Source organism: Salmo salar, chromosome ssa26 (assembly GCF_905237065.1).
Source record: "Salmo salar chromosome ssa26, Ssal_v3.1, whole genome shotgun sequence".
Lineage (NCBI taxonomy): Eukaryota > Metazoa > Chordata > Actinopteri > Salmoniformes > Salmonidae > Salmo > Salmo salar.
The window spans coordinates 13,370,829-13,492,724 of record NC_059467.1 but is presented as its reverse complement, the minus strand read 5'-3'; the positions used below and the strand labels follow the sequence as shown (position 1 = coordinate 13,492,724).

The following is a 121,896-nucleotide window of genomic DNA, read 5'->3' as shown; positions in this document are numbered from 1 at the left end:
ACTGGTCTACCATATCAAAAGTCAAAAATAGCAGCACAACATTGCTTAGAATTAAGGGCAATGGTGACATCATTGAGGACCTTTAAGGTTGCAATGACATAACCTGAGCAGAAACCAAGTTGCATACCAGAGAGAATACTGTAGACAAAAGCCAGTCAGTTGATTGTTAAGTTTCTCCAACACTTGATAAACAGGGCACACTTTTGCTAAACAGTGACAGTTGTCAATACGAAAATATTCAATAGGATGCTCGCAACCACCGACTTTGTGGGGCTATATATTGCTCACAAGCCAGTAAACATGAATACACAAATACAGAACCGTTTATTGAATCAATGTTTAATTTGAAAGTAAAACATGCATAGGTGGCATTAGTGGATCAATGTTAGATGTCTTGGTATCATTGCACAGTCTCATTCATAGGCTGATTCGCTTTGACTTTGTTGAAAAGAGAGTCCATCAGTTTCTAAATTAGAAAAAATATCTGAATTAATTGTAGGGGATAAATTGTTATTTTCTCATATTGAAATGAGCAGAATATATTTTACCATCAACTTCTGCATCTGGAGAACAGCCATATCATCCAGTAACCCGATGTCAACATCTTCAACAGTATCATCTGAGAGGCACAAAGTCTAGGGAGAAAATGTGACTAGTTCAGACTGCTTGAAGGAACTTAAAGCCCAACAACCTCAATATGAAAAGTTACCTCTCCCTGGGATGTAGAGATCATTACATGTGGAGACAATCCAGACAGGGAGCAATACAGGTGGTCATCACTGGCTGACCGCAAAACAGATCTAGATACCAAGGAGAATTTAGGACAGAATTAATTTGATAAACCTCAGACATACCTTAAAAGATAGCCGTTTTGAAACTAGTGAAAGTGCGGTAAATGCAGTTGACTCAAATGGTATTTTGGACCCAGTAATTGCAGAATAACTGCAATCTTTTTTTCCATAAGGGATTCTGGTAAGTGAAGACAAACCTGTGTTTCGTCCCAGTCAGTGGAGACTGATCACTGATTTTGGCAATGCGAGTTTTGGTTCTTTTTGTACTTGTGGATGTGGCACACCTGCAAGAGCAAATGAGCAGAATCAACCAGAAGAGGGTGTTTCAGCTAACACTAGTGAATTATTTCAATAGGGTGTTTGAGTGGTGGACTGGAACAAAACCAGCAACCACCCGGTTGCTCGCCAGGACTGATAATAGATATAGGGAGATTTACCGTAGGCTTCCAATGCTTGAGCTATTGGCAAGTGATCTGGCTTTCTTGGAACCCTTTAGAAGAAAGAAAATGTATTAAATTGTATATATTTTCAAGGGGAAATGCCTGCTCTGTTCCCGATCACACATTGGCCTAATGCCATGCAAATAAAGTGGGAGCTAAACTGCACCTACCTCAGCCTAAACATCAACACCACAGCTACCTTCCACAATGCTGTGAATGATCTGAGACAAGGCAGCAAGGGCCTTCTACACCATCAAAAGGAACATACAATTCAACATCCCAATTACGATCCGGCAAAAAAAAATAAAATTGAATCAGTTATAGAACCTACTGCCCTTTGTGGTTGTAAGGTCTGGGATCCACTCACCAACCAACAATTCACAAATGGGACAAACACCAAATTGAGACTGCAAAAATATGGGTGTACAACGTAAAAAGAAGAATGCATGCAGAGCAGAATTAGGCTAATACCCATTACATTTTATAACTACCTTAAAATAAGGGATTCAAACCTTACATAAGCCATCACCTACAGAGAGATTAACCTAGAGAAGAGTCCCTTAAGCAAGCTGGTCCAGGGGCTCTGGTCATAAACAGACCCCAAAGAGCCCCAGGACAGCTACACAATTAGACCCAACCAAATCATTAGAAAACCAAAAAAAGATTACTTGACACATTGGAAAGACCAAAAAAAAAAAAAAAGAGCAAACTGGAATGCTATTTGAACCTAACCAGATAGTACACAGGTAGACTATTGCGTCGTTATAACACTGTACATAGCCATATTACATTTATTCATTTGAGGTGTGTCATGTTCTGTTCATTTTTGCTTGTTTGTTTAATAGTTTACTATTCCTGTCACGTGCTATGACAATGTAAAAATACTGTAACGACCCTGGGTTTATAAGCGCGGATATGACTTCGAGGTAGAAGGTCGAGGGTTCGAGACCTGCTCCCTGCTATTTCATTACGTTTCCCATGATAATAAAGCCCTTTAAATTGAATTGCTAGCTACCTTTGATGGTTCTGTTGTAGTCTTCCTTTTATGAGCCGATGCAGCTTCACTTACTTTGACTACAGAAATACGAAAAATGTATCGTTAATGGCAAATTCATGCATTTAAGTTAATTAATGGAAGAAATAAACCCTTACCTTTACTGACCTTCCTTGTGAGAGGCTGGTGAATCTCGGGTGATTCGGTCTGTAAAAAAAACGTTAGATTCTGACATTTCTACAGTAAGCCACAAGGAGGCAGCCATTTACAGCCTGTCTGATAATCAGTTTAGTCCTACCTTTATGGCGATGGTGACTTCACCTGCCGAAATGTCATCCGCTAGGAAAGAAAGGTGATAAACAACCTAAATAAAGTCAACATGTATGCCTTCCAAAAAAAACATTAAAATACATTTGAAAACCGCACCATTTATTAAATCTATCATCAATGTTTTTTGAAGCGCAGGTGGCATTTTCATCAATTCCACTTTGAAAACACGATCTACTGTTGCAAGAGTCTGCTCCAATTTTTCCTCCATCTCGTTTATACGTTCTTGTGCTGTAAAGGGAGAACATAGTGAATTCAGTTAATTTGAGGAACATGGAAAACTGACGGTAGAGATGGGCCTACTTAAAATTAACAACCTTCTTTCTCGAACTGTTGAATAAAAAGCGCCCCTTGCTTTTGGCGCATCTCCTTGCTAACTTGACCATCTGTGTATCCTTCTGCCTGGTTGCTGATTTTCCTTATCCTTCTTGGTGCCATGGTTTCAACAGTGTGCCTTCTTCCCCTGCCTCCACGTCACCTGAACGCTGATTTATAACCTTCAGGGCACCAGGTGTTCCTGACCAGTCAATTGACCCTAGACTCCACCACTAATAACTCAACTCACTAACAATTAGTGCTGGGCTAGGAGAAAACTGCACCCTTGTCGTGTGAGTCAGTCTAATATTAATTTAAAAGATGGCCAAGTTTAAGATTTATGAACAGTTCAGCACTCAGGTAGAAATTATATATGCAGTTATTCAATGACTGGTGGAGAGCAAATTGTCCTCCTGTATTAGAGGGTAGACCGTTTATTGTTGAACTGTGTCATTGTAGTTTCTGATGTTTGGGTAAATGGCTAAACATTAGATTCAGTAGTTTCCCCAAGTACAATCATTCAATTCAGTTCATATTGCATGAAACTGAATCTGTGGATATATCTTCTTCAGAGACCATTTATGCATTTACACAAGCAGCCCAATTCTGCTATTTTTTTCCCCCCACTAATTGGTATTTTGACCAATCACATCAGATCTTTTTCAGAGCTGATCTGATCAGTGTCTTAACAGCACGATTTGCCAAAGGCAGGATACTCTTGAGCGCAGCCCAATCCAGAAATCTGGCAGTGGCTTCTGATTAAATTCAATTTTCACAGAACCACTTGTTGCAATTTCGATTAGGCTCTCTTGTTCAGATATCAGTAAGTGGACTGGAGGCAGGGCATGAAAGGGATAACAAATCTAGTTGTTTGTGTCAATGAAACAAATATCAGTATTGGGCTGCCTGTGTAAATGCAGCCTTAGTTTGAGACAAAAAAAAGATTTTAATCATCTCTCAAAATGGATCTCAAAAGTATTTATTGTACAAAACAACAGAAGTAACAAAAGAAGAAATCCAAATCTGGAATTTAAATTTTTTTATATCCAAAACATAAACAAGACAAGCAGAAACTAGGGTTAAGTCTTATTTCAGTTAGAAACTTGATATTTATAAGCACATCGATGTTGAACCCAAAACCTTTTCCAGTTAACTTTCAGCTCATGAAGAAATACTGTTGAATAGAAAGCAGGCACACAAATTAAAACATTTAGCAGAAAATGTACATTTTTAAAAATGCCATAGCATTAATAAAAAATATTAATTTATTGACATTCTCAAAAGTCATTCAATGTAAGTTACAGCTCATTGCCATTGAAGGCACCTCATTGCAGTCAAATGGTTAAAAACAATTCATGTTGAGGTCAGTCAAGAGTTTCATACATCGAATGGCTGCCGAGGTTCCGTTAATGCGTCAACACTTCATTCAGCATTAAACTGCATACAAAAATAGAGATGAGATGATACGGTATCAGAGAATAAAAGTTAAATCTGCCTTGTGTGGGTCACTATGCTCATCTCCAACCTAAAAAAGGAAATTGTAGCGTTTCACTTTCCAATGACATTTCTTCCCGCTCGCAGTGTGCAGAAAGAGACATTTTACAAACAAAAACACTAAAGTGCATTCAACCCACCATCTCTATTGTCTGAGATGTAACCGTACTCCCTTTCTCATTCTCAGTTGTGATACAAATGTGAATGAAAGACAAAGCCACTGTCAGTAAAAAGCATAAACAATCTGTGCAATAATTAGCCTATACAGAATTATCATCAGAACCTACGGTTCCCTTGGTTTGACCTTTAAGCTCATTTAAGAGTAGCACACAAACAATTTTTTTTCCATAACAAGCACATAATACTGCAACTAGGCAGAGTACAGACACACACACACACACTCGAAAAAACCCTCTCCAAGTGCATCTGACACCTCATATCAGTGTCATGCTAGACAGGTACTATATGGGTAAACATGTGCCCAACAGTGAGCTATGCAGGCTTAAAGCTTTATGACTTGGAGAGATAGGATGTTATGTTAGAAATGGTTAAGAGAATCCCTCCCCGCTGTTTTTCGGACCAGAAAGAGCTGATGTAGCAGTACTCATTGTCCGGAGTCCATGACCTACATAAACAACCTCTGTTCCCCAGTTCCATTTGGCTCATGGAAAAGGTACAGCTGGTTCTAAGATAATATTTGCACTTACAGTGCCCCGTGGTGTAGATCTCCAACACAAAATGCCTCTAAGGAGACAGAAAAGCCTCAAGACAGGTAGAAAATACAAAACGGTGTAAATAACTTCCCGGGCACAAAAACAACAAAATGGAGTGCTAGAAAAAAAATCCCCAGTGCATCCTCTATAATGGAGCACCTTTGCGTACATCACAATGTACATTGCTTTAGTGTTAAAGGGGCAATCAGCAGTAGTTACAATAAAACATCCTCACTGCCAGTTTCAATAAAAATCTGAGGGATGGGACTGGAGAATTGTAACCAAATTCATAGCCAGAGCTATGGATGCAAGGACTGATCATCCATGATATCAACATTACCGTTTTAACCATATAGTGTTTGTTTACATTTACAAAGATTATTTTGTGTTCTGATGTGGTACGACAGCTTATGAGACATTTATAAGTTGTATTCTTCAAGAATCAATGGGTACATTGAACTACAATTTAATTTACAAGTCCTAAAATGTATGTAGCAACTGCAGATTGCCCCTTTAACATCTGTACAGACGGCATCGTTTCTCCCCACTTTTACCTCGTCTGACAAAGGCACAAATGTCTCTCAAACAAGTACTGTTCCTAAAATCAGATAAAACTTCAAGCAATCATAGGTTACACTAGTAGAGTAAAAAAGGGGTTACTTTTTTACTTTACATTATGTTAGTCGATACCTCCGTAAATGCTGTTTTTGTTTGTGTGTTAAACTGGGACTATCTGAACTGTTTCAGTGCTTCCTGTGTGTCATCCTCTGATCTCTTTGGTTCCTCCAATGACGCGTACTCCTTCAGAAACTTGATGTGGAAATCCTGGAACTTCTCCAGGAGCACCTTCAGCTTCTCTGTCGTGGGCAGAATGGTCATTCTAGGGGGAAATCATTTGTAAAACAATTTAGCGGGTAATCTCAGATACCCAGAAGTTAAATTCTCGCGAATGTTGTTACACGTAAATCTCTCCATGAGAGATTACTTAGCGGGCAAAAGACAGAGAGGGAGGAAGAGATCAATGCAAAGTAAACACAGCATCTGTAAGATATAAAAATAGAGCTGGAATGAAAGGAAGCCAGCTATTTAGTTAGCTCCTCTACGGCTAGTGTAATATTTGCAATTTCCATCTCAGTTAAATCTTTTTAGTTTACTTATGCAAGCAAGATGTCAGTGCCTGACCAATTTGAGCCTGGTAGATGTAGCACTGTAATGGTTAGGTTACAATGCATCAATGTACAGTTGAAGTCAGAAGTTTACAAACACCTTAGCCAAATACATTTAAACTCCGTTTTTCACAATTCCTGACATTTAATCCTAGTAAAAATTCCCTGTCTTAGGTCAGTTAGGATCACCACTTTATTTTAAGAATGTGAAATGTCAGAATAATAGTAGAGTGATTTATTTCAGCTTTTATTTCTTTCATCACATTTCCAGTGGTTCAGAAGTTTACATAGACTCAATTAGTATTTGGTAGCATTGCCTTTAAATTGTTTAACTTGGGTCAAACGTTTCAGGTAGCCTTCCACAAGATTCCCACAATAAATTGGATGAATTTTGGCCCATTCCTCCTGACAGAGCTGGTGTAACGGAGTCAGGTTTGTAGGCCTCCTTGCTCGTACACGCTTTTTCAGTTCTGCCCACAAATTTATTATAGGGTTGAGGTCAGGGCTTTGTGATGGGCACTCCAATACCTTGACTTTATTGTCCTTAAGCCATTTTGCCACAACTTTGGAAGTATGCTTGGGGTCATTGTCCATTTTCGACCAAGCTTTCACTTCCTGACTGATGTCTTGAGATGTTGCTTCAATATATCCACATAATTTCCCTTCCTCATGATGCCATCTATTTTGTGAAGTGCACCAGTCCCTCCTGCAGCAAAGCACCCCCACAACATGATGCTGCCACCCCCGTGCTTCACGGTTGGGATGGTGTTCTTTGGCTTGCAAGCCTCCCCCCTTTTCCTCCAAACATAACATAACGATGGTCATTATGGCCAAACAGTTCGATCTTTCTTTCATCAGACCAGAGGACATTTGTCCAAAAAGTATGATATTTTTCCCCATGTGCAGTTGCAAATCGTAGTCTGTCTTTTTTATGGCGGTTTTGGAGCAGTGGCTTCTTTCTTGCTGAGCGGCCTTTCAGGTGATGTCGATATAGGACTCATTTTACTGTGGATATAAATACTTTTGTACCCGTTTCCTCCAGCATCTTCACAAGGTCCTTTGCTGTTGTTCTGGGATTGATTTGCACTTTTCGCACCAAAGTACGTTCATCTCTAGGAAACAGAACGCGTCTCCTTCCTGAGCGGTATGACGGCTGCGTGGTCCCATGGTGTTTATACTTGCGTGCTATTGTTTGTACAGATGAACGTGGTACCTTCAGGCATTTGGAAATTGCTCTCAAGGATTAACCAGACTTGTGGAGGTCTACAATTTTTTTTGAGGTCTTGGCTGATTTCTTTTGATTTTCCCATGATGTCAAGCAAAGAGGCACTGAATGTGAAGGTAGGCCTTGAAATACATCCACAGGTACACCTCCAATTGACTCAAATGATGTCAATTAGCCTATCAGAAGCTTCTAAAGCCATGACATTTTCTGGAGTTTTCCAAGCTGATTAAAGGCACAGTCAACTTAGTTTATGTAATTTTCTGACCCACTGGAATTGTGATACAGTGAATTCTAAGTGAAATAATCTGTCTGTAAACAATAGTTGGAAAAATGACTTGTGTCATGCACAAATAGATGTCCTAACCAACTTGCCAAAACTATAGTTTAACAAGAAATGTATGGAGTGGTTGAAAAACGAGTTTTAATGACTCCAACCTAAGTGCATGTAAACTTCCGACTTCAACTGTAGGTCACTAGCTACTGTCACAATCTGATTTGAATCCAACTGGTGAATCAGGACAAACAAAACACTGTCGTCACAGACAATGTTTCTGAAAGGCTTCTCTAAATTATTATGTCTTTGTAAATGTATGGACGCAATGTTTCCACTAGTTGAACAGTTACCTGAAGTGATATGTCCCTTCCCTCTGGCCGAAGCCACTGCCTGGAACGAGGCAGATGCCAGTCTCCTCAAGCAGTCTCAGACAGTACATCATGTCAGGAGACATTCCCAGGGACTGCAGAAGAGAGACAAAACCTGTTTTTCTAGTTTCGGGTGTGGGGGCATATAATTATATATAATAAGGAGGCATGTGGAGCCATATAATTATATGCCAATGCCAATTTGTTGTCAGCTGCACAGTACCTACACCATGCAAGTTTTATGCGCGAGTTGAGAAGTGACAAATTCACTAATGGGTGTAGAAAGGAATCACATTTCGGCAGTAGGTTTCTAGATGGGTGTTAGGTGAACACACCATGGCCGCCTCCACAGCTCGTGGGGGGATGAAGATGCGTGGGAAGGCGTACATGGCTCCCTGCACAGGATTACATTTGATCCCAGGCACCGTGTTGAGGATCTGCTCAGTCATCTGGGCCTTCTCAGCCAGAGCTCCAAGCACAGCACTCTTCTCCTGGAAGACAACACGCGTACACAACACAGAGGTCAGACATCGGTCTTGGATGGCAATCAAAACTGAATACTAACAAAATGAACCCCCCACCACCACATTGAATGACAGACCTTGTGGAACTGGAGGTAGGAGGGTTCGTGTGGCAGAGGAGGGTTGACGATAACATCCATGGCAGCCTGTCCAGAGACAGGGGGACACAGTCTAACAGAAAGCAGCTTCACCAGCTGGGCCTTGACCTCCAGGTCGAGGTTGAGAACCTCCATATAGCCCCCTCTAAACCCACACCTGTAGGGGAGGAGGACAGAGGAGCGTTAGTGTTGGGTTCACAGTCACACACAAAAGAACCAAACTGGACTTTATCCCAGATCAAATCAACCATGGCAAGGATAATCCCATGAGCCAGTCAGTCTGCATTCCAAGGGCATCTGTTTTTTTTTTGGGGGGGGGGGCCTGGTAGCCTTGTGATTTTAGCCAACCCGTCTGACATTTATACAAGCATGACAACACAAATCCGAGGAGTTGGCTAAAGCACAGCATGGACCTGTTTCCCAGGGCAACATGGCGTACTAACACAAAGGCTAACATTTTATAACGTTCTTGTAGATCAAATACATGAGACTAAGGCGCTATACGAGTTGGACAGCCTGTTATGGATACACAGGAAAGGGTACTGTACGTCAGTGACTACTTATGGGGGTCAGACAGAGAATTCAGATTGAGCACAGACAGCGTGTGGTGTTTTAAGGTTACTTTGGGGGAAATAGTGACCCTGTGCGAGGGGCACGTGGATGTGAATACTCACTCTCCTGAGTAGCCTTTGGAGGTGGAGTGAAATGAGGCCAGCTCGACAGTGTTGAAGTACTCTGGGCCCATCTCATAGAGCACCTTCTTAAAGGAGTGGAACTGACAGTCTGGGGAGTACACATTGTCCTGATACACCTGGACACACACAGAGGAGGATTACATCAATGGAGAATTGATACTTCTCATAGGACTGGAAAAGTCGAGGAATAGTCAGTGTCCATTCAGTTCAATACACCATGGTAGTTGGAAACAGCAAACAATTACCTCATCGGACATAACAAACAGATTCTCCTCGTAGGCAAAGTGGAGCACTTCCTCGATGCACTTCTTACTCTGCACTTGACCTGGATATTGCCAGAGAGAAAGAAAGGAAAGAAGAGGGGAGGGAGAGTGGTCACCACAGGTGCTGAAATTGAGAACACGGTGAACTCTACATGGGCCTTCCATCTGTACAGGGGACGCCATGACTACAAAGACAGTATGTACTGCATTATGGAGGCAACTGGAAACCAGAGGAACAGAGTATTGCCTCACGGACGGTTACTAGCCTGGCGGATGCGATTCACGTGGTACACAGCGAGGGAGAACTGTGACACACTGGTCTGGACAGGAGCCCGTTCTTAGTGCAGTATTCACACACAAGTTGGCTTAGCCTTTGATTGTGTGGCAGTTAATGTTGGTGTTTCTGAATGAGAGAGAGGCTGAACCAATCAGTAAAAAATAAATAAAAAAAGAAGCACAGCCCCCTTCATTATCAACACATCTTGCCTACAACATCATGGAGCCTTTCCAGACTCTGAAGTCAGGAAGACTTCAAGTTAGGTGTCAGGCAGACTATTAAGTTACAGCTATTGTAAGAGGGAGTCCAAATCCTTTACCCAAACGTCAACTTGTTAAGACCGATCCCGTTTCCTATGAAGGCTATAAACACCCATCAGCTACCCTACATGACACAGAAGAGTAGAGGGGGTTCCACATATAATATCTAACACAACCTGACATCATGACCCTTGGCCTGCTTGTTTCAATGGTGGTACAGTATCAACATAGCTACCTTATGGGACATGGTAAACATTTGCAACATATAGATTTGAGATGATCATGCTTGGATATGTTGGACACTGGTCTTTGGTGTGGTGGACACTGAACCGTCACATTACATAAGGAGCCTAATCTCATTGTTCTGGCTGGTGAGACCCACCGGTAGGGTTGCCTGGATTGATGATGCAGATGACTCTGGGGTGACAGTGCTCCTTGGCAGCCTGGTAGGCTCTGTGGAGCTCGTTGATATCCAGGGCCCAGCAGTTGTCCTCGTCCAGGTAGTAGTTGATCTGAACGGCCTCCATCTCAGAGATGGCTGCAGAGTACAGGGGGTACTGAGGAATGGGGATCATCACACCGCTCCTGGACCGGCCCTGGCCCGACACCAGCATCTTCAAGATGCTCTACGGTCAGATGAGAATAGCGTTGCACAACATCAACAACTAGTAGGAAAGCATCCCGAATGAAAACGATAATGATAAGAAAAAATAAATGAAAATACCTAATAAATCCAATGAACTTTCAGTGACAGCTCAGATTAAACAAATACCAACCAACTCCCTATTGTTTGGAAGAGGATTATTCGAAAGGGTCGAGAACTAAAGACTTACCACGATGCCATCACTAGCTCCGGTGGTGAGGTAAATATTGTCCCAGTCGGCAGGCACACCCTTATCCCGTTGCTCGATGTAGACAGCAATGTCCTGCCGAATACAGTCCACTCCCTGGCTGGCACTGTACGACCCTGGAGTTAAAAAACACACAATATGGTATAAACTCTGGATTTGGTTTTCATGTTCTGTTTCAGGAAATAAATGAGAGCTTAGATAACCTCAACTTGCATACACTTTCTAGCTCCACCGTACAATGCAGTTTTAAACGAACTATGAGGCATATCTTGCAGCAACGGTAGGTTACAGAAAGAATGTTTCAAATGCATATTGTTGTAACCAAAACACTGCTAGGTTCTGCATTTTTCAGGCCACAACGTCATGAGAACTTAACTTAGCATCCTGTTCTTTGTCTGTGAGACAATTCTGAACTCAACAGTGCACAGGAGGCCAAAGCTACTACTTGGTCAGCATTTAAAGCTATATTATTAGCCTATTTCAACACAGGAATGTGAGTACAGTGCACTCCGACAGACAGGCACACAGTACACACCCAGGCTCTGTCCCCCACAGCCCTGTAGAATGCGACGGGCACGTTGTTTGGCATCTTCTGGGAAACTAGAGCTGTCCAACAGCTCTGGGAATGAGCAGAGAGCCACCACCTGAACATTAAGATAGGAGGTGTTAATGTTAACTTCAACCCCATCAAGACACAGACACCTTCACAATTTAATATGCCAATTTGACATATTGTGTAAATAGCTTTACATAAGCATCCCAGGTGAACCAGCAGGAGGAAAAAAATATTTTTACTGAAGTTATCCTTCCACACAATCATGTTCTCTCTTGTATAGTTCTAAAGGAATTTCTGATTCCTGTATGTAGCCTTTGTTGCATGTAAGGACTAGTTTTTGAGGAGGAGGGAAATACATTGTGTTCTTTCACTCTGAGAATGGCTTCTGGCTTTCCTAAGTGATTAATAAAGCAAATCAACAACACTCATCTGAACATGACCCATTCTACCGGGAGGACTCATGGGTTTACACAATGACAGACATAAAATAAGCCACTTAAAAATGGTCTTCCATTTGACCAATATGTAGTACATAGACGGGTTGTTTTTTTAGTAACGAAACCGATGCATACGCAACTATGGTGCAAAACAGACGGGGTTGACTTAGATCGTTGACAACATGTAAACTATATTTAGTCTCCAATGTTTATTGAAAACAAATGAATTTGTACAATGAGCACTTGTCCCAAATACTATCGTTACAGTTGTTGGTTAGCTAGCGAATTTGACATATTAGCGTCGACATGAAATAAGTCAAAACGAGACATCAAGTGCAAGATGAAACTAGCTGAAACGTGCCTCCTACAATTCCCCACACGGCAGCGTCTTGCCATCCGACTGTTCAATAACGCACGGCTTCCGGACCCATTAATGCTCGCGCATCATTTTCGTGACGTTGTCAGCCAACCCGTCAATAGAAGGCTAGTGTAGCCTAGCCACAAGTAATTTACACAATCTGTTCTGTGTTTATTTGTTTGCAGTGTAGTTGCTAGATGGTGTAGAGTACGTTTGCTGATGAGATTTAGAGCAGAACATTTGACCACAGTAAAATAGGCAGCATGACATTAGCACACAGGTTCTATGTTTCCAGAGCAGTAAATGCTGGGGAGTGGGGCATAGCAGTGGCATTGACTGGCATAAACAAAGCTTGCTGCCTTCCAAGCTACTGAATCACATGGAAAGTTTTACGACAGAGTTCCATGGACACACTGGTCTGCACACAATGTCATTGGCAACTGACAGATTTACTTTCAATCCACCTGACCAGGCAAGTTTATTAGAGACAAAGTAAGGTGGGCGGTGCAGAGTTAGGCTTTATAGAACTACTCAAACTAGGCTATATAGACTTCACATACCGGTACATACCGGTACTTTAAAAAACAGGCCTCCTGGTACAGCTAACTGAATAGTTCAAGCACTGGGGCTATTATTTGAATGATAATGGAAGATCTAAAGTGAGCTGTCCTGAGGGAGAACGTAGCCCTGGGCGATATGGCCTAAACTTATGGACGATTCACGAGATATATACACAATGCAGTCGGGAAAGTATTCAGACCCCGTGGCTTTTACCACATTTTGTTACGTTACAGTCTTATTCTAAAATTGATATACCCCCCCAATCGATCTACCCACAATACCCCATGATGGAAAAGCAAAAACAGAAAATGTATTACAAATAAAAAACTGAAATATCACATTTACATAAGTATTCAGACCCTTTACTCAGTACTTTGTTTTAGCACCTTTGGCAGCGATTACACCCTCAAGTCTTAATATGTATGACGCTACAAGTTTGGCACACCTGTATTCCGGGAGTTTCTCCCATTATTCTCTGCAGCTCCTCTCAAGCGTTGTCAGGTTGGATGGGGAGCGTCACTGCACAGCTATTTTCAGGTCTCTCCAGAGATGTTGGATCAGGTTAAAGTTCTGGCTCTGGCTGGGCCACTCAAGGACATTCAGAGACTTGTCCCGAAGCCACTCCTGCTTTGTCTTGGCTGTGTGCTTAGGGTCGTTGTCCTGTTGGAAGGTAAACCTTCGCCCCAGTCTAAGGCCCTGAGTGCACTGGAGCAGGTTTTCATCAAGGATCTCTCTGTACTTTGCTCCATCTTTCCCTTGATTCTGACTAGTTTCCCAGTCCCTGCCGCTGAAAAACATCCCCACAGCATGACGCTGCCACCAGTATGCTTCACCGTAGGGATGGTGCCAGGTTTCCTCTAGACGTGACACTTGGCATTCAGGCCAAAGAGTTCAATCTTGGTTTCATCAGACCAGAGAATCGTGTTTCTCATGGTTGAGAGTGCCTTTTGGCAAACTCCAAGTGGACTGTCATGTGCCATTTAATAAGGAGTGTCTTCCGTCTGGATACTCTACCAAAAGGCCTTATTGGTGGAGTGCTGCAGAGATGGTTGTCCTTCTAGAAGGTTCTCCCATTTCCACAAAGGAACTCTGGAGTTCTGTCAGAGTGACCATCGGGTTATTGGTCACCTGACCATGGCCCTTCTCCCCTACTTGATCACTTTGGCTGGGCGGCCAGCTCTAGGAAGAGTCTTGGTGGTTCCAAACTTCTTCCATTTAAGAATGATGGAGGTCACTGCTCTTGGGACCTTCAATGCTGCAGAAATTGTTTGGTACCCTTCCCCAGATCTGTGCCTCAACTCAATCCTGTCTCGGAGCTCTACGGACAATTCCTTCGACCTCATGGCTTGGTTTTTGCTCTGACATGCACTGTCAACTGTGGGACCTTATATAGACAGGTGTGTGCCTTTCCAAATCATGTCCAATCAATTGAATTTACCACAGGTGGACTCCAATCAAGTTATAGAAACATCTCAAGGATGATCAATGGAAATAGGATGCTCCCGAGCTCAATTTTGAGTCTAAGTGTCTGAATACTTATGTAAATAAGGTATTTATTTTTATGTTTAATACATTTGCAAACATTTCTAAAAACCTGATTTTGCTTGGTGATTATGGAGTATTGTGTGTAGATTGATGAGGAAAATGTTTTAGTTCATCCATTTTAGAATAAGGCTGTAACAACAAAATGTGGAAAAGGTCAAGGGTTCTGCATACTTACCGAATACACTGTATGGGGCATACAACAATCTCAGCTCTGTAGATTTTGCTGTGAAGAGACAGAATCACTAGATCATTAATTCTATTATTGCCCCTATGTAGCTTGTTTCTGGTCACAGGTTCAGGAATGGTTAAACAATTACAACAATCACTTAAAATTAACCTTACAAATAACATTGTTGGTTGATTTGGAAAACCATTGTCAATCAATCATGTAATAATACTTGTAGGAAAGGTTTTTCATCTTTAGCTCACAATCTGTGGATACTATGTGCTTAGAAAGGTTCAAAATTCACAATTGAAAAATATATGGTACATGGACACCAAATGAGGGTGGTCTACAGTGATAGATGGGAGGGGCTGAGAGTAGCTGAGGGGTGGGATTAAAGAGCTCATGTTCGGTAATGTGTTATTGTTATGTGATTGCTGTATATAAAAGTACCATGTATGTAAAATGTATATGTCAAGTGTATGTATAAAAAAATACTTATCGTAGCAGGAATTATAGAAAATTAACACAGGTCTCAAACAATATCTCAAGCACAAGCCCGAATGTTAGTGAGTAGCCAGCTAATCTTTATATTTCAAGTTTAGCCAACTTAGATCTATTTGCTTGCTAACAAGGTAGAACAGTTGAATTGTTATGAACACACCCTTCTGTCTGTCTCCAACTGTTTTGAACAGAATTCTCAGAATGAGTTGCCAATTCCTTATATAATTAGTGTTTTATGCTGATTGCACAGTTATACTAGCTGTCTAGTATGTGTTTTATAACAGTCTTTGGCTAAAATACTTATAGCAAGCAGTACATGGTACTGCAATGTCGCGCGCGACAAATTGAGCATACATTTTCCAGAATCAATGTTCAGTGATACTCTTCTTTTAGTAGTGTCTGCTCTGCGCACAATTTGAAGAGTTGAGACAGGGTATCGTTAGAAAGGTTAACTTCTCTATTACAGTTAAATATCTCAATGCGTTTCGGTGTCCATTTTTCCTTCAGTTTCCTTACTTAAATTTATTTAAAAACTCTGCATTGTTGGGAAACGGCTCCTAAGTAAGAATTTCACGGTAAGGTCTAAACTTGTTGTATTCGGCGGATGTGACAAATAAAAATTGATTTGACCAATTCTGTTGAACCAAACCTCAAATGCAAATAGCGAGTTGAATCCGCTTGTCAGAGAGGAAGAAGTGACCTCTCATCTTTGTTGATGTGAGTGGCAGGGGGAGGGCTTGTTGTGTTTGTATATATTGGAAGATGCACAGCTTACAAGTCATTGCACACAGCAAAGAAGGAGAAAATGAGAAGAGACCAAAAAGACAACGTGAGAATAAGCGGGCATAAACTCTCATTAAAAAAAAATTATAAACTTGATTCTTGAGATACAGGCATTTGGAAGATCATGCAAAAACAAAAATTCTAATTAATTCAACATCGCCCAGCCCCATTTCCAACCTCTCCATGAGCTGAGGACGTTCCTCTAAATGTTTCAGAGTGCAAATAGTAGCCTAAACAAAACAGTAGATGTGCAGCCTCATAAGCCAAACTGATGCCCAGCCAAGGATGACTGATTTAGTAACTCTGAATAAACAGATAGCCGTCCTGACAGAATATTTCCTTAGCAAGATCACAGAATCAACAGTCCAGTTAGAGAGGGTGATAATGGAATTATACGTCTATTTGACCTTGTGGTGGTTATGGTGGTAGGACAAGTGATGTAAATATGACTTTGCAAGACAACACTTTTCCTGACCCATCCCTGCCCCTCACCTGACGGAGAAAGGTGATTGGCTTCTGCCCCATGGCATGTGAATCTCCAATGTTGGCTTTGATGACCTCAGTGAAAGGGTGTTTCTGACCCTGGAGAGAAAAAAAGTACAATTTAGATTCACGTTGAGAGAAAATTAGAATTTTGTAAATACCTCTGCACATATGAATAAATAAATAAATAGTTCAATAAAAATACATATGAAGAACTATACTGAACAAAAATATAAAATGCAACAATTTCAAAGACTTTGCTGAGTTACAGTTCATATAAGAAAATCAAACAATTGAAATAAATTCATTAGGCCTTAATCTATGGGTTTCACATGACTGGGCATGGGCACAGCCATGGGTGGGCATAGGCCCACCCATTTGGGAGCAAGGCTGACCCACTGGGGAGCCAGGCCCAGCCAATCAGACTGGTGTCTGGTCTCAGACAATCCCACAGGTGAAGAAGCCGGATGTGGAGGTCCTGGGCTGGCATGGTTACATGTGGTATGCGGTTGTGAGGCCGGTTTGACGTACTGACAAATTCTCTAAAATGACGTTGGAGGCGGCTTATGGTAGAGAAATTAACATTAAATTCTCTGGCAACAGCTCTGATGGCCATTCCCGCAGTCTGCATGCTCTCTCAACTTGAGACAACTGTGGCATTGTGTTGTGTGACAAAACTGCATTTTAGAATGGCCTTTTATTGTCCCCATCACAAGGTGCAGCTGTGTAATGATCATGCTGTTTAATCAGCTTCTTGTCAGGTGGATGGATTATCTTGACGACGGATGAAATCCTCACTAACAGGGATTTAAACAAATTTGTGCACACAGTTTGAGCGAAATAAGCTTTTTGTGCAAATGGAACATTTCTGGTTTCATTATTTCAGCTCATGAAACATGGGACCAGCACTTTACACATTGCGTTTATATTTTTGTTCAGTGTAGTGCTGATCTAAGTAGGCTACTCTTTCTATCAGCGTAACTGTTGAGGCAGATTTAGGCCTACAAGACATAAAAGTATATTAGATGAGTTGTTACAGCAAGTGATGGATCAAATAATTACGCCTGTCAAAGTTGTGGTCTAAGAGCAAATACATTGCATGATTATGCATACTGGGGGTATATCATTGATTGACACCATCCTTTACATGATGTATTAGCATAACCTAAGTGCTGAATTCCTACAATTTCATTTTAATGCCCCTGTGGTGGCCCAGTATTTAAATCATATTTTGACAAGAGTACGCAGGGGACATAACAAAGCGACCCACCCTAGTGTGGTCTTGTATATGTCAGAATGGTACACGGATCATGTGCTCCTACCAGCCCCTAGGAAGGCACCTGTTTCAGGGTTATTATTTGTTGAACCGCCTTTGCCCAAGGCACACATCAATCAATCAACTTATCCAACATGACAGAGAAACAAGCGAGTTTAAGACTCAAGTGAAAGAGTAGTGGGAGTAGATTTTGAAGACTGGCTTTCGTTCAAGTGGAATGTGGGCTATAGGTCTGTCACAGCATTAGTCTGAATGAATGAATTCCAGTTCACTGATCTTGTAGGTCATATAATTACATGTAAATAAAAGGATCTTTGTGTTGTAGCTCATCTTCATCATTAAAGTAAACTAGCCTAAACTTCCCCACACAACAGTCTGGATCACAAGGGGTCCTTGCCTGATATTAATGTAATGTAAAGGGATCACTAAACAGCACAACGTGTACATGAATAGCAGTTGAGCAAAGGGTTAGTTACCAGTAACTTTGGTTGAGCGTTCACTAGCAAAGCTCATCATTGCCTGGGAATCAGATGGCGCCTTCCGGGATTTTTCTGTGTTTGATTCTGAATCCAAAAAGGCACTTGCACAGTTGAGCTATCTATGTTGCAGGTGCATGGTAACAATTGAATAACATGAAAGAAAATAGAAGCCACGACCACTGCTCTTGCTAGTATCACTGTTCTTTATTAAGCTTTACGTATCGGCCTCAAGGCATTTTTCATAGCATTTTTTCCAGTGTTTGATTCTGGAAATGGGCCTCTCGTCCTTTTTAAGCCGAAATGTTGAATATAATAAAATGTGTTTACTCTACTGGTTGTCTGCGTCGTTGGTCCTTTTGCAGGTTGGAATTTGAGCCAATACATCCATAGGAAAGTATTATTAGACCAACTTTTCAAAGCACTGAGTTGTGTTCAGAATTATATCACTTGAAGCAGGCGTAAAACCATGTAAACATGAGCACTGTACATGTTTGGCAAGTATGCATGCAAGTATTTACATAACGTGTGCATGCTTCAGGTGATAGTTATCTGAACGGACTACCAGTGCTTTGAAAAGTTGTGTTAAGACTCTCCTGTCGATAGTCAAAAGTCCTACCCGCAAAAGGACCAACTACGCAGATAACCGATAGAGTAACTTCACATGTAATTGTATTCAACATTCCGGTTTGCAGAGGACCGTTTCCAAAAATCAAACAAAGACAAATCCCGGACGGTAGATTGAGAAATTCACTGTCTGGTGGTCCCCTGTCAAAGCTCATCACTGCCACGTCCACGAGGGGGTACCACGAAGGTCGAGCAAATCACGAGGCGGGATTGGCTCCTCATCACACACATACAAGCGGATGGATGCAACATTGTTTCGGCACTGAGGGAAGACGCTACACACGTTATTTTATATAAACTAGCTAGTAAGCTAACGTTACTCCTCCATTTCCCCAACTGTCGTTCACTATTTTAGTTGACCATATAAAGCATGAGAGCACATATCCATGACTAATCTTAGCTAGTTTGTTTGCTGGGGGTGTGCCAACGTTACGGCTGTGTAAATAGCTAGTTGCCGGTAAACGCTGGTTAGCATGAGCTAGAAGCAAGCTCACCTATTGTTTTTTTAATCCTCGCTAGTTAGAATGATAGGCAATGTGTTGTCACCTGTTGCAAGCCTCTCTCGATGTCACCAGCCTTCGTGACAATTGGTCCTCTTACAGCGTACTCCACCGCTTTCACCTGCGGATTGAGGGTGCCCATGGTCAGAGTCTTTTCTCGCGTCTTGCCATTCTCTCTCAAGACCACGGTTGCCTCAGCTGTACTGAATCTCTTCTGTCCATACTGTTCAACGGGTCCTTGTGTTTTGAGTCGTATGGACTGGACTAAACATGAGGTTTCCCGAGCCTTTGTCCGCACAAGGGCTGGAGACTGATCAAAAGCACGTGCAATCAATGATCTATTTGCCAAGTGCTGAAGTCGATGCATGATCTCAGCAGGGTAGCTAGAAGAAACACAGAAATGAATGACCGCTGCAAATGAAGAACGATAGTATGTGAGAGGAAGAGGCGATGCTAGAGGGATAACTGGGCGCGAAATCTGTCTTCTCCAGCAGGTGGCGATGTTTTGTTTTTTTCCCGCTTACCAACTGAGGAGTTTTAGTTTGGAAATCAAAGTGAGTGTCGAATTTAGTCTACAAAAAATGGAATGGCTTGATTGCGACGTGAGGCTTATTTAATCGAAAATGTGTTTCGTAATTGTTAGGTTGTTACGAGTGTACAGATATAAGTAGAACACGTGACACCCCGGCAAAAACAAACACATATCAGAGTTGTTCGTGTTCTTCGGATACGTATCTTCCCTCTCATTGGTTAGAAGGGTCTCACCTGATCTTGCCTCATCCTGACTGCCTTCCATTTTTTTAAACATTTATTTTAATTGTTATAGTTGCCACTTGAGTATATGGTCAACATAATGGATAGTCTGTGGTAATATCACCCAATCAGGTTACATTTCAGGATGCAACGTTCTGACGATTTGAATTTGCCCGAGTTAGGTTGAATTACCATTGCCCACACCTTCAATACTGGACTGCTAGGACTGTACTGGACAGCCACTGCAACACTGACTTTAAATGAATTGTTATAATCAAAAGTGATGACTGCCTGCCAATATGATACCAAACCTGGGTCTGGGTCATGTCAAAATGTGAATATATGTCAAAAAGTATTTGAGGTGGATTTGTTTTTTATTTGGAGTTTGCACTTTTGGGACCATTCCATTGGTGCAAATTGTACCAGGCACACTAAATCAAATGAAGTTAAAGTGTTTCTAAGTGTTTTGTTCTGACTGTTATAGGATGATAAATGATGCTGGCTCATCTAACCAACAGGCGGCGCTATCACCGGTCCTAGGTTGGTAACCGTTCTGTGATCAATAGAGATAGTTGAGTATTGGTCTTCATGATAGATAGTGGTGTAAATCAAGAAAAGATTACATTCTGTGTCCTCCAATTATATGTTGGTCTATTCAAGATACTACACTTACCATACACACTTTTTCTCAAATAAAACGCACCACACTCATTCACTTGGCTAGTTACTTAATCAATCAATCCAACCAACCTACACTCAGCGCATGGGATGGGAGGTTAGCTGATTGATCAAAAAGCAGATAGCGCCATCTACTGGATACATGGTTGCACTGTGTATTTACTGTCCTAATAACCTCGGGCCACTTTCAATCAAATGTAATTGTATTTGTCACATGCGCCGAATACAGCAGCTGTAGAACTTACGGTGAAATGCTTACCTACAAGCCCTTAACCAACAATGCAGTTCAAGAAATAGAGTTAATAAAATATTTACTAAATAAACTAAAGTTACAAAAATCAAATCAATCAAAAGATAACACCCTACATTTACATAACAATAACGAGGCTATATACAGAGGGAACCGGTACCGAATCAATGTGCGGGTGGTACAGGTTAGTCGAGGTAATTTGTAAAGGGGGGTCAATGTAAATAGTCCAGTTACCGGTATGGGGAAATCCAGTTACCGGTATGGGGATTCAGGGCTAAGTCAAAAACAGAATGGCTTTGGCTGGAAAATGCAAATAATGTGAAGTAAGAGTGCCTCAAATAAAGGTAATTTTGCATCTCAATTAATTTCTTAAATTCTTCAAATAAAGGAAATACAATTCTCAAAATGAAGATACATGTTTTAGACAGTCATTATAATATAGTCTAATAATACTGTCAACTTTTCAGATACATTGCAGAAAAGGTTAAAGAGTTCACATTTCTCATGAAATCAAATAAAATGTTATTGGTCACATACATGTGTTTAGCAGATGTTATTGCGGGTGTAGCGAAATGCTTGTGAATCATGAATCCCTAGTTTGCATATGAACCATGTACTGCAGTTTTCCTTGCCTAATACATCCGACTTTGATACCAGTTGTTGGTATACAGTCTGAAACAAAGCACTGCAAAATCGTGGACATTTTCCTTAAAAAACAGAATATTAAATAACATTTCATTTGAACTTAATCTACCGGTTGTCTGTGCCGTTGGTTCTTCAGCTGTTTGAAATTGGAGGCAAAATATCCATAGGAAATAATTGCTTACCCAGCGCCGGTACTAAAATCGAAATTTATATTACCTAGCACATGAGCAAAACCATGTAAACACCTGTTAGTATACTTCTGTCTTGTGGACGTGCCTTCGGTCATGAGCAAACGCATCTTGATTGCCACACTCTTCAAAACCTGTTTTGAAGTCGGTTTAATAATACTTTCCTACGGACAATTGGCAGGGTATGTTGAAATATGATTTTATTCAACATTCGTGACAGACAAGGGACGTTAGGCTTTTTTTCTATGTAAATGTGTGTGGCGTTGCCTACGCAATTGAAGGCGTCGACCACGTTTAGTGACTACAGTTTCCTTTGCTATGCATGGAGGCCCATTGATTAGACTTCTTGGTTCTCAGTGCCAGATTGCTGTCCTCAGTGTTTCTCAGGGCTGGATCAAATTGGAAGATTTTACTCTGAACCTTTACTCATGGGTGGTTCACCCTGGTGAGACATTTATAACGTGTTAAGTATATTGATATCAAATCCAGGAAACATCAACTAGGCATTTTGTCAGAGAACATTATAAAACTTTAAGAATTTGAAGTATCTTAAAGACTGTATGTTGCTCTGTTATATAAACCTTTAGGCAGGGGTGGACTTAGTGATTTGGAGGCCCCAGGCAGAGGCCAATCTGAGGCCCCCACCCCCGCTCCTATGTGTGCATGCACAATTATGGGCTTTATAGTAAAGACATGTAATTGAACTGTAAACATGTATTACCTTTTAATGTGCCATGAACACATTCAAATCACTTCAAAAAGTAGGTCAATTTCGCACGTTCACTCAAAATCATTCCAGCATCCGAACAGTGCACTGTGCACTCGCCAATTTTCCTTCAATTTGCAATTGGTTGAAACAGAGTGCCGACACTTGTGGGGTTCGTAGAGCAAAGCAGAGAACATCATCATGTTCGTGAGAGTCTCATCTGTCCATAGAGGTGTGTAACCCAAACTGTTCAGACGCTATAGATGTTTTCATGAGAAGGCCGATTTTCAGGATGTCTTCTGAGCTGACAAACAGCGCTGTAGGCCGAAATTATAAAAAAAATTGTTTTACTATTATTATGCCCAGCTCATGAGGCCCCTTGATGATGTGAGGCCTGAGGCAATTGCCTCTTCTTGCTAATGGTAAATCCACCAGTGCTTTTATGGTAGCACTTTATAATAACTCATAATAAAGCATGTATAATGGATTAGCCATTTTGCGTGGCCTCATCTAAAGTGTGAGCTATTTATAGTTTACAAATACTTTATCAATGTTTTGAGTGACCTGTGTAATTTCTCACAAAAAAAGATGGACAGGCCATTGGTAGACATTCCAGCAGTACCTGATGCTCCTTAAGGTCTCAAAATAGCCTAGAACATATCAATGGTAAAATAATAAGCACACAACACAGGATGTTAGAGGACCTATATTAAACAGCTTATGAATGGTCTTATGAATCATTATAAGTTGTTTTATAAATGTGTGAATAACTAGGTTACTAACATTTACAAATGTGGAAGTAATGATTAATAAATGATGAATAAACGATTTACTAATCCATTATAAATGCTTTATTATGTGGAGTTATTATACATTTCCTCCGTTTGGTACAAAAATCACTATTTAACTCTGGTTTGGTTCCAAGTGTTTCAGGTTTGGTTTCAGCATCGGCGTACTGGAAATTCAACCACTAAGTGACATATTCGTCTTGCTCTAATGATAGGGCTGTTCTTGTTGTAAAGCCCCTCTGAGCTGGCATTGGGTTGAACTGTGCAAGAATGATCAATGTCAACAAAGGCATTACTGACTTCTCTATTTTAACACCACTTACAAAGCTTTTTTAATCAACTTAATTTGACCAACTGTCCAATAATAGGTAGTTAACAATGAATTACTTTGTTATCAAACATCTAGGGTGACGAAGTAACTTGTAAAATGACAACTGTTTCTTCACCTTTCTTGTCATGAATATTATTAGACGGGCTGATAAGGCATAAATAGCTGTGGGGGGTGGACAGATCCTGCCCATTGCAGCACAAAGGAAGTGAGAGTGAGGAAATTAGTGGAATGTGTGTCAGAGATGTGAGTACATGATACACAAATTCTAATCTGACACAAAACTCAAAAACTGTCAAACAAGAGAGGAGAAATTCTCTCTCTCAGGCAGCAGTGGATCCAATGACTCTTTCAATGACTATTTCAAAGTCTATGTGAAGTTCAGTTTGTATTTATTTCCTATGACATAAGAGCTTCCTGCAATATCTGAATATGATGAAATGGAAATGGAGAGTGAAGAAAATTATTTAGGAGACAGATTTTGGCATGCCTACTTAGCTTGGTCACACAAAAAACTGTTGAGCTCCAGGAAGCTTACATTTGTTTCCAAGCAATATTAATGCTGGAATTGTACACCTTGTACAACATAACTCATCATCGTCACTGTACGCTGTGATACTTCAGTAGAAATAACTTCAAATCGAAAACATGTTTTGTCTTAGTCGCCATTATTACCACTGTATCTCGCTGATCATAATACAGAGCAAACTTGCTGGCAGCCTGTGGTACCTTGCATGGGGGATGGTAGCCATGTACACTAAGCCTCTTTGCTTTTCAGACAATGTTATCTTTAATCTACATCATACAGGCACATAGATCATAATAACATGGACTGAGACATAATATATGCAATATAGGCCTACCACAATAGGTACAACATTTTCTAAAACATTGGAAATGTAAAGTAAAATCAGAAGCCACTGAAAACAAATGGGGTTGATAGAATACAATAGGTGTGCATATGTGCCCTAATCAAATACAAGTAGGCCTAGCATTCACAGTCATTTAATTTCAGTTGGCTATAGTCATTTGATTTATGTAATTAAATATGGTTTAACAAATAGTCCACGAACGTTCCAACCAACGATGTATACTGCTCAAAAAAATAAAGGGAACACTAAAATAACACATCCTAGATCTGAATGAATGAAATAATCTTATTAAATACTTTTTTCTTTACATAGTTGAATGTGCTGACAACAAAATCACACAAAAATAATCAACGGAAATCCACTTTATCAACCCATGGAGGTCTGGATTTGGAGTCACACTCAAAATTAAAGTGGAAAACCACACTACAGGCTGATCCAACTTTGATGTAATGTCCTTAAAACAAGTCAAAATGAGGCTCAGTAGTGTGTGTGGCCTCCACGTGCCTGTATGACCTCCCTACAACGCCTGGGCATGCTCCTGATGAGGTGGCGGATGGTCTCCTGAGGGATCTCCTCCCAGACCTGGACTAAAGCATCCGCCAACTCCTGGACAGTCTGTGGTGCAACGTGGCGTTGGTGGATGGAGCGAGACATGATGTCCCAGATGTGCTCAATTGGATTCAGGTCTGGGGAATGGGCGGGCCAGTCCATAGCATCAATGCCTTCCTCTTGCAGGAACTGCTGACACACTCCAGCCACATGAGGTCTAGCATTGTCTTGCATTAGGAGGAACCCAGGGCCAACCGCACCAGCAAATGGTCTCACAAGGGGTCTGAGGATCTCATCTCGGTACCTAATGGCAGTCAGGCTACCTCTGGCGAGCACATTGAGGGCTGTGCGGCCCCCCAAAGAAATGCCACCCCACACCATGACTGACCCACCGCCAAACCGGTCATGCTGGAGGATGTTGCAGGCAGCAGAACGTTCTCCACGGCGTCTCCAGACTCTGTCACGTCTGTCACATGTGCTCAGTGTGAACCTGCTTCATGTGCTCAGTGTGAACCTGCTTCACACTCACCCCCCCTTTGACCTCCTCCTTTTCCGCAGCAACCAATGATCCGGGTCAACAGCATCAATGTAACAGTGTACGTTCCGTCCCTCTCTTCGCCCCAACCCGGGCTCGAACCAGGGACCCTTGCACACATCAACAACTGACACGCCACGAAGCATCGTTACCCATCGCACCACAAAAGCCGCGGCCCTTGCAACGCAAGGGGAAACCCTACTTCAAGTCTCAGAGCGAGTGACGTCACTGATTGAAACGCTATTAGCGCGCACCATCGCTAACTAACTAGCCATTTCACATCGGTTACACTAGCATGTGAAATGTATTGTCAATCAGTGTTTGTGGACAGTTTGATTTCACAGAAGTGTGATTGACTTGGAGTTACATTGTGTTGTTTAAGTGTTCCCTTTATTTTTTTGAGCAGTGTATATAAACCCTGGATTTCTCATGCTATGTATTGGCCGTTGAGAGGCATTGAAGCCACAGGTCGGCCATATTGGTACTCCCCAGTAGGAGCAGCCCTCCATTGGAGTGAATGGAAATGTTTCAAGGACAAAATTACATGTATTTAAGTATTTGTGTTGTTGTAGTGGGGAAAGTAACATTAGTCATATAAATGATCTAATTATACTTAAAGGAACATGCTTTTATATATTTGTTCATTTTTTATGCTTAGCTCACATAATATGATTTAAAAGTAAGGTGTCTGTAATAGAGTAAATGTGTCAAAAACGAATGTAGGCATTAATAAATGCATTTCTATAGCTCCCAATATATTTGTACAACGGTGGGGGAGTGCCAAAATGGAGGCACAGTGGCTTCAACACAGTGCCCCCTATCTGGTCATCTAGTCACTTGTGTATATGTAAATAATTTGTTCCAGCTGAGCACTGTTTCCTACTCTGTGAGAGGTTAACGTATGCTCAGTGGATAGGATAAAAATGCAAGTATTATGCAGAACATTTTCTAGTGTACTGTATGTAGCCTACTGTTTTTTAGGCTGAGTGGTGCGCATGCCCCATGTCATAGTAAAGGAAAAGCATAATGAATCCTCTCTCTCATTGACCACAGTGCGCATGGTCATTGCTTTTGTGTCATTTATGTCCGTCTGAGCAAGATCAGCTGCACTTCATGTATTGCAGAAATAAGTTTTACGGCGTTGAAGTAGGCTTTTTTCAAAGGAATCATCGGATAAGGAAACAGAATATGTCGGTAAACAAAGCTAAGAAAGTAAAAATGGCTACCAAATCATGCCCTGAGTGCGACCAACAGGTGAGAAAATGTATAGATATTGTTCATTTTGATATATTTTGACCTAGTACTAATGTTGTTTTGCTTCACATGCATGGGATTTAAAGCCATTGTAGGCTGCTGAAGTCCCATATGGTAGCCTATGAATTCAAGATCTGGAGCAACATATTCTAATCTAATGCAAATAATCAGGCTAATCATATAAATTAGTATGTGCATTAGACACTCAAACACTATGTTACAATGTACCTCAACTATAGCTAGTAATTGCTTTAAATGACACGTTGATACGATTAAAGAGTCGGAATGTTATTGCTCGCCAAATGTAGCTTGACGTTTCCTTATTTTTGATACACTAATACTGTAACCTAACTGAAACTGGTTAATCATCGTGATCTGACTTTGCAAATCATAGGCTATAGCCTTAGAACAATATCGTGCGTTGAAATGTCGTTAAATGTAGCTGCATTGCTGACATTTGATATATTGTAAAATTAACATATTACACAAATAAATCGTAGTTTATACGGCGACATTTGGATCTAGCTTTTAGATCGTTTCTTGATATAATTTCTCTAAACTGCATCGATGAATTGATTTGTTTTCACAAATAATTTGTCGACGAAATAAATGTAGGCTATTAGTCAACATTCGATTTGAAAACGCTTTATTCATTGGAACGTTTTAATGTCACTGCTGTTGTCGGCACGTGTCCAAAATATGTGGTGCGAGTTTCAGCTAGATTGCGCTAAGGACTTTTTCATGAATTACAAAGGACAGTCCTCTAATATCTCAACATTGTTGGGCAATATAGTTATCATGGGGGTTAACACTGGCTACGCCCTTGTTTAACTATTGCAAACAAAAACTGCTAAAGTTTATATAGCTTCTGCAATGTAGCCTATGCTTAATAGATGACTTCATCAACAAAGTTGCTACAGTTTGGAGGAATATTTTATATTAACCATGTTTCATCCTGTTTCTTTTTTAGATTCCAGTTGCTTGCAAGTCTTGTCCCTGTGGCTATGTATTCATTAGTCGAAAGCTTCTTAATGCCAAACTGAATGAGAGATCACCACCAGCAATAGGTAAATTAACATAATTCAGGAGCCTACAAATCATAATTTATTTTACTTCTCTTCACACACTCAATGTTACAATCTTTATTAACTTAGGTATTTTGTTTTATTATGAGCCTGTATAACATTCACATGAGATTGAAGATAAAGTAGTCGGAATGTAATTGTATTAATACATGACTAAACTCAGCTAATGAATTGTATTCATCTTGGTCATTATTGATTTGTCCATTTTAACCCCTCCCCCCCTGGTTATTCACTTAAGATGTATTGGCATTACTTTTTTTGTCAGATGGATCAGAGTAGAATATTTGAGTTGTGCAGTGGTGGCTGGCTTAAATTGCTATTTGCTTGAGTGAGTAGCCTACTGCAAGAAGTGGGGGGATGGGATATTTTATTCCTGACTGAAAAGCTTGTTCCCTCAGTTCTCTCTTGTAGGCTTCTGCAGTAGCATAAGGCAGCCTATACCGCTCACTGTGACAATTTAGACCTTACATTTCGCTGTAGAGTTAGATCATGTTGTCTTTCGTGACATTTGACATTTTCAGAATACAGATATCTAACAGGATTTGATTAAGCCATTTCCAAAATGTGATTAGGAAAATAAATTAGAATACAGAATTGTTATATAACCCATTAAATGCCAGCTCATGCTGCTATGATCCTGTCAAATGTTGAAAGTGTAAGGATTAAATAGATATAGGGCCCAGAAGCCTGCCTGTGTATCTGAGCATGTTTACAGAATACTAGTTCACTGTTTTATTCCAATGAGGGCTTTTTCCGTGTGCATGTCATCAATGTGCTACTGTCTGCCCATAGCCTTGCATATCCCTCCAAACAGACTGTTTAAAAATGCAGTAACATATAAGAAATTATTTCAATCTGTTTTTTGAAGAATATGCCATAGAAATACCTTAAATAGCTTAGTACTACTTTATTACCTGATAATAAACAAATTTCTGCAAATATTTTTTCAACCTTAAAGAATGAGAACCAATACAATGCTGCTGTTTTGATTTTAAAAGATGGAGTGATTGGAATGCTAAATGTAGGCTAGTACTTAAAAAATAAATATCTGGGTAGGGGTGAAATCATCGTGTATAGGCTATCACAGTGCCTGAAGTTATGAATGGAATGTTAACACAACATGCCTCTGTGAGAACTTTGTTTTATTAAACACTTAGTATTAGACAGTTTATGGAGTAGAATTACTCACATCTTCTCTCGCTTTATGATACAATTTCATTAGTTTCATATGATACAGAATGAACTTTGAGGTATTGTAGTTAATAAGTATTTTGAAGGCAGAGAATACTGGTTCCATTTGAAGAGGAAGGGGTCTTGAATTTCAGCTCTGTGATTTTTAATGATGGGGTTTTGTCTTCCCCCTCTCCTTAAACAGTTTATCATTTGCCTCTCCTCTGTGTAATTTCTGTAGACTGCCTCAGGTTTTCAGGTTTACATTTTAGTACTTCCTTTGTAACTTTGAACAGACACTAATAAAACATTATTATTGTTGAATAGGAAGACTAAGGTTGCACTGAACCTTTTTTTTCTGGATAAAAGTGCCAATAGTTGTATTTATTTTTTGCTCACTCATGATTCCTTAGTGGAACATATTTATATAAGACTGTTATTTTCCGGTGGCCTTTTTTAAATATCATCTGTTCTTGACAATGAGAATTGGAAAAGGTGAAGTAGTAAGTTATGTATATGATGTTTATGTTATAGTATGGAGTGCAATAGGTTTCTCAGACTATTGATTATGTCACAATTTTATGAAAATATTGTCAGTCTGAAGAGGAAGTGTGTTCCTGTTTGGGCAAGCTGTTGATAAGGCTAGAATTCCTGGGAGATTCTGAAGTTGTGTGTATTCTCACGTAGCAGAAACGTGGTTGATGTAGAAAATATATTTTCAGGCCTAGTCCAGACTTTGAAACAATCAATTGAATTTAATAGCAATACTATTGCTATGCAATTATTACAGAGTTACTAAAAAACGATGCAATAATATGTTAATACAATATTGTTAGTAGTGGGTTGCTACACAGTTATAAAGCATCACTATTTTATCTGGCCCTTTCAATCAGTCCTTGTTTTGAAACCTAAATACTCCTGAGTGCACACTCACTGCCTACACCGCTGAGGAAGCAGCATATGTGGTAACTTACATTTCTGAAGAGGAAGGCTTTTTAAAAGGCCACTAGACAGAAACTCCTAGTGAAATGTAGGCCTACTTCCTGCACTGGTAATAAGAACACTCCACTGATTCAATGACTTAAAGTGGTTTTGAGGCAACAGCACACCTAGGATGCTAGATATGCATTGGAATCACAGAAAATGGAATGCAAGCATCTTCCTTTTAGTGTAATCGTGTTGAATATGAGATGAGCTATTCTGTTGTTATTTTAAGGCGGTATTGTTGGTGTGTTGGAAGAGGGGGGTTGGTAGGAGAGAAAAAGTGGAGGCTAAGATGTTTAATACCATATAGCCTTCCCACAAATTTTCCATAACATACATTTAAACGAGTCATTGGCATAAGACGATTTGTCCTTAGTCTGGATGTATGATGCATTTGATACTGTGACATATTTGAAGGCAATTCATTACTTTACATTAATCTTTAATTTCCATATTGCATATTTTCTGTGTTAAATACCATTTTAAAACATATTTTTCTGGTCTATTTAGACAAGTTGGATGCAAAGAGGAGGAGAACTGAAAGAATTCGTAGAGAGAAGATCAACTCTCCGTCAACCAATGACATGGAGAACAGAAGGCGATGCCGCTCCAACAGCCAATCGGATCAAATCCGGAGAGGGCGGGGCAGGCCAAAGACAGTTGGGCTGAAGAAGCAGGAGGAGGAGAAAGGTAATACAATAATTAAAAGCCTCTATCTGTGACACTCAATGACATGGTGCAGTTATGATATATTAAGCGTTTCCAAGATACTTTCGAAGCTTTGTTATTCCTCATTGTTTTGTGCTGACTCTTTTAGTATTACTCTTTTAGTAATATTTCAGTATTTTCCAGTCACAGGAGATAAGGCTGGTGATTAGTGCAGTATTGGGACAGAGCTGGGGGATTTGTGTTTGGATGAATGATTTACAGAGAGGGTTGCTCTCTCCTCTCACCCATGAATAAATCATGGTGTCCCTGACTCTGCCTGTGCTTTAGCGGCTGATCTATAAGGAGAAATATCATTATGCAGGTTCCTCCTGTGTGGAAGACAGAAATTATGTTAATATATTGCTCGAGGTTATTGTTGTCACATGCAAATTATGTATGTTTTTCAATGGGTTTTCTCTATTACCCAGGGGATGTTGTTAATTCATTTTCTTTTGTGTTTTTTTACCAGAAAAATTTGAGAAAGAAGTTGATATCTATGCCAACCTCTCAGATGAGAAAGCATTTGTGTTTTCGGTGGCATTGGCTGAGATCAACCGAAAGATCCTGGGCCAAAGACTGATCCTATAGACAGACCAGATGGTTGCTTTGAGGGATTGACATGTGAAACCTAAGATTGTTACTGTGGAGAGACCCATGGATGACCACCACAGTATGTCTAACAGGGTATGAACTCTGACCCAAAGAACTCCCTGCCGGATTGGTCAAAGCCTTGGGAAAATGGAGATGTTGGGGAACATTGAGAAGCAGGCGCCTGATCTGCTCAAGAGGAAATGTTGGAACCAACTTTTATCTTTAGAGAGTAGCTTATGGAATTGGAGGGGGTAGGACATCTGAATATTTATCTTTTAATCAGATTTTATATTATATATATTAGATGATATGGTATAGGTATAGGATTCATCACCTTGGCAACCAAGAAAGCTGTCAGTAGCAAATGGAATACATTTCTATTAAAAAAGGGCACAAATGTGTTGAAGCATGGAGGGCCATCCTAGCATTGTTACTGGCTTCTATAACGTTATTGGCTTGTAGTGCTAGTAAACATTGTTTATTTAAGTCTAGATGCCATTGGAACATAATGTTCAATATATTTTGTATCATGCTTAGGACTTTGGGAGAAGGCCTTGTACATTTATATTTATAATGCTTGTGTACCATCTTAATTTAAATGCATATTGTTTTGTCTTTTGTTTCATTATTGGTGACATTATATTAAATATGTCATATTTGCTTTGGACACCTGTAATTTAAATGTCAAAGGCAAATCCTATTTAATGTGACTTATTTTTGCCATTAAAAGAGATGAATCACAACCATCACTGTCAGATGTTGGGCCTTAATGAGCAAATGTTAGTTTTTATTTAAGAGTGTGTTGTACTTTGTTGATTTACTACACATGCACTATAGTACCAGTGAATGATGTGTATTACCCACCCTCTCATGTCTATACGTTACCCTGCAGAGGGATTGGCTTGGCCCCTGAGACACCTGTTTGTAACCTGCCCACTTCTCCTGGAGACAGCTGCTGCTGCCGTTTCTCCAGCTCCTCTCTGCCTCCCTCCACAGGGAAAGGCCCTGCCATTAAAGGCTCATCCGTCTGGAACACATCCCAGTTTCCATGGAACTCTCAACAGATCTCAACCTCACAGGATAATCCTGTTGGAGACATTTTCAACTGCCTGGCTTCTTTGTTCACCAAACTGCATTGTATGAATGTACAGAAACACGCTTACATCATATCCTGGTTATTCATACAATGAGTAAAACCTGAGAGGAAACACTGCTGGCGTATGAATATGCAAAGCAGGGCTGTTAACGATGAGCTATAATGATGAGACTTTCTTCTTGGTTAGGAAAAGGGTTCTGTGTGCTGTATTATTGACACCTCAGTTCTTGTGAGAAACTGTGGCCATTCAGTGAACCAGAAAGAGACCGTGTTCAGCATGCCCCTATGGGAAATACATGTGAGTAAAAACAAAAGACAGTGCTGTTTGTATAGGGCGGAAAGTAATTAGAATTTAAGTGAAGTAATGAAAAGGTTATTTGAGAGTTGGATTAAAGAACTTTGGTTGTAAATTATCCTGGATGCATTTTTTTTTATGTCATGGGGATTATGTGGATTGGCTGCCCTAAAACATTGTATTAATTCCCCTCAAATAGTCAGAGGAGACTTAGACACAATGAAGAAGGGATTCAGGGTGAACCCGGGATTTTCTTTCTTCTCAAAGCCAACATTTACATAAGATACTTGAGTAAAGCCTGCCTGTTGCAATGCAATACCACAGGAGATGGGTGTCAACTTTCACATTGGGCCCCTGAGTCTTAATACATTCAAACACAGAATAATACACATCCATCCGCTATCTACAAGCACATTTGGAAACAAAAGTCATGATATTAGTCAACCACTGCTCCAAATACTGAAACTCATTCTTAATGACATTTTCTGAGAAAATGACTCTGTTCTGTGAAATGTAGAACATGATTGAAATGAGAATCGGTTGTTAGTGGAAATCACTCAGGCAGTCAGACCTTATTTGGATGTTTTAAGGGTATAAGGATAAAGAGCGCTACCTGATGAGCACATTTCATAAATCACGTACTGTAATGTGAGAAAGTTCCATGATGACAGTATCATTACTGCATATGGCTGGTAGTGGGGCTGAAATGAACACGCTGAGGCCAGGCTGGGCAGGGCTGTTAATGATGAAATGCCTGGCCCAGCCTGAATACCATGCCCTATTACCACATGCCCCCAGGAACACTGAGATCCCTGGCTTTATATCGAACAGGAAATAGTGAAGTGAGCAATACTGAGCACCCAGGCCCATAGACAGAAAGATGGAGAGAGAAGAGGGGTGTAGGGAGAGAGAGAGATACATGTGCACACTAAAAGTCAGTTATTGTTACTCAAACAAAAATTGCCATTTGTTCAGTGTGGAGTGTTCCCCAAGTCACATGACTCACATGTGGTCTCATTAACCAGCGAGGGTTCTTTGTTCAGATCTTGGCGCATGTAAACTGGCTACTTTCCAATGTAACATGAGATACTGTATATTATTCGCTTTATATTCTTAAGGAATTTGAGGACAATTTTATTATTATAAAAATGATTAAACACACAGTAGCTAATACTCCTTCTAACATTATTATTTTAAAATCTAATCGGTTCGGTTTATTATCTGCCCAATATGATAGTTTGCATATAATCCATGCTTGTAAGGCGTGTTTGAGGATGTTGCCTACTGGCAAACCAATGTCAAACTGTGAACCACCCTCCTCATGTCCTAGAGAACAACATTTAAATGTTTTCCCTTTCTCTCCTATAAACCCTACTCCCTTCGTAACGTGCAATTTTTGCATGTAAATGTATAATTTAGTGCCTTGTCCTTTTCTATGGCATTGAAATGTCAATATGCTATGTAGTCTCTCTTTCAACCACTGGAGGGCAATCCAGTGACATAAGAATCCAGTGCTTTGTTCACATAATTAACAGTAAATGTTCATTTTTGTGAAATGGTGATCTCTCAGTCTCCTCTGCTATGACATCATATATGGCAGAAAGAATTTAATTAAATTTAATTAAATGAAAAGTGGTTAATATAATTATAAGCCACTCTACTTCAAAGAACATTAGTCAGTCCAGCTATTTTTTATGAAATGGATTGATGGATGAAGAGAATCTATTGCCTTTGTTGCTTGTTTCCTCAGAGTGTTTTCTCTGGCTCTGGATTTAGATGGAAACGGTAAGGAAACCAGTGGAGGCTGCTGAGGGGAGGATGGCTCATAATAATGGCTGGAACAGTGCGAATGGAATGGCATCAAACCATGTGTTTGATGTATTTGATACCATTCCGCTCCAGCCAGTATCACGAGACCGTCCTTCCCAATTAAGGTGCCACCAACCTCCTGTGGTAGAAACATCTCTTTCAATGAAATACTGGACAGTCATTCTGAGGTCCTAGCATTCAGGAGACCGCTACAGTAAGAGATCAACACTGTGAACAACAAGTTGTTTCAGGAGATTTAAACATCCCTATTAAGTCTTGTTCGGAAGAATCATCCAGCTTTTCATTTATCTAACAGTCGTGTAAGAGTGCGTGTGTGTCCGTCTCGGAGGACTCAGTGGGCTGTTTTAACAAAAAAACTTGGTCATATAGAACAGTACCATTTCCACGCTAAGTGAGTCAGAGACAGAGACAAGTGCGACAGCATAGACAGACACACATGTCAGGCATCCAAGAAAGACAGATTATGTAAAACTTTAGACAGAACGTGTAAAACTCTATACACACCAGTAATGACAACAGTTTGAATCATGCTGTTCCCTTACCCACCAGCTGTCCTGTGATGTCTAAAGGCAGACAGTTAACTGAAGCATCATCCACATCAGAAGGAGGATTATGACATTGTGACAGTCCACCGGGACACCACCTACACACTAGTACATGCTGTTCATAATAGATATGTCATATGTGTGGCTCAAGCACGTGTACATACACAGTGACACATTAACAGGTCAGCCCTAATGAAAATGTGCATCATCATCATCATCTCCTTAGGACCATTGTGACATCATCCCTCTGGCGTGCATACTTCTTCCTGCATCATAGAGCTGACACTTCCCCTGCGGACACCAGAGCCTGTAGACAATACTCCAAAAATACCCTGCACTTCTAAACAAGGTGTTCTGTCTGAGGAGGAAAAAACTGCAGTGGGATGCTTGCCAGGAGGTGAAGACTTTTCCATTCCACCTAAAACCCTGTTGCTGCCAGGCTGAGAGGAGGCCTCTTTATCCCTGAGTGTAAGACATAGGTGGTTTTGAGGTTAAGACCAGCAACACGATGCCACTGCATTTGAGTGTTGGTGACGCACCTTCTGTTGCCCCAAAGCAGAGTCGTGTGGGATCAGATCCCTAACAGGTTCACACACGCACGCACTCAACAAACACACTCACACATGGAGGGGTAAACAGGATGGGGTACACTGGTATTGACCTCAGTGGGGTGCAGAGAGAGGGCATTCGTGAGAGATCTGAGAACGGGCTCTCTTCACCTCAGACTAGGAATCATCCTCTCATCATCACTGGGTGGGAGGAGGACCCCCACAGAGACCTTCCAAAACAAAAAGGCCAATCTGAACCCCTATTAATAAAGCAGGACACTCACATTTCGTGCATACCCTGCCTAATCTCAGGCAGCTGTTATCTCCCTGCAGGAAGTGCTCTTTGCTCTGGGCCGGCTGTGGTGCTGGAGCAGTGCTGATATCACTACGAGAGGGGACAGGATAGGGACCCAGCTATAGCACAGGACAAGGCACCGGGCGATAAGATAGAGTTGTCTCTGTCAGCACCCATCTTTCTTTTCCACTATGTTTCAGTACCCAGAGGGCCTGGCTTCCCCATTCACCCTCTCCATAAGGCACAGAGACCCTGGTATGGAGAACCGTAGGTCCTAACCTTGGGCAGGGAGAAAGTGATGGGAACCTCCGTCTATAGAACTTTCCTTCTACGCACTGGAGGTTTCAGCGTATCTGACTACATTCAAAAGTTCACGGTAAGAGACCTGGCACTGATTGCTTTTGGGTTGTGGTTATACAAGCTAGTTTTATTTTTGTCATTTTATTTAATCAGGTTCATGGATGAAGTTAGATTCAAGACAGACCATTGGTCACACAAGGCTGCCTAATTAATAATAGGCATCTAATAAAAGATGCTAGGCAAAACTAAATTAATTCCTGTCTAGACTCTAGAATATTTTTGTGTCATTCTAATATTCATAAGGGCCAGGGGTTACATAATATTGAAACACAAATCATCATACACTCAAAGAAAATGATGCATCAGCATCACTGAACAGAAAAAACAAACAAACAGCCTTGTGTGCTCAAAATCTCATTAGTGCTCGGTCAGTGAAGTGAGACCAAGTCACATTCACAAGTCACATTAACTGTACCATATCTAACTCCATTCGTTTTTTTATCATTGCCCTTAACACAGCATGGGAGCATGGGGTAATGTTATTTGGAGGTGGTCAGGTGGAAAACATTTTTGGGAGAAGAGTGTTGTTTTTCTCAATGACCATTTAAGTCCTTGAATTAAGATTTTCTTCTGAAGTAAGACTTGTTATTTTATGTTATTGAATATTGAATAATATATGAAGCATAGCCCTCAGGGTTAGATCATTTGTTCAACAAGCTTGCCGAAAACATGGCTTCTTGCAGAAAAAAGTTGTATTTTTGAAGGTCTGTTTTTGTCTGTCCATATCAAAATTCTCTTCAGGAAAATGATAAGACAGTTTATGTGTGTGTGTGCGTGTTTGTGTGTTCCTATGAGGAGGAAGGGGAGGACCATCCTCCTAAGTGAATTTCATAAAACAAAAATAGTGAAACATTAAAAAAGTTACCCTTTTTAGATAAAACTAAACTAAATATATTCACGTCACCAAATAATTAAAACACACTGTTTTGCAACGAAGGTCAACAGTAGCCTCAAAAGCACTCTGTAGGGTAGCACCATGGTGGAGCCGGAGGACAGCTAGTTTCCGTCCTCCTCTGGGTACATTGACTTCAATACAAAACCTAGGAGGCTTGTGGTTCTCACCCCCTTCCATAGACTTACACAAACGTCCTCCAACCTATCAGAGCTCTTGCAGCATGAACTGACATGTTGTCCACCCAATCAAAGATCAGAGAATGAATCTAGTAGTGAACACATAAGCTACAGCTAGCTAGCACTTCAGTGCATACAATGTGATGAGTCGTTGACTCAAAGAGAAAGACAATAGTTGAACAGTTGGCTATGACTATCCAAAACTGGAACTCTCAAGTCAAGGTAAGATTTTAGTTTTATACATTTATTGCCATGGGGCCCGCCGGTGTAGCTGCTAAACTGCTTGGCTGAACACTGCACTGCATGATTGTAGCGTGTTTAATAATATGTTAGTTTTAGTAGCTACAGTATGTTGACTATGACTTTAAGATGGTGACAACGATGTAGGCTGTGTGGGATCATGGGGTGTATTCATTCTGCCAATTCTGTTGGAAAACATTCCTTAAACGGAAGAAAACGGATCGAAACAGGAATAAACAGATCTGAATTTGTCCATTAGAAACTCTTGTTTGCAACTGTTGGACTAATGATTACACCGTAGATTAGCTAGATGCAGGAAAGAGTGTGCAAGGCGGTATTGAATGTGTCAATGTCTGTCACCTTGATTACTCAAATTTCTCTCGACCTGTGCACCTACAATGTAAACGTTAATTCATAGGCTAGGTTGTAGCAACCTCATTGATGGGTATAGGGAAAATTTGAGTATCATGCACTATCCTAAACCTATCGATGTTACTGTGAGCTGGGTAAATGGAATATGAATGACAGTCATTCAATATGCTGTCATAAAAATAAGGCCATGCTCATAAAAAAAGATGTGTCCTCCATCATCTTAAACGGCACCAACCGCCACTGGTGTATTAGCATGCTATCTGTTTGATATTCATAGTTTTAACTCTGGCAGCTGGTTTAAGAACATACACAAATCGCTATTATCCTCTGGGAAGCTTGTTGAGTGATTTTTTTTTTTTAGCAACGTTCCCTCTAAACTGCGCAGGCGCGCAGTAGCCCTGAGACTGACACGCAGCTCCTCTGGGATTCCATGCAGAATAAATATCAACCAATAAAGAGAAGCTCCACACGAGATTGAACTTAAGTCAATTTTCTAGAGGAGTGGTCACCAACCTGTCGATCGCGATCGACTGGTCGATCACCAAATCATTTCTAGTTGATAAAGGGCACTGCAGTCCCTGGTTCTAATCCAGGCTGCATCACATCCGTCCGTGATTGGGAGTCACATAGGGCAGCGCACAATTGGCCCAGCGTCGTCTGGGTTTGCCCATCATTGTAAATAAGAATTTGTTCTTAACTGACTTGCCTAGTTAAGTAAAGGTTAAATAAAATAAATAAAGCCTTGTGTTCCTATTTTTTTATTTATTAATCTTGGGCTGTTAATTGTAGGTGCACCCGATTCAGCTGCCCTGCGCCCGGGTATGCGAACCGTTGCCATTTTGAAAAATTGTATGCATCTTAATGTACAAACTCTGGCTTCCCGGCAGGCACGGAGAGCAAATCAAGTGCCCTATAGGTATTCCACTGGCCAATCGGATGGCTCAGATTACCGTGTCTGCAGTAACATACCAGGCATAAAAGAAAACTACAGCGAAATTGATACGGTGAGATTTCAAAACCATGATTAGAGAGACTGTCAACGAATACAGCAAAGAGCTGCTGTTTTTATAAGTGAGTTGATGTTTAAATTCTTACTCAGCACTCTCAACACTTGAAACCATGAAATGGCTTTCTTCCTATTTCCATTTAGCGCTACAACAAGCATTGCAACAGTAACTTAATCAATGAGTAGGAAAGTGTATCGATAGGCATGTGTTGTTATTATTAGCTGCTTGGGTCTTTTTTAATAGGAACTTTTCACTTTTTCTGTTAATAAAAGTAACAACATGAGGCAGAAATAATGCGGTGCGACTCGAGATTTGCCATCAACTGGAAGATAGTGTCCCTTTGGTCAGTGTCAGTGGAAGAAAGAGAGAGCGGAGGGGATGTTGAGAGTAGAGGTCGACCGATTAATCGGAATGGCCGATTAATTAGGGCCGATTTCAAGTTTTCATAACAATCGGAAATCGTTTTTTTTTTACCGTTATTTAACTAGGCAAGTCAGTTAAGAACACATTCTTATTTTCAATGACGGCCTAGGAATGGTGGGTTAACTGCCTTATTCAGGGGCAGAACGACAGATTTTTACCTTGTCAGCTCGGGGATTCAATCTTGCAACCTTACGGTTAACTAGTCCAACGCTCTAACCACCTGCTTTACATTGCACTCCACGAGGAGCCTGCCTGTTACGCGAATGCAGTAAGAAGCCAAGGTAAGTTGCTAGCTAGCATTAAACTTATCTTATAAAAAACAATCAATCAATCATAATCACTAGTTAACTACACATGGTTGATGATATTACTAGTTTATCTAGCCTGTCCTGCGTTGCATATAATCGCTTAGGTACACGTTGCTCCAATCATAAACATCAATGCCTTTCTTAGAAATCAATACACAAGTATATATTTTTAAACCTGCATATTTAGTTAATATTGCCTGCTAACATGAATTTCTTTTAACTAGGGAAAATGTGTCACTTCTCTTGCAAACAGAGTCAGGGTATATGCAGCAGTTTGGGCCGCATGGCTCGTTGCGAACTGTGAAGACTATTTCTTCCTAACAAAGACAGCCGACTTCGCCAAACGGGGGATGATTTAACAAAAGCGCATTTGCGAAAAAAGCACAATCGTTGCACGACTGTACCTAACCATAAACATCAATGCCTTTCTTAAAATCAATACACAGAAGTATATATTTTTAAACCTGCACATTTAGCTAAAACAAATCCAGGTTAGCAGGCAATATTAACCAGGTGAAATTGTGTCATTTTGCGTTCATTGCACGGAGAGTCAGGGTATATGCAACAGTTTGGGCCGCCTGGCTCGTTGCGAACTAATTTGCCCGAATTTTACATAATTCTGGCATAACATTGAAGGTTGTGCAATGTAACAGGAATATTTAGATTTAGGGATGCCACCCGTTAGATAAAATACGGAACGGTTCCGTATTTCACTGACAGGAAAAACGTTTTGTTTTCGAGATGATAGTTTCCGGATTCGACCATATTAATGACCTAAGGCTCGTATTTCTGTGTGTTATTATGTTATAATTAAGTCTATGATTTGATAGAGCAGTCTGACTGAGCGATGGTAGGCAGCAGCAGGCTCGTAGCGTTCATTCAAACAGCACTTTCGTGCGTTTGCCAGCAGCCCTTCGCAATGCATTGCGCTGTTTATGACTTCAAGCCTGTCAACTCCCAAGATTAGGCTGGTGTAACTGATGTGAAATGGCTAGCTAGTTAGCGGGTGCGCGCTAATAGCGTTTCAAACGTCATTCGCTCTGAGACTTGGAGTAGTTGTTCCCCTTGCTCTACATGGGTAATACTGCTTCGAGGGTGGCTGTTGTCGATGTGTTCCTGGTTCGAGCCCAGGTAGGAGCGAGGAGAGGGATGGAAGCTATACTGTTACACTGGCAATACTAAAGTGCCTATAAAAACATCCAATAGTCAAAGGTATATGAAATACAAATCGTATAGAGAGAAATAGTCCTATAATTCCTATAATAACTACAACCTAAAACTTCTTACCTGGGAATATTGAAGACTCATGTTAAAAGGAACCACCAGCTTTCATATGTTCTCATGTTCTGAGCAAGGAACTTAAACGTTAGCTTTTTTACATGGCACATATGGCACTTTTACTTTCTTCTCCAACACTTTGTTTTTGCATTATTTAAACCAAATTGAACATGTTTCATTATTTATTTGAAGCTAAATTGATTTTATTGATGTATTATATTAAGTTAAAATAAGTGTTCATTCAGTATTGTTGTAATTGTCATTATTTTTTTTTAATCGGCATCGGGTTTTTGGTCCTCCAATAATCGGTATCGGTGTTGGAAAAAAATAAATCATAATCGGTCGACCTCTAGTTGAGAGGCAGATCCTCAGTCGGCTGCTCTCTCTGCTAAGACTGACCATAGATGCAGGCACCATCGGCCCAGTAAAGTAAATATTACATCAACATTTCACTAGGATATGCTGTTGTATTACTCCCACAGAACCACAATGGTATTTTGAACTTGTCATTGACATACAAATGAGAACTTGTTCTCAACTTGCCTACCTGGTTAAAAAAAGGTTAAATAAATAAAAAAAAATATTAAGACCTGCTTGGCCTACATTGAACACTGCACATTTGCTGCTACTGTAGACTGTATGACAGAACAGCTATTTCCATGTTAAAATGTTATGGGATACATTTTATTCATTGTTTTTGATGGTAGGCCACTCTGGTAGGCCTACTTTATGATCAAATACTTGTTAACTGGCCACTGTAAACTTTAAAACGGGTACAGCCTCAGTGTTCACAGTAAACACGCACTGGAATTTGCACAGAATTTTCACAATGTTCAAGTTTGCTTTTGAGACTACCACCACTATGAGCAAACAAACAATGCGAACTTTGGAAAGTCTACAACTATTACTAGGCCTATTTCAACATTACTTTTGTTGAAATGTATTTTACATACAGTAAAAATTACAACCTTTCACTTGGATTTTACTCTACTGCTACTCTCTGTTCATCATATGCATAGTCACTTTAACCATATCTACATGTACAGTTGAAGTCGGAAGTTTACATACACATTAGCCAAATACTTAAAAAAAAATTTAACTCAGTTTTTCACAATTCCTGACATTTAATTCTAGTAAAAAACACCCTGTCTTAGGCCAGTTAGGATCACCACTTTATTTTAAGAATGTGAAATGCCAGAATAAGAGAAGAATGATTTATTTCAGCTTTTATTTCTTTCATCATGTTACCAGTGGGTCAGAAGTTTACATACACTCAATTAGTATTTGGTAGCATTACCTTTAAATTGTTTAACTTGGGTCAAACGTGTCATGCAGCCTTCCACAAGCTTACCACAATAAGTTGGGTGAATTTTGATCCGTTCATCCTGACAGAGCTGGTATAACTGAGTCAGATTTATAGGCCTCCTTGCTCGCACACGCTTTTTCAGTTCTGCCCACAAATGTTCTATAGGAATGAGGTCAGGGTTTTGTGATGGCCGCTCCAGTACCTTGACTTTGTTGTCCTTAAGCCATTTTGCCACAACTTAGGAAGTATGCTTGGGGTCATTGTCCATTTGGAAGACCCATTTGCGACCAAGCTTTCACTTCCTGGCTGATGTCTTGATGTTGTTTCAGTATATCCACATCATTTTCTGTCCTCATGATGCCATCTATTTTGTGAAGTGCACCAGTCCCTGCTGCAGCAAAGCACTCCCACAACATGATGCTGCCACCCCCATGCTTCACGGTTGGGATGGTGTTCTTCGGCTTGCAAGCCCCCCGCTTTTTCCTCCAAACATAATGATGGTCATTATGGCCAAACAGTTACATTTTTGTTTCATCAGACCAGAGGACATTTCTCCAAAAAGTACGATCTTTGTTCCCATGTGCAGTTGCAAACCGTAGTCTGTCTTTTTTATGCTGTTTTGGAGCAGTGGCTTTTTCCTTGCTGTGCAGCCTTTCAGGTTATGTTGATATAGGACTCATTTTACTGTGGATATAGATACTTTTGTACCTGTTTCCTCCAGCATCTTCACAAGGTCCTTTGCTGTTGTTCTGGGATTGATTTGCACTTTTCGCACCAAAGTACATTCATCTCTAGGAGACAGAATGCGTCTCCTTTCTGAGCGGTATGACGGCTGCGTGGTCCCATGGTGTTTATACTTGCGTACTATTGTTTGTATAGATGAACGTGGTACCTTCAGGGGTTTGGAAATTGCTCCCAAGGATGAACCAGACTTGTGGAGGTCTACAATTTTTTTCTGAGGTCTTGGCTGATTTCTTTTGATTTTCCCATGATCTCAAGCAAAGAGGCACTGAGTTTGAAGGTAGGCCTTGAAATACATCCACAGGTACACCTCCAATTGACTCAAATGATGTCAATTAGCCTATCAGAAGCTTCTGAAGCCATGACACCCTTTTCTGGAATTTTCCAAGCTGTTTAAAGGCACAGTCAACTTAGTGTATGTAAACTTCTGACCCACTGCAATTGTGATACAGTGAATTCTAAGTGAAATAATCTGTCTGTAAACAATTGTTGGAAAAATTACTTGTGTCATGCACAAATAGATGTCCTATCCGACTTGCTAAAACTATAGTTTGTTAACAAGAAATTTGTGTAGTTGTTGAAAACGAGTTTTAATGACTCCAACCTAAGTGTATGTAAACTTCCGACTTCAACTGTACATACTACCTCAATCAGCCCGACTAACCGGTGCCTGTATGTAGCCTCGCTACTGTTATAGCCTCGCTGCTGTATATAGCCTCGCTACTGTTATTTTTCACTGTCTTTTTACTGTTGTTTTATTTCTTTACTTACCTATTGTTCACCGAATACCGTTTTTGCACTATTGGTTAGAGCCTGTAAGTAAGCATTTCACTGTAAGGTCTACACCTGTTGTATTTGGTGCACGTGACAAATAAACTTTGATTTGATATGCTGTGTGGTATTACTCCCACAGAACCACAATGGTATTTTAAACTTGTGATTGACATACATGTATCATATTAATGTCAGGGTTCATGGAGAAAGAGGAGCATTAGGTACAGCAAAAAACTTTCCATCAATAGCTCTCCAAACAGATCAAAATACTGACCCCTCTGGTCTGCCAAGAGCTCTAACTAGACCCGCTAGGCTCAAACCTTGACACGCACACTTAGATGCATCAAACACTTCCTGAAAATGATTGACTTCTCTTTTGGTAGACAATGGGCGTTAATGGTACAAGGTTAGATGGAGAGGACTGGAAGAAACCCAGAATACCCTCTCCAGTGACCTCACAGGTCTGAAATGTTGTTGTGTCAGGGAGGTAGCTTTGGTGTCACGTTTCCATTTCAGAGGGAAAATACACCAGGTTAACCCTGTTCAAGACAAATAGCCATGGTATTCCTATAGACAGCTTCAGTGTCCAGTTAGTTGGGTTTCCTTTATTTCCTTTGTCTGATGTTCTCCCACTCTGTGATTTTTTTTATTGGTGACTGCCGGAGCCATGTTTATTTTACTGCTATTGTTACAGATACTTTTACAGACATTAAATACAAGTAAACGTGTTAAGTAGCTCTGGTGGTACCACAGCAGCTGTGCAAATGAGGGAAACTGTCCGTGTGTTTGATGTCTAATGGTCCCTCCCGGCAGGCATGTGCACAGATAGGGCTCTACCTTTGCAGAGAACATGCCCATTTGCCCTTCCAGTCTCCAAAGTGCCTTTTTGGGTGGAAGTATAATTTCCCCCAAAATGTTTACAAAAAAATTGTATAGTTGTTGTTGTTTTGAACCCACTGCCCACAAATCGTTGTTAAAGTAGTCGGAATGGCAGATCTGGTCATTGATAAGCCCCTAAATTGGAAAGCAGTGGTTGTACAGTAACATTCTATACATGCCGTCAGAGCTCAGGGTCTCCGCTTCACAATGCTATATGGGTTTTGACTGACAGTCATTCTAAACTTGACAGTCATTTGAAATCCCTCACATTAATTGGGCAACTTTTGAGCATTTGTTGTTTGGATTCAGTCTTGTGTCAGGTGAACTATTGTGTCCTCACATTTGGTCTGATAACTTCCCCATAAGATCCAAAGTCTACTCTTTCAGTTGCTACCATGGTCATGCATATGCTTTTTATAGTCATTTTGTTAAACATTAAAACGTGTCCCCTATCCATATAGGCCAGTTTTCACTCGTGTAAAGGGTTAAGCAAAGCAATAAATGTAATAGATCTGTGCTAAATGACTACGGAGTTATTATAGATGAAATATTAAATTACTTTCAGACTAGGGGTTATTTATTTGTGTCATTTAATTTGCCATTAAAATGTGACCCTCTATTGCTTTTATATACAGTAACTAAATAAGCAAAGTAGCCTAATAATTGCTCAACGATTCCATGACCTTGATTGTAGGGATTTTTCGGGGTTGACTTTTTTGTTTCAGCACATTTTTTTATTTTACCTTTATACCCACCAAAAGACATATCCTCAGAATGTATGATAATTGAATTATTAGACACTTTTATCTTCTCAGAAATGGCCTTAACCCATATTTACCAAGATAATTTTGCATTTGAATTGTTTTCTAGAGCTCCTTTGTCAACAGCTGGTCATGTTAGCCTACATTATTTTTAAGGTCTAGCTTGTTGAACAACAGTCGGTCTATATTTGAAATGTTGTTGTGGTCTTGGTATTATGGGCCCACCCTACATGACCCATGTGTATTGGGTCATATCATCATCGCTGGCCTGATCCCATGTCACTGCACCTCTCATTATCTATTGTTTCCTGTTATTCATTGCAGCTGGCTGCCCCATTTTGCTACTGCCAATGCTTACTTTCTGATATGCTAGGACGCTAGCTAACTAGCCTGCCCTGGGTTATGGGGTGGTTAATAGAGTTGTTTTGATTATTCAGAGCTGCGGTGACGCACCCCCCCCTAGTCAGACAAACCCCTTGTGGAAAACCACAGCGGAGTCACATTCCTTTGAAGGGCCAGCATCCTACCAGAGATTTCCATTGCCACTCCATTGCATAATGTGGTTACATTTCAGTGGGATGGTTCCTGGCGTAGGCACAAGGCAGAGAGCTAGCCTGTAGTCTCATTGGGAAGGACTTTATGAATAAAGCACCCAGCTTACATACTGCCCATTATACTGGGCCTAAGAGACTCCGTCCACTACTTGGAGGTGTTACAGCTGCATATGGATGGTTCTATGGGCTATCTTCTGCTCTCCGGACCAGGAGACAGCGACCCATCATTTCATCAAATCATTGCATCACTATTCACAGCACTGAGATGAAGACATATCCTCAGAATGTATGATAATTTAATTATTAGACACTTTTATCTTCTCAGAAATGGCCTTAACCCATATTTACCAAGATAATTTTGCATTTGAATTGTTTTCTAGAGCTCCTTTGTCAACAGCTGGTCATGTTAGCCTACATTATTTTTAAGGTCTAGCTTGTTGAATCATTGAAAAGCAGAGATTGCATCATTGAGGTCCATTTGTCATTGGACTGTCTTTTCAATAGTAGGTTAAAGAACAAACACTCTTTGCAATACCTGAATACTTTACTAATAACTGGGAGATGGGAAAGACCCATGCAGTACAAAATGCCAGGATGTTCCAAGAAAACATTCCCATCCAATGGGACAGTAGGGGACACAGTAGGGAACTGTAGGGGAGACCGGGGTTGGATGTCACAGTTTTCACTCTCTCTTATATTTTACAAGACTCCTTTCAACATTAACAGAAAGGTCTTGGGTGGAATAGGGACTATTATTATTCTCATATCTTATTCCAACAAGCAATCAAACCCACCTTGCCCACTTGTGACAACCAGCCTCATCGCAGGGTTGGTTGTCGTATGGAGTGTGTTGTCACGTTTGCTAGTAGCTTATTCATTTTGTAAAAGGAAATGACCCAATATAGCACACAGTCTTAGAAATGGCTTTCTTTTATAGAACGAAATTCCTAACAGAATTCAGCATTTTATACCTTGAGAACAACGTATGACATTTTGAGTATATTTGTGTGTGTGTGTATGCGTAAGTTTGCACACGTGTAATAAAAAATATGTGTGTGGTGCCTCCCGAGTGGCGCAGTGGTCTAAGGTTGTGCCACTAGAGATCCTGGTTCGAGTCCAGGCAACCGGGAGACCCATGGGGCGGCGCACAATTGTCCCATCGTGCTCTAACGACTCCTGTGGCGGGCTGGGTGCAATGCACGCTGACACGATTGCCAGGTGTACGGTGTTTCCTCCGACACATTGGTGCGGCTGGCTTCCGGGTTAAGTGGGCATTGTGTCAAGAAGCAGTGGGGCTTGGCTGGGTTGTGTTTCGGAGGACGCACAGCTCTCGATCTTCGCCTCTCCTGAGTCTGTTTCGGGAGTTGCAGCGACGGGACAAGACTGTAACTACCAATTTGAGTACCATGAAATTGGGGAGGGAGAAATAAAAGAGACAACACTTCCACTCCGCTGCCCAACAGATGTATACATGATGCATTGGGAAGATGCAGTTCAGACATTGTTTGCTAATTTGCAAGACGTCTCACATTCTACATTCTAAATTCTATAGTTCTACATCATTTATACATCGGCCAGGCATCAACATTTTATTCTTCCCAATCTGCAAACGCTCTCCACCCTACATATTCCCAACACATTTTGATATGTTGGCCAAAGGTGTTTGTGTTTACTGGGAAGGGAGATTTTTATAGCAACAGCACAAAAGAGCTTGGGATATATTGTATACTGGCAGTGACAATATCCCCAAACAGTATGGTTACAATGAGTTGATAGTGACTACCAACCCGACCAATGCTAGTTACCACATGGCTTGACCTAGCAACTCAGAAATAGGTTTGGAATAGCTCTCCTTTTTCTCTTTTCTATAAACATATTTTTTATTGTATAATCCCAGAATTCAAACATTTATAAAGTAACAAGACATACTTTACATGTTTTTTATTTTACCAATGAAAAACACAAACTCAGCAAAAAAAGAAATGTCCCTTTTCAGGACCCTGTCCTTCAAAGAATTCATAAAAATCCAAATAACTTCACAGATCTTCATTGTTAAGGGTTTAAACACTGTTTCCCATGCTTGTTCACTGAACCATAAACAATTAATGAACATGCACCTGTGGAACGGTCATTAAGACACTAACAGCTTACAGACAGTAGGCAATTAAGGTCACAGTTATGAAAACTTAGGACACTAAAGAGGCCTTTCTACTGACTCTGAAAAACACCAAAAGAAAGATGATCAGGGTCCCTGCTCATCTGCGTGAACGTGCCTTAGGCATGCTGCAAGGAGGCATGAGGACTGCAGATATGGCCAGGACAATAAATTGCAATGTCCGTACTGTGAGACGCCTAAGACAGCGCTACAGGGAGAAAGGATGGACAGCTGATCGTCCTCGCGGTGGCGGACCACGTGTAACAACACCTGCACAGGATCAGTACATCCGAACATCACACCTGCGGGACAGGTACAGGACGGCAACAACAACTGCCCGAGGTACACCAGGAACGCACAATCCCTCCATCAGCGCTCAGACTGTCCGCAATAGGCTGAGAGAGGCTGGACTGAGGGCTTGTAGGCCTGTTGTAAGGCAGGTCCTCACCAGACATCACCGGCAACAACGTCACCTATGGGCACAAACCCACCGTCGGCTGGACCAGACAGAACTGGCAAAAAGTGCTCTTCCCTGACGAGTCGCAGTTTTGTCTCACCAGGAGTGATGGTCGGATTCGTGTTTATCGTCGAAGGAATGAGCATTCTCCCGAGACTTGTACTCTGGAGCAGGATCGATTTGGAGGTGGAGGATCCGTCATGGTCTGGGGCGGTGTGTCACAGCATTATCGGACTGAGCTTGTTGTCATTGCAGACATTCTCCTCCCTCATGTGGTACCCTTCCTGCAGGTTCATCCTGCCATGACCCTCCAGCATGACAATGCCACCAGCCATACTGCTCGTTCTGTGCGTGATTTCCTGCAAGACAGGAATGTCAGCCATGGCCAGCGACGAGCCCGAATCTCAATCCCATTGAGCACATCTGGGATCTGTTGGATCGGAGGGTGAGGGCTAGGGCCATTCCCCCCCAGAAATGTCCGGGAACTTGCAGGTGCCTTGTTGGAAGAGTGGGATAACATCTCACAGCAAGAACAGGCACATCTGGTGCAGTCCATGAGGAGATGCACTGCAGTACTTAATGCAACTGGTGGCCACACCAGATACTGACTGTTACTTTTGATTTTGACCCCCCTCCCCTTTGTTCAGGGACACATTATTCAATTTCTGTTAGTCACATGTCTGTTGACCTTGTTCAGTTTGTCTGCTGTTGAATCTTATGTTCATACAAATGTTTACACATGTTAAGTTTGCTGAAAATAAAGTCAGTTGACAGTGAGAGGACGTTTCCTTTTTTGCTGAGTTTACATTCCTCAATGTTTTGTCATGCTGACATGAATTGACCAGGCGGATGAGTTCTTTCAAATAATTCATACATTTGGAATTTTTAAATTATTACACAGCACCCTCTAGATTCAGAGTGATATGCACTGTGACAACCAACCCATGAGACAACCAACCCCAGTCACCCTTACCATGGACCAGAGGGAGAGGGCGACTGCTTAGATTCCTGCTTGCACTTCATCATTCCTCTGTCTACCGAGGTTTATTTTTAAAGGGAAGTGTCAGCCAATGTCAAGTCACTTTCCTTTGAGCGATGATGGGGGACAGTCGCCCAATCAGAGCAGCTGTGCTGGGCGGACCAGAACCTTTAGATCCACCAATGGTTCACTTCACTCTATCAGCACCAGTAAACAAACTAAAACATATACCAACAAACAAACAACCTGTACATCCCAATGGGGAAGCAACATGACAATGGGTCAGCATTTTAAAACAACAACCTTTCCAAAGCTCACAACATCTCTCTCTTAATCCTGGCGAAAGGCCATATTCAAAAGGTCATTCCTTGCATGCCCACCAGTCAACAGCATCTTCTGAGGTTGAATTTAAATGTTTTGGTGACGTCAAGCAGCCATTGGAATTTTGGCAGTGGGGGGGCTACTATATAAAAACTTTGGGACAGAGAGGTAGGTAGAGGGGGGGAGACAAGTGGAAAGATAAGATACCGAAGAGTTGGTGTTTATTTAAGTAGTGTCATGTCTCTGGCACATACAGACAACAGGATCCGGCAGACTGCCTGTATGGGAGCGGAACAACACCACCTCGGGAGCTTGAACTAAAATAGATCCAATTCAGCTTGGAGCAAGGTGGATTAGCACAGCTTCCTTTGTCTCGCCTGACACTTGTTCCCTTCTGTGTGGAATTTCTTGGAACTATGAGTAAACCGGAGACATTGGCCTCCTGCATTGCCAAGATGTACGAGGGGGGTAAATTGGACAATGCTGGGGCCCCTTCTGGAGCAATGAAAAAGCCAACTAACAGCCTTCTGAACAGCCTGGGAGGCATGGAGGTCAAGCTGAATCAGCTTGAGGTGAAGGTGGAGCAGATAGCCTGTAGCCAGACAGAGGTCCTCAGGAGGCTGGATATGGTGTGCCAGGGCATGGGGATGCTGGAGAAGGACCTGGCCCAGCTCAGAAAAGACAAGGACCCCCAGGCGGGGGACAAGGGCTCTCGTGGAGGTGGAGGGGACCCAGCCTTGTTCTCCGAGGTCAGGGTACTGTGTGGGGAGACCGTGGCGCTGCTGAAGAACCTGCAGAAGGAGGGTAAATGGCAACGGGAGAAAATTGAAGGAATAGAGAGCTCGGTTTCGGCCGTGGACAAGCTCTGGGGATATGTGGGGGAAGTTTTCCGAAGCTCTAAGATAGTGGAGTTCATCTTGAAAGGCATCGTACCCTGGAGGAAACAGGGCCTACTGTACATCCAAGAGGAGGAGGAGGTCAGTGAGCTCATGCTAAAGCAGGCTGGCACACCTTTGCAATTTCAGAACTAAATGTGATGTCCTCTAGGTGCTTTTAAATGTTTGAGTTATGGTTTTAACATTTTAAAATCTGTTATTTTGTGAGCCATTACCCACTTAATTTAACCTTTGGAAAGTACGCAGTGCATTCTGTACTGAGTGCACTGTCATTATGTTTTGTTCTCACACTTTTAAATACTTTCTCATTCAAATGGGAACATGAGTTCAAATTAGTTCATTTGCATTATAGGATATGCAATGTTCATCCTGCTTAATTCACCAAATGATGTGGTGTAAAATAAAGGGAACGATTTCTCTTTTGAAAATGACTAATCCATGCTTTGGGCTTGTGGGAAAGGATTTCAATGTTCGTGATTTGACTACTATAACAGCGTCTTTTGTTAAACGTTAACTCTCAATAAGTGGTCATTGCTATTTTCATAGGGCATGACCTAACATAATGAGGAAGTGTAAATTGAAAGTGGACGTTTGTCCAGCAAAATGTCAGTTGAAATCCCCAGTGCAAAGTGTTGCTACTATAGTAGCCTTGTGCAAAGTCACTTAACCAGGCAACCTGTGTCACCGACTGTCTCTAGAATGTTTGTTCAGCTGTTTGGAAACAATGTGAGCCATTTCAGTAATGTTACTGTCAAGATCAGGCTGTTTGCTAGCATCAAGTCCAAAGTGAAACTGAAGTGAGAGGGATTTTTCCCACTGACTGTATGCTTTCCCCCCAGCTCATGACAGTTTAGGGTAAAGAATCTGGATTACATATAATGTATGAAGAATCTATTGTCTGATTCATATCAAAATTAGGTTCTCATCACTGGCATCTTGATAATCTTGACATTAAATACTAATGTTTGCTACCACATAAAGTAGCCTACTAACAAACCGTTAGAAGGCAGATGGAACCAAATGCTGGTCATCTATTCATTTGAACATATAATTAGGAATTAGAATAGTAATTTAATACGATCTCTTATTTATTGAACTTTTTTTTTATTTTATCAGGGAGTCCCACTGAGACCAAAGTCTCTTTTACCGATGAGCGCTACAGAAATGACCGAAAATACACACTTCAAAATACAAGCAGAAAGGAAAAACATGATCATAAAAAATAAAATAAAAACACCTTCATCAATAATAAACCCCTCAATCAGCTTTTTGAATTGCCCTAGAGGCACCAAAATATTAAATGTAAAGTACATTTTAATATTAAATGTAAAGTACATTTAGAAGATTTCCACTAAAAGCTGATTTACCTAACTCCGTAGAGACCAAAGGAATTTCCAGAGTTAGGTGGAGGAGCATACACAACAGTATCATCGGCATACAAGTGCAGGTTACAATTTTTTTTACAGACAAGTCAATATTGTTAATGTAAACAATACAGGGCCCAGAACCCTGTGGGACACCTTTTTCTAATATCCAGGAAACATGATTTAACATCATCAGTAGATACACATTGAGTTCTATCTGTCAAGTAATTTTTAAACCAGCTACATGCAGCCTGGTCTAGGCCAATTGAGGAAAGCCTCTGAATTAGCAGTGAGTGATCAACAGTATCAAAAGCCTTTGGCAAGTCAATGAAGAGGGCAGCACAATGTTGCCTTTTATCCATACAGTTAACCACATCATTTATAACTAGGGTTGCAGCGGAGATAGTTTTTAGACCAGGTTATAGCACTGACTGATGTACATTTAGAATGCATTTCAAAGATAAGAAAGATCTTAGCTGAGAATGAAGGATTCTAATAGTTTAGCTAGGCAATAAAGTTTAGAAATAGGGCAATTTAATTATTTAGGTCACAAGCGTCTCCACCTTTGTGAAGGGGGAGTACATGGGCCGCCTTTCAAACCTTGGGGACAGTACCAGATATAATAGTCAGGTAAAATAATATGGGTTAATTATTCAGGAGGGCAGAGAGCTGCAGCAAAAATGGATCAAGCATATCAGCCTCAGTGGATTTTGTTTTACATCAGTCTTAAACAAGGCATCTAGCACATCACAGATAGTAAATTGTTGAAATGAAAACAAAGATGCACTAGAATCTGATGGGTTAACCGTCGAGTCAGCTAGAGGCTGGCAAAGGGAAGAGCAGTCGATTGACTGACCAGGGTCAGTTAAACCACCATTTCTCTCAAATAAAACTAAAAAGCATCACTTATCCCATTCCTCTCAGTTATGATGCCAGACAAAACTTGTTTAGGCAGGGATGAAGAGGAATTTGTACGCTTCAGTGCATTTACTGTTTTCCAAAATGTAGAAGGATCCCCAGCAGGGTCAACGCTTAGGATGTAGGTTGACTTAGCTTTCTTAATCGAGATAGTATCTGTTTCTTAATTGTCTGAAAGATTGCCAATCCACTACAGAGTCAGTTTAACTTGCTTTGACCCAGGCCTGATTTCTCACCTGAATGAGCTTAGATAGATGTAACTCTTGGTCTTCTTCTGAGCTATCTTCGACTCTGAATTGTTTAATAGGGGCGTGTTTATCTGCCAGAGGAATACATTTGGAGGATAAATATTCTAGAGCCAACTCAGGGTTAGGAATACAGGATACAGTGGCTAAATCAGAGTAGAACATGTCATGTAAAAACCCTTGAGGAGAAACATTATAAAATGATGTTCTTAATTAAATAAAGATTAGTATTTTGCTGTTTCGTATCTCTAATACATACTATGGGACAATGATCACTGATATCATATGTAAAAACCCCGTTAGACAAATATTTATGCAGGTTAGTAAGAATTAAATCAATCAAGGAGGAGTTAACAGGGTTTTTCACATTTAGCCATGTCGGTTTTGAGATCATTTGAGTGAGTTTAAAATCAATGTATATGCTCTTAAATTGATCTGAGGCCAGGGATAGCCAATCCAGATTCAAATCCCCCAAAATGACCAACTCCGAAGACATATTGGTGCTATACACTCAGATATAGCACCAATATACGTCTTGTAAAACAATGTGGCCTTAATGGCTACACAAATACACTTAAATCTCTACCCGGTACAGCCAGAAAAGGAGCCACTTAGCCCAATATTGGACCATAGGTAGCTTAACGTTTCCCATTAGTCCAAGGACCTTACATGTTCTGTTTAAAGGGTGAATTGGCTGTGGAAGCCAAAACAGACAAATACAGTACTCCATCTAAACGTGAATTGAGTGTGTACTTTGGTAAAGTTCTAGAAATATAAATCCTCTACTTTCACTTCACTTCAAAATACACACTTACTGTACAATGTTTTAACCAGTTTTAACACTTTTGCAGCCAACGTTATGTTTCCGTGACAACACATTTGGGGCATCTGTCTTCCGTTTACACACAGCTGTTTGAAGATGCAGATAGCTAATTGGCACAGGTAGTCCACTCTCTCTACCGTCTGTTTTCCATAAAAACAAGCACTGTAACATAATATGGCGAAGTTGGAACCCTAATGTTATAAAGGTGTGTACCAATTTACTTCTGTTTTTTGAAAATGATTATATGAAAGCTAAGGTTGCTAATCGGAAACAAAAATCCCCCCTACAGAGACACCTTCGTCCAATGACTCTTATGTGTAATGGAACTGAGAGTCAGGATCAAGGGCTACTAAGCACTGTGTTTCTGCCTCGGCATTGCTTGCTCTTAGGATTTTGAGGCTCTGGAGCTGTAAAAAATAAAACGTTATGACTGCTGATGTAAAAAGGGCTTTATAAAATACATTTGACTAATAGATTGAAATGTAGATATTTTTGGGGTGGAGATAGTGCCGTTTTCATTTAGTGTTAGGCAGACAGATGGACTCTAATGAGAGCCAGTAAGGTATGCCGTGCGAACACAGATCACAACAGCATTGCTTCTTGCCCACCCATGCTATGACCCTGCGGTGTACTTCCAGGCCATACCCACTGCTGGCATCTCCCAGTTACTCATGGCTTAGTGTAAACTAATAACAGAGTCCAGCTGAGTCGGCCCAGTAGGGATCTGTTATCAGTTATGTGTTGTCATTTCAAATATGCCATACCGGTTCATCATTAATACTAAAAAGACCATTGCTCAATCATACTCCATGCCTCAGTCCATGCCTGACGTATTGGCAATGTGGTGATGAGTGGATGTGAACAAACATTTAGATAAGATATTTCAGCTTTTAACCTTTTTTATTTCTCCTGTTTGCTATATGTTGTTTATCTTGTTCAAACTATACCACATTGGTGGGAGAATGATTGTTAAACCTGATTGTGATGAAGTAGTAAGCAACGATATACATGAAAGATGTTCTCTTCCCTCAGAAAACTAAATCAGAAGATAGCAGAGTAAAGCCTAAAGTCACTCTCTGCAACCAGGGGACTCAGGTCCAGGAAGAGGGCTTACAAATCGCCACAGGTAAGCTGGACTTGTCTCTGTGTTATCTGTTGGCATTGATACATATTTTTAAGTTAATGTTTTTCAATTTAATGTATTTAAAAAAAAATGTAACCTTCATTTAACTAGGCAAGTCAGTTAAGAACAAATTCTTATTTACAATGACGGCCTACACCGGCCAAACCCGGACGATGCTGGCCAATTGTGCGCCGCCCTCTGGAACTCCCAATCATGGCCAGTTGTGATACAGCCTGGATCAATCAATCAATCAATTAATCAATCAAACATTATTTGTACAGTGTGTGCAAAGCTGTCATCAAGGCAAAGGGTGGCTACTTTGAAGAGTCTCAAATATATTTTGATTTGTTTAACACTTTTTTGGTTACTACATGATTCCATATGTGTTATTTCATAGTTTTGATGTCTTCACTATTATTCTACAATGTAGAAAATTGTCAAAAATAAAGAAAAACCCTTGAATGAGTAGGTGTCCAAACTTTTGACTGGTAATGTATATTCCATTTCTTACATCAAATGCATTTTAAGGTGCTTTCAGTCAATGTTGACCAGTTACTGACAACTGCCTCGATGTTTTCTGCAAAGTTAATGTGAGTGGGTGGGGATTCCATAAGCAAATGAGTGATTACTTTAGCTAATTCCTTCTGGTATGGTTGCTGTTCTCCCACAGGTGACCAGAAGGCGCTAGAGCTCCCTGTAAAGGAAGCGAAGGCCGCAGACCATGGAGTGGAAGTCCCGACAACTCCTGAGCCTGATCCCTGCAGGTTATCCGAAGCTCTCACAGAGGGCCCTGCAGTCGACCAGGCCTTATTCCCATCTACCAATAGTGATTGGGGTAGTAAAGGCTCTCGCAAGCCCAAAGAGGTCACCTTAAAGAGCAGAGAGCCCACCAGAGTCCAGACCTTTGCCCCTGATGTGGTCGTAGCTCAGGTGGAGGTCACCATCGAAGTGCTCTCTGAGCTGAGGAGGTAGGCTGTCACTGATTCATTACCAATAGAAAATGCCAGTTATCCAAAGTGGAATCTCTCTTGTTATTAAGTGCTTTTTTTTGTTGTCAACAAATAGCAGCACCATTACTCCCAACAGGGCTATGAAAAGCGCGACAGGTGGATCCGTTGAGTTGACATCGATTGTCATCAAAGAGATCTAACAAAGCACCTGCAATCACTGACGTACACTTTCAGCTAGAAATGTGAAAGCACAGGGGGGATTTAATAAATTATCCTCAAGCTAAACCCCACTGCTGCCTTTTCATGTCTCTAATGAAAGGGTTTCAAGTGGCGGTGGGCTCTCACTCTGAGTAGGGTGAGCAACATGAGGTACATGCTAAAGGGGATAAAGAACATCAAAGGGTCCTTCTGTTGTTGCCAATTTTTTACATGCCTACTCTAAGTGGCATTTCAAGAATGGGGGTACTTAGGATGAGAGTTAGCATCTGTCGCTACTCATAGCCTATAACTCGAATTGCTATTATCTACATTTTTGACCTGCGCTCTTGGAGCCAGGAGCATAATATTTTCACTGTACCCTGCAATTACATCTGCGTCCCTGTACATGTGACTAATAAACACACTCTAATCTAAAATGTAATCTAATATATTGCTGTCACGTTGGTTTCATTAGTTACGTGCATATTCTGTTTCATTAATGAAGAAAACGTGTAGGTCTATACATTGTTCAAACATTGACTGTTTTGTCATGTTACTGTGTTGCTAGGACTCCTGATGTGACCATGATTTCGGTGAGCAGTGAGTTAGACAGTCAGTACATCAAAGTCAAGGAGACAGAGGTTCCACAAGGTCCAGAGCCCACTGTATCACAGCCACCTATCTCCACCACTGAGGAGCAACCGCCGGAGCAACCGCCGGAGCAAGTCCCTGAAAGTGTTTCTCTTCCTTCCAAGGATGACACTCTCCCTGAAGAGGACTTTACAAAGGCTGCAGTCAGTCCTCAGGAGCCTGTTATCATTGTAACACCACCAACCCCGTACAGCAGTGCGCTAACAAGCCCACTGGATGTGGTCACCAAACCAGAGTCCGTAACGATTGTCCCTCAGGTCCAGCCTGAGCCGGTGGCGGTCACAGAGCAGCACAAATCTGTTCCACCTCAACCAGAGTCTGAGACAGTGAAAGACTCTGCAAAACCAGTTATCCCTCAGCCAACTCCCTCTTTAGTTGTTAAAAACCCTACAGCAGCTGCACAGGCGGCAGGCCTGGATGCACAACTATTGGTCATAGGTAAGAAGGGCAATATCAATGTCATTTTCATCAAAATATGGATTGCACAGCGTTATGTTACTGGGTGAAATGCAGGATGAAATATACTCCTCATGGTCTGTCAATCTTCCAATAAGTCCACAGATCATTACCCATACCACCAAGCATATAATAAATCATGCTCCGGTGCTCTTCTTTTCCAGATGACTGCCCACCCTTGCCCGCTCCCTTTGAGCACCGCATTGTGAGTGCCAAGCAAGTACCGATGGGCTCTTATTACGCTGTAAAGCCTAACGCGGTTCTTGGAGGGTGAGTCATAATTCTTAAGTGCCCACGAGAATGTGTTTACTGTACACATAGACTGTGGTGTTGCATATATTATTCCCATTATTGTTACCCCTCAAACACAACATACTTACTGTAAGTGAGGGTTACCAACTGTTATTCTACTGCTATAAATACACTGTCAGGTTGGCTTCTACCCAATGATGTTGACTGACAGTAACGATGTAGAAAACACCAGAGGAGCAGCTTGCTGCACCAGTGGTAACCAGGTGCAGCATTAGCAGATAAACAGGGTTAGCAGACTGACAGACTGTGCATGATAGCAGGCGATGGGCAAAGCAAGGAGAGATAGTACGTATCAGCAGCAGAGCTGAACAACTGGCAACACAGACATGGCTAATCCCCAACAGAGTCTGCAAATAAGCACTGGCTTATTTTATGCTTGTCATGGACAGGGTTTATTTTGGGCAGGTGTTGAGTGGACATTTGCATAGGGGCTTTTTAAAATCTCCATGGTCCATGTAGAGTAGAGGCGCTCTCTCGCGACATAAAGAAGTTGGCTTAGTAAACTCTCCATGTGTGGCAGATGATGATATACTTCCAATGAAACCAGAGGAGTAAAACAGGTCCTTGGAGTGTCTGCAAAGCCCTGACCGAGGTCAACGCAAAGGATACCCCTCAAGATTGACTGCTTGTGGGTCTGTGCTGTGCTCTTTGGTGCCTTTGTCGGGGTGAATGTAGCTTGAGTTCTAGCATTTTAAAGGTTCTACATAACCTGAAGCACGGATTCCACGGAAAACCACGTTGAGTCTGTGCTTGCGCGGCTAGGATGCATGTATGTATGTTCATAAATGTCTATGAACAAATATTCGTGTTCACACCTGTTTCTTTCACATGTACGCTACCGTTCAAAAGTTTGGGGTCACTTAGAAATGTCCTTGTTTTTGAAAGAAAAGCTCTTTTTCTTTTTTGTCCATTAAAATAACATCAAATTGATAAGAAACACAGTGTAGACATTGTTAATGTTGTAAATGACTATTGTAGCTGGAAACAGCAGATTTTTTTATGGAATATCTACGTAGGAGTACAGAGGCCCGTTATCAGCAACCATCACTCCTGTGTTCCAATGGCACGTTGTGTTAGCTAATCCAAGTTTATCATTTTATAAGGCTAATTGATCATTAGAAAACTATTTTGCAATTATGTTAGCACAGCTGAAAACTGTTGAGCTGATTAAAGAAGCAATAAAACTGGCCTTCTAGACTAGTTGAGTATCTGGAGCATCAGCATTTGTGGGTTCAATTACAGGCTCAAAATGTCCAGAAACAAAGAACTTTCTTCTGAAACTCGTCAGTCTATTCTTGTTCTGAGAAATTAAGGCTATTCCATGCGAGAAATTGCCAAGAAACTGAAGATCTCACACAACGCTGTGTACTATTGCTTGTTTAATCAGTACAACAGTTTTCAGCTGTGCTAACATAATTGCAAAAGGGTTTTCTAATGATCAATTAGTCTTTTAAAATGATAAACTTGGATTAGCTAACACAACGTGCTATTGGAACACAGGAGTGACGGTTACTGATAATGGGCCTCTGTACACCTATGTAGATATTCCATAGAAATCTGCCATTTCCAGCTTCAATAGTCATTTACAACATTATCAATGTCTACACTGTATTTCTGATCAATTTGATGTTATTTTAATGGACAAAGAATGTGCTTTTCTTTCAAAAACAATGACATTTCTAAGTGATCCCAAACCTTTGAACGGTAGCGTATGTAAAGTATCTATGCACTCATAAGTGTCCTTGTTTCCACAGGGGACGTTTTGGGCAGGTCCATAAGTGCGCAGAACTGTCGTCGGGCCTAATCCTCGCTGCGAAGTTGATCAAAGTAAAGGGAATGAGGGAGAGAGTAAGTGGATATACAACAACAGACCTGTGGTCTTTGTACCCCTCCTCTCTCTGACTCCAACCTTACACACCCACCCTGACCTTTCTCTATGTTCCTGTGAAGTTTATTTATGAGGTTCGATGTGAGCAATTCTCTTGCCGCAGATTAAAGAGCTAGTCACACTTACAAACACGCACGGGTACACACACACACACACACACACACACACACACACACACACACACACACACACACACACACACACACACACACACACACACATGCATACTAGCTCTCTCTATCTCAAAATAAATAAAAAATACTATGCAACGAAGTTAAAGTTGCAGTATCTAACTATTGGGGTAAACTGACCAAATTCACATAGAAATCTGAGTTATTGATCTGTTATTTTCATTGAAATCAAGTTTAAAGCCGGGTGTACAGTACACAATTTTCACCCTGATTTAGACAAAATCCTAATGTCGTTGCCTACTCGGGGCGTGCGGCCATCACTGACTCTCATTTAATGTGAGCGGGTCAGAGAAACAATCTGAGGGCTACCGATCTCACCGTTGAGCAGTTCGACATCCCGATATTTTTCAAACATGTTTGATTTTATCGGCGCAAAATCTGCAGTGCTCTTGTCGTGTGAGATGTGCAACGACAATTTTTGTGAACAGTGCCAATGAGAGCTCGCCAGAGAAGAAGCCAGTGAGATGATGACGTTGTATCACATCACCCAGAATGTGGACTCTCCTGCAGGAGCCATGACTACTACTAGTGTTTTATTTATTATCCCTTATTTTACTAGGTAAATTGACTGAGAACACTAATTTCTCATTTACAGCAACAACCTCGGGAATAGTTACAGGGGGATGAATGGGCCAATTGGAAGCTGGGGATGATTAGGTTAACATGATGGTATGAGGGCCAGATTGGGAATTTAGTCAGGACACCTGGGTTAACACCACTACTCTTACAATAAGTGCAATGGGATCTTTAGTGACCACAGAGAGTCAGGATACCCGTTTAACATCCCATCCAAAAGATGGCACCCTACAAAGGGCAACATTTTTTTTTCAACCAGAGGAAAGACTGCCTTGTACTGGCCCTCCAACACCATCTGGTATCCCATCCAAGGAACGAACAGGACCGACCCTGCTTAGCTTCAGAGGCAAGCCAGCAGTGGGATGCAGGGTGGTATGCATTTGTACTTGCCTTTGACCAAAGCAAAAGTGTAAAATCGTTACAGCTATGAAGTTCAGAAGCAATGTTATTCAATTCAAAATGTTGGCTACAAATTTCAGCTCTGTATGGCAAGCGTGAATGTCTGACTGAAAACTTTTATGAGGCTGCTTTGAGCCACAGCTCATTCTAGCTACGTTAACAATCGAATCACATCATCATGTCATTGTTTTTACGAGACAGCGTGGTGGTATGGAGAATCCTCATGACCAAGTGAAGAATTTTGTAGTGTGTGACACCCTATATGTGCCAGATCGATTAGTGTGCGCAAGCAAGACAAATAACCGCAGGAAAGACGGTTGTTTAATGTGAGAGGTTCAGCGGCGTTTGGATTTTGAAAGTCGTGTAGTGTACTCCCGGCATAAGAAGCGGTAGATCTGTTCTATGTGCGCTATTTCTATGCTTCCCGTTCGTATGTTTCATTTTTGCGTCTTTTAATTTAGGCTCTAAACCAGCTTCAAACAGCTGAAAATACAATATTTTTGGTTATTGAAAAGATATTTCACAGCAGTTTAGATGGTACAATGATTGTACACTATGCATTGCTTGTTTTGTCACACAAACTGAAATTAGGAGAACTATTAAAATTTTAGCAACCAGGAAATGGCGGATTGATTTCTGCATATTGCACTTTTAAAGAGCACATATTTACATACAGCATGCACCTGTGTCTCTTCTCTTAACCAAAATCTACCACAGCTCCCGTCGAGATTCATTTCACATCCTTCGTCTTCAACATGTGACTCCTATTGCACCTGCTAATCACCACACTCTCTTTATGTGCACTGTTTTAATGATTTAACTTTGGCTTTTCTTCTGACCTTGCCTTTATTGACACATTGAATGAGTACAACAGGAAGCTGGTACAGAAAACTGGTATTGAATTTGTGATTAATAATGTATTTCTTAATCAATCAAAAACGTAGCTTTGGAAGTAGACTCCGAGACACTCAGCCATACACTGAGCAAAGTACGATGTTTCTTATATCCAATATGTGATGTACTCATTTTGTTCAGAGGTTTTGTTTGATCAGAATGGCAAATTGCTCTTATACATATCAGAAATATCCACTTTTCATTTGTTTCTTACTGGAATAATACCAGGGTTCAAGTATTTTTTGGGGTATTTCAATTACTATCAAATATATATTATTTATTGTAAAAGACAAGTATTTGAATATTGGAATGTATTTGTAAATATGCTTGGAATGTATTGGCATGTATTTGAAAATAGTAAAATACACTGACTCAAATACACTCCCATGCATTTAACCCAGGTCGGTTAGGAATTTGAAATGATGTATTTGGAAAGAAGTATTTAAAAATACTTTTAAATAGTAGTCTATTTATAAGTTGTTGATTGGGGCCACATTATTAGATGACTGATAGGGGGCGCTGTGTTGAAGTCACCATGCTTCCATTCTAGCACTCCCCCACCATTGTAAAAAATATTTTGGAAGCTATAGAAATGCATTTATTAATGTCTACGTTCGTTTTGCCACATTTATTCTATTACAGACGCCTTCATGTATACTTTAAAATTATAGTAAAAAAAAAGTAGATTACGAATGTCACTGTTCCCACTACAACAACAAAAATACTTAAATACATGTAATTTTGACCATGAACATTTAATTGAAATACTGTAGAATTCCATTCATTCTTATGGAGGACTGTGCCTACTGGGGAGTGCCAATGTGGCTGACCGGTGGCTTCAAAGCCTCTCACTGACCAATACATAGCATCAGCAATCCAGGGTATATATTCATCATTGATTTGAACCCAGGTCTGCATAATACATTGCTCAATGAATGTGTTTAAGGTATAGTGTCATATACATATAATTTATATGGGTATAAGCACCCTCCAGAGTGGTTAGATTTTTTTTATTCTAAAATCATGAAATGTGATAGATTGTGATTTTCATTTTGCTGAGGTTGAGTGACTTCCTGCTCTCTCTTCTCTTATTTCCTTATTCTCTCTCTCTCTCTCTCTCTCTCTCTCTCTCTCTCTCTCTCTCTCTCTCTCGCTCTCTCCTTCCTCCCACCGGGTAACAAAGGATGAAGTGAAGAATGAAATAGGGGTGATGAACCAACTTAACCATGTGAACCTGATTCAGCTTTATGATGCCTTTGAGTCACGGACAAACCTTACGCTTATTATGGAGTAGTAAGTCATTTTTCTCGTTAAGTCAGTATTTAGAAATTGCAACTCTAATAGCACCCCCTATCTGCATTTTCATGTGGGTACGGCAAACACTGTTCCAGGCTATAAAGCATTGTTTTAGTGGAATTAACCTCTATGCCACTCAATTTCCTCTTTGCTTCTTGCACAGTAGAACAATATCACTTTTACGGCACTCACCAGCTCCCTGTCTTTGCAGTGTGGAAGGTGGTGAGTTGTTTGACCGGATCGTTGACGAGAACTACCAGCTGACAGAGCTGGATGCCATCGTGTTTATGAGACAGATCTGTGAGGGGGTACAGTACCTCCATCAGCAATACATCCTCCATTTAGACCTCAAGGTAAAAATCATATACCGTACATAGAATATATTGCAAGACTTGTTAGTTCGACATGGATTTTAATTAAATTACATATCACCCTTGTGTGAGGATTCTTACATTCTCTCCTTATTTCCTCTCAGCCAGAGAACATTCTTTGTGTCAACTCCACAGGGAACCAGATCAAGATAATAGACTTTGGTCTGGCCAGAAAGTAAGTTTCTGAATATTTTCTCCATTATGTGGCAAGAACTGTTTTAATCTACAAATCTCATCTATTGACATCACCCTTTTTCCATCATCCTCAATTGAGTAGCCAATGAGGTAGTCATGGTAACAGTCACCCAGTAGACAGGTTGGTAAAAAGTAGGCCATCTCTGTAACTCTGAGTCTCCACCCATGACACTCTGTTGTAAGACATGAGATATTTATGTTCCCATAGTTCAAATGTGCTTGTCTCCCCTCAGGTACAGACCCAGAGAGAAACTAAAGGTCAATTTTGGCACTCCAGAATTTCTGGCTCCTGAGGTGGTCAACTACGACTTTGTCTCATTCCCAACGGACATGTGGAGCGTAGGAGTCATTACTTATATGCTGTGAGTATTACACACACACACACACACACACAGAGAAACACCTCTGCTTGACAAAAACACTCACCACACACCTCTGCTAGGCAGCAGCATCAGTCATACCTTGTAACACAGTGGAGGCTGGTGGGAGGAGCTATAGGAGGATGGGCTCATTGTAATGGCTGGAATCCAATAAATGGAACAATATAAAACATGTGGAAACCACATGCTTGACTCCATTCCATTCCAGCCATTACAATGAGCCTGTCCTCCTATAGCTTCTCCCACCAGCCTCCTCTGGTGTAACATGAGGATCTGATCTGTTGTAAAGGGTCAACCAATGGTATCCTAGCCACTGGAAACATGCTTGCCATCCATCTATAAACGCATGTTTGTCTCTTGTCACTCACACTAGCACACTGTTCAGCTATTACTAAATTCATACCCACTGCTGCCCCCTCGCAATGTTGCCTGTCAGCCTCAACCATGGCCCTGAAAGAACTGTGTGCATCCCAATGGTCTTCTGTCTTTTCACAGGACCCGGCAGATTCAATTAATGCTAATAACCGGACAGCTGTCCAAGGAGATTTAGGAGGGTTCGCTCAAAATAAGAAAGTGTGGCTGTCCCACTATGCCGCCAGCTTGCCTGAATACCTAGCACTACCCAGGGCTCCATGGTGCTAATTGAATTATTCTATTCTATTTAGAGTAAGCATCAGCATGTGAGTGTGTTTTGTTTCAATTTCTCTGGAACGTGGCACGTACATCTGCTCCTTCGTAACCATTGCCCACAGTCTTTGTGTTGAAGTGTGATATGGGTCTAAGATTCATATACTCAAACTTCGTATTTACATACCTGGCCCATACTTTTCATTCCATGCAACAGGGCACTGAGGCAGAGCTCTCTGTAGCATCATGACTTTGATGACTGCTTTGTCTTTCTAATGAGTGAATGTATAGGACTGTATGAAAATGTGACTAACCAAGAATATCTCCGTGTTTTATTAGTCTGAGTGGACTGTCTCCATTCCTGGGGGACAACGATGCAGAGACTATGAACAACATCCTTCACGCCAACTGGGATTTTGATTCAGAGGCATTTGAGAATGTCACAGAGGAAGCTAAGGACTTTGTTACCAGACTGCTGATTCCAACTAAATGGTATGTATACTACATCTTCCTTACGATTCATGTTCTATTCATCTAAACTCAGCAAAAAAGAAACAACCTCTCATTGTCAACTGCGTTTATTTTCAGCAAACTTAACATGTGTAAATATTTGTATGAACATAACAAGATTCAACAACTGAGACATAAACTGAACAAGTTCCACAGACATGTGTACTAACAGAAATGGAATAATGTGTCCCTGAACAAAAGGGGGGTTAAAGGTAACAGTCAGTATCTGGTGTGGCCACCAGCTGCATTAAGTACTGCAGTGCATCTCCTCATCATGGACTGCACCAGATTTGCCAGTTCTTGCTGTGATATGTTACCCCACTCTTCCTTGTGCCAACGCAACTGCAAGTTCCCGGACATTTCTGGGGGGAATGGCCTTAGCCCTCACCCTCTGATCCAACAGGTCCCAGGTGTGCTCAATGGGATTGAGATCCGGGCTCTTTGCTGGCCATGGCAGAACACTGACATTCCTGTCAGAACGAGCAGTATGGCTGGTGGCATTGTTATGCTGGAGGGTCATGTCAGGATGAGCCTGCAGGAAGGGTACCACATGAGGGAGGAGGATGTCTTCCCTGTAATGCACAGCGTTGAGATTGCCTGCAATGACAACAAGCTCAGTCCGATGATGCTGTGACACACCGCCCCAGACCATGACGGATCCTCCACCTCCACATCGATCCCGCTCCAGAGTGCAGGCCTCGGTGTAATGCTCATTCCTTCAACGATAAATGCAAATCTGACCATCACCCCTGGTGAGACAAAACCCTGACTCGTCAGTGAAGAGCACTTTTTGCCAGTCCTGTCTGGTCCAGCCGACGGTGGGTTTGTGCCCATAGGCGTCGTTTCCGGTGATGTCTGGTGAGGACCTGCCTTACAACAGGCCTACAAGCCCTCAGTCCAGCCTCTCTCAGCCTATTGCGGACAGTCTGAGCGCTGATGGAGGGATTGTGCGTTCCTGGTGTACCTCGGGCAGTTGTTGTTGCCGTCCTGTACCTGTCACGCAGGTGTGATGTTCGGATGTATCGATCCTGTGCAGGTGTTGTTACACGAGGTCTGCCGGTGCGAGGACAATCAGCTGTCCGTCCTGTAGTGCTGTCTCCCTGTAGTGCTGTCTTAGGCGTCTCACAGTACGGACATTGCAATTTATTGTCCTGGCCACATCTGCAATCCTTATGCCTCCTTGCAGCATGCCTAAGGCACGTTCACGCAGATGAGCAGGGACCCTGGGCATCTTTCTTTTGGTGTTTTTCAGAGTCAGTAGAAAGGCCTCTTTAGTGTCCTAAGTTTTCATAACTGTGACCTTAATTGCCTACCGTCTGTAAGCCGTTAGTGTCTTAATGACCGTTCCACAGGTGCATGTTCATTAATTGTTTATGGTTCCGTGAACAAGCATGGGAAACAGTGTTTAAACCCTTTACAATGAAGATCTGTGAAGTTATTTGGATTTTTATGAATTCTTTGAAGGACAGGGTCCTGAAAAAGGGACATTTCTTTTTTTGCTGAGTTTGTGTTTTTCCATTGGTAAAATAAAAAACATGTAAAGTATGTCTTGTTATTTTATAAATGTTTGAATTCTGGGATTATACATAAAAAATATATATGTTTAGAGAAAAGGGAGAGCTATTCCAAACCTATTTCTGAGTTGCTAGGTCAAGCCATGTGGTAACTAGCATTGGTCGGGTTGGTAGTCACTATCAACTCATTGTAACCATACTGTTCGGGGACATTGTCACTGCCAGTATACAATATATCCCAAGCTTTTTTGTGCTGTTGCTATAAAAACCTCCCTTCCCAGTAAACACAAACACCTTTGGCCAACATATCAAAATGTGTTGGGAATATGTAGGGTGGAGAGCGTTTGCAGATTGGGAAGACGTCACCGAGACATCAGAATAAAATGTTGATGCCTGGCCGATGTATAAATGATGTAGAACTATAGAATTTAGAATGTAGAATGTGAGACGTCTTGCAAATTAGAAAACAATGTCTGAACTGCATCTTCCCAATGCATCATGTATACATATGTTGGGCAGAGGAGTGGGAGTGTTGGCTCTTTTATTTCTACCTCCCCAATTTCATGGTACTCAAATTGGTAGTTACAGTCTTGTCCCTTCGCTGCAACTCCTGTACAGACTCAGGAGAGGCGAAGGTTCAGTGAACAAGCATGGGAAACAGTGTTTAAACCCTTTACAATGAAGATCTATGAAGTTATTTGGATTTTTACGAATTATCTTTGAAGGACAGGGTCCTGAAAAAGGGACGTTTATTTTTTTGCTGAGTTTATATTGTTTTCCCTTCTTTGTCCTCCCTGCTCAATCATGGCCGTAGCACCATCTCATTTAGTAAAATGAAAAACCTATTGTTTATGTAAGGCAGGAATATTCCAGCTGAATGCACCTCATTGCCACTGAATCACAATCGGACTGTTGATGGTTAATTTTGCCATTTGTCTAAATGGGTTATTTGAACATGTGCCATGAAATCCAAATGAGTTGAATAAACAGGATATAGAAGGTCAATAGAAAGTAGCACATTTGAGTCACATTTAAATGCAAACTACACTGCTAGGGCCTGAGTGAGTTGTGTGTGTGTGTGCTCCCACACTGGACTGTTCACTGAGTGGTCAGCTGGCAGGAAACAACGACAGCCCGGATGGCAGATGGCAACAGCCACCTTGTTGTTCTTTCTGTGTTGTGTCACCGTTAATGATCTGGTCATTCCTAATCGGGGCACTCAGTCGTGTGTTATTCACCCCAACACCCACTATCAGCCATGGGGAAGAGGATCATGGTGGGCTCATCATTAGCCTCCCTCTGTAGGCTACTTTTCTTCCCAGGGAATGGGTACATCTCTGCTGTTAGCAGAAGCTATTTCATGATAGGCTACCAGCATTAGATGAGGCATGGGTTACAGAGAATGTTTTCACCCCATAATGGCAGCGGCATTGAAAACACAGTTTATAAACAGAAAGGATTAATACAGTTTTGGAACTTGTCAAGTTTCGGGAGTTGTATGTCATCGTGTAAAATTATAGTCAACCAATTCTCTTGATGAATGTCCATTTTGTCCGTAGACCTGTGTGTATTGATACTCCTATCCTGGGTCTGTATTGTAGCAGTCGACTCAGTGCAACTGGCTGCATGAAGCATGCCTGGCTGAACAATCTGGAGGATAAAGCCAAATTACACCAGGTGCGGCTCAAGTCCCAAGTCAAGCTCCAGCGCTACCTGGCCGCTCATAAACAGTGGAAGGTGAGGACTGAAGCCTGTTACACATGTTCCCATGCATCCCATCATAGGTCTACACATTGCATCTGTGTTACAGTGAATTGTCTGAATAATATTTTTTTTATAGGAAAGTGATCTAAATTCAGTTATTCTACTTCCTTGCAGAAACACTTCTATGTGGTTGCTGCAGCCAACAGGCTGAAGAGGTTTCGCCAGAATCATCCCATAAACACTGTATAGCAGTGAGAAGACTGTCAAAGACTGAGTAGTTGTACCTCCATGGCAGGCATTTCTGCCATTAATGCTAGTTGGACTGAGGCAACAGAACAGGACGTGATCTGCAACAGTGTCTGGCATTGGTATGCAAATTGCAATGATGGACATTGAAGTGTACTGTAGTATTCTAATCACTTTTTATACTGTACGGTGCACAACTTTGTGCGGTCTTCCTGTTAGTGATTACTAAACTACCCTGGGCTCACGGTGCGCTTCAAGCAGGTAGCCTACTACTTAGGTGTAATTGTTTATTTAATGACAACTCTTACCGACATATGTTTGAACTGCTTTGTTGAATGTACATCACGTTGAAATCACAACGACATTATTCACAAGGCTTTCATTTTTGGTTTATTTAATATGGTAAGTGAATTGTTACAATCACACAGATGACCTTGTCTTGTCAATCTTTCCTTCTATGAAGGCTTTGAATGGGCTACTTGCTTGCATGCTACACAACCTGACTGACAGTATGGTGTTCCCATATAGCATTATTTTGTGACAGTGTCCCCACCTCCACTTGAACTCACCAAATAACTCAATGACTATAAATGTTAATTTATTAAAATAAGTGAAGCCACAAATGGCCAGACTTATACTATTGTCAATAGTCTGGCACAGTGGAATCGCCATAACACCCATAAACACAAATGCTTCCAATGGTTTTTCCGCCATTCATTTTTCACATTGTGATTTTTTTATTTTATTTAACTAGGCAAGTCAGTTATGAACAAATTCTTATTTACATTGACGGCCAAACCCTAACCCGGATGATGCTGGGCCAATTATGCACCGCCCTATGGGACTCCCAATCACGGACGGTTGTGATACAGCCTGAAATCAAACCAGGGTGTCTGTAGTGACACCTCTAGCACGGAGATGCAGCGCTTTAGACCGCTGTGCCACTTGAATGACAATTCGAATTAAATTGTGTGTTAGATGTAGGTGTGACGTTTTGATAGCTGTGTAATTCTCTCGGATGTGAGTCATCAATATATTCGCCACAATTTACTCATTCAAAATGCTAATAATTGATAAAAGTCACCTTGTTCGAGAGATGTGTGGTTATCAAAACTTAGGAAGTAGTTCTAAAATTCCAGATGGAAAAAATGAATGGTGACAAAAACTATAAGAACCATTTCTAACTCATACTGTGGTACTCACTGTGGTCTAAATAAAAAACGTTGCTAATGCCAACTGTTAAGACTGTCTGTCATCCACCATAAATTGTGAACGCCAAAACGCCAAAGAATGTTAATCTTAAAACTGTACAAATCCAACACATTGACCAGCAACAGCACAGCTCAATTCTCTTAAAGTAAGTCTCATACACTGCCACTGAGGGGCAGAAATGTCAAAGTACTGTATGGAATACAAACATATCATGCTTGCTTACAAGGATAAGGCTTATAGCATAAAATAACCATGGTTGAAACAATAAACCATGATCAAAAAAATAAACACTAATAAAAACACCTTTCAGGAAACTTTCTCAAATCAGAAGCAAGCTCATATGTGCTTCATTACTAGACGTCTATCTGCTCATTAGAGTTCACATGCAAAGAAAACAAGAGCTCCAGCCTCACTACTCAGCACTGTAGACAGCATTTTCACTGATCACAAGCCCAAGGTTGTGAAAACATTTCCACTTTATGGCTGAGATGACTATCAAATTAACTTTTATGCATTGGCTTTAAGGGCATTTTCCAAGATTCTTCGCTTCCATTCTTCGTAATCTTGTGCAGCGCACTCCTCAGAGTCCTATTTCTGCTGCTTTTGAGACGTCGGCAGGTCTTCCTCTGAAAGGGAGGAGGAAAAGGCCTTGATAGACAGCACAAAATATTCCCTCTAACACTGTTTTAACCCCACAATACAGCAAAGATTAAGAGTTACACTTTTCTAAAGACATAATCAGGAATTTGGTATGGTTATTATTTGGTCACACTTACCTTCCTCTTTTTGTTCTATACTTTCTATGAGGGTTTGTCTTTTCTGTGCCTTTTAACTGGATTCTTCAGTGGAGCGGCTTCTTCTATTGAGGAAAAAAATCAAGAGATAATTAAAGACCATACCTGAGAGAGAGAGGACCATACATGAACTCACTCTACCTACTGCCAGCAGAAACTGATTTCAGCCTCGACATTCTGAGATTGCTTGTAATAGGCATGTTGTATGCCGCGATCGAGACATCCCTGATTGGGAGACCAACTCACTGAAGTTTTCAGTCCTAAAATAGAACATCCATTCTCTCCCACCAGGCAGTAACCACGACAACAATGAGAGAGAGGAATGACCTAGATTCTCTTTTCACCCAGGAAAGTAAAAATCCACACCAGGGGCAAAAGTACAAATGGCCACTATGAAAAAGGCCACAATAATTCAAACCCCAGCTTTCTGAAGCGTATGTCACACAAAAAAGGTATTGTTAGTTAACAGAGCGTTAATGCTCGGAAGTAGATTTTTAAATCCAAAGGCCCTTCCTGGGCTTTCACCCATTTCCCACCATATGTTAGTCAAACCCCTTTATCATTTGACAGCAGATGTCCTGTCCCAGTTTCTGGAGCTGGGTGCACAGCCTGTCAAGATTCCCTTTTTAGCACCAGATGACGCTAACAGCTTCCTGTCCACTTTGATCTTCAAGCATCTGGAGAGATGTCCATGGGGATAGTGATTAGGTTTAATTAATAATCAGGTTGAATGGTTTATGGAGAAACAGTAACAGAAATACCATAACCCTCACTTGCATGCAGAGTTCAAAGCAGCTGTAGTGAAGAGTGGTTTTGACAGGTCCACATCTTTTTGCTGAGCAGCAGGAAGGCTCACTTCATACCTGGAACACAAACATGGATTAATCTTATTAAATTAACATATTTGCATTGACAAATGTATGATATTTGGGACAGTGTCTTGTTCAGGAAAGAAGACTTGCTGAAAATAGTAGTTTACTAAATATTTGAAGAATAGTTGTGTTGGCCAGAGTAGGCTACTCTTCAAGTTCTCACCGTTCTAGTATTTGGGTGGCTACTTTGATTGCATCCATGCACCCAAACTGAACAGCAAGGTCTTCGAGTCCTAGGTGAGACTCGAGGCCAAGCGTGCATTCATTCTAAGGCCTTCAGAGTGCTTTGATACGGCTTCTTGTTCAACACGGATAATTTGACGTCATATTCTTGAAGAAATAACACACAGCCAGTTTTCATAGGGCACGTTACCTGAGCAACACCAGGGCATTTGGTTATTTGATTAACAGGTGAGATGCCTTGTCATCAAAACTAATATAAAAAAACGTACTTTGTCCAGGGGTAACTTAATTGATGTTGCTGCCAGTTCTAGGCAAATTACTGCTTTACTTGTACCCGTCCTGTACATTTAACCAGGGATAACCGCACGTACTCATCTGCTTGGCTGTTATGTAGATGCAGAGTTTAGGAAACTATATCAAGCGGGTTATCAAGCAGCTGGATAATAACAGTTGTTGGCAAGCAGGTTAACTAGCTACCTAAAATCAATGGTACATGTTGATTGAACTATGATCCTGTCTCAAGTATACTAGCTAGATAATATAATCGTTTTACAGACCCACCGTAAAACTCTTGCAGAGGTTATACCCATTTTAGATACAAGTTTAGTAAACATGTACTTTTCCATTACCGATAACTAACTAATGTTCGTGACTGCCAACGACAGAATAAAAAGTTAACTTCTCCAGTCGAATTATCACACAAAAACATGCCTTTCGCAGCAAAATTGGCAGACACCACCACCCCTACCAGCCATCGACGCCTGTTTGCGTACTTGTTGCTGAAAATAACAACAGCATATTTATTTACGAAAGGAATTCAGCGTCAAATGTTCTACTCATAATATATTTGCTTATATCACATTGTAGTAATTGGATCTCCGTTGTCTAAATATTTGCGCTAACACTACTACAGGCAGTAATTTAGCCAATGGGAGACGTATTCCCACACTTTGTTTTCGGCTCAGCCAATGCGTGCGATTCTGTGGAAAGGGAAGCGGGGTCTTCACTAGTTATTAAAGCCACAAAGTCATAAACCACGCCCATGTATACAATTTATCTTCTTAAAAGCTGATTATAAACCTAATCCTAACCTCAACCACAGTCAATGCCTAACCCTATCTTTAAATTAAGACCAAAAAGAAAATTGTTGTTTTCATAATTTTTTTACGACATAGACAATTTTGACTTTGTATCTGTGGTAACTTGTCGAAACTGGGTAGCTGGTGGATCGGTAGCAGTCACATGACTGGGAAACGATTTCAGGGTTAGCTACCAGTTTGCTGATACAAACTTGATAATCATGGTAAGTGAAAATGCAAGAATAGCTACACTTTACACTTGTGATTATTATCCATCCTAACCTCCTATGTGAGTCATTCATTTTCGGTATTGTTTTTTTGTTATTGCTGTATGGCTGAGACTGAGACTCGAAAACAGACTCAAATTGTGGGTGGTGCTAGTTAGCTACGGCCTAGTTAAAAGCCAGATAGCTACCTGCTAGCTAGTAGTTGGCTAAGGCTGTAGGCTAACTGTCAACCTATTTCATTTTTTTGAAGAATCGACCCGATTCATTAATGTCTAGCAACTCTTATGGTCGATTTGTTTAATCTCTTACTTTTAAGACACGAATTTCACAAAGTCAAAGGAGTGCAGTTTGTTAGCTAGTATTTTCATGAAATGTCTAGACGCGTTAGCTAGTTAGCTATCTAGCTAACTAACGTAGCTAGTAATGATCAAAGAGAATATCGATATAACTTAGTATATGTAACTAACTAGCTAAACTCGATTGGTTATCCGTGACAGAGAGGTCCAAATATACAAACCTGGCCACCACAACTAACGTTAGCTATCTAGTTCAATAACGAAGGTTCGCCAACAGCTGTCAGTCATTGATCATTCATTCTGGTGATGCTAGAAATGAACATGGTTAGTGTGAACAGTGCATACGAATCAGTAGCTAACCACTTGATGATAGTCCGGTGACTCAGTGCTAGCTTGCAGTCTACACCTATTACACTCTTGATGAGGCATGTGACATTTTCTTCACCATTTCTAATCTTAGGCCATCCAGAGGGCTGACATTAGGATAACTATGAATTAGCTAACTCGATGTTTATGTTGGCCAGTACAGTACCACCAATAATTTAATTATTTTTCTGTGGGCATAGCCAGTTTACTGAGCATCTGAATCAATGTCATGTCTCAGCTCCCTGTAACTGTGAACCACTGTAGCTATAATGGTGGAGTATGTCAGAGTAACATGCATGGCATTCCTCTGAGCTTCTGTGTGCTGTCTTTCAGCCTACCACACAGCAGTCACCCCAGGACGAGCAGGAAAAGCTACTTGATGAAGCTGTGCAGGCTGTCAAGGTCCAGTCATTTCAGATGAAGCGTTGCTTGGTAAGATCTGCCTATTTCCTCCTGTGCGGGTCCCTTTTGATTTCCTTCTCTTTTCTGTTAACAATATAGCAAATATGTATTGTGTTCTCTGACCCTCATCAGTGTATGAGAGAGACAGTGTTTCCGAGCCACAAGTTACATTACAGCATATTGTGGAGCAGTGTTTCAGATATTAAACTAACTGTACTGTATACTAATTGACTTGTTACTTGACTTGTTTGATTGACACTTCCATCTGTAGGACAAGAACAAGCTGATGGATGCATTGAAACATGCATCTAACATGCTGGGTGAACTCAGGACCTCCATGTTATCGCCAAAGAGCTACTATGAACTCTGTATCCTTTACCTGCTGCAACCTATGGATCTCTGGCCTAGACATTTAAAAAAAAAATGCACTCCTCATTCTCCAGATCATTTGACTGTTCTAGGCAAGTCCATGTTTGGTGTTGTTTACAATTGTGCTATGAGTCCCTAATTCTGAGTGCAGACATGGCTATCTCTGATGAGCTCCACTACCTGGAGGTGTACCTGACAGATGAGTTTGCCAAAGGCAGGAAGGTGGCTGACCTCTATGAGCTGGTACAATATGCAGGGAACATCATCCCCAGACTGTGAGTACTCAAGCATCCTAATGATCGTTTCAGATGGTGAATAAGTGTAAATGGAAAGCTGCACATGTTCTCTTGGACTAGCCTACTTGTACATGTGATCAATCATGTGACAACAATGCCCTCTTTAGGCGGTGCGAACCAGATGAAGGAGCTTGACCCTAGAGGTATAGGAAACAGAACAAGTAATGACCCCCCCCCTCTCCTCTCTCCCAGTTACCTGCTGATCACTGTGGGGGTGGTGTATGTCCGCTCCTTCCCTCAGTCGCGTAAGGACATCCTGAAGGACCTGGTGGAGATGTGTCGGGGGGTGCAGCACCCGCTGAGAGGCCTGTTCCTCAGAAACTACCTGCTGCAGTGCACCCGCAACATCTTGCCTGACGACGGGGAGCAGCTAGAGTAAGAACATAGGGAGAATCTCAATTGCATAACCCTTGCGTCCTCTCGCCTCGCCACCTTCACAAAACCCTTTGGAGGGAGGGACCTCTGGTTTTCTCATCCAATGGGTTTTGAGAAGGAGGTGAGGAAAAAGAGGACGCAATTGAGATTCTCTGTCTCTCCTCACTGGGCTCCCCCCCCTGAGCTGCCCCTCACTCATTCTCATCGACCGATTCCCACTCGCAATCCAGGCCTCAGTGTGTTAATCAGACCTTCTCATTACGTTGTGTCCGTCCTCTGATTGAAAGAGATTTGAGCTCATTGTTTAGCAATCATCCCAGAAGGTTTAAATGTGACCGTAGAGTTATTGATTTAATGAAAAGGCTTCCTTTTGATAAACTTCCTTTTGATATATCTTACTCCAGTTAACGAGGCAGAACCTTTGGTCCTCGTCTCTGTCTTTCCAGGGGGGAGGATGCGATGACGGGAGACATTAACGACTCCATTGACTTTGTGCTGCTGAATTTTGCTGAGATGAATAAGCTGTGGGTGCGCATGCAGCACCAGGGCCACAGCCGAGACAGGGAGAAGAGGGAGAAGGAGAGGCAGGAGCTGCGCATCCTGGTTGGGACCAACCTGGTTCGACTCAGCCAGCTGGAGGGGGTCAACGTGGAAAAGTATAAACAGGTTTGTGTTTACATGTCTGCCTATATATAGCGATGTCTAGAGCTGCACATTTGCATGTACAATGGAACACTTGACATTAATCTGAATGCTAATGTATGATTCATCTGAAACTGACTTGAAGACTGTGTAGTTACTATGAATCAGTATGCTTTTTTATTTGCCACTTTTCAGATATTGGCTTGGAAATGAATTCATGTACTTGAATTGAGAGAATCATGCCATGCAGAGGAGCATAGGAACACATCATGTACTGTTCTAGAATAAAGAGCACCTGTAGAAATATGTAGGGTTTAGCCTTTGTCGTTTGTCTATCTGAGGGCGTGGAGACGAGAAGATGATCCTTGTCAAGCTCCAAGAGGGGTTCTTAACTCTTGGGGCTAGGGGGCAGTATTTTCACGGCCGGATGAAAAACGTACCCAATTTAAACTGGTTACTACTCTTGCCCAGGAAATAGAATATGCACATTATTAGTAGATTTGGATAGAAACCACTCTGAAGTTTCTAAAACTGTTTGAATGGTGTCTGTGAGTATAACAGAACTCATATGGCAGGCAAAAACCTGAGAAAATTTCAACCAGGAAGTGTAAGGTCTGAGAACTGTAGTTCTACTTTTGAATCCCTAGAGAAACTACAAATACTTAGGGGTCACGTTGCACTTCCTAAGGCTTCCATTGGCTGTCAAAAGCCCTCCGAAAGTTGTTTCATACGTATCCAGTAACCGGGCAGAATATAGGAGCTCAGTTACTGAGTGGACTGCTGGAGGACAAAGGGATTGGAAATGCATGGTCACGTGAGTGCGCCTTTCCTTATTTTTCTTCTGAAATTAATACGCTATTGTCCGGTTGGAATATTATCGCTTTTCTTACGAGAAAAATACCATAAAGATTGATTTTAAACAGCGTTTGACATGCTTCTAAGTACGGTAATGGAACATTTTGACTTTTCGTCTCTGGTTCCGCTCTCGCGCGTTATTCCTTTGGATAGTGCTCTAAGCGCACAAACAAAACGGAGGTATTTGGACATAAATATGGATTATTTGGAACAAAAACAACATTTATTGTGGAAGTAGCAGTCCTGGGAGTGCATTCTGACGAAGATCAGCAAAGGTAATACAATATTTCTAATACTAATTCTGAATTTATGTTGCCCCGAACTTGGCGGGTGTCTGAATAGCTAGCCGTGATGGCTGAGCTATGTACTCAGAATATTGAAAAATGTGCTTTCTCCGTAAAGCTATTTTAAAATCTGACTCAGACTACTCCTGGATGCAAACGCTATCTATAATTCTTAAAATAATTATGTATTTTGACAACGTTTATGATGAGTATCTCTGTAATATTTGTGCTCATTCACCGGTAGTTCTGGAGGCTAAACATTTTCTGAACGTCACGCGCCAATGTAAAATGCTGTTTTTGGATATAAATATGAACTTTATCGAACAAAACATACATGTATTGTATAACAATGTCCTAGGAGTGTCATCTGATGAAGATCATCAAAGGTTAGTGCTGCATTTAGCTGTGTTTTGGGTTTTATTGACATATATGCTTGCTTGGAAAATGGCTGTGTGATTATTTTTGTCTATGTAGTCTCCTAACATAATCTAATGTTTTGCTTTCGCTGTAAAGCCTTTTTGAAATCGGACAACGTGGTTACATCAAGGAGAAGTGTATCTTTAAAATGGTGTAAAATAGTCGTATATTTGAGAAATTGAAATTATTCGATTTTTGCTGTTTTGAATTTCGCGCCATGCTATCTTGTCAAGCAATCCCGTTAACGGGATCCTATCTCAAAAGGGTCCCCAACAGGTTAACCCTGAGCACCTCTTGATGTTTTATTTCTGCTATTATATCTACTTTACCTTAGAAATTATGTTTGGCAAAGAGGGATGCAGCATTGGATAAAATATTACGTTGAATATGTGTTACAACGTGCAGAAAATAAACAAATACTTAAGTCCCTTATATCTAGAGAGGATGCCCATTGTGTTACATTGTATTTGGGTTATTTCTCTCCCCAGATTGTGCTGTCCGGTGTCCTAGAACAGGTGGTAAACTGCAGAGATTCCCTGGCTCAAGAATATCTCATGGAGTGCATCATTCAGGTAACTACTGTTTCCAGTTTGTCATTGTGTCAAGGTCTGTAGTAGGAAATGCATACGCAGGAACTATTACTGATTCATCACATATGGCCTGGCTCTCCTCTTCTATAACAGGTTTTCCCTGATGAGTTCCACCTTCAGACACTGAACCTATTCCTTCGTTCCTGTGCCGACCTGCATCAGCACGTCAATGTCAAAAACATCATCATCGCTCTCATTGACAGGTGATGTAAACTCTGCTACATATGATTTCAGTTCAAGCAGTACACTACACACATGATTGCAATTTTCCAATTTCCTTGGTATTGTATTGAAACCCACTGACGTGATTTATCTTCTCTGTTTTAGACTGGCTTTGTTTGCTCACCGAGAAGATGGACCTGGAATCCCTGCTGAAATCAAATTGTTTGATATTTTCTCCCAACAAGTAGCCACAGTTATACAGGCAAGCGATGGAGAAAGGTTTTATTCTATAATTCTTTTTCCTCTCTTGGCAGTTCATTTTCCCATTGATTTGGTCGTTAGAAATTCCCCTGCAGATATTGATATCTCTCGCTCCATTGACAAATTCAGGCACAAAATTGAGATCTAGTTTTTCTCTCATTGACTCAATCTCATGACCTTGATATATGCTTAAGTTTAAGTAATTAAACTGAAGTAGGCTACATTATATGTTATTACATATTTTGTATTTCATGTTTTCCCTCCAGTCCCGCCAGGACATGCCTTCGGAGGATGTGGTCTCACTACAGGTGTCCCTCATCAACCTGGCAATGAAGTGCTACCCTGACCGGGTGGACTATGTGGACAAGGTGTTGGAGAGCACAGTGGAGATCTTCAATAAGCTCAACCTGGAGCAGTAAGAGCACTACCATGTCCCTGTCTCAGTGTTACATAGTTGATCATCAGGATAGTTCTGCTTCTCCTTTGTTTGGTAGAGGAATTCATCAGACCAAAGATATACGTTAATGGAAATTAAAATGAAATTATATTAGCAGGGTTTGCGTAACGCAGGAAAAAAAAGATTTCTTATGCGTTTTATCTTGCTGCGTTTTATAAACGCAGATCTAAAATGCTACTTATTGTAATTTCAGCTCGTCATCAGACTAATTTTGTATGTTAGTTGCACTTCTCCACTTTGACTATTCATGAATGGGCATTCTGGCAGCAGACAGGGCTCTGACTGATGTGTAGCTACAGTTGAAGTCAGAAGTTTACATACACTTAGGCTTGAGTCATTGAAACTCGTTTTTCAATCACTCCACAAATTTCTTGTTAACAAACTATAGTTGTGGTAAGTCGGTTAAGACATCTACGTTGTGCATGACACAAGTACATTTTTCAACAATTGTTTACAGACAGATTATTTCACTTAGAATTCACTGTATCACAATTCCAGTGGGTCAGAAGTTTACATACACTAAGTTGACTGTGCCTTTAATCAGCTTGGAAAATTCCAGAAAATGTCATGGCTTTAGAAGCTTCTGATAGGCTAATTGACATCATTTGAGTCAATTGGAGGTGACATCATGGGAAAATCAAAAGAAATCAGGCAAGACCTCAGAAAAAGAATTGTAGACCTCCAGAAGTCTGGCTCATCCTTGGGAGCAATTTCCAAACGCCTGAAGGTACCACGTTCGACTGTACAAACAATAGTACGCAAGTATGAACAACACCATGTGACCACGCAGCCGTCATACCGCTCAGGAAGGAGACGCGTTCTGTCTCCTAGAGATGAACGTACTTTGGTGCGAAAAGTGCAAATCAATCACAGAACAACAGCAAAGGACCTTGTGAAGATGTTGGCAGAACAGGTACAAATGTATCTATATCCACAGTAAAGCAAAAAGCAAGGAAGAAGCCACTGCTCCAAAACCGCCATAAAGAAATCCAGACTATGGTTTTCAACTGCACATGGGGATAAAGATCGTACTTTTTGGAAAAATGTCCTCTGGTCTGATGAAACAAAAATAGAACTGTTTGGCCATAATGATCATCGTTATGTTTGGAGGAAAAAGGGGGAGGCCTGCAAGCCGAAGAACACCATCCTCACCGTAAAGCACGAGGGTGGCAGCATCATGTTGTGGGGGTGCTTTGCTGCAGGAGGGACTGGTGCACTTCACAAAATAGATGGCATGAGGAAGGAAAATTGTGTGGATGTATTGAAGCAACTCAAGACATCAGTAAGGAAGTGAAAGCTTGGTCGCAAATGGGTCTTCCAAATGTACAATGACCTCACGCATACTTCCAAAATGGTGGTAAAATGGCTTAAGGACAACAAAGTCAAGGTATTGGAGTGGCCGTCACAAAGCCCTGATCTCAATCCTATAGAAAATGTGTGGGCAGAACTGAAAAAGTGTGTGCGAGCAAGGAGGCCTTCAAACCTGACTCAGTTACTCCAGCTTTGTCAGGAGGAATGGGCCAAAATTCACCCAACTTATTGTGGGAAGCTTGTGGAAGGCTACCTGAAACATTTGACCCAAGTTAAATAATTTAAAGGCAATGCTACCAAATACTAATTGAGTGTATGTAAACTTCTGACCCACTGGGAATGTGATGAAAGAAATAAAAGGTGAAATAAATAATTCTCTCTACTATTATTTTGACATTTAACGTTCTTAAAATAAAGTGGTGATCCTAACTGACCTAAGACAGGGAATTTTTACTAGGATTAAATGTCAGGAATTGTGAAACTGTGTTTAAATGTATTTGGATAAGTTGTATGTAAACCTCTGACTTCAACTGGACCTTTCTCAGTGTAGCCTACTTTTCTACGATAAACATTAGATATGTGATGGCCATGCATGGTTTTTGCAAAAAATACCTTGCTTTTTTACACCAAATAGTGTTCCACTTCTGTTGTCTGATGAAAATGAAGCTATTTTCTGCCAAATATGTTGCACTAATGTAGTATCTGTGAAGGAAAACAATAGTTGCACACCCCTGATCACTCTATTGAAGCAAAAAATGACTGTTGACTTTCAATATAAATCACCTGTGATTTATTTTTTTGTTCATGGTCTGCGTTTTGAAAATGCAGATTTCTGAACTCTAATGCGACTCCTGATTAGTTTACTATAGCCTACTCCTATGAGTCCGAGGCTTTTTGGAAGTACTAAAGCTTTCACATTTCTACCTATTATGTAGTATCTTGCACAGTGGCGATTTTAGCATGTGAATCTTGGTGGGGCAAAAAAAAAAATATGTGAAGCCACTAAACAATACATGAATTGCGCTATAACGGTGACAAACGGTGCCCACAAACTGTTAGCGCCTACATCAAGCTGTCCCAACACCTTACCACTGCTACACCTGGCTTTTTTGTTTAAAAGAAAATTGCCCCTTTTCTCCCCAATTTCGTGCTATCTAATTGGTAGTTACAGTCTTGTCTCATCACTGCAACTCCCGTACGCACTCTGGAGAGGCGAAGGTCGAGAGCCGTGCGTCCCCCGAAACACAACCCAACCAAGCCGCACTGCTTCTTGACACAATGCCCGCTTAACTCGGAAGCCAGTCACACCAATGTGTCGGAGGAAACACCGTACACCTGGCAACCGTGTCTGCGTGCATGCGCCCGACCCGCCACAGGAGTCACTAGAGCACGATGGGACAAGAACATCCCTGCCGGCCAAACCCTCCCTTTACCTGGGGTGCGAACTCGGGGGGGGGAAAAAAACACACAGCCACGCCATTGAATAGCAGGCTAGTGGTTGCTTTGCAATGCTTGCAGTTAGCCACTGATTCCTTACAAACCACTCATTGTTGAATTTGCGATTTCCAACTTTATGGCTGATGAGCACCGATACATTCTATCTATAATTTATCTTCATTATTTCTACTCATATGACAAGGATTAAAAATGATTTGCCAGTAGATTGTGGACTTGATTCATGATGACTGCTAGCAAATACTTTGAAGTAAGATGTTGACATGATCAGTCCAATCAAAGCTACAGTACATATAACGTCATTTGACGTCATTTTATCTGTGGCCAATGACCTTGAGCCTTCTTGGAAGGGCACTTGTAATATAACTCTATGGCAAGACCCAAAGGTCTGACATTTTGGATGTCTACCCTTACTAAGGAATTAAACTTGGCGATTATGTAGTGTCCCCATGAGTGACAGAACACTGAGCCAATCACGGCGCAATGCTCCTATTTTCTGCTGGCTTGCCCCACCACCACAGAAAGCACTGAGCTATTTCCCAATTTTCATAAATAGCTGACAAAGGAAACGGCTGTAGCTACTTCAGTATTTTCATTCTCAACTCTATTGTCTCCCCCCTTTCAAAGCATTGCAACCAGTAGCGCGGTCTCGAAAGAGTTGACTAGGCTGCTGAAGATCCCAGTGGACACCTACAACAACATTCTGACTGTTCTGCAGCTCAAGCACTTCCCTCCACTCTTCGAGTACTTTGATTATGAGTCCCGCAAAAGCATGAGCTGTTACGTTCTGAGCAACACTCTGGACTACAACACCACCATTATATCCCAGGAGCAGGTCAGTACACACACACCAACGCACATGCACACATACAGTACCAGTCAAACGTTTGGACACACCTACTCATTCCAGGGTTTTTCTTTATTTTTACTATTTTCTACATTGTAGAATAATCGTGAAGACATCAGCTATGAAATAACAAATGGAACAATGTAGTAATGAAAAAAAGTATAAAACGAATCAAAATATATTTTATATTTGAGATTCTTCAAAGTAGCCACTCTTTGCCTTGATGACAGCTTTGCATAATTTTGGCATTCTCTCAACCAGCTTCATGAGGAATGCTTTTCCAACAGTCCAACAAGGAGTTCCCACTTATGCTGAGCACTTGTTGGCTGCTTTTCCTTCACTCTGCGGTCCAACTCATCCCAAACCATCTTAATTGGGTTGAGGTTAGGTGATTGTGGGGGCCAGATCATCTGATGCAGCACTCCATCACTCTCCTTCTTGGTCAAATAGCCCTTACGCAGCCAGGAGGTGTGTGTTGGGTCATTGTCCTGTTGAAAAACAAATGATAGTCCCACTAAGCGCAAACCAGATAGGATGGCGTATCACTGCAGAATGCTGTGGTAGCCATGCTGGTGAAGTGTGCCTTAAATTCTAAATAAATCACTGACAGCATCACCAGCAAAGCAGCATCACACCACCACCTCCATGCTTCACGGTGGGAACCACACATGCGGAGATAATCCGTTCACCTACTCTGCGTCTCTCAAAAACACGGCCGTTGGAACCAAAAATCTCAAATTTGGACTCATCAGCCCATAGACAGATTTCCACCGGTCTAATGTCCATTGCTTGTGTTTCTTGGCCCAAGTAAGTCTCTTCTTCTTATTGGTGTGCTTTAGTAGTGGTTTATTTTCAGCAATTCGACCATGAGGCCTGATTCACGCAGTCTCCTCTGAACTTTTACCAAATAGCCCTATCTTCTTCTGTATATCACCCCTACCTTGTCACAACACTACTGATTGGCTCAAATGCATTAATTTGTGGAATTTCTTTCCTTCTTAACTTTTAACAAGGCACACCTGTTAATTGAAATGCATTCCAAGTAAGAACCTCATGAAGCTGGTTGAGAAAATGCCAAGAGTGTGCAAAGCTGTCAAGGCAAAGGGTGGCTACTTTGAAGAATCTCATCTAAGTATATTTTTCTATTTGTTTAACACTTTCTTTGTTTGCTACATGATTCCATATGTGTTATTTCATAGTTTTGATGTATTCACTATTATTCTACAATGTAGAAAAGAATACAAAAAAAAAAAAACCTTGATTGAGTAGGTGTGTCCAAACTTTTGACCGGTATTGTACACACAAACACATAATGACATGTGCTACTTACTTATATTCTTGCACATTGAGCTGTGTTCTTTCTCATACGTTTTCTTGTTGTTGGGCTCTTTTCACCTTACTTTGTTTAGGTAAGCATGAACAAAAGGCTCTTTGTATTGTATACTTCCATGCAGTCTGGCTACTTATTTTCATCAATTCTCTTCAAGATATTGGCTGTTATAAAGTCATAATAACCTTTTCTAACTTTTCAAGTTGGAAAAGGTCAGTGTGAACAATGATTCAGAGCACCAGTCTTTTCTAAGAGAGCTCTTAGTGGAACTCCAGGAGAACATTGATTTCCCAGTAATGCCATAAGAGGCCTTTTTTAAAAGCCTTTCCCCCTCTAACTTATATAACTATCTTCACCCCCATACCTTTTTGACCACGATATAACTTCTATTCTATTACAATATACTTGCAGTCTGTCGATTTTTGTTGCCGCTATTAGCCCTTTCCAGTCTGCTCAAGAAAGCTTATTGATGATACAGTGCCTTCAAAGTATTTACACCCCTTTTTACACATTTTGGTATGTTACAAAGTGGGATTTATTTATTTAATGGTATTTTGTCAACAGTCCACACAATACTCTGTAATGTCAATGTGTAAAGGTGAAATTTGTAAAAGAAAAATTAAACACTCATTTCTTGATTACGTAAGTATTCAACCCCCTGAGTCAATACATTTTAGAATCACCTTTGGCAGCGATTACAGCTGTGAGCGTTTTGGGGAAAGTATCTAAGAGCTTTGCATACCTGGATTTAACCGTATTTGCCATTTATTTATTTATTTATTTATTTATATATATATATATATATATATATATATATATATAAAACCATTTTTATATAAATTAATTTTACAGTTCTTCAAGCTCTGTCAAGTTGGTTGTTGATCATTGCTAGACAGTCATTTTCAAGTCTTGCCATAGAGTTTCGAGCCAATTTGGCAAAACTGTAACTAGGCCACTCTTCTTGGTAAGCAACTCCAGTGTAGATTTGGCCATGGGTTTTTAGGTTATTTTCCTAAAGGTGAATTTTTCTCCCAGTGTCTGTCAGACTGAACCAGATTATCCTCTAGGATTTTGCCTGTGCTTGGCTCTATTATGTTATTTTAAAAAAATCCTAAATAACTTCCTAGTCCGTTCGTTCTGATGACAAGCATACCCATAACATGATGCAGCCTCCACCATGCTTGAAAATGTGAAGAATGGTACTCAGTGATGTGTTGTGTTGCATTTGCCACAAACATAACGCTTTGTATTCAGGACTAAAAGTGCATTTCTTTGCCACATTTTTAGCAGGATTACTTTAGTGCCTTATTGCAAACAGAATGCATGTTTTGGAATATTTGTATTCTGTACAGGCTTCCTTCTTTTCACTCTGTCATATAGATTAGTATTCTGGAGTAACTACAATGTTGTTGATCCATCCTCAGTTTTCTCCTATCACAGCAATTAAACTAACTGTTTTAAAGTCACCATTGGTCTCATGGTGAAATCCCTGAGCGGTTTCCTTATTTTCCGGCAACTGAGTTAGAAAGGACGCCTGTATCTTTGTAGTGACTGGGTGCATTGATACACTATCCAAATGTAATTGATAACTTCACTCTGCTCAAAGGGATATTCAGTGTCTGCTTTTTTTAAAAACTTTCAGTCCATGGAACTTATGTCACTTGTTAAGCACAGTTTTCCTCCTGTACTAACTCAGTCTTGACATAACAAAGGAGTTGAATACTTATTGACTCAAGACAGTTCAACTTTTTTTTTTTTTTTTAATCTAAAAACAAAAGTACACTTTACATTATGGGGTATTGTGACACAATCTCAATTTTATCACTTTTTATTTCAGGCTGTAACAACAATATGTGGAAAAAGTCAAGGTGTGTGAATACTTTCTGAAAGCACTGTAAATATCTCACTGCTGAAGCAACACTTTCTCTCTCCCTCAAGGTGGATGCCATCCTGACCCTGGTGTCGACACTGATCCAGGACCAGCCAGACCAGCCCGCTGAAGACCCAGACCCAGAGGACTTTGCTGAGGAGCAGAGCCTTGTGGGTCGCTTCATTCATCTGCTGCTTTCCGATGACCCCGACCAACAGTATCTGGTAAGCTTTGCTTCCCATACAGTTGAATTCTGTCACAGTATCAATGTGTTTTCAGGAGATGTGTTTCATGGCATATGTTAATGGAGGGCTCCGTCATGTTCTTCAGATCCTGAATACAGCCAGGAAGCACTTTGGTGCTGGGGGCAACCAGAGGATTCGCTACACTCTTCCACCGCTGGTGTTTGCTGCCTATCAGCTGGCCTTCCGCTACAAAGAGAACTCTTCATCAGTACGTCACGTAACCGTTACCGTAACTATACTGAACAACAATATAAACCCAACGTGTAAAGCGTTGGTCCCATTTTTCATGAGCTGAAATGGAAGATCCCAGAAATGTTCCAAACACACAAAAAGTTTGTCTCTCAAGTGTGCACAAATTTGCACAAATTTGTTTACGTCCCTGTTAGTGATAATTTCTCCTTTGCCAAGATAATCCATCCACCTGACAGGTGTGAGATATAAAGAAGTTGATTAAACAGCGTGATCATTACAATAAAAGGTCACTCTAAAATGTGCAGTTTTGTCACACAATGCCATAGATGTTTTGAGGGAGCGTGCAATTGGCATGCTGACTGCAGGAATGTCCAACAGAGCTGTTGCTAGATAATTGAATGTTAATTTCTCTACTATTATTTACCTTTATTTAACTAGGCAAGTCAGTTAAGAACAAATTCTTATTTTCAATGACGGCCTAGGAACAGTGGGTTAACTGCCTTGTTCAGGGGCAGAACGACAGATTTGTACCTTGTCAGCTCGGGGCTTCGAACTTACAACCTTTCGGTTACTAGTCCAACACTCTAACCACTAGGCTACGCTGCCGCCGCGATGCCCCCAATGTTTTAGAGAATTTGGCAGTACATCCAACTGGCCTCACAACCGCAGACCATGTGTTACCACGCCAGCCCAGGACCTCCCCATCCGGCTTCTTCACCTGTGGGATCGTTGGGGAGGGGGGATGCTGAGGAGTATTTCTGTCTGTAATATAGCCTTTTTGTGGGGAAAAACTCATTCTGATTGGCTGGGCCTGGCTCCCCAGTGGGTGGACCTGGCTCCCAAGCCTCCCAGGCCTACCAATGGATGCTCCCCCTGCCCAGTCATGTGAAATCCATAGATTAGGGCCTCATTTATTTAAATTGACTGATTTCCTTCTATGAACTGTAACTCAGTAAAATCTTTGTAATTGTTGCGTTTTATATTTTTGTTCAGTATACATATATATATATATATATATATATATATATATTTTTTACGAAGTTATGAAGAGGATGATTTATGATAAACAGGAAGGTGGATTTTAACTGTTTCTCTTTGTTGAACACGTCCCACAGGATGATAAATGGGAGAAGAAGTGCCAGAAGATCTTCTCGTTTGCCCACCAAACCATCAGTGCTCTGATCAAGGCTGAGCTGGCTGAGCTGCCCCTCAGACTCTTCCTACAGGGGGCGCTGGCCGCAGGAGAGATTGGCTTCGAGAACCACGAGACTGTGGCCTACGAGTTTATGTCACAGGTACAAGGGACAAAATGGGTTGAGTGTTAAATATTGGAGGAAGGAGGTCACTGCCCCTCTTCGCCTTAGGTTTACTTGTGCCCTGTGTTGGCAGCATTGATCCACTGATTTCACAGTCGGGAATTGTTCTATATCTGAAACACAACACTGATGACTGCCCCCCCCCCCTCACAGGCCTTCTCCCTGTATGAGGATGAGATCAGCGACTCCAAGGCTCAGCTAGCAGCCATCACGCTGATCATCGGCACGTTTGAGAGAACAAAATGCTTCAGCGAGGAGAACCACGAGCCTCTGAGGACGCAGTGTGCGCTCGCTGCCTCCAAACTGCTCAAGAAGCCAGACCAGTGTCGGGCCGTCAGCATCTGTGCACACCTCTTCTGGTCCGGACGCAACACTGAAAAGAATGGAGAGGAGGTGGGGGTTGTGATCAGAAAGAGGAGAAATATATAATTATTGTGTAAAATACAGTGCAGTTCTAAAGATGGTGTCACCATAGTAACAGGACAGGCAGTAACAGTCTAGTAACCAAGTATTGAGATTGATTGCCTTGCTTTGTCTTCTGCTCTGATGAGATGTAAAGAAAAAAAATAAGAAAATGACAAGCAGGGTGGTAATTCTAAGGTTCCTTGCGTATAATGACACATAATCAGAGTATTGAAGCGCAGGGAATGCAGTAAGACGTTCTCTTTGTTCTATATTTATATTCAGAGTTTCAACTTCCTCTTCATCACAGGTGGCGTGTGTGTGAATGTGTGGTAGAAGAGTTTTACACCACCGTCTTTGTCCTCAGATTCTTGACGGGAAGAGGGTGATGGAGTGCTTAAAGAAGGCCCTGAAAATCGCCAACCAGTGCATGGACCCATCACTGCAAGTGCAGCTCTTCATTGAGATCCTGAACAGATACGTCTGTTTCTACGAAAGAGAGAATGATGCGGTATGTGCGCTTTTCTTTTGTCCTCCTCGTCTATACTACCACGTCTATACTACCACTGACATGCTTTTTCAGAACCAGGCCTGCATTATGAAATCCTGACGTCTTTTCGACGCACTTCAAGTGCAGACGGTCACATTGAGCTGCCTGGAGTGAAGCCATCCAATCTCCCGTGTTCTGAGTTTATTGGAACAGTGTTGGGACTTGCTAGGACACCAAGGGGACACCCACTCTTTGGTGGTTATTTACCAGCGCAGCAAGGAGGGAAGGACAGGAGGCTACAGCTCACCTACCCACTCTCCCCAGACAGACGGGGTGTCTTACAGGGGGTTCTTCTTAACAGCTAGAGAGGGTACTAGGCCTCCAGGGACTGAGAACAGGGGCTCCATAGTCAGGACAATTTGAGACACTGACATCATTTCCCCCCCCTAAATCATTATATAACTTTTGTCTTATAACTGAGTATATTTCTGCATATCTACAGTAGGTAATACATACTTTTTTTTCTCTCACTAATTTCAACCTATTTGAAATGATTATTTGAAATCATGAGATGTCTTGATCCCCTGTAGGTGACGGTCCAGGTTCTGAACCAGCTGATCCAGAAGATCCGAGAGGACCTGCCAAACCTGGAGGCCAGCGAGGAGACGGAGCAGATCAACAAACACTTCCACAACACACTGGAGCACCTGCGTCTGCAGAGAGAGTCGCCGGAGGCCGAGGGGCCTGCTTATGAGGGCCTGGTGCTGTAGGGCTCACTACACTTAAAAATATCTATATATATTAACACACACAGACACACTCACACCAGGGTATTCCATCCATTGGGAAAAATGCCAACCCCACCAACAACACCTGCCTTCCATCTCTCTCTCTTTCTTTCTATCCTTTTCTCCTCTCACTTTATTTCATGTTACCATTTTTAGCATAAGGTGTTGCATTTACAGGTGTTGCTTTTGAGAATACATGGTGTACAGGCTGCAGTTTGCCTTGCACTTCCTGCGTGTTGTCATTCCATCATATTTGACCATTTCTGTTGTCCGTCGTCACCCTCAGAAGGCGATGATATAGCCAGTGGAAGCTCATGTTTAAACTTTGAACCCTACTCATCTCCTCTGTCTGTACGTCATCATGATTTCATGGTCATGCAAAAGAAAGAAATTGCCTGCTTTTATGTCGCGTCATTACTAGGTCGTACTGGGGGAGAGTTATCCCATTGACCTAACGCTGTGACCCAACAACCCCTTCTCCTCCACAGACTAACACCTGGGCAGTCGGCTGTAGATTTTCCTTTGCCCTCCTCTCTCCTCAACGGCTTCACTCATTTAGCTTGAGCTCTTCTTTTTTTTTGGTTGCGGCCTTACTTCTGTGGTTGGCAGCCATTTGTAGAGAGTTAAACGGCGTGTGTTGGTGCATGCTTTTGCATAGACCTGCTCTGGATATCTCAATGAGTGGTAGGAGGAACGGATGTGTATGATACCCCTTTGTCACTGGCGCTACTAAAGTGGCAGCTAACCTTTAATTTCTTAGATGTCCACATCGATTAAAAGATCTCTACTGGGGGTGGGTTCTATTCATCTCGTTGTCTTCTGGATTCTGAACCCTATCTATTGTATGTATGAGCTACTTGTAAATCAGCAAAAATAGAATAAATATCAATATCATGTCGTTTGCACAAATAAACAAATTGATATTAACCCTACATGTCTATAACTTGGTGTACTTCTTCTGTTATGCTGCAGGTATCTAGCCTCTGGTTTTGAATTAATACTGAGTTGGTGCACTGAAGTGCAAATGAGGGGAGAAACAACACGTTAGTGAATGGATTGACATTTGTTTACAGAATGGTCATCCTTTCATGAAAGACAAACAAGGTTATATTTTTAGAAACACTTTCGGTGTTTTCTACTATTTAGTTTGGTGTGGGTGGTCAAGGTTGTGTTGTGACTCATGCTTAACAAATGAGGTCCAATTCGCTATCTACTGACTACGGCTGTTATTCAGTTTTATTTCATCCGTCGCTAGGTGACTGTTCAATGGAGACAGTCTCTCGGTGGTCAAAGGAATAACAATCACAGCTGAAAACATTTTCTTTGCCATTTAGCGACACTTTGCTGCATATATAAAGGCTAACATACTGTATGTGGTACAAAAGGTTGTGTTTTTGCAAAAAGGTTTTGAACAATGTTGCCTGAAGTCTAAGGTAGATGCCAGGGTAATAAACATATTGGAGGTGAGCTTCTGCATGTATTTATTGTTCAACAGAAAACAGACATTACATTTGTTGTAACGATAACTAATACTGTGTAAGATCTGCAAACAACCACATGCTACACAGAAATACAAAACAATATTCATGGTGACCATCTGTACCCAGTGTTGTGCAACACTCATACGACTTGTCCACCTACACTGATATCATGAGACAACTGATTTTAAAAAATAAATAAAAACTGTCAGAAGAAGGCCATAGTTGTCAGTGCAATTTGGTCATGCTTAATACATTTGTTCCATATACTGTGGCTGAATTTTAATCTTGGTGGTACAAAGCAGTTTTCTGAAAGCCTTTCTGAAGCTGGTATGACACAGCGGGTAAAGGACAGGGTTGATGGAGGAGTTGACCCACAGTAGCCAGAAGGAGATTTCATACAGGTAGTGCTGGACACATTGGGCATGGCACGCTGCACGGATGATCATTAACAGTGTGTAGGGAGCCCAGCACAGGCCAAACACACACACAATCACTGCCAGGGACTTGGCAACCTTCTTGTCCTTTGAGAGGCGAAAACGACTGGCAGCTACTTCAGATCGGCTGCACTGTTTACTGAACGAGTGCTCCGCTGACTGGAACCGCGTCCTCCTGGAATGCTGGACCACATCGCCCACTTGCAGTGGAGGAAGGTCCAGAATCGTGCCATCCTTACTTGTCTCATGGTTGCTGTTCCCAGTTACTGCTGACACTTTAGCAGTAGATAGAATACCTCCTAACCTGGCAGCATTGTCTGGGATCCTTTGGGCTTCACCTTCCACTGGTCTGACGAAGAATACATGCTGAACTCCAGCTTTGAGGGCCTCCATCTCACAGTCCCCAGGCCCCTCGACAGGCTGCTCATCTCTCACCTGGTTCCGCCTCCTGATGTTGATGTAGATGCTGATATTGAAGTACATGACAGTAACAAAGGGGGTGAAAAACTCTACAGTGGATGCTGTCATCAAGAAATACCAGTTGAAGTAAAACTCAGCGTGGCACTCTTTGTCGGGCACCACGCTACTACCAGCAATGTACTCCCAGATAATGATCGCTGGCCCATAGAGTAGGAAAGCAGCCAGCCACACACTCATCATCTTCAGAACAGCCTCCCGGGTCACACCTTTCTGACACCTGTAGCTCACCTGATACAGAAAGAAAGGAATGGTGGCATTATTGAAATGGAGTGTACACACGGTTCTTGGTGCACTAAAGAAAACCTTTCAATTAGAATTTTTGATATTTCATTACTTCCATATCACTAGCAGACAGTTGAAAATGAAACCCGCTGCAGGAAAGGATAATCATGCGTAAATGTTTTCTCACCGCTTGTGTGACAGATATAAATCTGTCGAAGCTGATCAGGACGATGTTGAACACTGATGCAGTGCATAAAGTATAGTCCACCACCAGCCATATCTTGCAAAGACCTCGTCCGAGTCTCCACTCGCCGGTAATGACATAGGGGATATAAACCGGAATACAAAAACCTCCTGCGGATGGGATGGAACACACATTTTACGCACGACTATTAAGCACGCATTTGAAACGCGGTTTCAAATATTTTGGCAATATAGAACAGTACAGAGAGAAAATATGTATGGGTAGCAGTAGCTTATGAATCATGCACAACAGTATGTATACCTTTACAACAATGGCACACAATGCACTTGCTCACACAATACATTTACGCACTCACCAACGAGTAAATCGGCTATGGCCAAATTCAAAAAGAAAAAGTTCCCTTGAGTTCGCAAACTTTTCTCCACCGCAAAGGCTAGTATTACAAGCGCGTTGCCTAGCACAGTGGCGAAGACAAGAAGCGTCATGAGCACAGCCAAGAACACGGAGGTAGACGGAGAGAATTGTCCATAATGCGAACGCGAGTTCCCAGGCATCTCCATATCACCAAGCGCCGTGGCGTTTCCCTGGGTAACCACAGACCAGTTGAGCATCTCATTCGATTTCCAATGCGAAGTGACGGCCATGGAAGTTCCAGCACCCAGCAATAAAGATTCGGGTTGCATTGTCCCTACTTTTATTTTTTCAGATTAGTTTAACCAGCCAACTTCAATAGCATGTTAAAGCTGACATGCCATGGGGTTCGTGTGAAGACTGAAAACGAGGAGGAAGATGCCGTTTTTATAGGCTGCAGCCTACATAAAACGAGAGCTGCGTTTTTATTGGTTGTTTTGCAGTGCTTGTGAGAACTGAAAAAATTGGACATATGATTCCTATCTCCTATGTCTGTTTGATCAGATAGTATATAAAGACAGCGAAATAAAGATTAGAATAGTTCATTCCTTACACCACATTTGAAGGCTAATGGGTGTTCTGTATTTCTTTCTAAACATAATTTTAGCTGTTAGAAAATATGAATTTCCAAGGCAAAAATAAATTATAATGTAATGTCTGAAAGGTATTCTCATCTAATTTCATATTAATATTAACATTGTGGCTGGCTTTGCAAAGTTGTGTCAAATACTAATTCTATACTAAACAAAAGTATAAACACAACATGCAACAACTTCAAAGATTTTACTCAGTTACAGTTCATAAGGAAATCGTCTATGGATTTCACATGACTAGGAATAGAGACATGCATCTGTTAGTCACAGATACCTTAATAAAGGTAAATCAAATCAAATCGTATTTGTCACATGCGCGGAATACAACAGGTGTAGACCTTACTGTGAAATGCTTACTTCCAAGCCCTTAACCAACAATGCAGTTTTAAGAAAATCCCTAAAAAAGCAAGATAAGAATAACAAATAATTAAAAAGCAACAGTATATAACAATAGCGGGGCTATATACAGTGGGTACCAGTACAGACTCAATGTGTCAATGTCCGAGGGGCACTGGTGTCAAGGTAATTGAGGTAATTATGTACATGTAGGTAGAGTTTGCCGTGCGGTAGCAGAGAGAACAGTCTATGACTAGGGTGGCTGGAGTCTTTGACCATTTTTAGGGCCTTCCTCTGACACCGCCTGGTATAGAGGTCCTAGATGGCAGGAAGCTTGGCCCCAGTGACGATCTGGGCCATACGCACTACCCTTTGTAGTGCCTTGCGGTTGGAGGCCGAGCAGTTGCCATACCAACCCGTCAGGATGCTCTCAATGGTGCAGCTGTAAAACCTTTTGAGGATCTGACGACCCATGCCAAATCTTTTCAGTCTCCAGTTTTGTTGTGCCCTCTTCACAACTGTCTTGGTGTGCTTGGACCATGTTAGTTTGTTGGTGATGTGGACACCAAGGAACTTGAAGCTCTCAACCTGCTCCACTACAGCCCCGTCAATGAGAATGGGGGCGTGCTCGGTCCTCCTTTTCCTGTAGTCCACAATCATCTCCTTTGTCTTGATCACATTGAGGGAGAGGTTGTTGTCCTTGCACCACACGGTCAGGTCTCTGACCTTCTCCCTATAGGCTGTCTCAAAAGGGCAGTGTGGAGTGCAATAGAGATTGCATCATCTGTGGATCTGTTGGTGCGGTATGCAAATTGGAGTAGGTCTAGGGTTTCTGGGATAATGGTGTTGTGAGCCATGACCAGCCTTTCAAAGCATTTCATGGCTACAGACGTGAGTGCTACGGGTCGGTAGTCATTTAGGCAGATTACCTTAGTGTTCTTAGGTACAGGGACTATGGTGGTCTGCTTGAAACATGTTGGTATAACAGACTCAGACAGGGAGAGGTTGAAAATGTCAGTGAAGACACTTGCCAGTTGGTCAGCGCATGCTCGGAGTACATGTCCTGGTAATCCATCTGATCCTGTGAATGTTGACCTGTTTAAAGGTCTTACTCATATCGGCTGTGGAGAATGTGATCACACAGTTGTCCGGAACAGCTGATGCTCTCATGCATGTTTCAGTGTTTCTTGCCTCAAAGCGAGCATGGACGTTATTTAGCTTGTCTGGTTGGCTCGTGTCATTGGGCAGCTCTCGGCTGCTCTTCCCTTTGTTGTCTGTAATAGTTTGCAAGTCCTGCCACATCCGACGAGCGTTGGCGCCGGTGTAGTACGATTCGATCTTAGTCCTGTATTGATGCTTTGCCTATTTGATGGTTCGTCGGAGGGCATAGCGGGATTTCTTATAAGCTTCCGGGTTAGAGTCCCGCTCCTTGAAAGCGGCAGCTCTACCCTTTAGCTCAGTGCGAATGTTGCCTGTAATCCATGGCCTCTGGTTTGGGTATGTACGTACAGTCACTGTGGGGACGACGTCCTCAATGCACTTATTGGTAAAGCCAGTGACTGATGTGGCGTACTCCTCAATGCCATCGGAAGAATCCCAGAACATATTCCAGTCTGCTAGCAAAACAGTCCTGTAGTTTAGCATCTGCTTCATCTGACCACTTATTTATAGACCAAGTCACTGGTGCTTCCTGTGGTAGGGGCGTGGATCAGAAAACCAGTCAGTATCTGGTGTGACCACCATTTGCCTCTTGCAGCATGACATTTCCTTCGCATAGAGTTGATCAGGCTGTTGATTGTGACCTGTGGAATATTGTGCCACTCCTCTTCAATGTCTGTGCGAAGTTTCTGGATATTGGCAGGAACTGGAACTTGCTGTGGTACATGTCGATCCAGAGCATCCCAAACATGCTAAATGTGTGACATGCTTGGTGAGTATGCAAGCCATGGAAGAACTGGGACATTTTCAGCTTCGAGGAATTGTGTACAGATCCTTGCGACATGGGACCCTGCATTATCATTCTGAAACATGAGCTGATGGAGGCGGGTGAATGGCACGACAATGGGCCCCAGGATCTCGTCACAGTATCTCTGTGCATTCAAATTGCCATCGATAAAATGCAATTGTGTTCATTGTCCGTAGCTTATGCCTGCCCATTACATAACCCCACTGCCACCATGGGGCACACTGTTCACAACGTTAACATCATCAAAATGCTCGCCCACTCGACACCATACACGTGATCTGCCAAATTCTCTAAAACGACGTTTGAGGTAGCTTATGGTAGAGAAATTAACATTCAATCATCTGGCAAAAGCTCTGTTGGAAGTTCCTGCAGTCAGCATGCTCCTTCAACTTGAGTCATCTGTGGCATTGTGTTGTGTGACCAAACTGCACATTTTAGGGTGGCCTTTTATTGTCCCCAGCACAATGTGCACCTGTGTAATGATCATGTTGTTTAATCAGTTTCTTGATATGCCATACCTGTCAGATGGATAGATTATCTTGGCAAAGGAGAATGCTCACTAACAGGAATGTAAACAAATTTGGGGACTTCATTTGAGAGAAATAAGCTTTTTGTGTATATGGAACATTTCTGGGATTTTGTATTTCAGCTCATGAAATTTAGGACCAACACTTTACATGTTGAGTTTTTATTTCTGTTCAGTGTAGATTAATTTGTGTTCTCCACATAAGGTGACACAAGTGCCTGGTAAATTACAGTATTTTCTATACTTAGTGACATTGTGGACATTGATGTACAGAAACTTTGGCTTATGGACCAGCTTCAGACTGGAACTCAGGAGGACCATTGCAGCTTTCATCTATGTACTACTGAGTGCACAGAGACAGGTTGACTTTTTTCGAACGAGTAAAAAACAAGGGGGCTAGAGTGGACTGTTTTGACCTGACATGGTGACCAGTGGTCTAGTGCTATTTTTTTAGGTACCGGAGCGAATCTTGTATTTTTTTTTTATGTCATCATTTCTCAATTAACCGACATGTAGCCTACTGTATAATTGCATTCAAGAATATACATACTATGCATCCTCCTAATTGCAGATTGCCTATGCTTACACATAGTGGCTCAAATATGCCTTATTTGGTGCTTTTATAAAATCCGAAAACACCAAATTAGGCCTACCTTATTATAAATTAGGTCAGTGGTAGGCAACTAGATTCAGCTGTGGGACGGATGGTCAGGTCGGAACATAATGATAATAACTTGTACACTGCAAATTGTATTTGAAAATAATAATTTCATAACTTGATTACACTGAGACACAATCACATTTGTCTCTTTTGTTATTTGTGGGAATACTTTGGAAACGACACTACACAGCACTACACCACTGATGGTGACCGACATGAAGCAACTTAAGAGCAAAATATATAAAATTGTCATATCGTTGACAGAACTGCAAGCAGCAATGAAAAGTACAATTTTGACAGATGACTCTGAGTACACTCTAAGAAATGTGTTTGGATGACCCAACTGCTGGGTTACAGGCATTGGGCAACTTAGCGGGGTTGTTTTCTTGAGAAAATAGCAAAGTTGGGTTGTTGATGCTGTGTTATTATTGAGATATGATCCAGCGGGTCAGATCAGAAGGTAGGCATAGCTTAGTAGGGGCGTTGCTTTCAGATATTGTTATTTTTGGCTACCTGTGAGAGTAAATGTCATTCCTGTTCCTCTGTTCTGTTGTATTGTTAGCACATGAAAAATTGTTAGCACTAACTTCTGTCCCTCTACTTCTCTCTCGCTACCCCCTCCTCCATTCCTATCGCATAACTTCAAAGAAAATTACATTTCAGACAGTTTTGAAGCTTTTATGAGGCTTACAGAAGTGTATATGTTCCAATGTTGGGATAGTTACCACTTTATTACAATATGTAATAAATAATCTAAATATTATTCATATTATATTATAACATGTAATATGCAAAAATATATAAGGAACATTTAAAATTGCAGTGTACTATCTTAACATCTGATACAATACAACAGAACAGATTAACAGGAATTACATTTACTCTCATGGGTGGCCCAAAATAACTGTCTGAAAGCCATGCCTCCTGAAAATAACCTAAGGATTACATTATAAAATACCCAGCTGCTGAGTCAACCCAGCATGAAAGTGAATATAACCCAACTGATAGTTAAATTAACCCATGTTTGGGTAATCTGAACAACCCAGCCAGTTGAGTTATTCACGCAACCCAACTGTCTGGGTAAAAATAACCCAGCTTGTGCTCTGTCCAGTATTTACCCTGCACTGGGCTACCAAAAATAGAATAAATAATTGGGTTGTTTCTAACCCAGCATTTTTTTGAGTGTAGGCTACGTGGGCATGCTGTCAGGAGGCTGAAGCGGCCTAAATGACAGTCCATCTGTGAACACCCACAGAACATGTGTTCCTTACACATTAAGGTCTCAAAAAACAATAATTAACACTTAACATACTCAAATATTCTCACAAGGGTTTAAAATTCTCAAGAAAATAGATATGAACATTCAATCTTTCAACTCAAAAGGCCCCTATTTGCCTCCTTACTGAGGATTTCTTTTCTGCATCACCAGCAAGTTCACTTTACCCCTTTTGAAATAAAATCAATCTTTGATAATACTGTAATGTATTTGATAATAAATATGAATTGAACAATTAATCTGCCTCTTGAAAATGTTTCTGCTGACACCTACTGGACAGAAGTATGAACTTCAGGGACTAGGGCTGCATCTGACAAGGCCTTGCACTGGGCCTACTAAAGCACAGCAACATAAGCCTTTCACTATATAAACACATCCCATGAAAATATCCCACAAACTCGTCATAAACAGTCGTAAACAACTAGGTGTGTAGTTTGTAGGTCAACTTCTAATAATGATTTATGACTGTCTGTGGTTGAGGGCTATAATACTGTCAATTAACAAAAACCTAGCTAGTGAAGTCGACAGTGCTGCTTACCTTCATGCTCAGATTCTATCCCAAATAATAACGATAGAGGACAGTATTTCCTTTTTCAATCCTGCTCTGACAGTGGTAGTTTAGCTACATCGTGAAATGGGCCTCATACACAGTCACTGGACTCAAATTGTCAAAAATTCAAGTCAGGTATTTTTTTACCAACTATTTTTATATATTATATGTTTAACTTTATAACCGGACAGTTGTAGTATGCTATTTGTGAATGTGAATATTATTTTATTATAACTAATAGCTAGGTCTATATATTTAATTTGTGTGAGACATTATAATCAAGTCCAAAGGATGTTGCAATTTTGATAGTTCAGATTTTCCTTAGATTGGTACTTATACAATAACACAACATGCACCTTACACATAACACATTTATTACTGAAATCATTGTTTCATTTCTGATGCAAATGCTTGCTGGCTTGACAAGTTCACAAGATCATACAAACAGAGATGTCCATTTGTTATCCTGTGGTCCTCTGTATGTTGTTACCCAGTCATCAGATTATATGTGCTCAGCCAACATGAAAAATAGCATGTGACAAGCTACGTGTCAGAATAGCCACCATGTTTATCATGTAGATGCTGATTTATACCACAGTCAACAACATGCTTGACAATAAAACAATCCTCTAATAATGCTCAGTGTAAACAGACATTTTCCAATAGTGAATGAATGTAAATCCACAGTTTGAATTGAATGTTATTTATAGTGACCTGGCCAGTTTGATGTACCTGATTAGGTTGATGGATTAAGACTGAGATGCTGATGGACAGGTATAATCAGGAGGTTGACACCATATTGCTCTGACTAGGATCAGGACGTCACCAGTCACCACTGTCCATCTCATTTTAAAGACTTATTCTTGACATCCCCCACTCTCCCCCCACCCCCCTTCTCATTCTGCTCTTTCTTACTCATTCCTTCCATCTGTGCACTGTCCCTCTGAAACGACATCACTGACTCACTATTACCTCAGTCAGGACTACTGCTTGGTGTGTAAAACACTGCCCAGAAACAATGACTGTATTCCCACTCCACCACTGAAAAGGATGCTGTCAGCAGTAGGCTACCACTTGAACGTGAAAAATGTTAAAGGGGTACTTTGGAATTTTGGTAATAAAGCCCTTTATCTACTTTCCCAGAGTCAGATGAACTTGTGGATACACTTGTTATGTTATGTGCATTTTGAAGGAAGTTGCTAACTAGCGCAATGACTTGAAGTCTATGGTATCTGCTAGCATGCTAGTAGATACCCTTCCAGTCATTGTGCTAACGCTAGTTAGCATTGGCTCACGAAACTACCTCTAACTTCCTTCGTACTGGACACAGAGGCAATAAAATGGTATCCACGAGTTCATCTGACTCTGGGGAAGTAGATAAAGGGCATCATTGCCGAAATCCCAAAGTATCCCTTTAAGGCTTTTATCTCGGTCAAGGATATCTCTCTCTCCTCTCTATCTTTATATCTCTTTCTCCCCCTCTATCTCTCTCTCTTTATTATTTTTGTTCTGCATCTCAATAGTCAAAGTGCGTTCCTCAACTTCCTCCGGAGGCTCCCATATGCACTGGTCTGAATAAACAATAGAACAGGTCAAAGGTATAGGGAAGACCAGGCATTTCCTTTGTATATAAATGTCTCTAATGTAATATATTATCAAAGATTCTTTACAATTTGTGATACATTTGCACTCATATGTAAAAAGGAAAAAAGAACTGGTTTACTATTGGGAACGCCTATCAATGGAACCACGCCAAACCTTTAGCCAACGGCAATGCTCATTGGTCGAGACTCCGTAAACCGGGGAAATTTTGAAATGAGCAATGTGAAAGTGCATTTCTTAGGAAAGGCACAGTTAGTTCGCTAACTCACCTGTCATTTTAGTGCTGGATTTCATTGTACATTCGGACCTCTGCTGTGCCTAGTTTGAAAGTTGTACATTGGCTGAAGAAGACGGTTGTTCATCTATGACGGAGCCTCAGCTTGAAGCAGGAGGAGACACGGCGGCCGATGGAATGATGTCGACAGCAGATTCAATTACTTCAAGTGAAAGTGGACAGAACAAGACAGACAAAGTGGATTTGGAGTCAAATGTCGAATTAGAAGAGGACGCCAGAGATTTTAATTTGCGACAAGAAGATGTTGTCAGACAAGGTTTTGTTTAACTATTGTTGCACATCTCAACCGTGCAGCTAGCCTAGCTAATAATGTTGGCAAGCTAACGTTCGTCAATTTACTTAGCTAGTTATCTAATGTTACTGTAACTAGCTAAACATGCAATGCCGCCAACTGTTGACTCATAACAGCAAATAAGGCTAGGTATATCTAATTTCATCTCTATTTGCTGTATTTCAAAGAACTGATAGAGAGAGAAAATGTATCAGTACCTATTCATGGAATTATTTCGTCTCCCCTTGATAAATACCTGCTGCTAGGCCATGCCAGATCAATAATTGATCATGAAGGATAGGGCAAAAGGGAAGGAAACCACGTTACACTATGCATCCAAGTAGTAAATTATGTAAATTATATATCAATCTAACTTATGCTTTATTTTCTAACACAGGACTTTTTCAGAATGAGGAGGATGACCGTGACAGCGGCACAGACTACTTCAACTCTGATATGGCTGGTACTCAGTTGCAACGTGATGAATGCGTAGGAGATGCATCCCTTCCTGACACCTTTCAGACAAATGAACTGCTTTATTACGAGAGATTCAAAGCCTATCAAGACTACATGCTAGGTATGTAACCTTACACATTCTTGCATAAATTCAGTTGTCAGGTTTACTGGCTAAAGAGGATGAAAGATGATTACACCAACCATATTGATCGATCTTCAAGGCTCCCAATGAAAAATCTAAACAAAGCTGACTTGAGGTGTTGTCTCAGATGCTGTCTGTGCTGTTTTGCACAGGTGATTGTAAAACATCAGAGGTGAAGGCCTTCACAGCTGACTACCTGGAGAAGGTTCTGGAGCCTTGTGACTGGCAGGCACAGTGGTGCACAGACGTTTTTGATGTGCTAGTGGAGGTAAGTCACTTCGACCTGAAAGATTTCCCAGCAAGAGACTTGTCTAAAGGAGCTGTGCTTTGTACACTGCATGAATGAATTGGAACAGTTGTACTCTGGATGCAGTTTTATAGGTAATCTGAATCCAGAGGTCTGGTTAAACAGTGAAACAGCTATTTTTTTCCAATGTTATACAGATGGTTGGATCTGATCAGAAGTAGTCAAACAGGGTAGCCTAACCATTTACCCTTGGAAAAATTGTCATATAAAGGTTACAACCTCATACTTGTGCCCCTTTCCTCAGGTGGTGGATGTGAACTGTAAGGAGCTGAAAGCCAAGGTGAAGCTGGTGGTGCCCCTGCAGTGTGAGACGAGAGGCTGCGAGCTCACAGAGGCAGCCATGAATACCCTCTTAGAGGCCACGCTGCACAAAGTGCCTCTGCAGGAGCTACATGTGGTGTTTGATGAGTCTGGGGACTTTGACCAGACTGCACTGGCACTTGAGCACCTCCGGTAAGTCCCTATTGTTAATAAAACTGCTGAGGTTTTTATTCAAAGGGCTGTTAAAGCCACAGTTATTCTTTCCATGTCAGATTAGAAAGCACCAGAAAAAGTTCCCAGGGCGATTTTTTCCCCCCCGCCATAATAATTATTGAAACAGGCCTCTTGTAGGACTTTGCATGGGGTGGAACTGATATTCCATTTTGCTGTGCCTGACTAACATCTCTTACTGTGTGTGTGTGTGTGTGTGTGTGTGTGTGTGTGTGTGTGTGTGTGAAAATGTATCCCTCTTGTCTTTTTGGCCGCTTGAACTTTAGAAGAACTTATTTTTTGGAGTGGTAAAAGCTGCAATATGTCAACTTTTTTTTACAAAAGCACTCAGAATAATGTCAATGGACAGGTAACTTCACCCCTACCTACATGTACACATTACCTCAACTAACCTGTATCTCCGCTAGAGATGAAACGATATGAACATTTCATATCATGGTTATAGTGACCACGGGTATCAGTATTATCGCGGTATTGTTAAAATGTGCTGGAAATGTTAATAATGTACTGATCCACACACTGAAATCATTTCACCAAGTTTTATATTGAAAACCAACAAATAGAATTAGCAGCACTATGCACTTTTTGTGCGCATAAACATTAAAATAATAACATTAACGATGGCACATGTGGCCATGAGGTAAAAGTTTCCCTAGTGCAGGTTTAAATGAACACAACCTTAGCAATCAAATAAACAAACAAACAAATAGAATTAGCAGCACTCACTTTGTAGTGAGGCACAGCAACCTTCATCAGCCTCAGAAAGCCAGGCCTCTCAACTTAATGAAAGGGCTGCAGTTAGGTCTTGAGCATTTTTTGATGTGGGTGCATAAGCAGCCTGCCTTTTTTAAATGCTTGCTCAGGTGTGTTACAACTGTAGATGAGGAGGGACCAGTAGCATCACTGGGTTTGCCTGCTGCACGCCCACTCTGTAAACAAGGGAATAGAAAATGTATTATTAATATTGGTGTTACGTTATTATTATTATTGTTCACACACAGTCTTTCTGTGTTGCATTTGAGAATGTGCAATGACCCCATGCACAATTTACATGAATACAAATGAGTCTTAAGAAGACAATGATAATTGCGATGAGCCCAACAATTGACATAAATACAGGATTCTTGTGTAGGAGTCTATAGTGTGTCTCCTGTTGGAACACTTTTACAACCAAGTCGACGTCTGCCGGATTGTAAATGACCAAAATATCTTGGTTGGGTGACTAAACTACATCAAATCAAATGTATTTATAAAGCCCTTCTTACATCAGCAGATGTCAAAGTGCTGTACAGAAACCTAGCCTAAAACCCCAAACAGCAAGCAATGCAGGTGTAGAAGCACCGTGGCTAGGAAAAACTCCCAAGAAAGGCCAGAACCTAGGAAGTCCTCTTCTGGCTGTACATAACTTGTGCAATGGGTGAATAGAGTCTGCAGACACACGATGCATTCAGCAGAACAACGTGTAGTGTTTTTTTCAAGAGTAGGTAACACTGAAAGCTTCAGTTTACATTATTGACAAGCTATTAGCAAGTTAAACAGACAAACCATGGCATTTTTCACCCATTCCGAAGTCCCCACATCATGCATTGAGGTAAAAGCTTACCTTGCATTCGCTATAAAGTAGTGGGTGTTGGTCACAAGTGTTGCCCACTTTCGCAGCAATTTTTTTTATTTGCATGTTCTGCAGACAGGGTGACCATCTTCGATTAAGTTCCCCTAAAACCCAAAATACGACCGCACTTCAGATTTGGTCCTCTTAGAAGGCTGAAAAATCTCCCGAGCGCTGTCACTGCCTTCCGCCATGCTTTCACACACAACAAAACCCACGTTGCATGCTGCGCCTGCGTCAGACTGTTGCTCACTCTGGTTGATGCTGGACAGTATTTACCGTGAGTTTTTCAAACCGTCGTAATCTAACACGGTTTTAATGATAATAAAAATTTGAAACGGTAATACTTATCGTCTGGAATTTTAACGTGGTTCATCGTGAAACCGGTAACCCTTTCATCCCTAACCCCCGCACATTGACTCGGGACCGGTACCCTGTATATAGTCTGGTTATTGTTATTTCGTTGTGTTACTTTCTATAATTTTTTACATTAGTTTATTTGGTAAATATTTTCTTAACTCTTGAACTGCACTGTTGGTTAAGGGCTTGTAAGTAAGCATTTCATGGCAAGGTCTACCATTGTTGTATTCGGCGCATGTGACAAAATTTGATTTGACAGACGAGACAGAACCGACATCACCCGTCACATTACAGCGGCAGAAAAAAAAATATGGACTAGTTCTTATGTGATACTAAATAACAGAAGGGTGTGTTCAAATTTCGTGGTGTGACAGACCGATAATACACTGGAGCAACTGGTTCTGCTTCTGTGCTGTGAAATCTCTTGTCTGAACTGTCTCAAACCTTTTTCTTCTTAGGTTTTTCTACAAACACATCTGGAGACAGTGGGACGAAGAGGAGGAGAATGATGACTTTGACTACTTTGTCAGATGTGTGGAGCCCCGCCTCAGGCTGTACGTGTAGAAGGGTAATAGTGGGGGGGGGGGGATGGGGAGATTAGTCAGTGTGTGGCACATTCTCATTTAGGCTGTATTGGTTCAGATCTGCCAATGACACGGCTAGCTTGAACCCATTATTTTAATGCCGCTATCAGAATGGCCATATGGCATAGGAACCTGTAGAGCATTGTAAATGAGTGCAGTTCAGGAACACTTGAGCAAGCTCTGTGTCTAATGGTTGGAGCTGGATATGTTCAAGGCTGTTAGTGAGAGGGTGCAGATTATTCCTTGGACACTAGATGGCAGTATGTTCCTGGGGATTGTGAGCATACTGTGGCGTCTCCTATTTTGTTTATGGGTGGAGAAGGGGTTTAACATATCTTATTGGCTTCAGCAGAAATCCACAAGCTTGTTAATGTTAGACCAATCAGCTCCTAATTTATACCAAGGACACTGTTGCCGATTTTGCTTTTAATAGACAAAGAATGTCTTTAACCCATTCATGACCGGCTCCTTAGATAGAATGGAGGGTGTCGATTCCTTCTCCAAATAATGGTTAAGAACATTTTCAAATGCCGGACAAGGCCATCAAACAAACAATATTGTGCTCTGAGCATCTCCTCTAAAGTTATCTGACCTTAACCTCTCGTTGCCCTCTGTTGCTGAACACTTTGTTCCCAACAGTCCTCATAATGCGATTGTGTTTTAAGGAAATCAAAATGAGTATTTCTCCCTCTGTGGCTGTCAACCCTGTAGGTTTTATGATATTCTGGAGGATCGGGTGCCTGCTGGACTTGTGGCAGAGTATTACTCTCTTTTGGCACGCTGCTCTCAGAAGTTCCATGAGTTTTCTAGCCTACGGAACGGCATCAGCAGCGACTCTGAGTCGGAGCTGGACAACGTGTCCATGGTGGAGGGCCTAAGGATGTACGAGCAGATGGAGGCTCTGAAGCGCAAACTCCGGATCATTGAGAACCCGCTGCTCAGGTAGCTGGCCAAGGGGACACGGGGTGGGAAGACTGAGAGGCGCTATCAGTGCCTCTGCAGAGTGTGTGAGGGAGTAGTTGTGTGACTGATGGAGTTGGTCTCCTAACAGAGGGAAAAATAGGAAGACGGCGTAAAGGCTATTGGATTCACCTCTGTCCCTGAGCTAGCATGTTTGACCTATACTGCCCCAGTTGAGCGCAAAACCTCTCACAGAATGGCACTACACTACAGTCCAATTCAATGCATCATATTCTGGTTAGAATACAACAGAGTGACAGCAGTTGAATTTAGAGTTACTACTAACGCACACTTGGTGGCACCTCAATTGGGGAGAACGGGCTCGTGGTAATGACTGGAGCGGAATCAATGGAATGGTATCAAACACATGGGTTTTCCAGGTGTTTGATGCCATTCCATTTGCTCCGTTCCGGCAATTATTCTCCCTTCAGCAGCCTCCCCTGGCCTATACTTTGAGACGCTATTGGAAAGTGGAGATGCAACCATTCTGCTTTGTCCAATGCTGTACCATTGTGTTCTTATACATAAATCTATTCTCTCCTGACACTGCAGGTATGTGCTGGGGTACAAGGTGAACTCAGGGCAGCAGTCGTGCAGGGCCAAGGGGCCTCGTGTCTCAGGTGGCCGGATGGTCCATGTCGTGTCTGTCTCCACTACAGTCAGCCAGCTGCAGAGCCTGATTGCAGACAAGCTAGGGCCCGAATTCTCAGGGGAAGAGTTTGAAGTACAGGTATGGCAAACAAATAAAATCTTTTTTTTTTATTTTTTATCCATGACATTTGTCCATTCTTAGGCATATTGTATTTTGTCAAATTTAAATTTGCCTAGGTTTCCATTTCAAATGGCCTGTTTAATGAGATGACCAGAGATGAAAACCAATGGTTAAGTTCTCTAACTATGTCACACTTGTGTATTGGTCTAATGCGCTGGGATTTGCTAAGGTGTGTGGGCTTTTTTTATTTGACCTCCCTAGTTCCTGTACACTGGCAATCCACCAGGATTTGTAGAAGCTGTGTCTGTTTGCCTGAATGCCTCGGCTCTAGTATCTTTGTATTCCACTGAGACGTTAGAAGCAGAAAACATGTGTTTTTGTGTCTTTCTTTGTTTAGTCATGAGCGCAGATCTGTGTTGTATAGACCGACCGTGTACTGGAACTGCTCTAAATGTTAGTTTTACAGTGAGCCCCTGCTGGCTGTGAGTGCCTGCTACGAGGGAGACGTGGTCATCGTCCTTCCAGGACACTACAATGTCACCAGCTCCATCAGTATCCCAGACTCCATATCAGTGGAAGGTAATGTTTCACATGTCTGCAAGCAGCCTTTATAATGGCAGGGTGCACTACTGCTGTATGTATGTACAGGTAACTGCCAGAGTAATGGAGAAACAACTCAATGAGGGATACAGAGTGTATTGAAAGTAGGTGCTTCCACACAGGCGGGGTTCCTGACTTAAAACAATGTAAACCATTTGCCATGGCCGTCTGTCACCAGATCTCAACCCAATTGAACACGTATGGGAGATTCCACCACCATCAACAAAACACCAAATTATGGAATTTCTTGTGGAAGAATGTTGCATCCCTCCAATAGAGTTCCAGACACTTGTAGAATTTATGACAAGGTGCATTGAAGCTGTTCCGGCTCGTGGTGGCCCAACACTCTATTGAGACATTGTGTTGTTTCCTTTATTTTGTCAGTTACCTGTATGCATCAGTGGAGGCTGCTGAGGGGGAGGACCGCTCATAATAATGTCTGGAATGGAATGGTATCAAACGCATGTTTGATACCATTCCATTCATTCCATTTCCAGCCATTATTATGAGGTGTCCTCCCCTCCACAGCCTGCACTGTTATGTATGTATCCTTTGTTGCTATTAGCCAGCCAGGGATGTTTCTTGCTGGATTCAGGTAATGAGAAGTATAATCTGGAAGCTTGGTATTGCGAAAATCCAGATTCCACTATCTGAATCCAGCAGGAGGCCTCTGATTTTCTGTTTTCCATTCATTGAAGTCTGATGTTCAGTCATTGCAAAAATGTCATTTTTAATATATATATATATATATATTTTTTTTTTAATGTGAGTTGTTCAACACATTTTGCAGGTTGTCTGAATCCTTCCATCCCTTTCTGTCACTAAAGAATCTGTTGCTATATCTGTGACTAATGTGCTGCTAAGTACTGTTATGGCCATGGAAGTTATTTTCATATTGAACACTTGTGTAAGTGTTTCAGATGAAATCAAGTGTTCACCAGCAGATTATACTTTTACGGTACTGGCTGTACTATGTGGTGGGTTAATGCTTGTCGAAGGTAAAACAACCACTCAATCTACAGCACATGGAGTGAAATGAACGTATAGCAGAGAGGATGTGGGATGTACAGAGGGAGCCCTCGGGAATAAAATAGAGATTGCTGGCGCAGTAAGCATTTCAACGGGGATGATATTAATGCATAGAGAAGGCTAGCGCGGGCGAGGAGAGGTCAGAGCAGAGGCGCCGTGTCAGTCTCTTTATGTAAATGCAGGGCCTGCCGAGTTGGATAGAGGGAGGGGAGGTTGGAGGGGCTGTTTACATGCGTCTGTTTCTATGTGCGTGCCCTCCTGTGGTGCTAGGAAACCCCTGAAAGCTGAGATAAAGAGGGTGTGGAAATAAGATGCGACGCTGCCTGGCACTGCACCACGACAGGAAAAGAGCAACTCAATTAGACCACCACTGGATTACCATAATAGAATTCTCCCTCCCACCAAAGAGCCTTTGATATTTAGAGGAGCAGGGCACACACAGGCGCTTATTGCTTTTTGGATATTGCTGTATCAAAGATGGATGGGGAAAAAATGCATATGATCTATCTTCATAATAAGTATTGCGAGAATTTCTGAAAGCGTGTTCCTGAGGAGACATTAGAATTCATTAGTGAGGAGGTTCAGTCAGTTAGCACTTGTTAAGAACAGACTGCATTCGTGATCTGCAATCAGTGCACCCGTTTTAGCGTTTTTGAAAATTAATTCTCTAAGCAGCAGCACATTTTTGCCAGTCATGAAGTCCACTGGGAATAGGGTTTTTCTCTCCTGGATGTGTGCATGGGCCTATGACTTTACCAATCGATATTCAGCCTTTGGCCTTTCCAATGGCAGAGTGTGGAACCTAGCCAGTGCTGTAGAATTGTTGGCCACATTGTGGAACACCTGTCTCCATGCCATCTGTCAAGGAACAGAGAATAATGAACCCTAGCCGTCAGAACACTGTCCATCACATTCTGCCTGCCTGCCTGGGATTGTGCTGAATCGCTACTTGTCATGTACACCACTGTGAGGTTGGAAGGAGTGTTCGGACCCAACACTGTGGCCATTGAGCCATGACCCAGTTGTCCCAGCTGTCAGCATGCAAAGATGGAGCAAATGCAATTTAATCTAAATGTATTATTTTTATGTCCAGTTGGTGAGGGGGGGGGGAATTAATACAGTAATAGAGTATTGCGCTATTGTTTTTGCAGAGTTTCTATCGATACTGTGACTCTATGTTTATATTATTGCTAGGTAGTTAATGTTAGCTAGCGCTAGTCGGCTGTACCTACGCCAAAACCTAATAGCTTATCATTCTATTCGCCATCTTTTTAAATGCTGAGCCAACATGTTTTCAGCACTTATCTCCATGACTGATCAAAATGCCTTTTTCATGGCTCTCTTGTCCCTCTGCCGCAGACATGCACTACCGGTCAAAAGTTTTAGAACACCTACTCATTCAAGGGTTTTTCAAAAAAAAAAAAAAAAATTCTGCATTGTAGAATAATAGTGAAGACATCAAACCTATGAAATAATACATATGGAATAATGTTTTAACCAAAAAAGTGTTAAACAAATCAAAATATATTTGAGATTCTTCAAATAGCCACCCTTGCCTTGATGACAGCTTTGCACAATCTTAGCATACTCTCAACCAGCTTTTCCAACAGTCCAACAAGGAGTTCCCACTTATGCTGAGCACTTGTTGGCTGCTTTTCCTTCACTCTGCGGTCCAACTCATCCCAAACCATCTCAATTGGGTTGAGGTCGGGTGATTGTGGAGGCCAGGTCATCTGATGCAGCACTCCATCACTCTCCTTGTTGGTCAAATAGCCCTTTCACAGCCTTGAGGTGTGTTTTGGGCCATTCTCCGGTTGAAAAGAAATGATAGTCCCACTAAGCGCAAACCAAATACTCAGGCCACAAATTTAATTAAACAATATACAACATTACTTCTTACTAGTAATGCATTTGTTTTAGAAGACTACAAAGCATGCTCTTCTGTTTTTTTGTGTGGGGGGGGGGGGGTAGAGCTGAGTGGCTGGTAGATTTTTAAATCTACCTGCTCTGGTGGCTGGTGGACCAAAAAGTAAATTTTAGGCCCTGATTTAGGCTAATAAATCTTCTTTCTTTTCAGGGTTCGGCCTACCTGATGAGGTGGTGATTGAGAAGAAGAACAAAGGGGACTCGTTTGTGGAGTCAACAGGAGCCGACGTGAAGGTCTCCAACATCAAGTTCATCCAGCACGACGCTATCGAAGGCATCCTCTGTGAGTCCTCTTAGTCCTTCTCCCAATGTGATGCTGCCTCTACATCTACCCTGCCCCCCAACTCTACCCATTGTCCTGCGTTAGTAATTCTGCCTAAGCTGCTGGCACTGCTTAACATCTGGCAACAGCAATATATCAATGACTTTCCAGGAGGAGAATGGAGTTATGGTCATACACGCATTCGGAATACTAGGATCTAGCTGGCCTCTTTATTTACCTCCTGGTGTCAATCTTCATCTTCATCTTATTTCCCTCTTGTCTCCAGGTGTACGTCAGGGTAAGCTGGAGATGGAGAACTGTGTCCTTCAGTGCGAGACGACAGGTGTCATTGTGCGGACGTCAGCCCACCTGACCATGAACATGTGTGACCTCTACGGCTCTAAGGTGAGAGGTCATTGACGCTCATCACTCTTTCACGGTGGCTTTTATTTTTTTATTAGTACAGATCTAGCTCTCATGTTAATCATTGTGTGTGTCTGAGGCCGTGTAGTAGCCTAGCTGTGTCTCTACATGCTGATAACTGTTGTGCTCTAGGGAGCTGGTGTGGAGATCTACCCTGGCAGTGTCTGCCGTATGGTGGGAAATGGCATACATCACTGCAAAGAAGGGATCCTGATCAAGGTGAGAGATTTGAAGTTCTACTGGTCATTTACCAATCGGTATATTACTGCTCCCAGCACAAGCACATCCAACCTCCATCTCTTCCTAGGTTCAGTTCAATTCTAAGCCTGTGGCATTATCTTCCCTCAACCGAAATTGAATTTAGTGGAGAAAGATGTTAAAATGCACACACACACCGCAAAAACAAATATGGACTTATTTCCCTTGTTACCTTCAGATGCGTTCCCGGGGTCTTATCTCATTCCCTGAGGCTAGAACGGTAGTGTGTTTATCGCTCCCTCACACAGAGCTTTCCTTCCTGTTGTCTCTCTGCTCAGTGTGTTGGACTTGGCCAGGACAACTTAAGCAGGAAGACTGATGTGATGACTCTGTTTATGCCTGTCTTTCCCCCTCTCTCTGTTGCTCATCTGTCAACCTCCTCCATCCCTTCAACCCCCCAGGACTTTGCCGATGAGCTGGACACCATGCCCAGGATCACCATGGTGAACAATGTGATCCACAACAACGAGGGATACGGAGTGATCCTGGTCAAACCTAGTGATGCTGTACCGGGCGAGGTTGCACAGGAAGACACTCCTACAGGTATGAACTAGTTCCAAAGCCTGGGGAAGTTTTCCTCAGGAATATGATTTAAAAAAATGTATAAAAAAATGGGTGGAGTACAACAGTCTAGATGGAAACTAGTGATGCATTGACACTTATCAAATCTATCACATATTTTGCATCGCTGGCGTTCCAAATCGAGTTTTGTCTTTATGAAAATTGAGATTTGAAACAAGCGAGCAAGCTTAAGATACAGAACTAACACCGCACAAGCTACTAGAACTTTCTTACATGGAAGGAAAAGAAACATGGACGAAACAAGGAAAAAACTGTAATGCCTCTGAGGGGAAATGTAATTACTACTTAGAGAATTTAATTTGAGCGTTGAGTACCAGCACTCCCATTCAAGCACATAATCCAATACTGAAGTTCCAATAGATTTCCATAGGTAGAATCAACAAGACAGGACTGTCACACGAGACACATCAATGGGTTTACTATCTCTGGAAGGCTGAGTTGGTTTCACTGGGAAGTTTGTGAGAAAATGTGCTTGACCTTCAGTCCAGGGCAGCTACAGAATAAAAGGTGCAGCTGAAGGTGGCATGGCTTAAAATACGTCTGGAGTGCTCTCTTCATCTCCCTCACGCTCCGATGTCCTCTAATGGAATATGCCTTATTGTTTAACCCCAGTACACAGGAATAAATACCTCTATCCCAGGCAGGAGAATGAGCGAAAGTGGCAGAAATTTGAACTTAAACAAATGAAATAAACAAAGCTATCTCTTCTCTTCAGATTACCCTTTAAAAATGTTATCTACAACATTCATGAATTTTGCGGAGACACTACTAAGCCAACAACTGGGTAGTAATTGTCATTTGCGTTGTTATTGAAAAGATGATGTCCATTATGGTGCTTTGTTATTTCCCCTCCGGAATTTGAAAAAAAGCTGTTAATAAAACATTTCTCAACACTCCATTCCCCACTTTAAACGTCGTAAAGAGGCTGCTCGCATTTGGATTTGAAAAGGTAAGAGCAAAGCAATTATCTACTATTGATCCCAAAGGGCAGTCTTTGTTAGAATACACTGTCAGTCTGATTTGAACAGAATATAGTAATGTTTCACAGGAAGGCGTGGTGTTTTCATACATGACAAATCCGAATGCCATGATGGAGAAGGAAGTGGAAGTGGTGGTATTAGGTCTGAATGTCACAGCGGGGTGTTAACAAGCCTGTCATGAACAGATTCACATTATTTTCCAGATGAGCAACTGGATATAGAAGGGAACGAGGACATGAAGGGTGAGGGGAAGATGCAGGTGGGTGTGGACGTGCAGCTCATCGTGGTGGACGACTGCTCTGTGAAGGAACCAGTCCCCTATTCGTCTTGTTACGTCGTACCTCCGGAGTTCACGGAGGGCAACGATGCCATCAAGAGGGAGCTGGGAGTGACCCAGGCAGATGACAACCTGCTCTCCCAGGAGATGTTTGTCTCCATACAGGACAACCAGTTCAGGAGAAACGGCATGGGCAGCTTCGGCACCTTCTTGTACTAACTGACCCGTCCTCCTGTTCTGTATTCCGTACATGCACAATCACACTTTTACTTTATTTATTCCAACCTCTTTGCTAAATTTTGCTGCACTGACTAGTGAGTGAGTATGTGTATTTTTAAACGCTTTTTAACATGGCTTTTTAATACAATTCTCATTTTAGTATACTGATATTGTGGAGACCTGAGTCTAATAAACGCAATTATTTCACTATGACTAATGATGAGACTCAAATGTCCTTCAAATGTTTTTCACTTTTTTGGGTGGATATTGTATGATGTCTTGTAATGGGTGTTAAGATGACACTGTTTGAAATTTATTTTTTTGTTGGGGGAAATCACATTGTCTTATTTTTGGAGTTATTATCTCACCCTCACCTGTAGTTCTGGTCATTTGTTTATCAAATGTTGCTGAAAACACTGTAAATATTCTAAATCATGAGCCAATAAAATGAGTATTTATGTAAGTTTTGATCTATTTGTTTTTTTACAACTGGACACAGGACATATGAGAGGGGGGAAATCTGGAAGGGTGCTTATTGGTTTTCTGGGCTTAAAGCTTCACCTTTTATAAGATGCTCACAATTGTTTAATTCCAGTTGATTAATTTCCTGGGGATTAAAGGGCTGGTAAAACCTCATTACACCACAGACAGTTTGATTAATTACCTAATCCAGCATGCCCCTGTGAAATACAACACATTGTACTGCCTCTTATGAGGTGTCCCATGCTGACCTCAATAGACCAATTTATTCCACAAATTCAAAACTGAATTAAATGGTGCCGGTAATCATTATTTCAGTGAAAGCATCTGCCCAATGATGGAAAAAAATGTATCTGGTGATGAGTACAGACTGACAAAAGTCCATATTTAGGTCAGCATTTGACTGGGAGAATAGAATAATTGGATGTGAAATGGTTTTGTTAAATTGAATGTTTTTACATACACATTTAATGGACCCACTAACAACCTAGCGATCGATCATTTCATAGTGTTTTGTGTATGGGGGGGGGGGAAAGCTTTAAGGGAATGTGCCGTGCCGAGGCGTTACTTTCCCCCCTCTGCTTATTCCCGGTAGGACTTGTTGCTAGTGAATGACTTGATCCTATCATAGCATATTTATAATTTCTGCATTAGGTGAAAGTTCCCTGGTTCGAATACCCGAGCCGACAAGGGGAACAATCTGTCTCTACCTGTGAGCATGGCACATAACCCTCATTTGCTCCAGTGTATGTGACAATAAAACAGATTTTTTTTTTTGTTAAAAGCTATAGGGAATGCCAAATATAATTTATAGGTCTGAACACTGGGTATTGGACATAATCTATGAACAGGATCCAGGTGGGTTTTCATTGTCATCTGAGGAACCAATTATTTTCTAGGACCGCTCAGGAAACGTGTGGTTTTGTATTGAGAAACTACAGGCGATTATAGATTTTCCTCAACGTTTCAGTGACGTGCTATAGATGTCAAACAGAACGGGTGAAGAAAGAAACTGCAGGGCTGTTTGGCAAACGTTTTATCTTCCATAAAATCATTTTAGAATGACAAAAACAAGAGCTCTGGGTGATGGAGGACAGTAGAAAGTGCTGTTTGAAGTGTCCTTTTTATAAATAGTGAGTCTCTACAGGAACGAGCAGTGGCCGTCGTTCTGGGGGAGAGGGAAGGGCCTGTCTGTTGTCCTCAAACTACTTTGTCATATGAGGGGGGAGAGCTGACAGGCTGGCTTTCAGACTCACTATTTCTCTCAACTTTTGTAGCTCCCCTCCCTCTTAGCTTTTATGCGAAAATGACATTTTATGCCATGACACTTTCTGACAACAGACTATATTATTAATTATTTGATAGGCCTAAATGGCTGCATTCACACAAGCAGCCCAATTCGGACCTTTTTGCCCAATAAATAGCAAAATAGCTGATCTGATTGATCAAAAAACCAATTAGTGACAAAAATATCAGAATCTGTTTGAGTTAATGAATACTCTTGCAGTCTTTAAATGAGAAGTTGAGACTCCTTTGTCTTCCTATTATTATTATTTTTAAATTTGCTATGAGAATTCATATTATTTTAATTAAGAATTACTTCAGGTTGGCTGTTAATTAGCTGTGTCAGGCACTTTCCACCTCTCCCCATTACTTTGTCAAGCCTGTAATTCTCCTGGGGTCCCTCACATTGCCATTTCTACTGAATATATTGTAAGGAAGGGAAACGTGTGTCATACACAGTGTGTGTGTATGCATGCATGTGTGAGATATTCTGTAGCTAAATGTCAACCTTTTTTGTGAGAAAAAAAGCCCTATTACTAGGCTATTCAAAATCAAATACAAATTCAATATGATTGTAGGCTAACTCTGTAAGCTGCTCTGCACAATCAATGAACCAACAGTATAGCCTAGGCCTATATGGTGTGCTTGGGCTCATATATAGGCCTATGCAAATGCATAAGCTCTAATATGCTTATGGGTGTTTTGAATGAATCGTCACTTTAAAAAGCGCTGTCCATTTCGTTGTGTTAGGCTATGAAACAACATCCACAACTACCATGTTTTCCACTCAGTTTCATACTGCTGAACTTCTTTTCAAATTGATCAAACACATTGAGGTGAGATTTAAAAGCACATACTGTTTTTGATAAGGGTTTGATGTGATTCTTGATTTCATTTGCATTGATGTCAGAGTGGTTAGAGGGACAATAGAGCCCTGAGTACCAGGCCATTAGCCACCTGATGGTTGTTAGCGAGTTGGCTACTACCAACGCATGTCCAGAGTGCATAAGAGGAGATTACTGTGACTCAACGGTCACGTGGAATTTTACTGCGGTCATGACTGGTGGTAATATGGTTACCGCAACATCCCTACGTGTGTGTGTGTGTGTGTGTGTAGGGAGAGAAGGAAACGGGACCTCAAATGGATTTGTGACAGAAAATTGAAATATTTGCTCACAACCCATGGCACCTAAATCTGTTCTGAACATGGAGGCTGGCCAGGGGTATTGAAGGGCACAGAAAGTAATCTGAGCGAAGGCAGTTAAAAAAAACGAGCCTGTTCAGATAAAGCAAAGGGAAAAGAAAGGGGAAAACGTATTTCTGTGGGGGAAAGTCTGACTTCTGATATAGAATACTGTAGAACAAATAATTGTCTGCTGTCTTGGTTTTTGTCTCTTGTCCTTGCATGACTTGAAGATGGCAGACGAACGTATGTGGTGAGTCTGAATGCACTCTTGTGCTTGGGTGTGTGTTCAAATATGTGATGCATTGTGGGTAAATTGTATCTGACTGACTGATTTACAAATAATAATGAGTAGTTATTTACGATGCAAGGTTTGATAGATCAGTCAGTCCGCAGTCGCCTACAATGTCAGCTGCAATGTCGAACAAGCCCTGTGTGTGTACGCACATATGTGATTGCTTGTTTACATTCACACGCATGTTAATTTGGTAATCATCTTGGCCAAACAGCTTTAGTGCTGTTTTAGACCGTTTTGATCAGTTGGGAATGTGCCTCCTTAGGGCAACCAGTGGGTCGAACATTAAATCCTTTGGAGCTGCTAATTGCAACGGTATGAGTGAAGATTGTTTAAAATAGCCAGCCATCAGCACAATGGATATATGGAGTTTTAGCTGAAGTCCCTGTGAAGTAAATAAAAGGGAGTTGAGGCCTGTAGGAGGACTGATTTTCATCTATTTCCATTATTTTTCTCCAGTGTCAGCAGACTATAACCAGACTATTTCCGATCAATACATACTGACATTGAATTTTTTTGAATTGATACATCAGTGACTGTATGCTAACAGCCTGGCAATGATAATCATGAGGTACTCTGTTGGGAGTGAGAGTGTGCTCTAATGTGGTTGTTGTGCTACAGGGCAGCTACAACATGGAAAGTAAATGTCTGTGCTGCAGACAGATAGATACCTGTAGTACTATTTCATCTCTTATGTTTCACATGTTGCTTACTGAGAAAGTTTAGCCTAGCGCCCATTGCTAAAGCTACAAACGAAATCACAACTGACAAGGACTCAAAATATGTTTCCGTTCTCTGCCAGTCAAGCTCTTGGCATAAAATTACCACTATGTGCTCAGAACACAATCAATGGACAAACTAGGACCAAAAGCTTTGTTTTACCGAATAAAGTTTGTCCTCAACTGATCTACCAGCCACCATCTGTGGAGCGATTGGCTTCAGCTAAACCTCACATTTGGCATGGCACAACAGCTAGCATGAAATGGGGCCAATGGCTTTGACGTACGTGAGAGGTAGATTTGACTGAGAAAAAATGCGTGTAAGCTATTCATATAAGCTTATTCATTTGCCATCACACATGCCTTTCTTTACCTGATCAGTAAAAAAGGAGAGCCAATGTGTTTGGAGACAGCTCCGTTTGAGGAGAGAGAAGTATGTTAGATCTGTCACAGATGGCAGACAATTATCCGTAGGCCAAAATGGATGGATTGAGCCCTTTAAAAGTTCTGTGTAGAAAGCTTTATTTGAAATCCTTTATCGGAAGCAGGCTATTATTGTCACTCTCAAGAATAGACCACCTCCGATCGCAGAGAGCTAATTCATTATTTTAAAACATGAAGTAGACAGGATCTTTACAGAAAATCCATGACTGTGTAACTAAGTTAGATATTTAGCTGGTTAGATGCAGCAGTTAATTGTGATCCATAAAGTCCCTCCCCTCAGACAGTAGTTAGGCTACAGAGAATTACTGCTAACACCAAAAGCTTTCATCCATATACGTTCACTTGCTTCGTCTCATTTAGTTGCCCCTTTTTCTACTTTTGTTGTGAGTCAGGGGGGCAGAATCAGTGTGCCGAACCCAGACCCTGCTGCGGAGGCAGATCGATGGAGTCTTGGTGGGTCATCTGCCACAGTTTTCTTGCTTTAATGACTGCAATATCTCATACCATCTGTCATCCTCAACAGGCCCAGGTGGGGGGTCCCACTCAATTGGGCTGGATTAAAGACGGGTAATTGTCAGCTCTTGCTACGGTGCCCCTTGCCAGTCTATTTCTGATACCACTGATAGGGCAGGCATCATCTCTTTTCTCGCACCGATGGCTTAAAGCTAATATCAAGAGACTGTTTTGAAGTTGAAGTTCTCTTCAACTACACCAAAAAAGTGAACTTCCTCATACTTTTTTCCCCCCCCAGCTACCCTTTTTACCAAGAAATGTTGATGGTCTCTACTGACTTATCTTTCAGGTTCTTTGTCAGTTTCATTATCATTGTGAGAATTTTACTTGGGCCTACAGTACATGGAATAACAGTAAACATTGCATTTTTCATATTTGGTGTTGGAGTAAAAAAGTGGACAAAGTTAGAATCCCCAACCCAAACATTAGTATTGTATAGGCTACTAGTCTTTATGGCTAGCAACAGTTTGGAAAAAGGAATTAAACCAGGTATCTCAGAAACACCCAAACACAGATGGAATCCCTCATACAAGAGCTTCCAGCAGAGACTTTTGTAATGTTTTGGTCTAAAAGAGTAACAGTGAACAAATTGTAGAGAAAACAAAGACTGTGTGTGTGTTACCCATTTACTGGAAGCAGGTCAAGACACATCAGTGGATATCAAGAGTAATGATTCCCTTGCTCCTACGGTGCTGAATGTTTCTCACGCTGTACGCAGGAGAGGAATGCTGCAGAAAACCGGCTCATACATCAACTTAGACAAAAAAATAACCAGATATGTATAGATACTGATGTATATGCAACAGAAAAAATAGACACTGTTGTAGATAGTACTCCAACACGGCATTTCTCTCCGTCTCCGGTTGTTACAGATTGTTGCTCTGCATGAAAATCTCTTCCTACTGTTATATCTCCCTTTTTTTTCTCCCCAGGCTGTGATGAGTACAAGCCAATCTGTTGTTTTCAAGTGTCAGTCAGCCCTTCAGTGGGCATTGGTTAGGTCTCCTACCACTTTCTTATTTAAGGGTCATAAAACCACCACGATCTTGTAAGCTGACATGGCTCTCTCTGTTCAACTCTACTGCCCAGCAGTACTGCCAAAAGCAATGCCAATTGTCGTCACAAGTGAGGAATAAACTGGCCGTATTATTGCCATAGTAAGGACGTGAGGGAAGCTTTTCTATAAAAGGACTCTGGTCTCCCTCATAGCATTGATTGCTGTACATCTATAAACGCGCCTTGAGCTGAATGCAAATACTCTCCCCGAGAACGCTAATACTCATCGCTATTCAGCCCCATGTCAGGTCCCTCATTGTCACATTAGAATACATTTTGTACTTATTATCCTTCAGTATGTAAATCCGGTTGAGGCAATTACGGGCTTCAGATGGATCATTTGACAAATAGTGCGTAGGTTTTTTTGTTTGCTAATTGCTTGCATGAGTGTGCTGACTTTTTCTTGCAGAGGGGATTTGAATGACTCTGTGTGTGTTCTCCCTTCGGAGTCTCATTACTGTTGACGGAGGATGGGTTTATGCATCCCGTGGACGGCAGGACAGGACTTATATACAGCTGGCTCAACACAAAACGACCTGGGAAACCGTCTAGTCAGAGTACACAGAAAACCTGCCATTCAACCCCCTCACTCCCTTATGCAGTCTGTGATTTTGGTTGTGTATCAAATAAATGTACCACGAGGATAACAAATAGGATAACCCTCATAAGCATCCTTGTGTGAAAGCCCCCTCTCTTTCTGCTGATGTCCCTAGTTCAACAGTGCTGGCTCTGGAAATCTTAAGGGCTCCAAGCACACACACACACACACACACACACACTAAAATCACCTTTATCCCCTATTTTCTGAACAAGACAAGGGGGACCCATGCCTGACACCTACTTAACCATTCCACCTGTCTCTCCTGGCCTCCAGTTAAGCTGTGCGTGGTGCCTCTTGTCCCGCAGAGTTTATTATAGGGTCAGTGATGATCGGCTCCCTGTGTGACTGTTTGTGTGTGTCTGACTCTGAACATTTACATTCATTACCCTCAAAGCATGCATGTCCACCGTGACACAGACTTTTGTCTGACTCTCTGTCGCCGCTGGTTACCACCCTACCACCCTATCCCCTTAACACTGCCCCCATCATGACCTCTGCACAATCGGGCCTTTCCAGGAAAAATATATCCAGACCAATTTAACCAAAATATATCCAGACCAATTTAACCAATTTATTTATTCTGTGCAAAGTACGTGTTAAGAAATCAAACACTTGTGTTTCAACCTCATCCTCGACCTAAACCTCAACATGTCAACAGCTATAGGGAAATGTAATAGTCACTCAAGTCCTCTCTCTCTTCTCCATCTACAAACATGTCTCAAAGGGCAATGGTCTCCTGTAATGTCATAATAACAGGGTTACCTTTGAATACGTCTCTGTCCACGTCTGCTACAAATGGCTTAGTAAAGCGGAGGTGGTGGGATAGATGGGAAACAGGCTGGTGCCGGTGGTGAGGAGAGGTTGAATCATGCAGTTCCTCCACGTCCCCTTCCATCCTCTCACAGCCTGTGGCTCTGTCTTTCTGCTGTTTGATGTGGATCTCCTCCACTGGTGTAAGCAGAGGGCTGGTGGAACAGCAGGCTCCCTATGCAAGCTAGAGAACCCCAACAGAGCTGCTAGATTTCCTCAGTGAACACTGTGAGGAGAGGAGGGAAAAGATAAACAGCGAGAATATTAGTCCAAGAAAATATAGAATGGAAGGAAAAATGAGAACAGAAGATACTGTGTGAGACTGAGGATGAGAAGTAGTTGTTAAAACAGTAAGGATAAGAAAAAGGATATTTTAGAAAGGCTGACATCTAGATGTCCTAACTGGTCCATACAGATGGTAACCCCAGTCAAGTTAACAACTCATTTTTATTAGGGAGGTTTTATTAATCGGGCAAAGCGCTGACTTCATGATCAAGAGCCTTGGTTTATGGAACATTTTTGTGAGGGCAATTTTCTCCCTCTCCAACTTTATCTTCTTCTTCTCTCTCTTCCTTTCTCCATCAAATAAAAATAATTTTAGGCTTCTTAACAGCAGGGGCAATGTCACATTGAATTTAACTTGGTAGGCTATTTAATCACAGCCAAATCTAAATTGACAGTGCCGGCTTTCTTGGCACAAACAATATTGGAACAGATTTGCCCTTAGGAAAAAAATATGAATGCGTAATAAAATAGAACAATTGTTTTTGCTGTCCTCTAAGTTTAAAGTCTTTAGATCTCACTGAACATAGTATTTCATTTACAAAGGACTATGTTGTTAATTAATTCATTAAATACCGCAGGCATTGAACAAGTCCTCTGAGGACTTTGTGAAACTATACTGTCAGCCCCTCCCAGAACCCCCTCACCATCCTTCATCTAGCTTAGGATTTAGACTTGGAAGACTTGTGGGAATGATCCCATCTGTGTGGTGTGTGTGTGTGTGTGCGCGGGTATGTGCATGTCCGCGTGTGTGCATGTTAGTAGTGATTGTTTTCTCATCCCTCCTGAAGATAGCATATCCCTCTCTGGCTTAGATAATCAGTGTGTGAGAGGAATAAAGATGTTTAATCAGCTAAGACTCATTACTCACTGGGATGTTAATGGGAATTACAGGGGAGAGATAGACTCACCAGGTTGTGTTTAAATCTAGATTGAGAAGAAAGTGTGTTGTTTCCTGATGGTCTACAAATGTGGGATCTTAATTTGATTACCCTGTTGCAGGAGAATTTTACGGCAAAGCAGGAAATGTAAAACTTCCAGTGTATTTGAGGTTTGAAAAGGCTTCTGAAGTTTGTAATTTCCACTTTGAAATTTCAGACTTGATTTTCCCTTATGAAAAATGTATCAACCCCTACAAAAATGTCAATTTAATAATACATAATAATAATTCACATTTAATGTTGCTGCAGGAATTTGGTTATTGTGGCTTTAGCAATCTGGCTCAAATTAAGATCCCACATCTGTAGGTGAACGTGGGCATGTAGCCTACTCTTTATTATGCAGTCAACTCCTCTACACACCCACAGTGTTTGTTGATCATCGAAGCCATTGCACATGGCATATTTATTCTTATTTCAGGGGCATATGACCTGTATCAGTCATATGCTAAATCAAAGTGTTTTATTTTAACCTTCTGAGGTTATTCCCATAGTCTAAAAAGCCTTGTTATTCATAGAAATCAGAAGTGGATGTGTCATCCTGCATATATCAATAGAAAATAACCAATCTAAGGGTTTTCTATCCCCAGAACAAACTTCCATATGTCCCATTTACAATGGACAGTTAAGTAATGAAATATCTTTCAGAGTCAGCATGGACAGTACCCAGCC

General features: G+C 41.4%; 7 protein-coding genes and 2 long non-coding RNA genes across 19 annotated transcripts; 4 read left to right on the top strand and 5 right to left on the bottom strand.

Annotated features, from left to right (window-relative positions):
• Nucleotides 1-322: 322 nt before the first annotated feature.
• On the bottom strand, nt 323-3,192 carry LOC106587175 (borealin-2). Its single transcript, XM_014175255.2, has 10 exons — nt 2,870-3,192; nt 2,652-2,783; nt 2,524-2,564; nt 2,384-2,432; nt 2,247-2,305; nt 1,229-1,281; nt 989-1,075; nt 710-800; nt 549-635; nt 323-466 (listed from the first exon to the last, which is right to left on the bottom strand). The coding sequence occupies exons 1-10, from the start codon at nt 2,988-2,990 to the stop codon at nt 401-403; spliced, it is 786 nt and encodes a 261-aa protein (XP_014030730.2). The 5' UTR covers nt 2,991-3,192; the 3' UTR covers nt 323-400.
• Nucleotides 3,193-3,830: 638 nt separating this feature from the next.
• LOC106587295 (alanine aminotransferase 2) lies at nt 3,831-20,034 on the bottom strand. Of its 3 annotated transcripts, none has more exons than XR_006762193.1 (11): nt 19,388-20,034; nt 16,472-16,561; nt 11,608-11,716; nt 11,055-11,188; nt 10,604-10,847; nt 9,667-9,746; nt 9,401-9,537; nt 8,709-8,883; nt 8,335-8,598; nt 8,090-8,202; nt 3,831-5,954 (listed from the first exon to the last, which is right to left on the bottom strand). XR_006762193.1 is itself a non-coding variant. In XM_014175548.2 (11 exons), exons 1-11 carry the CDS (start codon nt 19,706-19,708, stop codon nt 5,804-5,806), a joined length of 1,710 nt encoding a protein of 569 aa, XP_014031023.1. In that variant the 5' UTR covers nt 19,709-20,031; the 3' UTR covers nt 3,831-5,803. The 3 variants fall into 3 exon arrangements, 2 of the variants coding, with proteins under 2 accessions (XP_014031023.1, XP_045564477.1); XM_014175548.2 differs by having other exon boundaries at nt 8,443-8,598; nt 19,388-20,031; XM_045708521.1 differs by lacking the exon at nt 19,388-20,034 and adding an exon at nt 18,215-19,360 and having other exon boundaries at nt 8,443-8,598.
• A 6,492-nt stretch (nt 20,035-26,526) lies between these two features.
• LOC106587296 (UPF0547 protein C16orf87 homolog) lies at nt 26,527-32,171 on the top strand. The gene is made up of 4 exons (XM_014175551.2): nt 26,527-26,887; nt 27,858-27,954; nt 30,637-30,816; nt 31,304-32,171. The coding sequence occupies exons 1-4, from the start codon at nt 26,747-26,749 to the stop codon at nt 31,420-31,422; spliced, it is 537 nt and encodes a 178-aa protein (XP_014031026.1). The 5' UTR covers nt 26,527-26,746; the 3' UTR covers nt 31,423-32,171.
• A 3,498-nt stretch (nt 32,172-35,669) lies between these two features.
• LOC106587297 (myosin light chain kinase 3) lies at nt 35,670-69,174 on the top strand. 2 transcript variants are annotated; one of them, XM_014175553.2, is made up of 13 exons: nt 35,670-36,410; nt 55,299-55,392; nt 56,060-56,357; nt 57,106-57,626; nt 57,809-57,914; nt 59,711-59,804; nt 63,088-63,197; nt 63,412-63,553; nt 63,676-63,746; nt 64,000-64,128; nt 65,113-65,265; nt 68,399-68,534; nt 68,676-69,174. In XM_014175553.2, exons 1-13 carry the CDS (start codon nt 36,333-36,335, stop codon nt 68,748-68,750), a joined length of 2,007 nt encoding a protein of 668 aa, XP_014031028.1. In that variant the 5' UTR covers nt 35,670-36,332; the 3' UTR covers nt 68,751-69,174. The 2 variants fall into 2 exon arrangements, with proteins under 2 accessions (XP_014031028.1, XP_014031027.1); XM_014175552.2 differs by lacking the exon at nt 35,670-36,410 and adding an exon at nt 50,182-50,997.
• On the bottom strand, nt 69,115-72,848 carry LOC106587301 (uncharacterized). Of its 5 annotated transcripts, none has more exons than XR_006762267.1 (5): nt 72,078-72,848; nt 71,789-71,998; nt 71,527-71,616; nt 70,736-71,430; nt 69,115-70,585 (listed from the first exon to the last, which is right to left on the bottom strand). It is a non-coding gene; the product is annotated as an uncharacterized lncRNA (long non-coding RNA). The 5 variants fall into 5 exon arrangements; XR_001324407.2 differs by having other exon boundaries at nt 71,789-71,955; XR_006762265.1 differs by having other exon boundaries at nt 71,789-72,191; nt 72,370-72,848.
• Nucleotides 72,846-90,064, top strand: LOC106587298 (vacuolar protein sorting-associated protein 35). 4 transcript variants are annotated; one of them, XM_014175555.2, is made up of 17 exons: nt 72,846-73,111; nt 74,110-74,208; nt 74,450-74,546; nt 74,699-74,822; nt 75,036-75,218; nt 75,665-75,884; nt 77,905-77,988; nt 78,100-78,209; nt 78,334-78,430; nt 78,696-78,844; nt 82,280-82,487; nt 85,768-85,923; nt 86,030-86,152; nt 87,252-87,431; nt 87,606-87,845; nt 88,222-88,365; nt 88,935-90,064. In XM_014175555.2, the coding sequence occupies exons 1-17, from the start codon at nt 73,109-73,111 to the stop codon at nt 89,112-89,114; spliced, it is 2,397 nt and encodes a 798-aa protein (XP_014031030.1). In that variant the 5' UTR covers nt 72,846-73,108; the 3' UTR covers nt 89,115-90,064. The 4 variants fall into 4 exon arrangements, with proteins under 4 accessions (XP_014031030.1, XP_014031032.1, XP_014031031.1 ...); XM_014175557.2 differs by having other exon boundaries at nt 72,850-73,111; nt 74,125-74,208; XM_014175556.2 differs by having other exon boundaries at nt 72,857-73,111; nt 74,122-74,208.
• Nucleotides 90,065-90,612: 548 nt separating this feature from the next.
• LOC106587300 (histamine H3 receptor-like) lies at nt 90,613-92,795 on the bottom strand. Its single transcript, XM_014175559.2, has 3 exons — nt 92,310-92,795; nt 91,937-92,103; nt 90,613-91,755 (listed from the first exon to the last, which is right to left on the bottom strand). The coding sequence occupies exons 1-3, from the start codon at nt 92,635-92,637 to the stop codon at nt 90,859-90,861; spliced, it is 1,392 nt and encodes a 463-aa protein (XP_014031034.1). The 5' UTR covers nt 92,638-92,795; the 3' UTR covers nt 90,613-90,858.
• Nucleotides 92,796-100,062: 7,267 nt separating this feature from the next.
• On the top strand, nt 100,063-113,082 carry LOC106587299 (SHC SH2 domain-binding protein 1). The gene is made up of 13 exons (XM_014175558.2): nt 100,063-100,426; nt 100,839-101,018; nt 101,192-101,307; nt 101,591-101,799; nt 104,266-104,361; nt 105,103-105,333; nt 105,904-106,081; nt 106,522-106,642; nt 109,770-109,901; nt 110,167-110,285; nt 110,436-110,522; nt 110,963-111,104; nt 112,327-113,082. The coding sequence occupies exons 1-13, from the start codon at nt 100,240-100,242 to the stop codon at nt 112,617-112,619; spliced, it is 2,091 nt and encodes a 696-aa protein (XP_014031033.1). The 5' UTR covers nt 100,063-100,239; the 3' UTR covers nt 112,620-113,082.
• On the bottom strand, nt 102,364-103,637 carry LOC106587303 (uncharacterized). The gene is made up of 2 exons (XR_001324408.2): nt 103,442-103,637; nt 102,364-102,767 (listed from the first exon to the last, which is right to left on the bottom strand). It is a non-coding gene; the product is annotated as an uncharacterized lncRNA (long non-coding RNA).
• Nucleotides 113,083-121,896: the final 8,814 nt, after the last annotated feature.

Coding starts and splice junctions, on each gene's coding strand:
- LOC106587297 (XM_014175552.2), top strand. CDS start 50,437: ATGAGTAAACCGGAGACATTGGCCTCCTGCATTGCCAAGATGTACGAG. Junction 63,198..63,411: donor CTTACGCTTATTATGGAGTA/GTAAGTCATTTT, acceptor CTGTCTTTGCAG/TGTGGAAGGTGGTGAGTTGT. Junction 68,535..68,675: donor CCGCTCATAAACAGTGGAAG/GTGAGGACTGAA, acceptor ACTTCCTTGCAG/AAACACTTCTATGTGGTTGC.
- LOC106587298 (XM_045708945.1), top strand. Junction 75,885..77,904: donor ACGTGGAAAAGTATAAACAG/GTTTGTGTTTAC, acceptor TTCTCTCCCCAG/ATTGTGCTGTCCGGTGTCCT. Junction 86,153..87,251: donor ACAAAGAGAACTCTTCATCA/GTACGTCACGTA, acceptor CACGTCCCACAG/GATGATAAATGGGAGAAGAA.
- LOC106587295 (XM_014175548.2), bottom strand. CDS start 19,708: ATGCATCGACTTCAGCACTTGGCAAATAGATCATTGATTGCACGTGCT. Junction 11,717..16,471: donor CAATCACCTTTCTCCGTCAG/GTGAGGGGCAGG, acceptor CTTAATGTTCAG/GTGGTGGCTCTCTGCTCATT. Junction 11,189..11,607: donor CTGTGGGGGACAGAGCCTGG/GTGTGTACTGTG, acceptor TTTTAACTCCAG/GGTCGTACAGTGCCAGCCAG.
- LOC106587296 (XM_014175551.2), top strand. CDS start 26,747: ATGTATTGCAGAAATAAGTTTTACGGCGTTGAAGTAGGCTTTTTTCAA. Junction 26,888..27,857: donor GCCCTGAGTGCGACCAACAG/GTGAGAAAATGT, acceptor TTTCTTTTTTAG/ATTCCAGTTGCTTGCAAGTC. Junction 27,955..30,636: donor GAGATCACCACCAGCAATAG/GTAAATTAACAT, acceptor TGGTCTATTTAG/ACAAGTTGGATGCAAAGAGG.
- LOC106587175 (XM_014175255.2), bottom strand. CDS start 2,990: ATGGCACCAAGAAGGATAAGGAAAATCAGCAACCAGGCAGAAGGATAC. Junction 801..988: donor CTGACTGGGACGAAACACAG/GTTTGTCTTCAC, acceptor CTTGGTATCTAG/ATCTGTTTTGCGGTCAGCCA. Junction 636..709: donor TCTCTACATCCCAGGGAGAG/GTAACTTTTCAT, acceptor TTTTCTCCCTAG/ACTTTGTGCCTCTCAGATGA.
- LOC106587300 (XM_014175559.2), bottom strand. CDS start 92,637: ATGCAACCCGAATCTTTATTGCTGGGTGCTGGAACTTCCATGGCCGTC. Junction 92,104..92,309: donor CATAGCCGATTTACTCGTTG/GTGAGTGCGTAA, acceptor TCCCATCCGCAG/GAGGTTTTTGTATTCCGGTT. Junction 91,756..91,936: donor TTATATCTGTCACACAAGCG/GTGAGAAAACAT, acceptor TTTCTGTATCAG/GTGAGCTACAGGTGTCAGAA.
- LOC106587299 (XM_014175558.2), top strand. CDS start 100,240: ATGACGGAGCCTCAGCTTGAAGCAGGAGGAGACACGGCGGCCGATGGA. Junction 101,800..104,265: donor CTGGCACTTGAGCACCTCCG/GTAAGTCCCTAT, acceptor TTTTCTTCTTAG/GTTTTTCTACAAACACATCT. Junction 110,523..110,962: donor AAGAAGGGATCCTGATCAAG/GTGAGAGATTTG, acceptor TCAACCCCCCAG/GACTTTGCCGATGAGCTGGA.